The sequence below is a fragment of the Calypte anna genome, chromosome W, assembly GCF_003957555.1.
Source record: "Calypte anna isolate BGI_N300 chromosome W, bCalAnn1_v1.p, whole genome shotgun sequence".
NCBI classification, from domain to species: Eukaryota; Metazoa; Chordata; class Aves; order Apodiformes; family Trochilidae; genus Calypte; species Calypte anna.
The window spans coordinates 3,688,655-3,832,833 of NC_044276.1; the positions used below are offsets into that span (position 1 = coordinate 3,688,655).

General features: G+C 43.9%; 2 protein-coding genes across 2 annotated transcripts; one reads left to right on the forward strand and one right to left on the reverse strand.

Annotated features, from left to right (window-relative positions):
- Positions 1-27,288: 27,288 nt before the first annotated feature.
- Positions 27,289-93,138, reverse strand: LOC103533793 (uncharacterized protein C18orf25). Its single transcript, XM_030468375.1, has 5 exons — positions 93,046-93,138; positions 78,977-79,764; positions 51,899-52,081; positions 34,674-34,800; positions 27,289-27,478 (listed from the first exon to the last, which is right to left on the reverse strand). Exons 2-5 carry the CDS (start codon positions 79,668-79,670, stop codon positions 27,289-27,291), a joined length of 1,194 nt encoding a protein of 397 aa, XP_030324235.1. The 5' UTR covers positions 79,671-79,764; positions 93,046-93,138.
- A 12,992-nt stretch (positions 93,139-106,130) lies between these two features.
- Positions 106,131-114,915, forward strand: LOC103533791 (ATP synthase subunit alpha, mitochondrial). The gene is made up of 12 exons (XM_030468383.1): positions 106,131-106,305; positions 107,394-107,472; positions 109,398-109,567; positions 110,370-110,543; positions 110,624-110,790; positions 110,934-111,082; positions 112,168-112,319; positions 112,450-112,674; positions 112,779-112,886; positions 113,399-113,543; positions 113,764-113,914; positions 114,713-114,915. The coding sequence occupies exons 1-12, from the start codon at positions 106,246-106,248 to the stop codon at positions 114,792-114,794; spliced, it is 1,662 nt and encodes a 553-aa protein (XP_030324243.1). The 5' UTR covers positions 106,131-106,245; the 3' UTR covers positions 114,795-114,915.
- The last annotated feature ends 29,264 nt before the right edge of the window (positions 114,916-144,179 follow it).

The window sequence follows — 144,179 nt, forward strand, 5'->3', positions numbered from 1 at the left end:
AATAAAAAACGAAACTTCTTTGAAACTGCCTTCTGCCACCCTGGTTCCTCAGCACTGAGAATGCAGATGCTAATGACCCCTTTTGTTTAGCACTGATTAGACATGACAAAGTTTACCACTGGTACTTGCCCCTAAGAGATCCAACCATAGAGATGAAGGAAGGTCTGGTAGAAAAGTGTGTGTGTCTGTACCAGGAAAAGAAGATATAGAAATTGTTTTTGTTTTTACAGACAAGTTTCCCCTAACTTTGTTCATTTTCCTTCTTGATCCTTCCTTCTTTCTCCATGGTGAAAAGAAGCCCATGTCCAGCAGCAGCTCCATCAGCCAGTTTCTCCTCCTAGCATTTGCAGACAGGCGGGAGCTGCAGCTCTTGCACTTCCGGCTCTTCCTGGGCATCTACCTGGCTGCCCTCCTGGGCAATGGTCTCATCATCACCACCATCGCCTGTGACCACCACCTCCACACCCCCATGTACTTCTTCCTCCTTAACCTCTCCCTCCTTGACGTGGCATCCATCTCCACCACTCTGTTCAAAGCCATGGCCAATTCCCTCTGGGACAACAGGGACATCTTCTACAAGGGACCCTCCTGGGCAGCAGAGCTTGTGTCCACATGGCAGCAGCTGCCTGGGGCACTGGGTTTCTCACTGCTCTGCTATGCACGGCCAATAGATGTAGTTGAACAAAGCAATCAAATACCTCTGATTACTGAGAAGTGGGTGTGAGCCAGTATCAAATCCACCTGTGCCCAGTTAGGGCAGGCCCCCTATTGAGCATGTGCAAGACCAGGGGGCCAATAAAAGGTGAGGCTCACACCCACAGACTAGCTCACTCTTGGGCTATTCATGAGAGGGGCTGGTAGCTCTTTGAGCCATGGTCTGATCTTGCTAGTTCCACTACGTGAGTGATAGACTTAGAGCACAACTCACAAGTCTAAACTGCTACACCTAGTTAGACCTTGAGGCATCGATCCCTACAGAAAGGTTCGTCTCGCAACAAATACATTTTCACTGCCCCTCTGCCAGGGCAATGCCCTGGACCAGTTCTTCTCTGAAATCCCCCAGACCCTCAAGCTCTCCTGCTCACACTCCGACCTCAGGGAACTTGGGCTTCTTGTAGTCAGTACCTGCTTAGTTTTAGGCTGTTTTGTTTTCATAGTGGTGTCATATGTGGAGATCTTCAGGGCTGTGCTGAGGATCCCCTCTGAGCAGGGAAGGCACAAAGCCTTTTCCATGTGCCTCCCTCACCTGGCTGTGGTCTCTCTGTTTATCAGCACTGCCATGTTTGCCTACCTGAAGCCCCCCTCCATCTCCTCCCCATCGCTTGACCTGTTGATGGCAGTTCTGTACGCAGTGGTTCCTCCAGCAGTGAACCCCCTCATCTACAACATGAGGAACCAGGAGCTCAAAGGGTTCTCTTAGGGCATTGATTATCGATGCTTTTCAGTAGCCATAGACTGCCTTCCAAGTGGCTCTTGTCTTATGTCAAGAAAGGTCTGTCTTTCCTTATATATATATTTTCATTTTTTTCCACTTGTGATGTTTTTCTCTTTAAATAAATGTCATTATGCATCCCTTCTCCTTACATCTTCACCCAGTTTGTGTGTCTCTGAGACCGTCAGTAAGACTGTGAGACTGTGATGGCCTGCGGAGAGGGAATGGCTCTGAGGGGCTGCAGAGCTGTGCAGATCTCCTGGAGTGGAGATTAGAGGACAAAGGGTGCCTCCTGATCCTTTTGCAATGCATGGTCACCCATCTGGGGCTCTGAGCTTTCCCTGCCCCCCAGGAGCTGCTGTGCCCTTCAGAGGGGCTGGGGCTGTGGTGGGACTGCCCAGAGCAGCCTGGTGTGGGCACTGGTGTGGGGCCAGCAGCAACTGGGATGTGCTGGGAGAGAGGTGAGGGGAGGTGGGAGAGCCTGGAGGGAGCTGTTCTGGGCTGCCAAAAGAAACCCTAGGAGAAAAAGCCATGGGTGTGCAACTGGCCCTTCATGGCCATGGAGGGGGACACTCCCAGCAGGGGCTGTGGTGCAGAGCCAGGGCTGCTGAAGGGAGCCCAGAAATGGAGGTGCAGGGGAGAGGAGGCTGCTCTGTGCCCTTGGTGGCACAGAGAGAGCAGGAAGGTGTCCCAGGGCCTTGGTTACCCTGCAGCCATTGGCCATCTCCCCTGCGCCATTCTCATCCCTGGCCGCTCCCCCCAGGTATAGGCTGAGTCTTTCTGCCAGAGCATCTCCATCCTCCTGCTGGGCTCAGTGTTGCGTGGAGGGAACTCCCAGCCCTGCCCAGCCTCTCTCCTGTCCCAGAGCCCAGCAGAACCTGGGGCAGAGCTGTCGCTGAAGCCCCACAGCTGACATGGTTTCTCCAAGAGCTGGAGATGCTGCCCAAGAGGACAGCCATGGGGTGACACAGCACCAGGGACTGCTGAGGCCATCCATCACATAGAGCTGTCTCCAGAAGGAGTGCACCCTGTCCTGGGCTGTGCCTGCACACTGGGGCCCTGGGACCATGTGTGGGGCAGCAGGGCTGGGCTGTCACAGGACAGGGGCTACAGAGAAACTGCCGGGGGGTGACATCCAAGACAGCTGAAGACGGGGTTTATCTGCCTTCCCTCTGCTCTGCAGGAATGACTTTGGCACAGGCAAAGCTCACCTGGAGCTGCTGGCTGCAAGAGCAGTTGAGAGCAAAAGCAACATCTTCCATGGCTGTGTTGGAGACCAAGGCTGAAGAAGGGAAGTGCAGGGCTCCTGCTGATGGAGGACAGGGACCTGAGGAAGAGGAGACACCAATGATTCTGAGGGACTCAATGCCTTCTGGGATGGAGTCTTTCCTCAGGAGGTCTCCCAGGCCTCTCTGCTCCATGAAAGGCATCAAGGAGCAGCAGAGCTCATCTGGAGAGAAATCTTAGAAGGACAAGTGCCAGTGTCTGCCCCTGCAGGGGACTCACTCGGTCCAAGGCACAGGCTGGGGTGCCTGGCTGGGAGCAGCCTCATGGGAAAGGTCTTGGTAGGCACTTGTCATGACCCGGGGAGGGCACCCAGGGAGACACAGCTCATACCCCCTTGCTTTCTCAACTCCTTCTCAGAGAGGAGCTAAGGTGCTGCTGGATCCAACCTTAGTGCCAGACCTGGCCCTTCTGTGGAGAGGGACTGAAATCATGCAGTCCCAGAAAATGCTCGACAGATCCTCTGACACGACTGACTGGTACAGAGTGAAAGGACTGAGTGTCAGATGATCACTTAGAGGAGCAATTCTTTCTCTAGGAAAGAAACAAAACAGGCCTAACAAAATCCGACAAACAGTGATTAAAGGAATGTCCTGGGGGATTCCTAAATCCCCAGACCATAGCAAGACTGATTAGAGGGATGGGATCAGAACCATCCATCCCAGACTCCGAGGGACACACTCTTCTCAGTCCGCACCATTGAGCCTCAAAAGCCCAAAGGAGCTCTTTACGTTTTTCTATTTTCATTCATGTCTTCAAGACCTGTATAGCTCAATGTAGTTGTTAATTTTTTCCTGGTGGAGTTCAGGAGGAAGATTTCAAAGAGCACCTTTGCACTCTTATTGGAAAGGGAATATTTCATAACTTTGTACTTCAGAGGAGAGGTTCTAGCAGCATTCTCCAAGTGATAATGGCCCAGAGGGTCTCCTCAGGAGGTCTGCACCAGAAGGAGAAGCAGTTCCTTGAGGTCTGACACTGGATGGGCACCTTTGCTCCTCACCTCCCCACCCCCACCATTGCTCTCCTTGGCCCCCTGGGACTTGCATCACTTGTCCTCGTGAAGCCCAAAAAGGACAGCAAAACTGTTTAGAGACAGAGTTTTGAGCCTTTAAACAGCAAAGGTATTTATTTTCAGATCCAGGGAACTCCCAGCTCACGCTGGACAAAGAGTTCCACCCCCTGAGGGAAAGGGTTAGGGTATTTATACAGTTACAGGGGAGGTTACATACATATTCATAAGTTTGCAAGGTATAATTATAATATTCATGACAGGCGGAGTCTAGGTGGAGTCAGGCGGAGTCAGGCGGAGTCAGGCAGAGTCAGGCAGAGTCTGGGCGAAGTCCTCTCCTGGGAGATGTCAGGGGGGGCCTTTGGATGAAGTAAGAAATCTTTCTCAAAACTTGAACTCTTTATCTCTCCTATTTTTGATGACTTCATCCTCTTGTTACAGAGCGAAATCGGACCCTTGCAATAATTTTTCCCTCATCTGCTGGTTCTGGCATACTCATCCTGTCTCCGTGCAGGTGTTCGCACTCCCCCGGTGCCTAGCTAGCCTTGGCAGTGCCTTGTTTTGAGAACAAGACCTACACTTTTACAGAAGTTAATCCCTTCGCTGCCTAGTTGGCCTTGGCAGTGTCTTGTTTTTAAAAGCAAGATCTGTACTTACAAGACAGAAGATGTTCACACTGCTTTAGTGGAAAGTTACAGGAATTTATCCCACCAGGAGTTAACCCTGTCAGGGTCTTTCTCTGTTTCACTCACATCAGACTTCTCCCCTGGTCTCTGCAGCTGGATGGTACAGCTCCTTTGCACCAGCCCCCCCTCTTTTCCTTAGCGAACTGCTGTACACGGGCACAGCAGGAGTTTTCCTCTTTGCAAACAAAGCAAAACAAAGCATGATAAAGTTTCATGGCCAATCAAACACACTCCTCAACCATATGCTAAGTACGAGATACCCCTAATGAGGTTGCCTTTCTACAAGGGTTAATCTTATGAGAAATACTTTGGGTTGGGAGACACAAAAAGATGGACACAAACAGAATGACAGAGTTAGCTAAGGAGACAAACAGAGAACTGAAATGTTTGTGAGCTTTGACTCCATGAAGCTGAGAGCAGAAGCATAGGTGAGAGGAATGGGAATGAGCAAAGAGGAGTATTTAATCATTAATCAATCATTAAACTTTTCTTGTCTCAATCCATTCCTCCACCCCACTGCCTTTTTTCGGGCCCAACGTGGGGCACAAAGGGCTGAGATAGCGACAGATCTGATCAGAGCTTGATAAAACAAATTGTTATAATTATTTCTTTTACAGGTTTTACTGCCTCTGGTCACCATGTTTGTTGATTTGGTCTCAGAGCTGTTCTTAGAGCTGTGAGATGTCACACCAGCTCCTCTCCTCTTCCAGGCTCCAGCTCTGGAGCCTGCTCAAGGGCATCATTGGCCTGTGCTGTGTGGCACTGATGGTGAGAATGAGTCAGGACCTGCAGCCACTGTGGCTGTCACCTCCATAGTTTTGGTGACACCTTCTGCAGACTGTTAATAATTACAGTTCTCACTGCCTGTCTGTATATTTAGTATATCATGATATAAAGTATATTGAGCTTCAATCAATTGCATAGTGGTTATTGGGGCAGAATAATCAAAATCACATCCTACAATTCTAGTAAAGTTACACACACAAAGATTAGTACCGTTTGCTATTTCGTGACAATGATCAACAAAAATACTAATACATAATGTTCTAATACATGCACAGCCATTCCCTACATAGTAAACTTGTGATTGGTTATTATTATGAGGAGACATTTCAAAGGTACATACACTATCCTCAGTATCTAAGCACAAATCTTCATTTTCTATAACTGCATTTTCACAAACATATCCTAGTTGTTCTTTAGGAATGCAGGCCTCTGTACTGACTGATTGCCACTTATTCCTGGAGTAATCAAAACTTGCCCAAACATTGTGGCCTATGGGTCGTATTATAACATTTTGGTGCACAGTTCCCAAAGTCAGGACAGGGAAAATGACTTTTCCTTTGGCGGCACTGATAGTGAGCACGTAGGCTTCGATTTGCTCACTCTGTGAGTTATAGGTAAAATTTACAAGTTGCCACCATGCCTGGTGACTTATCTCAAATTCAGTTGTAGAGCTGTTTCTTGCTATAATTTCTTTTATCTCCTAGGGTAGTATCCCGGATGTTCCTTCCCTCAGAATCCCTGCAGCTACTGATTGTACCCATTGCTGTGTTTGAGTGCACCGAATGGCAAGTGCAGTCTCTTTACTCACGTTACCTGTGTAATCTGCAAATTTTAGGAAGCCTTCAGTGGTGTGGTTAGCTACCAGAGTTAATAATTTAGTTGCTAGTGATTGTGTTTCTGCTAGGGTGAGCATGGATGAACTTAAAGGCACTTTGATCTCTCCCAAATGGGAAGTGACGGCACTTAATTTGTTTATTAGTACTTCTTGGTCTATTGTATTTAATACTCCTAGTCCAGTGCCAAACCACCCGGCTACATCTCGCCGCCTACGCTTAGGGCGTGATCTGGCCGATAGCCATGCCTTCCAGCCCTTGAGGCTTTGTTGTATATAGGGCTGGCAGTCTTTTTGTAATCGTGTAATATTTGTTTGGATATTCACTTGAATCTTTTTCAGTGAATATGTAGGATTTAAAAGCAATTTTAATTCATTTGACTGTCTCACCACCTGGGGCCCCACATGAGTCAAATTATATGCCTTTTTGCAGCTTGGAAGAGGAGTTTCTGCAGTCGCTTCAGTGCTTTCCGCTAAGCGCTTCAGTGGGTGCTTCAGTAGTAGTTCTTTCAGTGAGTTTAATTAGAAACTGGCCAGAAGCAACTCAGTACTTGCTAACCCATAAGCATGTGACTGCAATCGGATGTTCTAATATTATTTTTACTTCGCACTCAGCTTTTTCAGCTTTGTATCTTTTCTTTTCTTTGTCCTCTTTCCAGGTGCAAAAAGCTGATCTTTTACTTTTGACCCACATTCCGGGTCCCAGGTTGTATGTAAGTGATACGTTTTTCAAAGGAGTTACGGTTAATCTGATCTGTTCATTTTCCTGCCCTTCCGCATAAATGCTTTTGCACCCTATCTGGATTTCATCTCCTCCTTCTCCTATTAAAGAGTCTAATAGGCCTTGGCCTTGACCCCAGTCCTTTTGCCTATATGGCTGGTTGTTACGTAGAACGTAGATGTCTAGGCCAGGCACCAGGTCTAATATCTTGAGTGGTGTATCAACCCATGGTCTTGCTTTAATTATTCGTATCCCCGACCACGGCCATTTCTGGGTAGGGTTTTGTGATAAGGTTATACTTATCCAAAGTCCGAGCATCCACGCTGAGGGTCGCCAGTTCATAGTGTTGGGGTTCCTCAGGATTGTTCACTGCAAAGCCCAGGGGCCTCCTTGACTCGGGAATAGTGGATCCAGGTGGGCCGTTCCTTAATTCAGATTGCAGTGAAGGTGGTCAGTAATACTTGGAAGGGTCCTTCCCACTTCTCTTGCAGAGGTTTTCCTAAAAGGTTCTGAACATACACTCAGTCACCAGCATTAAAGGGATGCAATTTACAATCAGGTTGTTTAGGCTGGTGATCCATCACCACTATGGCATTCTTATCAAAGTACTTCCCCACAGCTATAACATAATCATACACACATTGATTACCTATCTGATCTACAGCCTCACTATTTACAATCTGCATTGCGTAAGGTCTCCCATATAAGATTTCAAACGGACTCAATTTTTCTTTTGAACAAGGCTTCACTCTCAGCCTAATTTAGAGCAATAGGTAAGGCTTGGTACCACTGCAGGTTGGTTTCCTGGCATATTTTAGCAATCTTGTTGTTTAATAAGGTGATTCATCTTTTCTACTTATCCACTAGCTTGAGGTCTATAAGACGTGTGCAATTGCCATTTGATTTGCAGTGCCTTACTTATTGCTTGTACAATTTTAGCACAAAAGTGCGAGCCTCTATCTGAGGAGATGCTCCTAGACACTCCAAACCTCAGTATGATTTCATTAAACAAGACTTTAGTTACTTCTCTTTCTTTGTTTGTTCTGCATGGGAACGCTTCAGGCCACCCAGAAAATGTATCTCTCAGAACCAAGAGGTACTTATACCCCCCTTTCCTTGGGAGTTCAGAAAAATCAATCTGCCATACTTCCCTCTGTCTATTACTCCCTGGCATACTTTAGTTCCCGTGTTTGGATTATCGGGATGTGACTCTTCTCCTCTTCCAGGCTTCAGCTCTGGAGCCTGCTCAAGGGCATCATAGGGCTGTGCTGTGTGGCACTGATGGTGAGAATGAGTCAGGACGTGCAGCCAGTGTGGCTGTCACCTGCACAGTTTTGGTGACACCTTCTGCAGACTGTTAATAATTACAGTTCTCACTGGGTTTTTTTAGGAGAAACTGGTGTGTACTCGTCTCTGTACTTTGAATGTCATCTCATTACACTTTTCCCTTTTTCGTCTTTATGAAAGTGGTATAATTACTGATCTTCTCATTCTCCCTATCGCTAATTACAAAAGTTGAAGTTTTAAAAATTTCTACTGTCCGTGGGATGCCAAAACCTGTGTGGTCCCATTAGTCGGAACCAATATGGCCCTGGGTGTGTGGCTAATTTCTTGTTCAGGGTTAAACAACTCTCTATTAATAGTACATGGAGACCAAGTTGGTGTGATTGACTGCAGCAGATATTTCACATTCATGGATCATCTGTTCAATAACATCCCTGTTCACGTCCACCCCTCTCTCATGACCCCATCTGTGTGTTTCATCTATTCCTTGATGGATTTGATGGACTGTCCCGGTTTGGGCCAGGATAAAGATTATTTTCTGTCTTGTCATTTTGCTTTTAGCTAAGTCTCTTGTAAGTAATTGCACTTGCTGAAATTAACAGCAAGTTTCTCAGACAGCGTGTGCTTCTAGGACTGATAACACTTGATGTTTATAGTTACTGCTAGAGACTGGTATGCAGAGCCAAGGACACTGCTCAGCTCTGAGGAAAACATTTTACCGTCCAGGAGGATAAAGAGGTCTCACCTGCAGCCCTCCTTTGGGGAGGAATGGACAAGATAGATGCCAGAATTGACCAAACAGAGTATTCCATCCCATATACGTCATACTCAGTATAAATTTGAGGCATCACGAGGGCCAAGCTATGCTTCATGCTTCCAGCTTCTGGCTGCCTGCCCTTCCTTCACCCGGCATGCTGGAAGGATTCCGTTCGTTCATCTGCCTGTGGTCCTGACCCATGCCAGCCCATATCTGTGTGTTCCTGCCTCCAGCTCCCAACTGCTGCCGACTCCAGGAGTCCAGCCTGGACTTTGCCAGGACTTCCCTGCAGCCTCGGTGGTGACGTGAGAGTTATTGGGGGAAAACGGGGGAGGAATGTGGTTTCCATTTTCCTGTATATTTGTATATATTTAGTAATTTTTCCCATTTATCATTACTGTTTCATTAAAGTTGTGTAGTTTAGTTTCCAACCCATAAGTCTCTCTCTCCCTTATTCTCTCTCCTTTCTTTATCAGGGAGGAGAGAGAGATTAATAGAGAGCATCTATTACTCCATTTAATTGCCGGGCCAGTGTTAAACCGTGACATGGACATAGCAAGCTAAAAGTAGTTCACCTTTATGTCACCAGTCCAGACCCACCTGAGCCACACTGACCTTAGCAACCTGACCCACCTGCTTGTTCTTTGGATACTCTTCCAGGACCCAACTCTCAGGTACATGATGGACTTTCATTAAGAGGTTCCATGGATGGGACACAGCATCTTGCCAAGGTGAAACAGCCCAGATGCTGCCAGTTGCTCTGCTCCCGTTGCTGTACCCATCCCCACAGGGCATTTGTCACCAATCCTGGGGTCATTACAGAGATGGAGCATTGTCCCCTGTAGCAAGACGAACCTTTCTTAGGGATCAGTGCTCCAAGGTCTAACCAGATGTCGTAATAGAGACTTGCGAGCAGTGCTCTAAGTCTATAGCTCACAGAGTGGAATTAGCCTAGATCAGTCCTGTGTCTCAAAGAGCTACTGGCCTCTCTGTTGCCTAGCCCAAGAGTGAGCTGCCCTGTGGGTGTGAGCCTCACCTTTTATTGGCCCCCCGATCCTGCTCATGCTCAGTAGGGGGCCTGCCCTAACCAGGCACAGGTGGACTTGATACCAGCTCACACCCACTCCTTGGCAATTAGAGGCACCTGGTTGCCTTGTTACTCTACAGTCCCCTTTTTTCGTTTCCCAGTGTCTACAGCCAGCTGGATGGCTTCCACCTCTGCAAACTGTCTCCATTCACCTTCTCCTTCAGCAGTTTGTGCCCCTTGTTGTGCAGCAATAGGCCAGGCAGGAGAGGCGGTGGGGTGGCCCTGTGTGTTAGGGAGAGTTTTGATTGCCCAGAGCTGAACCATGGTGAGGACTGGGTGAAATGTGAATGGGAAAGGATCAGGGGGAAGGGCAACAAAGCAGATACCATGGTGGGAGTCTGCTCTTGAGCAACCAACAAGGATGAAGATGCAGATGAATTATTATTGTGATAGCTTAGAACTGTTCTCATGAGGTGACTTTACCTTCCTAGATGTGTGCTGGAAATCCAGCACAGCAGAGATGGGACAGTCCTGAATGTTCCTGGAGTGAGTGGAAGAGTCCTTCCTGACACAGCTGGTGAGGGAACCAACTAGTGAAGACGCTGCAATGAACCTGCTGCTTGCAAACACAGAAGGACTTGTGGCTGATGTGATGGTTGGAGGCCATCTTGGGCACAGTGATGATGAAATAATAGAGATCTCCCTCCCTGGAATCACAGAATCATAGAATCATCAAGGTTGGAAAAGACCTCTGAGATCATTGAGTCCAACTGTACATCCCACAACCCCTAACCACTAAACCACCCACTGTAGCTCTTCATCTACCTGTCTTTTGAACACCTCCAGGGATGGTGCCCCCACCACCTCCCTGGGCAGCCTGTTCCAATGCTTCATGATTTTTCTGTGAAGACATTTTTCCTAATATTCAACCTGAACCTCCCCTGGTGGAGCTTTAACCCATTTATTCTTGTCCTGTTACTGGTCACGGGAGAAGAGCCCAGCATCTGTCTCACTACTACCTCCTTTGAGGTAGTTTTAGAGAGCAATGAGGTCTCCCCTCAGCCTCCTCTTCTCTAAGCTGAACAGCCCCAGTTCCCTCAGCCTCTCCTCATAAGGCCTATTCTCCAGACCCCTGATCAGCCCAGTTGGCTGTAGAAGAGCAGCAGAGGAACGGACACTACGTGGGATAGAGGAACAGTGTGAAATGCCTGATACTGCCTGACCCTGAAGGAAACAACTAGCTGTAAATATCCTGAGGAATTTGACATCTGGACAATGTTATGTCCTGGTGCCAGGTGCCTCCAGAGCTCCATGTGAGGAATTCAAGAAGAAATTGAAGGACTCAGAAGAGAATTCTGAAAATCTCTGGGAGGGTACCCCCCAGAGAGCCAAACGGGAAGGTGAGCAAAGACCCATCCATCCTCAAGGGAAGGTAAAAGAGGATTGCGTCTGGGGGAAGACTTAAAGATGGGTGAAACAGTGACCCGATCCCAGAAGCTTCATCATGAAGTTTTGCTGCATATAGCCAGAGAACAGAGGTTTAAAATAAATCCCCAGGAATTGACTTTTTTGTTATTATGGGTACAGCGTAACTGCCCATGGTATCCAGAATCAGGCACTTATGAAGTGTTAGAATAGGAAAAAGTGGGTGATGCATTGACAAGGGCGCAGGACGCTGGTCAAGACTTTTTACTTGATCATGTGATAACCTGAAGAATGCTAATGACTGCTACGAGTTTATTATATACCCCCCTGACTCACTCGCCAATGCTATCTGATTCATGTCCTGTTGCTTGAGAAGCCGGGCAGTCTCAGAATGCTGGCGATGAGGAAAAGACCAAAGAAGATCTCAGTGCCATTTGCCACGGAAGACATGGGATCTATGGCAAAGCCACTTGTCCCTACCATGGAGGGTGCAGCCACTGTGGCCAAACTGCTTTCTCATGACACAGTAATACAGACTGTTCTTATTGATATAGTTGCTATGACTGATGCATTGTTAACTGACTGAAACTTCACATCAAAGCGTTTCAATGGAGGACTCTGTTTCTTCAAGGGATGAGCACCCTTTTGATCCAGGGTTAATAGATCTTGAAAAGGAGCCGGAACTATACCCCCTCATCACCCCTTCAAGAGCTGCCAGTGCCACTGTGACTGCAAAAGACATTTTGGAAGCAACCCACAGGCAGAGCTGTGGGAGAAATGGTGCGGAGGGTGGGGGAGTGTCGGGAAGAGCGCTATGGAGACTGCAGCACACCAGTATGATTAACATACAGCTCGCTTTATTCATTTTCACACCGCTTTATATAGAGCCCTTGTTTACATCATGAAATCTTGCAGGTGGCTATATCTTGGCCACAAATCCTGTTCTCACAGAACTACAGCTGGCTACATCATTATCCTGTTTTTAGCGTACTGCTCTCATATCAGCAAAACCGCTTCTTCAAGGACAAGTTGTTAACTGCTCTCAGAACCAAAGGCCTCAGTCTGCTTCATAAGCCTCAAAGCATGGTTTGGCCATAAGTGCCAAGTGTCCACGTTCCTTCAGGAATTCCTCCACAGGGGAGGCTCCGAAAAAAGTTCTGCATTTTCAGCCCTGATGCAAACAGTAAAGGTTTCACATGAATTAGGCATGCCTGCGTCTTTTTGATTGAAAATTACAATAACTGATTTAATTACTGACAGAGACAATCAAGGGAAAAACAGAACTGATTTGCCACACGTTATGAATGCCTTAGTTTTCCCTGTGCAGTACTGGAAAGGGGAACAGAGTGATGACAATCGGTAAAACAGGAGCCATGACCGTGGCCCCTGTGGCAGGGGGGCGGGTGCCCAGGCCGGGATGACTGCCGTTTCTTTCGCTGCCTCCCCACACCAAAGCCGCCATCACTCTCATGGCCTCTGGGAGGAGGGGGCACACAACAGTGGGATCAGCAGCCTCTCCCTGGCTCTCTTCACCTTGCCCTACACCTCCATCAGCTCTGATGGACCCTGCCAAGACAGGGAGGAACTGTTATTGTGTGTGAGACCCTTTATAGTGCAGAGTAAACATGGCATCACGATAAGGTGTATTGTTTTAAAAGCAAGATATAATAAACAGAGACCATGATCTTGCTAGAGGGCAAGGGCCAAATGTAGAGTAACAAGGCCACCAGGTGCCTCTAATTGCCAAGGAGTGGGTGTGAGCTTGTATCAAGCCCACCTGTGCCTGGTTAGGGCAGGCCCCCTACTGAGCATGAGCAGGACCAGGGGGCCAATAAAAGGTGGGGCTCACAACCACAGGGCAGCTCACTCTTGGGGCACTGGATTACCTACATTGCACCACTAGTGCTCATCACCCTCAGGGTGAGGCTCTGATGGCGCAGCTGGCTAAGCCACAGTACTGCAATGCCAAGACCCCAGGTTCAAGACTCCTCAGAGCCTCACCTTGAGGGTGATGAGCACTAGTGGTGCAACAAAGGTAATACAATGCCCCAAGAGTGAGCTGCTCTGTGGCTGTGAGCCCCACCTTTTATTGGCCCCCTGGTCCTGCTCATGCTCAGTAGGGGGCCTGCCCTAACCAGGCACAGGTGGACTTGATACAAGCTCACACCTACTCCTTGGCAATTAGAGGCACCTGGTGGCCTTGTTACTCTACAGCCAATGGTTTAAAACTTGAAGAGGGGAGATTTAGGCTAGACATTAGGAAGAAATTCTTTCCTGTGAGGGTGGTGAGGTGCTCAAGGAAGTTGTGGCTGAACCCTCTCTGGAAGTGTTCAAGATGGATGGGGCCTTGAGAAACCTAGTCTAGTGGGAGGTGTCCCTGCCCATGGAGGGAGGTTGGAACTAGATGATCTTTAAGGTCCCTTGCAACACTACCCATTCTATAAGTACAAGAGGACCTATGAAGTGAGCTGTGCAGGATGCAGAGCTGGATATATGACCTGTTGGATTCTCTAATGTGTAACAAAAGGATTTAAAATACCCTCAAATATAGCTGTATTCATTTGGAGGATTGCTTTTTCTTCCAAAAAGTTTTTCTTTCCTTAGTTAGTAAACAGGAGACCTACGGGGGGGAGGTGCTTCTCCACCATGAGGATGGAGGACCTGTTAGTATCTCTGCAGGACTTGTTAGCGAAATCCTACAGGCACCATGGGATGTGTTTAGAGGATAAATCTCTCTTTAACAGGCAATTTCCAGTCTGGTTCTAGAAAGTGATTTTGGTACCTAATCACGGAATGATACCACAGGATGATACACACATGGTGGTGTACTTGGTGTGGAGAGCCTCACTTTGCTTCTGCAGTGGAGCTCATGCACCAACAGCCTCTGCAGACCAGTTGGTCACAGTATTTTATACCCCAGCAGTATCTCTTTTGCACATCAAGGTCCAAAGGCATAAGAAGTGAAAGAAGAATTTACTCTGACCCAAATAAATGAGAAGTAAATAAAGAACAAGAAATCACTCTGCCAGATGAGTTCTATGCAGCACAGGCTTATAGATAGCAATTAAGTTTTATTAGTTATGAATAAAGTACAAAAAAATCCACCAAAAATTAATCTAATCATTTACACAATTTCTAATATCTTTTAATTTCTTCAATGTGCTATTGCTTTAATATCAATAATAGATATTTTTCTAGCTTTCTTCTATAAAATAGTCTATGTAGCAAAACATTGAACAGCACAACAGAATAGCAGTAGGAGTACAAAAATGTGGGTGATACTTTCACCAGCCCAGGTCATTGAATGGGAGGTTTATTGTTCACTCACTACTTGTTTCACTTATTGTAGTGTAACAAGGCAACCAGGTGCCCCTAATTGCCAGGGAGTGGGCATGAGCTTGTGTTGAGCCCACCTGTGCCTAATTAGGGCGGGCCCCCACTGCACATGAGCAGGACCGGGGGGCCAATAAAAGGTGAGGCCTAAGACACAAGCTCAGCTCAGTCCTGAGCTAGCCAGCAGAGAGATCAGTCACTTTCAGAGCAACAGTACTGATCTGGGCTAGTCAACTCTGAGAGCTGTAGGCTTGGAGCATTGCTTGTGAGTCTCTGCTGGAACACCTGATTGGACCTTGAAGCGCTGTTCCCTAAAAGAGGTTCGTCTTGCTACAACTTCTCCCTTTTGCAATGTCTTTGCGGGGGGAAACAACTGCCCCCCTGTTCCCACATGGCTCAAAAATGTAGCTACAGGCTACAGCAGAGGAATATTACAGAGCAGTAAGGAAAAAATACAGACAGGTTTTAAACCTAGGGTAAGGCAAAATCAACAATGGAGAGCAGCACCCTGAAGGTACAGAGAGAAAAATGTTAAGGTACAGTCATTTTGTGACTTTCTAACCAAAAAGAGTATTTCATCCAAAGCATTTTGGAGCAGCACATCTACTGGCTGAGGCCATGCATCAAGCCCCCACTTCTCTCCCTACATGGCTGAGCACCTGCTCCAACCAAGAGTGGTTATGGCTTTAAGCTTAAAATATTATCAAGGGCGCTCTAGCTCTCCTGCAAGGTTTGAACACTTGATGTTCAGGAGCCTTTTGGGAAAGTGCAGTGTTGTGAGTGGCATGGCCATGGCTGTGGGTGCTTGGCCACTGCTGCAGGAGTGGTATGTGAGCCCAGGGCTCATCCCCTCCTTGGGGACAGAAGAGCTATGGTGCAGGTCCCAGCTCTACAGTGGATTAAAAAGTTTCCCCCTCAACAGGGAATATGAAACCAACTGGAAGGTTTTCAAGACGGATTCTGCTCCATGTGTCTTTTACGGCTGGGTTATAGCAAATGCTTATGACCAGGCATTACAAAGGGATCCCAAATTGCTCCCCCATTCATCCCAGTCCCCCTCAGATAGATCAGAGTTCAGCCCTTATAAATTGCAATGAATCCCTTGGTTTTGTTGCCTCCAAGCTCAGGCTCAATTGATTGCCTCATTCATTCTTCCTGCAGCACCCAAATGGGTGCTTGTACAGAGGGTGAAAAGAGACAGACTGAGCACCGATAGGTACCAAAAATTGAACAGAGCGACCACACCTGGGCTTCCTTCCTTGCCTTTTGAAGCAAATTGCAGTCTTGCACTAAATGTATGCATTGCCCCAAGCACATCCTTGTAGCAGGGGCCCACACAGTGTTCTTTCAGGATAACATATGCAGCAAGAGCAGTAGCATCCCCAGTGGCATTAGGAACAGGTTGGTAGCAGGAATCAAATGAAAGGTTTTGCTTTTGCAGAGTGCCATTAATTGCCTTCAATACACAAGGAAGAAAGTGAAAGGACCGCCAGTATTTGATTATGCGTGCAAGTAATATTTATATATGTATGCTATAAACAGTCACTACATTGCAATTTTCCACTATGTCACAGAATATAGAATCAAAGGTTTGCATTTTTATGGAATGTGTCCAAGGTGACAGAATATGACAGTAATACAGTGACAGACAGTAACACAGTTTGTAATGACAAACCCTGTTTTTTTTTTCTTGGGTTTTTTTTTTTGTTTGTTTGGTTGGTTATTTATCTGTTTGGTTTTTATTTTGTTTTGTTTTCACAAGAAAATAAGTACCCCTACATCCTAAGTTGTTTTTTTTTTTAAGTACCGATGCATACAAAGCATTCCATTACCAGGAACAATACAAAAATGAGGTAATAGAAATAATAAATAGTATTAATTTCTAAATGAATAAACTAAAATTAAAAATGTAACAGACAATTTAAAAAGTAATTAAGACCCCACAATATCTACAAGTTAATCATAAATTATGATTGTTAAATATAAGGCATTTAAACTTAGAAAACTCTGTAAATTATCAGTGTTTTGTTCCTAGAGATTTTTTTGTTGTTTATTTCATTTTGTTTTTTAGCTCACCCTATTATCAAAACCTATGCATACAAATAATTTAAATGTAAAGAAACCTGACACACTGATGCAACGCAGGACATTGTAAATTCACACGGACCAACCACTCACACTAGCCCACAGGAGTTTGGTGCTTTTCTTCACCAAAATTTTTTTTTGTTTTGCACTGTGTTTGTTCATAAGGCAAATATTAATATTTTCACATAGGCTTTAGAAAACACCGTTCAAATGTGCACCTTACTCCCTCCCTGCCTGGTCAGGATCCCAATTGCTCTGTTCCTCCCCCTGCTTCATCCACAGCTCATTCCTGGAAAGACCAGACCAGCTTATAGTGTATTTTACCAGCAAAGACTTACTTTGCTTGTCCATATCATTAGTAACATTAGTATTATTTTTAATGCTGCTTCAATATGCTGTTGGATTAAGCCCCATAGGTATTAATGGACCACTCATTGACCTAGAGACATCAGGGCTGGGATGTCCACACCTCCCAAGAAGCCATTGCTTGTACTGGGTGCCAAATATATCATAGAATCACAGAATTATAGAATAGTTTAGGTTGGAAGGGACCTTTAAAGGCCATCTAGTCCAACCCCCCTGCAGTGAGCAGGGACAGCTTCAATTAGATCAGGTTGCTCAGAGCCCCAAGTCAACCTGACTTGGAATGTTTCCAGGGATGGGGCTTCTACCACCTCTCTGGGCAACCTGGGGCACTGTTTCACCACACGCTTTGAAAAAAATTTCTTCCTTATATGCCACCATGTGTCCCCCTCCACTCCCCCCTACCTGCATGGGCACAGAAAGAAAGGGGCTCCTGCATCCTTGCACCCTGTGGGGCTTCCCTCTCTCCCTCCCCTCTCCAGATGGAAAAAAAATCTCTGTGCTGCCTCTGAGGTTGTTTTTCAATTGCAGTTGATGGGAATCCTGCAGTCTATCAGACAGTAATTTATGATTGTTTCTACTTCAAGAGAATTGCTTGGCTCCAAAAAAATGGATCACAGGATCACAGAATGTTATGGGTTGGAAGGGACTTCTGGAGATCATAGAATCATAGAATCATAGAATTAGCCGGGTTGGAAGGGACCTCGGAGATCATCTAGTCCAACCCTTGACCCACCGGAGCAGTTGCTAGACCATGGCACTGAGTGCCACATCCAGTCTTTTTTTAAATGTCTCCAGGGACGGAGAATCTACCACCTCTCCGGGCAGTCCATTCCATAGCCTAATCACCCTCTCCGTGAAGAAATTCTTTCTAATATCTAACCTAAACCTCCCCTGGCACAACTTAAGACTGTGTCCTCTTGTCTTGTTGAAGGTCGTCTGTGAAAAGAGTCCAGTTCCCACCTCGCTACAGCCTCCTTTCAGGTAGTTGTAGGCAGCAATGAGGTCTCCCCTGAGCCTCCTCTTCTTCAGGCTGAACAGCCCCAGCTCTCTCAGCCTCTCCTCATAGGGCCTGTGCTCGAGTCCCTTCACCAGCCTGGTTGCCCTCCTTTGGACCTGTTCCAAGACCTCTACATCCTTCTTAAACTGAGGGGCCCAGAACTGGACACAGTACTCGAGGTGTGGCCTAACCAGCGCTGAGTACAGGGGAAGAATCACCTCCCTGGACCTGCTGGTGACGCTGTTCCGGATACAGGCCAGGATGCCATTGGCCTTCTTGGCCGCCTGGGCACACTGTTGGCTCATGTTCAGTTTCTTGTTGATGCAGACTCCCAGGTCCCTTTCTGCCTGGCTGCTCTCCAGCCACTCTGTCCCCAGCCTGTAGCGCTGCATGGGGTTGTTGTGGCCAAAGTGCAGGACCCGGCACTTGGCCTTGTTGAACCTCATCCCGTTGGAATCGGCCCAGCTCTCTAGTCTGTCCAGGTCCCTCTGATCATCTAGTCCAGCCCCCCTGACAGCACAGGTTCACCTAGAGCAGGTTGCACAGGATGGAATCCAGGCAGGTTTTTAATGTCTCCAGAGACAGAGACTCCACCTCTGGGCAGCCTGTTCCAGTGCTCTGTTAATTCTACAGTAAAGTTCCTCCTTATGTTTTGGTTGAACCTCCTGTGTTCCAGTTTGTCACCGATGTCCCTTTTCCTGTCACTGGACATTTGCAGTACAACCCTTCTGACTAAGCGGGATTTTGCTTTTTTGTCTCTTTACCCCTCCAAGGGTGGGAAAGCCTGACCTCTATTCCTCCTGTGTAATGTATTAAACAGGCACCAAAATAAGGAATGTACAAAAAAATATTTTGTGCAAATTAGGTAACGGCAACACGTCTACCACAAGATGAATAGGGCATCAAACCCATTTCTTAAGCTAACATGCTCCAGCTGCCATCCATAGAAATAGATAAAGGACTCCTAACAACTAAAATGCAGGATTGATAGATAGACCAGACTACCACAACTAGTTCCTTCATGTTCAATGCTAAATCTTCTACAGTACAGGGTCTTTGAGCTCCAGGAATGCCAGCTCCCTTACACTGGGCCTATATCCTTGTGAGATTCCACTGACTGGAATCAATTTCTTTGCCTCAAAAGACAATTTTACAGTGAATAAAGGTGTGTGCAGTGGGAGTGGCATTTCGAAGGAGATAAGGATAATCAGGTGGAGACACCACCCCCACCACCTCTTCCTGAGGATGTGGCAATCGACCACCTGGGAGGTGACATTCCTGAGGGCCAGTGTTCAATGACTCTGTCATGGAGACCCCTTAATTTTCCCTTAAATGGAAATCCCTTCCAGGGGTGCCTGCCTTCAATGGCCCTGACTATGATGGGGAAGACACCTTTGGTATTTTTTCTGGTACCTACTGGTGCAATGATGCATTTCCCTCCATAGGAAAAATACAATCAAGATGTGACCAAGACCATATGATTAAATAAAGCCCATCAATTTGTCTTAATATAATTCACTCTCTTGTGTTGTAATTTTTCAGTCCCTACAACTAATCCAATTGATGATGAGGATTTTGACAGCAAAGCAAAAAATTTGGGGAATACTTCAGCAAATCTATGCTTATTAGCAGTCAGCAAATCATACAACTGGCAATAATCAAACCAGCTTGCAAAACAAAGAGCCAGTCCTTGCCAAGCATGATACTGGTGGATGACAGAAAGCCCTAGGAAACAACAGTGAACAACAGAACATTTTATGTGTAAATTATTGATTTTCAAGTTTGCCTTCTGTTCATCATATCTAGCTGCAAGGGGCCTTGGTGGAGACTCATTTCCAAGACCACATGTTGATTTTGCATACACAAGGTAAATCAATTGTCACCAGCTGAGCAGCCTTACTCCAGGTAACTCATCATGACCAACACCAGAATCTGGCTCACAGGCGCTCACCCCTATTCAACATAACAGAGGATCTCACGTTATCAATGTCTATTAATGACTACTCTGCTAGCACGTCTTCCTTCTCTTTCTCAAGCTGCAGTTTGATCCTAGATCACATTTGCATTGGAACCAACAAGCATTGTCCATAAAATGTTTGAAGAAAATTTGATTCATGGATTTAATCTTCTTTTCCTGGACAGTATGTAGCAGGATGCTCTGCCTCAGAGGGCCAACCTCAGTTTCCTTTTATGATTCAATTGCTCTTTGTCTCTCAGATTCACACTCTATGTATCAGCTTCACTGCCCTTAGCCTGAAGTTGGAGAATTTCCACAGAAAGCAAAGGGCATAGAAGACTATGAACTGGTAATAATCTTGGAAGTACTAACAGAAGGCCAAGTTTGTATCTGTGGTGCCAGCTGCTCTCCTGTGCTGAAAAACACAGAGTCCAGACTGGTTCCAGCTAGGCCGAACAAAGACCAAACAAGAATGGACAGATAAATGAGAGAATTTGTATAATGAGGGAAAAGGCTAGTCCTCAGCTTTACCTTTGTTTTCCTTTTGTTCTCCAATAGAAGATGTTGGAGGTATGGCTGAATAGTTAAATGACAGCAGACAATCACGATATTGTGTAAAAGGCTAGTCCCATATCTTGATCAGTGAGAATCCTGTCCACTTTCCCTAGAAGGTATGCTGGACCTTCTCCCTAGAGTGGGAATGTCTGCTTGAGTGATTGCTCCTGACAAGGAGGAAAAGGGACACCTGGCCATAGCCATTGAAGGGTTAGAAGTATCAAAGCCCTATATGTGAATTCTTAACTTGTAAGACTTTAGGATCCTTACAAAACTTCAGTCATTGTTTTATCATATTGCCTATAGGTGTTATTTTAGTCATTGTTCTGAAACTAGTATAAGACAGACTGATAAGTAATTTGCTAGCATTCAATTAGTTTTTTTTAACAGTTATCTAGATATTTGATTATTTGCATATTTTGTTCTTAAGATATCTTCTTGTTTGTTATCCTAACACCTTGTTCTGCTACCCTAATATCCTAACAGTCATATAATCCAATTTATACCTTTTAGTCTAGCTTTTGAGATCTTTTGTTATTTACAATAAACTCTGTTTTAGACATATACATCTTGTCTGCTATCTTGTCCCATTTGGGACACAGTAATGTTTGCTACAGCAGAGAGCAATCTATGATTAAAAGCCAGTCCAGATGCCTTACTGTAGCTTTTGTTTTTCTCCCCAGAACAAGAGCAGGGTTGACATTTTCAGTAGCTAAACTTTGAGGACATCTCTGAAGCACTTTGAGGATATTCTCTGCAGCAAAGACAGTGAGGTTGGAAACTGTGCCTATCAAGCTCCAGAGCTTCTAATTGCATCCTCCATGAGCCATGTTCCCCACCACCTGCCCCAGTGATTGGCAAGGCAAAGACCTTCTCCCAGATCAATGACCTTGAGTTTTGGTCCTTATCATAGAGCAGAATTATCCTTCTCCATCGGGATACATTGATTTTGCAGGAAGAGGGGCCATCCAGATCTTGGATTCTTTTTTATGGCCTATCCCAAAGGTACCTAGCAGGTTCATCAGCTTCAGTGGCCTTTGTTACGAACACTAGTCTCTTCCAGATGAAGAGGGAGGCGAAAACTCAGTTTCCTTGCTGCAGAGGTAATGCAGTCCTCACTGGGTCAAGGACAACTGCCTGCTGCCAACTGTCCACCACCAACTGTCTGCTGCAACCAAGGCTCCACCAGACAACTCTCTGCCAGACACTTCTGCATTGCTGACTCGCCACCAAGACAACTGTACATGGATTGGCAGGTAGTGCTTGTTCAGCACCATGAGCAGAACCTTGGGGAACAGGTGGCTCTGTTCATGGTACTCTGATTTTTGCAAGGAAACTCTATATATGGGAGTTAAAGTGTATCAATCACAGTTTGTAAGATGTGCCATCTGATTTGTCTCACACCTTCATTGTGCTTGGCCATCAGAGGTGTCCACCTTGCTCTGCAACTGGTTTTGGTTATCTCATGATGAGATAAAAGAAACTTAATGAAATGTAAGAAATGAAAAATTCATGATAAAATAAAGGAAAGTCACTGAAATCTATTATGAAGAGCTTGTTTCAGGTCACAGTCCTGAGCATCACTCTTGAAAACTGTTTTGATGGTTTTTAATTGCATTTGTTTAACATTACTTTTAGAAAATATTTTTGGATGCTTTATGATTATGTTAGCTTAACACGCCTTTTAAAAAATAGTTTCAGTGTTTTATAAATGCATTTGTTTAACATCACTTTTAGAAAATATCTAATCCACCAACATTTCACCCAGAAAGGCTCAAAGGATCCATGTGATCATTAAACACTGATCCATCTCAGAGATGCAAAGCTCCTGGGCAAACTCTGCAGAGGGACAGAGAATGCTATGGGCTTTATGAAAAGAAAAACCCAGAAAGCAGAATAATTTATTTCCACCTCATTTCCTCATAGTAGAAATATTTTTGAAGGGATCAGGTGACTGGTAAGAGATACAAGATCAGACCCAGAGATTGAGCTGGGGATGGGTATCTCAAGCAGACAGCTGCAGCCCAGGCAGAGCAGCCACCTTCAAAAGGAAAACCAAATCTGTCCTATGCTGTTGAGCTGTCTGCAATGCATGCAGGCATGCTTCCCCTTTTGTCTTCCACTGGAAGAGTGGGAGGCAGTAAAAGAGCAATTATGTTCCCTGGGTTTTGGCTCGCCCTGACCACTAAACAGGGACAGGTGCTGAGTGGATTCTAGGTACACATGACTTATCTGGCTTTACTTCTAGAAAATATTGCATTTAAAGGGGGGTGGTATTGATAGATGCTGAGATGGGCTCCCTCATCACCATTTAATGGTCACTGCCACCCAACAGCCCTTACTGCACCCCACCAGTGGACCTCTGTGCAGACACAAAAACACTCAGCTCATTCTGAAAAACACATAAACATGGATCTTGGAGACTGCAGATTGACCTTGCCTGCTTGTACAATCCCCATTCAACATCCTCTCACTCTAATGAAGCCTCTCATGAAATGCTGCATGACATGAGCTGGTCTATCTGGAACACAGGCTCATACACACACCTGTGGTCCCTAACACAGAGTGGAGCATCTTCTCTCCTGCATAACACAGGGGAGAAACTGTGAAAAATAAGGGCTTAAAATTGAAGTTTATTGTTTTGTTGAGTGTATCTTACGATCTAATAATGTTTGTTCAGGCTGTTTGTTGAAATAGCCTGTTATATCCTGTTATTTTAAAGTGTATGTTTAAGCGTACTTGTAAGGATGTCAGAAAAACAGGAGGAGGGGCCGACCGCGGGGGCCGAGAAACAGGGATGTCATGTGACCATTTCCCTCAGCAACAGAACGAAGCGCGCGAAACATGAAACCGTTTCCCTGAAACATGAAACTGTTTCCCTGAGCAACAGAACAAAAATCCGTGAAACAAGAACCAGTGCTGGGAGGGCCTGCGAAACGAGAACCAATGATAAACTAAGAGACTGAGGGGAAGGGGTTTACGAAAAGTATAAAGGAACCGGTTTCTCATTATCGAAGGTGTGAGCCGATTGCTGGAGCTGTGTCTCCCCGGCCGCCCAGCACGCTGCTTTACTTATATAGCTCTCACTCTCTCAATAAAAAGTTTTACTGCTGAAACATCGAGTCAGCGTTTTTAACAGAAACCACACGCAGTCCTTAAGGTACCTGAAAAAAGGCTGAGCTGGGATTCCTTCCAGAGCCCAAACTCATCATTCAACAAAAAAAACTCAAAACCACTTACAACTGGCTTTAACCAGCATTTATCAGCATATTTCCATCAGGGCTGAAGTGATGCTGAACAGTGGGGATGGGGAGCAGCAAGAGTTAGTGATGAGATACAGCTGGGCAGCCTGGACCCATCACAGAAGAGAGATGGCTGTTTATACAGTGCTTGGTTAGGGTTTTTTCCTGCAACTCTTTTCCACTAGCCCCACTTGCCCCTCGGTGCAGCCAGGCAGGCAAACATGATACAGGCAGGGGTTTCCCAGCATGGGGCAGGATAAAAATTGGAGAATGAGCTCACCATCCCTGCTGTTTGGCAGGGAAAAGTGTGGTCCCTCCTCAGTTTGGAGCAGAGGAAGATGTCTCTTTGAAGCCAGGAGGAAGCTCTGGGCCAGCATGGTGCCAACTAAAAGATCAAATTACTATTTCCTAAATGCCTCCTGAATGTCATGCCTAGGGCCATGACTGTTAAAGGTGCTCTGTCATCCTTTGGGAATGAAAGGTCTCCACTCTCCCTAAGATGCAGGAGCGATAAACTGATGTGTGGGAAGAGGGAGGCTGTGCAGAAAATGCATCCTTAGAAGGGATTCTGCAGAGTCTAATAGGCAGTGGCCACTTGTTACTGCTACCTGCACATCCCCCACCAGCGCTACAGGGAGAAGCAGTGGTCCTGCCCTGGTCTAGGAGATAAAAGCAAATCTTGCACTCAGGAAATAGCGTTTGCATTGTGGACGTTAAAAATGAAATGTGTTACAGCAGGGGAAACAGTGTTGAAATCGGGCAGCTGTAACCCAGCCCCAGAACTTAAGACTTTATTTTCGAGATGTGACAAACAGCAGTGTATTAAATTAAAGTAGTGGGGGGCAAAAATCCCAAACAAGTTGATATTATTTAAATAATACACTCTATTTTATTTTTTCTTAAAATAGTTTAACCTTTATGACACAGGCTTGTTTCAAAAAAACAGTTCTCATTGTACACCAAAAAATATAAATATTTATATATACATAATGCTCTGGTTTATTATTTTTTTTTCTCCAAAGACCATTAAATATTAGATGGAAAATGAAAACTAAATAATGAGTGTTGAGAAGAATCAGATTCCAAGTTCATACTCCATCAATTCAGGAACTGCTAAAACCATGAAGGGCTTGAGCCAATGCACACTGAAGTCAATGGAAACCCCTGCATCAACTCTGATAGATTCTGGACCAGGCCCCAAGTGCATTGGTTCTTAGCCATACATCGGATAACATTTCTCTTTCCTGGTGAGAAGAGTAAAACTGTCCAGGCATCTTTTGCTCTCTTTAAAACCAAAAAAAACCCAAAAAACAAACCTGACAAAACAAACAAAAAACATTTGCTAGCTATCTGGGGATTGCAGTTTTCAGATCACTATCTTTTCAAATTTGTGAAGAGTAAGAGAAAATACATAGTGCTTTAAATAATAGAGAACCTCCATCAAACATCAGACTATAATACATGGTTTAAACAAACATAGTGCACAATTGTAGGAAGTTTGGTTAGGATGTGGTCATTTTTATCTATACATGGAGATCAATCATATACAAACTGAAAAACAAGTGAGTGAGTTTGCACCTTTAGAACAATTTTGATTTAGTGTGGCTGCTTTTTACGGTTTCACAGTCTTTTAAAGATCAGTTTTGAAGAAAGCTGCAGAAACACATTTGTAGTCCTTCCAAAGTTAACTTTACAGCATGTGTGCTAGCCCACTAAAATGATGGCTGAGTTGCATGATTAAACTGAGGAGAAAAGGTCAACAGACACTACTGATATAGTGCCCCAATAGCACAGGGCTTTTCCCTACTGCAATGCAAACAGGCTCCATCCATGTGCCACTCCCTCCCCCCCACCCCCAGAAATTGGTCCCTAGAAGCAACACATACTTTTTTATGGTCATGCAATACATTTATGTTCAATGTTTTACAAAGCTTGAAATTGGAATATGAGTCCCTTACATAGTTGCTCTTTAAAGTGCAAACATACTGTCCTGCTAATTAAAGAAAAAACTCTTTGTTATTAACTATACCACCATTGCTGAGTTTCTTTTCCTTCAAGTTATGTGACAACATAGGTAATTTTTTTCCCCACAGAAAAAATTATTTGAATCCAAATAAATTTAGAAAGCAGGCAACACAAAAGGAAAACAACTTCCCATGTACTGACTACCCCCTGCCCTGTTCAGCCTTAAATGACAAAAAATCTGATGATAGAGCTGTACAAAATTTCCACTAGAAACATTTTTAATTCAAATGAACATTTTACTTGCACAATAGATATTTAAAGTGAGTATCATCTTGTTAAAGTCTAATCTTTGGGTTTTGCCTTGAGAAAGGCTAAAAATGACAGATGAGGGGCAGGATTTTCCATATACACTACAGAAACTACAGCCTGCTAAATTAAGTAGTTTCACTAATATTCTGGTAGAAAGTGTTTCCTGGATCGTATCCTAAAAATAAATTCAAAACTAGGATAAGAGACATGACCTAAAGCCAGGAAAATGGTGCAGATCTAGCTTTTAAGACACAAGAAAAACATTACTACCTTAGGCCCTAATCCTGCAACATCTTTTAGGACAGAGTTTTAAATACCTGAATGGCCCCACAAGTTTCAGCAAATGCTGAATGCTATGCATCTGTTAAAGTGCTTTGCCAGACTGGGGCTTTGCAAGGTTTTTGGGGTTTTTTTGAGATGGTCAACAAAGCAAATAAGCAACAGTAGAAATGAGAACTACAAGCAAAATGGTTTGTTTCACTCCTACTCCAGGCAAGACTTGGATGTAGGTAAAGAAGTTCAGCTACATTTAAAAAGGAGAGGGATGCTGAACAATTTATTACTTTTCATTTTCTTGTGCTTTTGCAATAATGAGCTATGTGAAACACAGTAGTCAAGTAGACAGAAGACTCAGCCCTGAAAAGAGTGTAAACTACAAATTATATTGAAAATAAAAATTGTTTAGTTAAAAGCTGTTCAGTACATATGTTTTGGGCCATTTTTCATTTTTATTAAAGACAGTGCCTCCTCATTCCAAATTGCTTTGGGTATAAATATTCTTGGCCCAATTTTCAGAAGTGTTGAATACCCCCAGTTCCACTGATATCAGTGAGGACACAGCATTTCTCAAAATTGATGATGCTCACATGGCAAACCACTTCTGCTAATAAACTCAATATACTGATAAATTAGAAATGTTCTGAAGTTAGAGGTGGAAAAGGGTGGGAGGGCATAAGTTTGCACATAGTATATTCTTCAGTTAACACACAACTTAATAACTATATGTGTTTTAAATTTGGAGCTATTGGATTTTAATTCTGGGAGGAATGGTCTTTGAGAAGGCAAAATAATTTTAAACTATACTGAAATTATACTACATTCTTATGGAAATGAAAAATTTAATGTTTGAATTTCATAATGCCTGGAACAGGGCTTCTGAAGCTTAAGCTTTAATAATGAACTTCTGTGCCACTAAGGGGAAAAAAGGGCTGGGCAAACAAACACAATGACATTGCATCACAATAGATATTTTCGTCTGGAATCCTCATCCAAAGTGAGGTCTACTACTTCTGGGGGTGAAGACCAATTCTGCTGAGGGGTCACAGCTGTCCACGATTGGGTTTGCTGAGTGTTAATGTACTGTGAGCCTGAGTCATACTTCCAGGAAGACACACTCTGAATCACACCTCCCCTGGGATGCACACACCTGCAGCAAGGCAAAAAACACAAAGGATTAAAGCTACTATTTAATTCAGGCACAAGATTCTTAGCTGTAGTGGTTTATCACTTAGGCATCTTGTTATCATGTCTCTCTCCACAATGTCTCCATGGATTTTTCCATTTGTTGAGTCTGCGACTTCTTAAAAACCCAGTTTTTAATTATTTTTAAGAACTGAATTCTGCCAATGGGTGTAAAATGTGTGTGGTTTTATGCACATATACATAAGTGCATGAATACCAAGGATCTTGGAGAGGTCTGCCCTATCATGTGTAGCACCATGAACTATTCAAAAGCAGATTTTCCTACTGGATTTTTAAATTTTAAGTGAGGCATGATGAGACAAAGAAAAGCAATCTTTCTATATGAAATCAAAGCCATGTTAAAATAAGGACATAACAAGACTTTCATTACAATAACTACAAGAGACATCTTGTAATTACACTTGATTTTTCTTTGTTCTTCTTTACTAAAAATTACAAACATGATGGCAAATAATCACTGATTAAGTGAGGTGCAGCCCCACTTAAGCAAAACATTTAGGTTTTCAGCAGTTATAGTCAATGAGACTAAATCATATATTTAAAGATAAGCACACACTCAAGTGCCTTGCTGAAGTGAGGTACATATCAACTTATTTGCACAGTATTTTACCTTTCATAATAGATACATGACAACTGAAGTATGAGCTAATTAATAATAATAATAATAATAATAATAATAATAATAACCTTGCACGTGGCCTTCTTGAATTTCATGAGATTGGCATGGGCCCACCTCTCCAGCCTGTCAAGGTCCCTGTCGATGGCCTCCCTTCCCTCCAGCATGTCAATCACACCACACAGCTTGGTATCGTCAGCAAACTTGCTGAGGGTGCACTCAATCCCACTGTCCATGTATTTGACAAAGATGTTAAACAGCACCAGTCCCAGTACTAGTCCTCGAGGAACTCCACTCATCACTGGTTTTCACTTGGACATTGAGCCATTAACCACTACTCTTTGAGTGGGACCATCCAGCCAGTTTCTTATCCAATGAGTGGTCCATCCATCAAATCCATATCCTTCCAATTTGGAGACCAGGATGTTGTGCAGAACAGTGTCAAATACTTTGCACAAGTCCAGGTAGATTATGTCAGTTGCTCTCCCCTTGTCCACTGATGTTGTGACCCCATTGTAAAAGGCAACCAAATTTGTCAGGTGTGAATTGCCCTTGGTGAAACCATGTTGGTTGTCACCAACCACCTCCTTATTTTCCATTTTCCTTAGCAGAACCTTCAGGAGGATCTGCTCCATGATCTTGCCGGGAACAGAGGTGAGAATGACTGGCCTGGAGTTCCTCGGGTCTTCCTTTTTTCTCTTTTGATTATATCATGAAGCGATGACAAAAATTTACTCGAATCTGTAAGATGATCACTCCATTTCCAGCTGTAAACAAGTGCTAGTAAAACTTTATACCTAGTGCTCCAAAAAATGTTTTGCTCTTGTAAACACTGGTAGTGGCTGTAGCTGCTCCTGGCTGTATACATGAGATGTTTGGCTGCTGGGGTAACCTTTTCCCATGTCTTTGTGAGGGGACATGCACTGTATTTTAGGAACCAAGGTTTTCTGCACTGGTCAAATAGCCCTGACAATTAAATTGTATTTGTTTCACTTTAAGTTAGTGTAATTTGTTTTATCCAGAACTACTTATTTTATGATCATCCCTCTTGGCTCTGGTTAGTGTTTCATGAAATAGAATAAAAAATCTCTTTCTCCAAACTCTAACTTCTCTGAATATAAATGTCTCCTTTCCTTCTCAGATATGCTGCTTAGTTTGTGATGTGAGGTTCAGAATGACTTTTTAATTACTTCTTTGGTCTTAAAAATACATTGTTTACCCTGGATAAAAGGAGGCTGAAGGGAGATCTTGCTCTCTACCACTCCCTGAAAGGTTAGAGTGAGGTGAGGGGTCAGTTTCTCCTCCCAGATAACAAGTGACAGAACAAGAAGAAATGCCATAAGTTGCCCAGGGGAGGTTTAGATTGGATATTTGAAACAATTTCTTCCCTGCTTTCAGGGCATGCTTCAGGCTGTTCAGGGTAGGGGTGGAGTCCCCAACCTTGGAGGGGTTTCACAGCTGTGTAGATGTGGTGCTGAGGGACATGGGTTAGTGGTGGCCTTGGCAGTGCTGGGGAAATGGTTGTACTTGATCCTAAAGATCTTTTCCAACCAAAACAATTCAATGATTCTGTGAATCCATGTGGAAAGAATTAGAAATAAGATACTGGGACTCTAACAAACGTAGGGGATTTTTTTTAACTATCAAGAATAAATATTTTTAATCATAACTGATAAGAAAAGCTTTTAGCCAAAGCAATCTAAAGATGATGTTCGTTCTCAGGGAATGTGGTCCATCCTTCTGATACAGAACTGTACTCAATGCTTAGGAAAAGCTAATACTAACTTTTCTCCCTTAAGATGACAAAAAGTAAGCTATAAATTATCTCATAGAAATGATATCTCGCAAAAATAAAAGTGCTTATCCTCAAGCAAGTGACACAAGCAGCCAATAGCAAAACATTTAATCAAACATTAGCTTGGGGAACATGCTTTCCAGTTGTGTAGCTAAGGGAAGATACCAAGTAAAGGCAAGCAAAAAAGTAGAGGCGAAACCCCCACAACCAATAACCTAGGAAAAAAACATAGGAAACTGTTTTACACACACACACGCATGATAAAAATAAAATAAATCTATTGGGCAAAAATTAAACTGAAAAACATGATCTAGTGTTCTAAGTTGATGTTAAGTGATATTCCAATGATGAGAAACACCACAGATTCACTAGCAATCTGAAAAACTACAAATGATGGACCAACTCCAGGGTGTCACAGCTCAAGACAGTCCAATGATGACATGAAATATGGAGCACAATAAAAAACAATGTAAGCAAAAGAATTGAATCCAAATACCATACTAAACATGCAAAAATACCAATCAAAAACCTAAACCTTTTCCTAACAACAACCCTGTCAGAATCCCATCAATGCTTCATAACTGCAAGACTAGACCTGCAAGAGAAATAAAATTCTAAATAGGATTTGAATAACTGAAATGTGTGAGTATTCAACAGAGCTAGTAAGAACTAGTCTTTGGGAGATGGCAGATGGTTACCTGAACGAAGAAAAGCACAAAAGTATGCTTTATGTCTCTTTGCTGTCTTTTTATGTATTTCAGCCCATAAGTACTATAACTGATTTTAAATAGCAACTCTGCATTTATTTAATATTCTAATTCTTGTACATGGTAAACATTATTGAGGCAAGCAGCATGGAAAGCTTTTGAACAGGGGATCTCAAGCAGAAGGGTTGTGTGTACAGAGCACTAGAGAGATTTACATGAACTAGCAGTGAAGGACAAGTCCACAATGATTATTAGGACAAATATCCTCCAAGCCCTGGGTCTACTGAAAAAAACAGCCAGGTGGGCTACTTCCAAGAGTTAGCCATGCAAGGACTTTCACTATTATAAAAGCAAAGACTAAATCTCACTTCCTTCAGCACATTAAAATTTCTTTTTTTCACATTCAACAGCAATGAATTGTGCCCACTGGGAAATTGGGTCCTGTACATCTTCTTTCCTCAAGAAAGATGTGAAGAGACAATGAAGAACAGCTCAGTTTCTTGTCCTTTATACCCCTTTTCCACATCCAAGCATCCATCAGGCAGCAGAGTAATTATTTGAATTAACCCTCCACACTATAAGAAAATGCTAGTCTTGTTAAATTGCTGCATAATACCTTAAGGCAAAGAAAGTTCATAAACTAAATATGAAGAGTAATATGAAAAAAAAGCCTATCAAAAATTACAGCTGAAGTGAAGAACAGCTTTCTATCTGAGCTTGAGAGTGTCCGGACCATCCGGTCCCATAGACTTGTGGGGATCCAAGCATCTCAGTAGGTCACTGACTGTGTCCTTCAGGATTACAGGGGGGCTGTTTAGATTCTTGTCACCTTCTATAAGCTCCAGAAGCCACCATGCAAGGTTGTAAATGTGAAACCTTATCTTCTACCACTGAGTGCAAGAGAAGGAATCACCCCAGTAATAAAAGAGCTGCAGGAACAAGGAATAATTATTCAAACTCATTCTCCTTATAACTCTCCTGTATGGCCAGTTGGCAAACCAAATGGCAAGTGGTGACCAACAATTGATTATCAATGCCTAAACGCAGGCACCAGTCCCCTGACTGCAGCTGTACCTAATATAACCAAACTAATTTCCACCATACAGGAGCAGTCTCATCACATTCTAGCTACCATTGAAGTAAAGGATATGTTTTTCATGGTACCTATACAGGAGAGTGATCAGGATAAATTTGGATTCATTTGGCAAGGTATTCAATACACCTTTACTCATTTGCCCCAAGGATATTGGCATTCCCCTACCTTGGCACATCATGCCCTAGCCCTAGCAGTGGGAAGTAGAGTGCCTGTGTGGCAGAGAGATAAATGGGAAGAGATACTAGATGTGGCTACATGAAAACCCATAGTGGTTGGATGGGTAGCTGCCCACCAGGGGGGAGATCATCCAGCCCACATACAAGTAGACTATCTTACCCGTTTAGCTCTTTTAGCTGAGGAAGAATAAAAAGGAAGAGGAGAAATGGGGTTATCTCTTAGAGGGGTGACATGTTAAGCGTGGCCATTCTGGAGTGAAAGATTTGTTAGGAGAAGCTGAAAGCAGAGGATGGCCTGTCACTCACAGGACATGTGAAGTGGTTATCTCTGCATGTGGTCTATGCCACACTAGATTTGAAAAACACCCTCTACAAGATCCCCCACTTCACTTACGTGAAGGAAAAGTACTTTGGGATACGTGGAAAGCGGACTATATTGGTCCCTTTCGGAAATCAGAAGGGAAAGAATATGTATTGGTAGGAGTAGAGGTAGTATCGGGATTAGTACAAGCAGAAGGTGTAACACGAGCAACAGGGAAAAGTACAGTAAGAGGACTCAAAATCTGGTTTAGCTTTCTACCCAAGCTAAAATCAATTCAATCTGATAATGCTACTCACTTTTCTGCTAGGATAGTCCAACAATGGGCAAAGACTGAAGGAATTCAGTGGGTATCCCATACTCCCTATTGCCCACAAGCAAATGGGATAGTGGAAAGAACAGTCTTCTTAAATGATTCTTAAGACCCCAAGATTCAAGGTGGTCAGACCAACTCTGGGATGCAATAACTAAGATGAATGATCAATGGGGAGTAAATGGGTGTCCACAATTTAGAGCATTTTGTTCTAAAGCACCAACTATTGTCCCCCAAAATGATGGATCTGATGATCCCAGGAACCCTTTGCACTATCCAGGACAACCAGTGCTGGTAGACCTAACAGTTGGGCAGGTCCCACTGGTACTAAAGACTCCTATAAATGTGTATGCATGGGTAGCCACCGACGTCCATGGCAGAGAACATAAAATTAACACCAGGTGAATAGTACCTTCTTTTTAACACTGGTTCTGGTGGAGCCAGGTCTCGTCTCATCTCCTCTCCTCTAGGAAAGCAATCTACAGAGTACTGGAGAGTGCCACCACAAACAGAAGGCTTATATTATCACCGTTCTCATTGTTTTGGATGACCTGTCTCTTCTCCCTTAGTGTCAAGGGAGGAGATGAAAACGCTGCAAATAATCTAGCATTGGACTTGATTCAGGGTTTTACACAAGTGTGGAATCAAACAGATCAAGGACTATGTATTGCTCTGCCTAGATCTGCTGAAGATGGTTTACCATTTTTTGCTATTCCTATTTGTCCTGGTTTGGACCAGGATGAAGGTGATTTTCTGTCTTGTACTTTTGCTTTCAGCTAAGTCTCTTGTAAGTAGCTGCACTTGCTGAAATTAACAGCAAATTTCTCAGACAGTGCCTGCTTCTAGGACTGATAACACTCGATGTTGATAGTTACTGCTAGAGACTGGTATGCAGAGCCAAGGACACTGCTCAGCTCTCAGGAACCTTTTGCCCTCCAGAAGGAATAAAGAGGTCCCACCTGAAACCCTCCTTTGGGGAGGAACGGACAAGATAGATGCCAGAATTGACCAAACACAGTATTCCATCCCATACACGTCATACTCAGTATAAATTTAAGGGATCACAAAGGTCAAATGCCTTCCTGCCCTTCCTGCTTCCCCTTTTTCGCCTGTCCCTGTTTCCTTCGGCATCCTGGAAGGATTCCATTTGTTCATCTGCCTGTGGTCCTGATCCATGCCAGCCCATATCTGTGTGTTCCTGCCTCCAGCTCCCGACTGCTGCCGACTCCAGGAGTCCAGCCTGGACTTTCCCAGGGCTCCCCTGCAGCCTCGGTGGTGATGTGAGAGCTACTGGGGGAAAGGGGGGAGGAATGTGGTATCAATTTTCCTGTATATTTGTATCTATTTGGTAATTTTTTCCTATTTATCATTACTGTTTCATTAAAGTTGTGTAGTTTAGTTTCCAACCCATAAGTCTCTCTCCCTTATTCTCTTTCCTTTCTTTATCAGGGAGGAGAGAGGGATTAATAGAGAGCATCTGTTACTCAGTTTAATTGCCGGGCCAGTGTTAAACCGTGACAGAGGAAACCTCTGGCTTTCTTACCATCATTTTGGGGGGTTTGAACTCTCTTGTATCTTGAAATAAAACTAAGATTCATAAGGATTCAATATTTAATCTAAATGGGCTATCTCATGACATTAGCCATTAAAAAGCTGAAAGTATTTTTACAACCACTGGTTAATTAAATAAACTGGAAGTTGATTAAATGCTTAAAGTAAGAAAATATTTTGAGAGGAAAAAGAAGAACTCACATAAATATTTTTTTGTATTTGCATATTTACACTACACCCTTAAAATATGAATTCCTGATGTATATAAAATTGGCATCTAAATATTTGGTATTTTTATACTACATATGTTTAGCCTGGTAATGTATGCTATTGAATCACAAGCTTAATATGAATACTTATCAAGTTGGTAAATGTTCTAAAGAAAAAAACATTCTGACATTACCATGAACAGCAGAATAGAAAAAAACAAGTGCAATGTTTGCTCCCTTTTGGGCATCATTCATGGACTGATAACTACTGATGTGGAAGTGAGCAGTTTTTTTCTCTATTAATTTTGGCAACACAGATATTTTAATAAAATGAAAGCAAGAAAAAGAAATTCATACCCGGCATGTTCCTGAACTCCAACAATCTCTACTTCGCTATCAGAAGAGGCGATATTAATTTCTTTATTGATTTGAGTATTACCAGAAGAGGCTTTATTGCTTGCGAGGAAGCCTGGATCCAAATGACCTATAGATGGGGAAAATACAAATACAGCCAACGTTTAACACCTTACACAACTCAGAAATCAGATGGAAAAGGGATTTCCCAAGCTAACAAAAAGACTGAAACAGTGAGAGTGGAAAATCTTATTAGATCAAGTTATCCAATTTCAGTTCATCACTCGATACAGGATGACCACTGGATTTATCCAGTCTCAATAGCTCTAGTGATGGTGGTATCACACAAATGTGAACAAAGCCTGACTATTGCATGAAGAACGCTTGATGTAATTAGGCTTTCCAGCTGTTATTTTACAGCAATGCTAAGAGTTAGACTGTGCCTAAACCTCTTTGAAATAAAGGAACAAGACAGTCTATTGACAAAAAATCATACTCAGTGATACTGTGGCAAAGACAGCTGATCAGCCTTTCATACACACCGAGGAAAATTAAATTATTTTATTTTTATTTTAAAAATAGAGGAAGACAGTGAAAAAAAAACAAAAACCTCATCAGTTTCTGGTTACAGTGCTTCATGCGTTTGCTCTAACACTTACAAATACTTGGAAAAAAAACAGTTTTTCTTAAGCTCCATATACAGCAGCATTGGCTTTTTTATTACAGTTCCTCAATGCTGTTCAGCTCATTAGTCTAACACATCCTCTATAAATACTCACAAATATGGCAAGTTTTGTCTTTTCTGCAAAGAAAATCCTTCACCATAATTAGTGAAGCTGTGTTGTGACATATTTAATATTTGCACAGAAAACACAAAACAGACAAAATTATTACTTTTTTACAGAAAATAATTTTTAATTCAATTTAAAAATTCAATAAAAAAGTTAACATACTTTTATTTCCCCCCTAAAAAAAAAAAAAGATTACTTCTACTGCCCCTCTGCAGCATTAACCTGTGGAAATACAGGCAGTCCTGAAGCAGATAACACTACCTATTTCTTGGAAATCACTCAGTTATATTACACAGGGGAAAAGCCATTTGTCAAGCAGGAAATTTGAGATTAGGTAAATATATTGTGTATATCTAGTCTGATTGGACACCTCTTCAAAGATGAGAGGAGGAGGAGGATGCAATAGCAATCCTCAATTTCAAAGGTGTACAAACACGCAGAACTGATTATACTCCCAGGTAGATCAAGAGGACGCAGAGAGAAAAAAAATAACTTAAAAGAATTGCCAGGAAAACCTTCTAATGTCTGCTTTAAGTATTTGGAAAAGATGCAAGCAAATAAAGGGGTATAGTCCATATTGTACATTCAGTTTTCACAAAGTGAAAACCATTGGTGCAACATCTGATCAGGGGTAGCAAGGGAAGGAAACCTGTGTGCTGCCATGTACCCAAAGGAGTTTCCACCTCACAAGACAAAAAAGATTTGTCATCTGAACTTAAAATGAATTAGTAGTCCAGGTAGACTTCCTACAGAAACAGTACAGTTTAGCTGACCATTTCTTGGCGAATATCACTGACTGCCAGAAAGTTCCAAAATGGGTCACAGATATTTCTTTAACAGAACTGGCTGGGAACACTGTGAAACATGGAATAGAAGTGCTCAAAATCTTAGATTCATGGGCTGATGCTGTACTCAGAACTTTATGAGATCACTGCTTCAGTGATTCACATCACAGTGCTCCTGAAAATCACAACTGCTATAGCACAGGCAGCAGAAGAATAACACAGGTCTTGGTCATTGATTCACACAAACTGGTATGGATACCAACCTGCCTTAATATGTCATACTATGACATACCACGATTCTGCACCCTTTGCTAGATGGGGTAATGTCTGGCAGAGGGGCAAAGCAAACCAGCTCTTAAATAACCCCAAAATGAATCTCAGGATGTATAAATAGGAGCCCCAAAAGAGCTTTCACATATTACCATTGCTTAAAGTTCAGACAACAAAAAGGTGATTCCAACTGAGAAACCATAATTAGCAGAGTAAATATTGTAAGAGTAGCTGGCTGTGAATCAGGATCATAGCAAATAAGATTTACAGCCCCTGGCCATACAAATTTCATGCCTAATAACATGCCTACGATGATACATTTTTTGTACAAATGTTAACCATCCCACAATCAAGGAGAAAACAGTTTACAACCTGCTACAGCACCTGGACACCCACCAGTCTATGGGGCCAAATAGGATCCATACAAGAGTACTGAAGAAGATGGCAGAGGAGAGCTCACCAAGCCACTTTCCATCATTTACCAGCAGTCCTGGGTAACTGGGGAGGTCCCAGTTGGCTGGAGATTGGCAAATGTGTCCCCCATGTACAAGAAGGGACAGAAGGAGGATTCAGGGAACTACAGCCCTGTCAGCCTGACCTCGATGCCAGGGAAGGTTATGGAGCAGATCATCTGGAGTGCCATCGTGCAGCATGTGCAGGACAACCAGGGGATCAGGCCCAGTCAGCATGGGTTCATGAAAGGCAGGTCCTGCTTGACAAGCCTGATCTCCTTCTGTGACGAGGTGACCTGTTTAGTGGATGAGGGCAAGGCTGTGGATGTGGTTTACTTGGACTTCAGTAAAGCTTTGGGAACTGTTTCTCATGGCATTCTCCTACAAAACTGGCTCCATATGGCCTAGACCAGTGTATGCTTCACTGGGTCAAACACTGGCTGGCTGTCCAGGCCCAAAGAATTGTGGTGAATAGAGTTAAATCCAGCTGGCAGCTGGTCACCAGTGGTGTTCCCCAGGGCTCAGTGTTGGGGTCAGTTCTCTTCACAATTTTTATCAATGATCTGGACAAGAGGATTGAGTGCACCCTCAGTAAGTCTGCAGATGAAACTAAGTAGGGAAGGAGTGTTGATCTGCCTGAGGGTAGGAAGGCTCTACAGAGGGACCTGGAAAGGCTGGATCTTTGGGCCAAGGCCAATTTTATGAGGTCCAACAAGGGCAATTCCAGTACCTGCACTTCTGCCACAACAACTCCATGCAACAATCCAAGCTGGGGGTGTTGCAGCTGAATATGAGCCAGCGGTATGCCCAGGTGGCCAAAAAAGTGAACAGCATCCTGGCTTGCATCAGCAATAGTGTGGCCAGCAGGAGTAGGGCAGGGATTGTCCCCTTGTGCTCAGCACGTGAGGCTACACCTCAAATCTTGGGGTCAGTTCTGGGCCCCTCACTACAAGAAGGACATTGAGGGGTTGAAGCATGTCCAGAGAAGGGCATCAGAGATGGTGAAGGGTCTGGAGCACAAGTCTTATGAGGAGCAGCTGAATGAACTGGGGGTGTTTAGTCTAAAGAAGAAGAGGCTAAGGGGAGACCCTATTGCTCTCTGCCACTACCTGAAAGGTGGTTGTAGTGAGGTGGGCATTGCTCCCTTCTCCCATGTAACTGGGGATAGAATAAGAGGAAATGGACTTGAGTTGCACCATGGGAGGTTCAGATTGGATATTAGGAACAATTTATTTACTGAAAGAGTGGTCAGGCATTGGAACAGGCTACCCAGGGAGGTGGTGGAGTCATCATTCGTTAAAAAAATGTGTGGACATGGTTTAGTTGGCTGGTGGTGTTGGGTTGATGGTTGGACTTGATGATCTTGGAGGTCTTTTCCAACTTTAATGATTCTACGATTAGGATGACGCCCAAAGAAGATATTTTGTTTGCCCTATGACATCAGGGTTTGCAAAACAGTCCAAAATATTTGCCCATGGACAAAGAGATGATTGTGTATCCTAGTAAGTTTTTTTTCACTTAGGTAAAGCTTATCTACATTATTTTCCCATGGGTACACAACATTTAACATCTGTTAAACTGTGTATTTGCTGAAAATTAAATTTGGGAACAAGATGTAAGATTTGAAAATTCTGCTTTCCAAATGTGCAATCTTTGACATTGTAAGAAAAGGCCAGCACTGACAAATGTGCAGTCAGATGTATACCAAGGCTTCAGGGATCTGGTGCAAGGTGTATACAAGAAGGAAAAGAGATTAATCCTTTCAGAAGTTAACATGGCCATGGCACCAGTAGCAAATTTTTCTGGACACATTCACATATGGTCGGGGATGAAGAAGTTTCTTGACGTTTTCTCATTTTCTTTTACCTGGCAAACTCTTCCTTGCAAGTCCCCTTCTATATAGATTGAGGAAGGAAAACAAATGTCTACCTGCATTGCAGCATCATACTCATAAGTGGAAAGAAAGCTTTGTAAGAAACATCACTTTTTATTTCCTTACGCTCCTTTGAAGTACCAATCCATTAGTGCTATATAATAAATTTCATCTGTTCTAAATGTTTAATAAATCACTTTATAATGGAGTGGGCTTCTTAGGGGTAAATTAGCTAACTATCAGTCAGCTGCTATCCTGCAAACAATACCAGTGAGCTTGAAAAACTCTGGCTTCAAAAAGGCTATAACAACATCCAGCCACAGACAACAGTGAAAATACTGCAACAGAGATTCTCATATTCAAATAATGGACTTGTCCACTATATAATAATGGAACATTTATGTCAAAATCTGCCATATAGTTGTATTTCTTTAAGTCTTATAGACATTGAAAAGTAGCTCAGAGCTACCAGGACACTTCCAACATAGGTGCCCTTTAGCAAGCTTATGTTTGGAAAACAGCATGAAACAAAAAACTGCTGTGCTCCACCACCACAGGAAAGACTTTGTCTTATGCAGCTAAAAACCTTAACGGTATATTAAAAAAAACCAACAACAACAAAGAGTGAAAAGGAAGGCAGTATGCTGGCATAAAAGGCTATAGAATAAAGTCAATAAGAAGTATCCCATTAGCTCGCTGCATCCAAAACACAGTAGCATTTCATGTTGTTTAATTGTTCTGTTAGTGAAGAGCTGCAAGCACTCAGTGAAGCTGAACAATGTTTATGAGCTACATGAACTTCTCTGAACTCTTCCACAGTATTCCACACCTGCCTCAAAGGGGGAATAGGATTCTTGCACAAGAGTTAGCAGGGCTCATTGAAAGAGCTTTAGAGTTGAAGGGGGAAGGGGATAAGACCAGGCTCACTAGAGACAAGGCTGGGGGTGACGCGTCGATGTTTGTAGGACAGCAAGCTAGCAAGATCCTTCAGTCTGTTGTCTCAGTGGAGGTAGGGGATGGAGTGCCATGCTGCAGCATAGACACAAGTGATATTGAAAGGCTGGAAATCACAGAAGCACCTGAGAATGGTCCTGTAGGAATGTGGGATGACACACCAAGAGTAGAGGGACAGGGTACTAGTGAGGACCCTCAGCCTGTTGCTCTGAGATATGCTGGCTACACTGGAGCACACTTGAAGACTTACGAAGATGAGCCAGGGGCTCCTGAGGTAATAGAAGCCAACAGGGAAGCACCAGTGAAATACCTTAAAGGAATTAAGGGGTGTTCCTCTAAGATGACATGACCAAAGCCCAGCTGTGAAGTGCTTCTACACATATGCATGGGCAACAAACAGGAGGATTTGGAAGCCACCATGCTACTGGAGCGCTACAACCTGGTTGCCATTACTGAAACTTGGTGGGATGAATCCCATGACTGGAATGTGGCTATCGATGGCTCCAGGCTGTTCAGAAAGGACAGGGGTGGAAGGAGGAGCGGAGGCATTGCCCTCTACATCAAGAAAAGGATAGAGTGTGAAGAGCTGTCTCTGAAGAATACCCACAAGCAGGTTGAAGTCTTATGGGTAAGAAGACCAAGGCGACAAAGAGAACCTTGTGACTGGTATCTAATACAGGCCACCCAATCAAGGGGATCCTACTGATGAAGCCTTCTTACTCCAGCTACAGGAGGCATTGTTCTCACAGGCTCTCATCCTGCTGGGGAACTTCAACCACCCCAACATCTGCTGGAAAAGTAGCAAGTAGCATGGTGAGCTGTAGGCAATCCAGGAGACTCCTGGAGCGCATTGAGGATAACTTCTTTAGCCAGGTAATAGACACCCTTACTAGAGGCAATGCGATTCTGGAATTGATGGCCACCAATGCACGTGAGCTAATTGGTGATGTCAAGACTGGAGGCAGCCTGGGCTGCAGTGATCATGCCCTGGTGGAATTCACGGTCCTGAGGGATATGGATCAGGCAAAGAGTAAAGTCAGGACCCTGAATTTTAGGAAAGCAAATTACAGCTCTTCAAGGAGTTAGTCAATAGGACCCCTGGGATACTGCCCTCAGATACAAGTAGAACAGAGCTGGCAGATCTTTAAGAATGTTTTCCATAGAGCACAAGAGCTCTCAATCCCCACATGTAAGAAGTCAGGCAAGGAAGGCAAGAGACAGGCATGGCTGAGCCCAGACCTACTGGCCAAACTAAGGGCAAGAAGGAAATGCACAGGCAGTTCAAGCAGGGACTGATATCCTGGGAAGAATATAGGGATGCTGCCCAGTTGTGTAGGGATGGGGTCAGAAATGACAAGGCACAGCTGAGCAAAGAATAACAGCAAGGGCTTCTACAGGTATGTCAGCCACAAAACCAAGGTCAAAGAAAGCATCCCCCCTTTGATGAGCAAGACTGGCAAACTGGTAGCAACAGATGAAGAGAAGGCTGAGGTTCTCAACAACTTCTTTGCCTTGATTTTCACTGCCAACCTCTCTCCTCACGCCTCTTGAGTGGATGGAGTGCAAGGCAGGGACTGGGAGAGAAACATCCCTCACACTGTGAGAGAACATTAGGTTCATGACCACCTGTAGAATCCCGAAAAGAATATTTGTCTCAAAACAGCCACCCTGACAAACTGGACACTGTGCTCAGGTGGAGCCCTCATTCAGAAGCCATCTGGACTGTGTTCTCTCACAGAGAGACCCTCATTTGGGTAACCACCCTGATAAACAGGGCCCTATTCTCCCAAGAGCAGCCCCTCCTTTAGTAGCTATCCTGATAAGCTGAACACTGGCCTTGCAAGGGGAACTCTGTCTGATGGCCACACTGATAGGCAGGACACCGTCTGCCTATAGGCAGACGATAGGCAGGACAGGGGCAGGCAAGCTGTACCTTGCGGAGGCAGAGTGACATCTTATATATGCCCCAGGTAAAGCCACTGGAGAGGGCTCATGCACAGAAATAAGGGTTATTGCTGTGTCATCCCATCTGGAGGGGTCCAAGTGAACACCTGGCTTTGCAAGATATGCCAAAGTCCATCCTCCCCCCCCGAAAAGGTGGGGTAAGGCGGCATAAAAGAGGCACATTCGAAATGCTGGAGTCGCGCCTGCCATCCAAGGACCACAACTTCCTACCAAGATCATCGCTGGCTCCAAGGGTGGTGATAACTTTTCTCTCTCTTCTTTATCTCTCTTTCTCTGTGTGTCTCTGTTTCTAACCTTATCTCAGCACATGAGGGTAACATAGTTTCCAACTTTAAGTTTCACTCCCCTTTGCTTTGTTAAGTTTTGTTAGTTGTAACCTGTTGTCTTAACAACTTCCTTAAGTTTTGCTAAACTGTAATCCATTGCTTTGAAAGTACCATCATTTATAATTCTGCTAGTTGTAATCTCACATGCTTTATAATCTTACTCACTTTTAAGGAAAGTTGTATTTTTATACAAACCTCCTGGGTAATAACCTTACTCCTGAGTACTGCACAGAGAATTCTCAAACTTAATCTTGCCAAATGGGTTGTTAAAAGAGATTACTTAGAGGAGGAGAAGGATTGGGCCCAGCTGCACCTAGGCTCCTCCTCTCTGAAGGAGTTTAGAAAGCAAGGAGTTCCAGTCCGAATCCCCTGGGTTGACCCCCACTCTGGGGGAACCCTACCCATGCCCACGCTATGGGATGTAGAGACGTGTCCACTCCGTGGGACGTGATATTTTGCTTGGTCCCCACATCTTGGGGAGCCATGCTCACTTTGTGAGATGTGACAGTGCCGCACCCACCTTGTGGGGTGTGACGTTTTATTGGTGTCAGAAGTGGGATCTCTGTGAGAAGCGGTAAGGAGGACTGTTAAAAGGGGATAACTGTATAAAGGAGAATCTATTTCTCTGGCAGAAGGTCATGGCAGTTCGAGTTGTGCCTGATTTTGACTGCTCCTCACTGTTAGATCTGTTGAAAGATTATAAAGCTTGTCCAGCACCAAAAGGGCATACATAGTTGGGGTGGAGAACACTGGCAATCCCCAGTAATTGTAGCAGAACGTATAAGAGACTTAGCAAAAGAAAATAAGTCTAAACCCAGTAAGGGAAAAGCAGTGGTCTATGGTGTCTTGGGAGGCGCATTAACTGCAGCTCAGAAAGACAAACATATTGTTGAACAAAGAAAGAGAGACGATAAGGAGTGCCTTCAGGAACTCGCTGCAAAACTTCAGGCAAAATTAGAAGTAGAACAAGCAAAGCTGTGACAAGCCGAGAAGGTTAACTGATGAAAAAACAGTTAACTGATGAAAAACCGAGAAAGTTAATTAATGAAAAACGACTCAGGAGGCATTTGCAAAACAGTTTGCAGGATGCTTTTGTGAGGGAAAGACAATTAAGATTAGAGCTGTGTCATCAGTCTGGGGAGTATTACCTGGAGATTGAGCCCGGTTTCTCTAGTTTGTCAAAAGAAAGTGACCTTATCCAAAGAGAAGTTTCTTCCTATTATCCCTGGGAGGAAATGAAGGAAGCAAAAACCAAATTCAATCCTTCACAAAAACTCTGGCCACTCATAAAAACTTTCATATGATGGTGAAGATGGAGAACCTGCAGTTACCACTAGACAGATACCCTATAGTGCAACTGAACTTGCAAAACTGCAAGTACAGCAGGCAAACCAAAGATACTCAAATTGAGTACGTGTGGAGGGTTTCCCTAACTGAAGGAGACCGAATAAAGCTCACAGAGGAGGAAGCACAGGGATACTGGGGTCCTGGTGTGTTCCTAACTGTAGATGATGAACGGGAACCTTGGTCCCTAACCCAAAGAGTAGCATATTGGGCTGGAGGGTTAGATCCCATTGAGAGGGGAGACCCCATTGCCATTCCTACTCCAGGGTTAAATCAACTCACTGAAAGCATACAAAAGGCAGCTTGTCTCCAGCTGATGCGTAACAGATGCCTTGAGCCTTGTCAGCCCTCTCCTATGTTAATATCTGACAATCCAGATAGAATGACTTCTTTAATTAAAGGGCTAACTGATTCACTGAAGCTTTATACAATACAAACTCAAGACAGAGCTGCCAGTCTGGGAGGTCCTCAGACAGGACCCCGTCTTCCTTGGGGAGAGACTGCACAAGAACTGATTAATTATGGTCGACGTGTGGGGTTCACTGGAAAGGAGACAAAAGGTCAGGCTTTTGTCCGTCAGACTGAACTAAATAAGAAGTCTGTCCAGTCCCAAGGTGGGAGCCTTGAAGAGAGAGACAAAGTTGATCAGAGAAAAATATGGGAGGGTGGATTAAGAAAGGGTATTCCTCGACATTTAATGCATGGAATACCGCTCTCTAATTTGCAAAGTCTTGTAAAGCTGTGGAGGCAAAAAGATAAGGGCCCACAGAACAGTGAAAATGTGCTGAAGCTAGCAGATAAGAATCCTCCGAGGGAAGAAAGTGCAGACTCTGTATTTCAGGGGTCGGTTATTCCGACTGCCCCCAGGGAGGAACCTGCTAGCCCTTTGAAGTCGGGAAACTCCCTGAACCATCCCCAGTAAGTGAGCTGGGGGATGGCCAGTGGGTGAACTTTCAGAGGCTCACTGAAAATGAGGAGGGGGATCTAACTTTTCCTCTTGATCCTTTCAAGACACTGGTCACATTTTTGGTAAATACAGGAGCACAAATGTCTGCTTTAAATGCCAGCACTGCTGAACGAAGTGGGGTAAGCCCTGACAAGAGGCAGATATGGGTCAAGGATGCGTTTGGGTATTCCAAATCCCAGGCTACAGCCCGAGCAAAATGCTGGTTGCCCAGAGATACCACACCCAATATCATAGTGGCTACGATGGGGGTGTTCCCAACAAACATTTTGGGTTTAGATTTATTAAAAGGGAAAGCATGGACAGACGCAGCAGGAAGGGAATGGAAGTTTGGATCTGATGTAACCCTGGTAAGGCTCTTGCAGACTGCCCCTATACTTAGAATCATAGAATCATAGAATCATAGAATCATAGAATTGGCTGGGTTGGAAGGGACCTCAGAGATCATCGAGTCCAACCCTTGAACCACCGTTGTGGTTGCTAGACTATGGCACTGAGTGCCATGTCCAGTCTCTTTTTAAATATCTCCAGGGATGGAGATCTCCACTACTTCCCTGGGCAGCCCATTCCAATGCTTGATCACCCTCTCCGTAAAGAAATTCTTTCTAATACCTAACCTAACCTTCCCCTGGCACACCTTAAGACCATGCCCTCTTGTCTTGTTGAAAGTCGTTTGGCAAAAGAGACCAACCCCCACCTGGCTACAACCTCCTTTCAGGTAGTTGTAGGCAGCAATGAGGTCTGATTTAGGCTGAACAGCCCCAGCTCCCTCAGCCTCTCCTCATAGGGTCTGTCCTCGAGTCCTTTCACCAGCCTGGTTGCCTTCCTTTGGACCTGCTCCAAGACCTCAATATCCTTCCTAAACTGAGGGGCCCAGAACTGGACACAGGACTCGAGGTGTGGCCTCACCAGCGCTGAGTACAGGGACAGAATCACTTCCTTGGACCTGCTGGCGACGCTGTTCCGGATACAGGCCAGGATGCCATTGGCCTTCTTGGCCACCTGGGCACACTGTTGGCTCATGTTCAGCTTCTTGTCAATCCAGACTCCCAGGTCCCTTTCTGCCTGGCTGCTCTCCAGCTGCTCTGTCCCCAGCCTGTAGCGCTGCATGGGGTTGTTGTGGCCAAAGTGCAGGACCCGGCACTTGGCCTTGTTGAACCTCATCCCGTTGGAATCAGCCCAACTCTCCAGTCTGTCCAGGTCCCTCTGCAGAGCCCTCCTGCCTTCCAGTTGATGGACACTTCCCCCCAGCTTCGTGTCGTCTGCGAATTTGCTGATGATGGACTCAATCCCCTCATCTAAATCATCAATGAAGATATTAAACAGAACTGGGCCCAATACTGATCCCTGGGGGACACCACTAGTGACTGGCTGCCAACTGGATGCAGCCCCATTCAGCACCACTCTCTGGGCCCGGCCCTCCAGCCAGTTCCTAACCCAGCACAGGGTGCTCCTGTCGAAGCTGCGGGCTGCCAGCTTTTTCAGGAGTATGCTGTGGGAGACGGTGTCAAACGCTTTGCTGAAGTCCAGGTAGACCACATCCACAGCCTTCCCCTCATCCACCAGTCGTGTCACCTGATCATAAAAGGAGATCAGGTTGGTTAGGCATGATCTGCCCTTTCTAAACCCGTGCTGGCTGGGTCTAATCTCTTGCCCATCCTGCATGTGCTGTGTGATTGCACTGAGGATGATCTGTTCCATGACCCTGACAGGCACTGAGGTCAGGCTGACGGGCCTGTAGTTTCCTGGGTCCTCCTTCCGACCCTTTTTGTGGATTGGCGTGACAGTTGCCAACTTCCAATCATCTGGGATGTCCCCAGTGAGCCAGGACTGTTGGTAGATGATAGAGAGAGGCCTGGTGAGCTCTTCTGCCAGCTCCCTCATCACACTTGGATGGATCCCATCCGGTCCCATAGACTTGTGGGGATCCAAGCATCTCAGTAGGTCACTGACTGTGTCCTTCAGGATTACAGGGGGGCTGTTTAGATTCTTGTCACCTTCTATAAGCTCCAGAAGCCACCATGCAAGGTTGTAAATGTGAAACCTTATCTTCTACCACTGAGTGCAAGAGAAGGAATCACCCCAGTAATAAAAGAGCTGCAGGAACAAGGAATAATTATTCAAACTCATTCTCCTTATAACTCTCCTGTATGGCCAGTTGGCAAACCAAATGGCAAGTGGTGACCAACAATTGATTATCAATGCCTAAACGCAGGCACCAGTCCCCTGACTGCAGCTGTACCTAATATAACCAAACTAATTTCCACCATACAGGAGCAGTCTCATCACATTCTAGCTACCATTGAAGTAAAGGATATGTTTTTCATGGTACCTATACAGGAGAGTGATCAGGATAAATTTGGATTCATTTGGCAAGGTATTCAATACACCTTTACTCATTTGCCCCAAGGATATTGGCATTCCCCTACCTTGGCACATCATGCCCTAGCCCTAGCAGTGGGAAGTAGAGTGCCTGTGTGGCAGAGAGATAAATGGGAAGAGATACTAGATGTGGCTACATGAAAACCCATAGTGGTTGGATGGGTAGCTGCCCACCAGGGGGGAGATCATCCAGCCCACATACAAGTAGACTATCTTACCCGTTTAGCTCTTTTAGCTGAGGAAGAATAAAAAGGAAGAGGAGAAATGGGGTTATCTCTTAGAGGGGTGACATGTTAAGCGTGGCCATTCTGGAGTGAAAGATTTGTTAGGAGAAGCTGAAAGCAGAGGATGGCCTGTCACTCACAGGACATGTGAAGTGGTTATCTCTGCATGTGGTCTATGCCACACTAGATTTGAAAAACACCCTCTACAAGATCCCCCACTTCACTTACGTGAAGGAAAAGTACTTTGGGATACGTGGAAAGCGGACTATATTGGTCCCTTTCGGAAATCAGAAGGGAAAGAATATGTATTGGTAGGAGTAGAGGTAGTATCGGGATTAGTACAAGCAGAAGGTGTAACACGAGCAACAGGGAAAAGTACAGTAAGAGGACTCAAAATCTGGTTTAGCTTTCTACCCAAGCTAAAATCAATTCAATCTGATAATGCTACTCACTTTTCTGCTAGGATAGTCCAACAATGGGCAAAGACTGAAGGAATTCAGTGGGTATCCCATACTCCCTATTGCCCACAAGCAAATGGGATAGTGGAAAGAACAGTCTTCTTAAATGATTCTTAAGACCCCAAGATTCAAGGTGGTCAGACCAACTCTGGGATGCAATAACTAAGATGAATGATCAATGGGGAGTAAATGGGTGTCCACAATTTAGAGCATTTTGTTCTAAAGCACCAACTATTGTCCCCCAAAATGATGGATCTGATGATCCCAGGAACCCTTTGCACTATCCAGGACAACCAGTGCTGGTAGACCTAACAGTTGGGCAGGTCCCACTGGTACTAAAGACTCCTATAAATGTGTATGCATGGGTAGCCACCGACGTCCATGGCAGAGAACATAAAATTAACACCAGGTGAATAGTACCTTCTTTTTAACACTGGTTCTGGTGGAGCCAGGTCTCGTCTCATCTCCTCTCCTCTAGGAAAGCAATCTACAGAGTACTGGAGAGTGCCACCACAAACAGAAGGCTTATGCTGCTTTTGATTTTTTCAGTCATCTGTTTGGCTCTCATTATTGTAATTTTCATAATATGTATATATTATCACCGTTCTCATTGTTTTGGATGACCTGTCTCTTCTCCCTTAGTGTCAAGGGAGGAGATGAAAACGCTGCAAATAATCTAGCATTGGACTTGATTCAGGGTTTTACACAAGTGTGGAATCAAACAGATCAAGGACTATGTATTGCTCTGCCTAGATCTGCTGAAGATGGTTTACCATTTTTTGCTATTCCTATTTGTCCTGGTTTGGACCAGGATGAAGGTGATTTTCTGTCTTGTACTTTTGCTTTCAGCTAAGTCTCTTGTAAGTAGCTGCACTTGCTGAAATTAACAGCAAATTTCTCAGACAGTGCCTGCTTCTAGGACTGATAACACTCGATGTTGATAGTTACTGCTAGAGACTGGTATGCAGAGCCAAGGACACTGCTCAGCTCTCAGGAACCTTTTGCCCTCCAGAAGGAATAAAGAGGTCCCACCTGAAACCCTCCTTTGGGGAGGAACGGACAAGATAGATGCCAGAATTGACCAAACACAGTATTCCATCCCATACACGTCATACTCAGTATAAATTTAAGGGATCACAAAGGTCAAATGCCTTCCTGCCCTTCCTGCTTCCCCTTTTTCGCCTGTCCCTGTTTCCTTTGGCATCCTGGGAGGATTCCATCTGTTCATCTGCCTGTGGTCCTGATCCATGCCAGCCCATATCTGTGTGTTCCTGCCTCCAGCTCCCGACTGCTGCCGACTCCAGGAGTCCAGCCTGGACTTTCCCAGGGCTGCCCTGCAGCCTCAGTGGTGACGTGAGAGTTATTGGGGGAAAGGAGGGAGGGATGTGGTTTCCATTTTCCTGCATGTTTGTATATATTTAGTAATTTTTCCTATTTATCATTACAGTTTCATTAAAGTTGTGTAGTTTAGTTTCCAACCCATAAGTCTCTCTCCCTTATTCTCTCTCCTTTCTTTATCAGGGAGGAGAGAGAGATTAATAGAGAGCATCTGTCACTCGGTTTAATTGCCAGGCCAGTGTTAAACTGTGACACTATTAACCTGTCCTTTGTGTTTAATATGACCAGGGCAACACGCCCTGTCCATCTGCCAAAAGTATGTATCTATGATCTTTATAATGCCAGGATAAGGTGGACTAAAATTTCAAGGGTTGAAAGACTGCATGAGGTATGGAGGCCTATAAGGAAATCTCTCCTCAATGCCACCCTATTTGTCCAAACATGTAAAACTGATATTCCAGCATTTGACATGACCATCCCATATCAAGTACTGGGACCTAAATCACTATTTGCTTCTGGAAACACATGGAATGTGGTGGGAAAGAACACATTCCTGAATAATACAGGGAGATGGTCCTGTGAGTACTATCCCTGGGATCCAAAATTTGATCCGCTTAGTAAATCTGACTATTATGAAGCAAATTATGTTACAAATGTGAGTGTAAATTGGTGTGTGGAACTTCCAAAGATTGTTGCCACCACTGCCCGAGATTTATCAAACCTAATGTGGGCCTGGTCACGTAAGGCAACACTGAAACCCTTTAAGTTTAATCCACCTAGTGATCCTGTCAAGAGTCCCTTGTTTAATTATAGTAAGGTAATAACCTGTAATGATGGCCCAGGTGACCCTCCTGAAACCTGGTTCATTCAGTCCCTACGGACTTTAATTCAAGATACGTGTACCTGTTGGGGGCATCCTGCTAGGGGATGGAGAAATAAAGATACTCAGTGTGATACCACCCAATATGATAGCAACAAAGCTTGTATATGTGGAGTCCCTGGAACACATTATCCTGTAAAGGGTACTCACATAGAGTCAGACCCTAAATTGGTCTTTATAGATTATACTGGTACTTGGACCTGTGACTCAAGTATTTACCCTACACCCCTTGGCTTAACATGGGGGTGTTCTGATGGCAAGTTTTATTCATACCTCTCTCTAAAACAGCATGCTGGACTGAGGTGTGGAGTGGTACTTCCATCCCTGTGTCCATCTCATATTTTCAGTTTTGCAGACACTTCCCAATGATTGCGTTGAGAAGCAAGTGCTCCTAAAGAGCATCCCAGTTAGGCAGAATATGGAGTTGCAACACCAGATTATTATACAAAAGGTCAATTAATATCTCTGATGTTGGAAAATATATTTACCCCTTATATAACTCTAAAAAGACATCAATTTGTGTTAGAGAACATAACTTGGCAAGTACACCTTTTGAGTAATTGGATTAGATATGCTTTTGGAGAACTAAATTTACAGGTACAGCAAGTCTCAAAAATGACACATCAGAACTGCTTAGCGTTGGATATGATACTGATTAAAGAACAAGGAGTCTGTGGAATGTTAAATTTAAACCGACACAGAATGTTGTATCACCATATATAATGCCATCACATCAATTGAAGAAGCTTGAGCAAAGATGAAGGAAATAGCTGACCAAACATCAGAACTCTTGTGAGCCATGCAACCTGAGGATTGGTTTGATGGCGAGAATTCAGTTTTGTGGTTATTGTCTGTCCTACAATCTTTGGGATTCACAGGGTGGGGAGCCCTGTGAACAAAGTGGATAGCACCAGAGGAGCCTGACTATATGTAAGTCTATGGGACCTGACAAGATACATCCCAGACACCTGAGGGAATTGGCTGATGTAGTTGCCAAGTAACTCCATGATATTTGCAAAGTCCTGGCAGTCAGGTTAAGTCACTGGTGACTGGAAGAAGAGAAACATTATGCCCATAGCATAAGCAGGTCAAGGGAGGGTTGTGTCCAGTTCTGGAGCCCTCAAACACAGGAAGGACACAGAGATGATGGAGCAAGTCCAGAGGAGACCACAAAGACGTTCCAAATGCTGGAGCAGCTCTGCTCTGTAGACAGGTTGAGAGAGTTGGGTTTGTTCAGTCTGGAGAAGAGAAGGCTTGGTGGAGACCTTATTGTGGCCTTTCAGTACTTAAAAGGGACCTAGAAGAAAGATGGGGATGAACTTTTCAGCAGAGCCTGTAGTGACAGGACAAGGGGTGATGGTTTTAAGATGAAAGAGGGGAGATTCACACTAGATATAAAAAAGAAATTTTTTACACTGAGGGTGATGAAACACTGGCCCAGGTTGCCCAGAGAGGTGGGTAGATGCCCCATCCTTGGAAAAATTCCAGGTCATGGTGGATGGGGCTCTGAGCAACCTGGTCTAGATGAAGCTGCCCCTGCTCACTGCAGGGGGTGGTTGACTAGATGGTCTTTAAGGTCCCTTACAACCCAAACCATTCTGGCATTCTATGGTTCCTGCTCTTGCTTGCTTGAAGGAAATTTCTTTGATATCTCTTGATGCTAAGCCCACTTACCAGCACCTTTTCACCCTTCATCTTTATCCAACACTGGTCTATCCAACTTAGTAAGTTATGTTAGAAATGCAGATGGAATATGGAAATAATTAACACTTGCATTTAAAAGAAATAAAGAGACAAACAAAAAGGCATACAGAGAATTACAATACTTAAAATGGGATTATGATCACTTTACTATCTGGTGGCATGGATTGTCATAATCAGCCATTCAGTAAGAAGCTTATCACACTGTCATTTAAAAAAACAACAACAACAATAAAACCTCAGACCTAAGTTTGAAGAAATTATTAGAGGGGAAAGTATAAAAATTAATAAAGAAAACAATTTTTAAAAAATACATTGCAGGAATCTTTGTCAATTTTTATCACTTATATTTTGGAATAAATGTCAGACATTTTTAATGAGCACCTATACAGTTTTATTGCAAAATCTTCACAAGGAGCTTTTAGAGCTGTATAATTTACAAAAATACCAAAAGCAAGAAAGGGGCAAGACACTGACTGAGATACTGGAACACATACCAGAGGAAGAGAATTTAAACAAACCTGTACCAGCAGTCAAATGATCTAGTAGCCCTCTGGTTCTCCAGGTAGATCCCGAGTCTTCATTTCCTAAAGAATTATTGTGCTCTTGAACTACTGCAGCCGCCAACAAATTATCCACATTTACCACTTCTGGGTCTGAATTTGTGTCTGATATATCATAACGAGCTACAACTGGAGGGCCATCTGCAGAGGGAAAGAAAAGCAACACACATTAGAAGTGAGCATACTGTGAAAGACACTTTTAAAAGTACAAATAATTTGTTTAATTTAATAATTTGTTTAAGGATTAATGCAATCTCATACAGAAAGCTCTTAAAGAATTATAAATTCTATGAATTATCCAACTTCAGTTAATGAACATTGAGATTACAGATACTTTTTAACCTTTGCATTCAACGAAAACAAATGTAAGAAAACCATGTTTATCAATATATCAGTTGTGTATTATCTTTCATATTAACACAAACATTTCTATATCTGATGTTATATTTACAATCTTAAAAGGATAAAACTTTCAATTTAAAATAAAAAATAATAAGTTACAGGACATTAAGTTCAGAAATACAAAATATTTACCTAAAGAATTTTATAAAACTCAAGTGACAGCTTATATTACTTTAGGGTTGACTGAATAAAACTAACTTTGTGATAGAGCTGATCCAGTTATAATAAATTAAACATTAGGCAACTTTCCTTAGATAACATTTACCTGTCAAAGACAGTGGAATTTTTCAAAACGGCAATGTTTTTGGTGTTGTTTTTTTTTAAATCAAGAATAACAAGAAACAAAACAATAATATGCAGTGATTAATATGCTTTTAATTCAATCTGATTACCATATGCATTTTTGGCCACCAATGTGAAAAGTAAAAGAGGGAGAGAAAATTGGTTACATGATCCTGAAATCTATTCTTGAGGAATAACAAAAAGCTATTTTTGGTCCATTTTATTAGGACAGACTATTTTTTTGGTGAGGAATGAAAATCACTTCTAATTGGAAAGCATGTTAGAAACAGAAGAGGCTCATAAAAAAGCCAGATTCAAGACAAGATTAATGTGGAAGCAAAGAGAGAATAGATAAATATTGTCATTCTAAAAGGATGTACATTTCAAATTAAAAAGAAAAACAGGTTGGGCCAAAGCTCAGCAGCTTTGCTACTACAATTCTTTAACTCCAAGGAAATTTTGGCAGTTGAGTGTCTGCAGGACTTTTTTGCTATGGCTATGATATATAGAGGGTATAATTTGTATGGGAGAACATAAAACAATTATAAATTAATGTGTTTAGGAAGATAGGACCTTTAGAGTTATGAAATGACTAAAGAAATATTTAAAAGTCACAGAGAATAAAATTAAAAGAATTTTCAGGAAGGGATGGGTTCTTTTAGGGGTATTAAGGGGCTGTTAAAGACAGAACACCACGAATTAAAAGTACCAAATGTAGTTCTCTGAAAAGCTGTTTCAAATGAGGTTTTTAGGGTGAAGTTTTTTAGTTTTGATTTTGAGGGTTTTTTTGGAACTTGGTCCCTGAAACATAATTCAACTCACTATTTTAAGAAACACCTATTTTGTTATTAGCAACACACTTCATTAAAGAGTAACCATCTTGCTTAAGTCATACTAAAGATCAGTTTTGCAACAAGGTATAAAGAAATTCACAAAAATATTTCCAATCAGATCTGCCTCCAAAACAAAAATTTCATAAAACAATGTTATTTTACAAACTTAAAACAGCCCTGACAAAAAACCATGTAGTTAAATGGCAATGTATTAAGGACCAAACTGTTCACAACATGAAACACTGATGATTATGACTGGAAAATAAGCCCTGATAATTAATTGAAAGGCAATCCTTATCTTTCTAAAAGGCAATTAAAAATAATGGAATACCAATTTCAAAATTAAGATAGCTGATTAAATTGCATGCAGAAGTTATAAATGGACTGAATTATGAGAGACATTTTCTTTCAGTCTCAGAGTTCAGTGTGAACAAGTATAATGTGGTCTATAAAAATAAACACTCAGTTGCAGAAGATATGAGGGTCAAGTACAATATTGACTATTTGACCATTATTTCAATAGGTTTTCTAAAATTTCAGGAGCTATGTACTGTTCCTTCAGGTCTTTGCTTCTCTTGCTTCTTACTAAAATCTCCAAAAGTAGAAGCAAAATTATATTTTAGATAGATGTGTCTACACAAGTAAAATTATATTTGGACAAAAGGCACCAATAGTCTAAAGTCAAAATTGTACTACTCCTACATGTATAATCATGCAAAAATGTATAATGAATGTATATACATGCAGAATGATATTCTCATCACCTACCCATAGAAATAACTTGTGTGAAAGTCTTCATCAGTAGGAAATACAAGCATAAACTTGTTATCTGTAGCTCCACGCTTATCTTCCACACTTCCAAACAGCATACCTTATAACTTAGCTTAAATTGACTACACATCAAACAGACAAAAATATTTTCAATATAATTTACATACTGTAATTATATTTGTCAGTGTAATAGCCACCAATTTAAAAATCTGGAAAAAACAAGCTGCCTATTTACAAAGCAATTACAGAAGAAATCTATTTTTGCTTTTTCTCAGCCTTGCATTTAAGGATTAGATTTGTAAATGAAAGGCCCCTGACATCAGGGCTATCCATACCTATCACCAGTAAATTACTAACAAGGCCAATCTAAGGGCTCAGATGCTTCAACAAATCCTATGATTCCCAGCATGTATAAAAAAAGAAATAAGCAATAAATGCCTATGCATGTTTAAAAAAAACCTAAACCAATAAATAAACCAATATACAAGTTGTAGACAACTGTAACAAGATGAAATTTGCAGCAAAGGCATATAAAAATAAACCCTCTAGAACTCCTTCATTCCCAAAAGCCTGTTTCCTTTTCAGTGGTACAAGGATGTGACAGAACGGGCTAAATTTAGAAATAAATAATACTTCCCTACATGATCATGTGATGTTGTGATGCAAAGTGAATGTGTGGTACCAAGAAATAAGGACAAATGGCTTCAGCTAGGAAATAAGCAAAAAAATACTTTCAGGTTGAAAAGATAAAAGGATTAACTACAATCACAGTTGAAACTTTTACCTGCTTTTGTATAGAATGGAGCCACTCCTTGTAATAACTGACCGTAACAGGATTTCAACAGATAATAAATCACATCTTTTGAGAAGATGACTTATATTTCCCTAGTGATAAGTTTTTAACTAATTTCTAAAGCAATAAATGCTAGAAAAAGATAGGGCTGAAAGCTAATAAGTACCAGCAGCAAAATACAGTTGTTGACATTTAATGTTAACAGAGACAGGGAAGGACTGCTTTCTAATTATGTTTTTAAAAGAACTCAGTGGCAGAGGTCATCATTAGGACCGTGTTTCCAAGTGTCCAATTATCCCTTAACTTATAGAGCTAATTCCATCTAGGACAATTGAATCAGAAGCCACATGCACAAAAAAAAAAAAAAAAAAAAATCTACACATATCAATTTTCATTTTAAGCTTGCAACATAGAAAATTCGATAATTTCTTATCTGCTAGCCACTGCCATGCTTTCCATAGAGCCACATCTCAACATTCAGCAATCTGAGTTGTAAGATCCACACTCCTATTATCCCTTAATTCATTAAAATGGCAGTACAAGCAAAAGGGGAGAAATCAACTGTAAAATTTCAGCTGCAGGTTAAAAGTGATAATCCTATAAAAAGCACTGTACCTTTGCACTGACAAGCTGTCTATCAATACAGAGCAGTACTTTATCACAGGAAACAAAACATATTAGCTAGCAGAACCTGGATGGGGAATTGAGTCCTTTAAATCATTATTAATCTTTAGCTTTCTTAAATTTAGGCATGTAGACCAATCTCGCCACCCAAACTCCCTCATACTGTAACCAGAGAGAAGAACTTTAAGGTTGTCCTGGTTTGGGCCAGGATAAAGGTGGTTTTCTGTTTCTGTACTTTTGCTTTTAGCTAAGTCTCTTGTAAGTAGTTGCACTTGCTGAAATTAACAGCAAGTTTCTCAGACAGTGTGTGTGCTTTTAGGACTGATAACACTTGATGTTTATAGTTACTGCTAGAGACTGGTATGCAGAGCCAAGGACACAGAGGCCGCACCTGAACCCTCCTTTAGGGAGGAACGGACAAGATAGATGCCAGAATTAACCAAACAGAGTATTCCATCCCATATACGTCACACTCAGTATAAATTTGAGGCATCACGAGGGCCGAGCCAGATCTTTTCCAGATCTTTTCCTGCTTCCCTTCCTCCCCGGCATCCTGGAAGGATCCTGTCTGTTCGTGTGCCTGTGGTCCTGATCCGTGCCAGCCCATATCTGTGTGTTCCTGCCTCCAGTTCCCGACTGCTGCCGACTCCAGGAGTCCGGCCTGGACTTTCCCAGGGCTGCCCTACAGCCTCGGTGGTGACGTGAGAGTTATTGGGGGAAAGGAGGGAGGAATGTGGTTTCCATTTTCCTGTATATTTGTATATATTTAGTAATTTTTCCCTATTTACCATTACTGTTTCATTAAAGTTGTGTAGTTTAGTTTCCAACTCATAAGTCTCTCTCCCTTATTCTCTCTCCTTTCTTCATCGAGGGGAGAGAGAGATTAAAGAGAGCGTCTGTTATTCGGTTTAATTGCCGGGCCAGTGTTAAACCGTGACAGATTTATTGGCGCCCGACGTGGGGCCCGAGCTAATTGGCTCGAGTCCAGTTTAAATTTTGACTAAATTGCCTGAACAGTTTGAATTCCAACTCCAGTGAAAGAATGGCTTTCCTGAGCTGGAATCAGACCTTGTTCTTTGGAAATTTCACAGGGTTGGAGATTAAACCAATCGTGCCGTACCTTTGGTATTTAGGGTATGCAATCTGTCTTTTCGCAGCTGGAATTGCTGCTGCTATGTGGGTTTTCGTTCGTAAGAGTTGCTTAAGAACCATCATTGCAATATTGTCCTCAATACTGGTGTATATCATGGTGCATGGTGCAGTAGTGTTTCATACAGAGATAAAAAACTTGTTTGGTAATTACACTCCCAGTTTTAATTTGGAAAATTATACCATTCCATCGTATTTTGGGCTGACTCCACCTGATTTTAGTAACAGTAGCATTTCATCTCTCAATCTTTTAGTGGGTGTTGTTAATTTCTCTCATATATTGGTGAGGAGTAACACAAAAACCACAGTAATGAGATTGAGTATGCCTTTTCGGAGGCCGAGAGTTGCTGTTCGGAGAGTGAGAGCTGCTCCTCGTACAGAGAGCACCCCCACTCCTGCCTCCCCAGCCGCTTCTCGCCCCCCCTCACGCAAGGGCACAACTCAGATAAGGCCGGCCAGCATCGCCAGTGTTTCTGCTTCAGCTCCAGTTGCTGTGTCTACTCCCACAGACACTGCTGCTGCTCAGAAAGCAAGCCCTGCTGCTGCCAATGCTGCAGATGCCTCAGCGTCTCCCCCTCAGCCCACACAGTTACTTGTTAACCCTGTAACTAGGAGAAAAGGAAAACAAGGGAAATCAGAAACGAGCCGTAACCCTTCCAAGTCTGAACAAGATGACCAGGTGATAGAGGAAATAGAGGATAATGGCTCTCCTCCCAGACCAGGTAGAGCAGCTAGTGCAGAGTCAGATGAGGACTCAGACTCAGAATCTGCTCAGCTCTATTCCATGAGAGACTTGCGTACTCTGAGAAAAGATTTCAGCCGTTTTCCAGGTGAACCACTTCTCTCTTGGTTACTCCGATGCTGGAATGAGGGGGCTGCTACCATAACATTAACTCAGAAGGAAGCCAGGCAGTTGGAATCCCTGGCCAAAGATGCAGGTATTGATCGGGCATTTGGGGAAAAGGCTGGAACTACCAGCCTGTGGAAACGACTCTTGTCAGCTGTAAAGGAGAGATATCCCTATAAAGAGGAAATAGACTGCCCACAGATCAAAGCACGCAACCTTGGAAAAGCTATCAGGTATCTCGAAGAATTGGCTGTGCGAGACGTGATCTATAATAATGATGACATTGAAGATCCCTATCACGTACCATGCCCTAAACCTATGATGCAAAGGTTTGTGCATGCTGCACCACCACCTTTTAATCATACACTATCAGTAATGCTATGGGTTCCTGCAGAGACAGATACAACTGTGGGTGATGTGATTAAAACTGTACGAGAGTGTGAAGATGCTGTCATAGCCCCTTGTCGGGCCTGGGTCTCAGCTATCAAGAGAGCATCTGAGGAATGGCATTCACCCCTTTCTCCTCAGACAGACGGAGGACGCCCCATTGCAGCCATTAAGAGGAGACGCCCTCCTATGAGACAGAATCGAGAGAAACAGAAATCAGCAAGAGGGACCCTATGGGTAATCCTGTGTGAGTGTGGGGAGGACATGAAAAAGTGGGACAAAAAACCTACTGCTGCCCTACAGGACCGAGTGATTGAGTTGATAAGTAAGCCAAAGGCAAAAGGAGGTCCTTCTAAAAAGATGGCTGCTCAAGTCTCCAGTGTGGAGTTACCCAATCCAAATATGCTGGTGACTCAAGATCCCTGCACATCAGGTGTGAGTACTGGGGATGCAAGCTCCAGTAATGCACATACTGACAATGCTGTATGTGCTCAAGCTTAGAGGTGCCCTGCCTCCAGCCAGGTGGAGGAGAGGGACAACCGAATCTATTGGATTGTGTGGATTCGATGGCCTGGCACATTAGAGCCACAAAAGTATAAAGCCTTGGTGGACACTGGTGCACAGTGCACCCTAATGCCATCGAATCAGAAAGGCACAGACTCCGTCACTATTTCTGGAGTGACGGGGGGATCTAAAGAACTGACTATTGTGAAGGCTGATGTGAGCCTCACTGGAATAAAGTGGCATAAACACCCAATAGTGACTGGTCCAGATGCTCCGTGCATCCTTGGCATAGACTACCTCAAGGGAGGTGATTTTGAGGACCCGAAAGGGTACCGCTGGTCCTTTGGTACTGCAGCTATTAAGACTGAGAATGCAGAATGGCTGCATACTTTGTTTGGCCTTTCAGATAAATCCTTTGTAGTGGGATTGCTGAGAACCACAAACCAGCGGCTGCCAACTGCTACTTCAGTAGTGCATCGTAGACAATATCGTGTCAACAGAGATGCTGTGGTCCCCATTCACAAGCTGATCCGGCAATTAGAGAGCCAAGGAGTGATCAGCAAGACTCATTCACCCTTCAACAGTCCTGTATGGCCAGTGAAAAAGCCAAATGGAGAGTGGAGGCTGACAGTGGACTATCGTGCCCTGAATGAGGTTACACCACCACTAAGTGCTGCTGTGCCGGACATACTAGAACTTCAGTATGAGCTGGAGTCAAAGGCAGCCAGGTGGTATGCTACTATTGATATTGCTAATGCATTTTTTGCTATTCCTATAGCACCAGAATGCAGAGCACAGTTTGCCTTCACCTGGAGAGGTGTCCAGTACACTTGGAATCGACTGCCCCAGGTGTGGAAACACAGTCCTACCATCTGCCATGGACTGATCCATGATACCTTGGAAAAGGGTGGAGCTCCAGAACATCTACAATACATCGATGACATCATTGTATGGGGTGACTCAGCAAAGGAAGTCTATGAGAAAGGTAAAAAGATAATTGAAATCCTTCTAGAGGCTGGTTTTGCTATTAAAAGAAGCAAGGTCAAGGGACCTGCACAAGAGATACAGTTTCTGGGAGTTAAGTGGCAAGATGGACGTCGCCACATCCCAATGGACGTGATTAACAAAATAACAGCTATGGCCCCACCAACTACCAAAAAGGAAACACAGTCCTTTTTAGGAACTGTTGGTTTCTGGAGAATGCATATTCCTCTTTATAATCAGATTGTGAAACCTCTCTATGAGGTTACCCGGAAGAAGAAAGACTTTAAATGGGGCTCAGAACAACAAGCTGCTTTTGAGAATATTAAACAGGAGATTGTACAGGCAATGGCCCTTGGACCAATTCGAACAGGGCCAGACATCAAAAATATTCTTTACACCGGAGATGGAGGTGATGGTCCTTCATGGAGCCTCTGGCAGAAAGCTCCAGGAGAGACTCGAGGCCGACCTCTAGGATTTTGGGGTCGAAGCTACAAAGGCTCCGAAGCCAACTACACAGCTGCTGAAAAAGAGATACTGGCCGCATACGAAGGAGTTAGAGCTGCTTCAGAAGTGATTGGTACTGAAGCACAGCTCCTCCTAGTACCACGATTACCTGTACTGGGTTTTATGTACACAGGTAGAGAATCTTCCCATCATGCTACCGATGCTACCTGGAGTAAATGGATTGCTTTAATCTCACAGAGAGCTAGGATAGGAAGACTCAATCGTCCAGGAATTGTAGAAGCAATAACACATTGGCCAGAAGGCAAACACTTTGGAATGCCACCAGGAAAAGTGGTAAAACGGGCTGAAGAAGCCCCACCATACGACTAACTACCAGAGAGTGAGAAACAATATGCTCTTTTCACTGATGGATCCTGTCGTCTGGTAGGAGGCCATCGAAGGTGGAAAGCTGCCGTATGGAATCCTACACGACTAGTTGCAAAAACAGATGAAGGAGATGGTGAATCAAGTCAATTTGCAGAGGTAAAAGCCATCCAATTGGCTTTGGACATTGCTGAACAAGAAAAGTGGCCGAGACTTTATCTCTATACTGACTCATGGATGGTAGCAAATGCCTTATGGGGTTGGTTAAAGCAGTGGAAGCAAAACAACTGGCAACGTAGAGATAAACCCATCTGGGCTGCTGAACTTTGGAAAGACATTGCTACTAGGATAGAGAAACTTGATGTAAAAGTGCGTCACGTAGATGCCCACGTACCTTCATATCGAGCTACCGAGGAACATCGAAACAACCAACGAGCAGATGAGGCTGCTCAAGTGTTCCAAATAGATCTGGACTGGGACCATAAAGGTGAACTGTTTTTGGCCAAATGGGCCCACAATGCTTCAGGTCATCAAGGCAGGGATGGAACATATCGATGGGCTCGTGACCGAGGGGTGGATTTATCTTTGGACTCTATTTCGCAGGTTATCCACGATTGTGACATATGTGCTGCAATTAAGCAAGCTAAAAGGTTGAAACCTCTATGGTATGAAGGGAGATGGTCAAAATATAGGTATGGGGAGGCCTGGCAAGTCGACTACATCACATTGCCTCAAACTCGCCAGGGTAAGCGCTATGTGCTTACAATGGTGGAGGCAAGTACAGGATGGCTGGAAACATATCCTGTGCCTCATGCCACAGCCCGGAACACTATCCTGGGCCTAGAGAAACAAGTCTTGTGGAGACATGGTACACCAGAGAGAATTGAGTCAGATAATGGAACTCATTTCAAAAATAGTCTCATAAATAACTGGGCCAAAGAACATGGTATTGAGTGGATATACCATATTCCCTATCATGCACCAGCCTCAGGTAAAATTGAAAGGTACAATGGTCTGTTAAAAACTACCTTAAAAGCAATGGGTGGTGGAACTTTCAAAAATTGGGACAAGCACTTGGCAAAAGCCACCTGGTTAGTTAATACCAGGGGTTCCATCAATCGAGCTGGTCCTGCTCAGTCAGATCTTCTACACACAGTAGATGGGGACAAAGTGCCTGTGGTGCATGAGAAGAATCTGCTAGGGAAAACAGTTTGGATTTATCCTGCCTCGGGCAAAGGTAAACCCATTCGTGGGGTTGCTTTCGCTCAAGGGCCTGGACACACTTGGTGGGTGATGATGAAAGATGGAGAAGTACAATGTGTACCACAAGGGAATCTAACACTAGGTGAGAATTCCTAATTTCTGCTTGTTTAATTTAATCAGTAATGCATAGACTCTTTGGGAGTCATGAACTTGTATCCCACCATAACTACTGTTATGTGAACTGTTGCATAAACTAACAGTGTTCTATGAGTGTTTTTCAGGATGATTTTGTGGTGATGAAGCCGAACTAGGTTCATCGGCTGGCATCCAGTAACTTCCTTGGAGTTACCATCTGCAACCTGCAACTTGTGGACCATGGACATGAACTGTGAAGACTGGTCCTTCTTTTGAGAATCTGCTACAATAGATGAACATCTGCAATTGTAGACTGAATTACTTAGTGAATTTTAGCACTGAGAGATAGTAATAATTTGTGTATAGATGTGTTTAAGGATAAGAGTTAGTAATGATTGGAGCATGACGCAAATGGTATGGAATAAGGGGTGGAATGTCCTGGTTTGGGCCAGGATAAAGGTGGTTTTCTGTTTCTGTACTTTTGCTTTTAGCTAAGTCTCTTGTAAGTAGTTGCACTTGCTGAAATTAACAGCAAGTTTCTCAGACAGTGTGTGTGCTTTTAGGACTGATAACACTTGATGTTTATAGTTACTGCTAGAGACTGGTATGCAGAGCCAAGGACACAGAGGCCGCACCTGAACCCTCCTTTAGGGAGGAACGGACAAGATAGATGCCAGAATTAACCAAACAGAGTATTCCATCCCATATACGTCACACTCAGTATAAATTTGAGGCATCACGAGGGCCGAGCCAGATCTTTTCCAGATCTTTTCCTGCTTCCCTTCCTCCCCGGCATCCTGGAAGGATCCTGTCTGTTCGTGTGCCTGTGGTCCTGATCCGTGCCAGCCCATATCTGTGTGTTCCTGCCTCCAGTTCCCGACTGCTGCCGACTCCAGGAGTCCAGCCTGGACTTTCCCAGGGCTGCCCTACAGCCTCGGTGGTGACGTGAGAGTTATTGGGGGAAAGGAGGGAGGAATGTGGTTTCCATTTTCCTGTATATTTGTATATATTTAGTAATTTTTCCCTATTTACCATTACTGTTTCATTAAAGTTGTGTAGTTTAGTTTCCAACTCATAAGTCTCTCTCCCTTATTCTCTCTCCTTTCTTCATCGAGGGGAGAGAGAGATTAAAGAGAGCGTCTGTTATTCGGTTTAATTGCCGGGCCAGTGTTAAACCGTGACAAAGGTCAAGTAATTTCAGCCTAGAAATTGCAGCTTGGAGCATCATCTCCCCTCTTTCTCCAGTAAACAGAAAGAGATGAGACACCTTAAACAAAGCACTCAACTTTGACACTGATGAAGTTCACTAAAATGAAAATTCAGATGTAAGGATGGGATTTAAACTTTGCTATATTTTCTCTACAATTAGTCTGAAAATCTCTAGAGGATTATCCTGATTGAAACAATTTGAAAATAGCCTAATTTTGGTGGTCCGAATTGCCCTCTGGTGCTGAGGCCATGGGTTCAAGACTCAGAGCCTCACCCTAACGGCGATGAACTCTAGTGGAGCAATGAAGGTAGCGCGGTGCCGAAAGAAGCAGTTAAAGCCAAGCATGCCGAGATTGTGAGTTCCAGCATAAACTGAACTTGTGAGTTTGAGCCTTACCTTTTACTGGCCCCGTAATCCTGCTCATGCGCAGTGGGGGCCCAGCCTAATCAGGCACAGGTGGGCTTAACACAAGCTCATGCCCACTACCTGGCAATTACTGGCACCTGGTTGCCTTATTTCACTACACTCTGGAATCAATGTCTTTGCAATGAGGATACGTGGAGTTTTATTTATGTGTGAATATGACCCTAAGCTTTAAAATACACAGAACAGGTACAATAATAATAGTAATAATGATTACAGCCACTTTATTCTTGCAAAAAGCTTTCTATGAGTAGACCTCCTTTTGCCTAAAAGGAAACAAAGGCAAGCAGAGATTTGCAGCTTGCTCAAGGCTAACTGGAGGTCAGGTTTGCTATAAACAACACTCCCATTAATTAATGAGTTATTTTTAACAGGTAAATTAATGAGAAGCTTAAAAATAGCTTTCAGGACTGCTTTTGTGAAACACGCAAAAGCTAAAAAGGAAACACAGAGACAGACACACTCAGGTACTTGCAAGCCCAAGGAGACATGGCTTCTTCCAGCCTCACCTCTACATCATTACTGTGAATGTAAGCACTGCTTTGTCTCAGTGTCAGTACTCTAAACTAAAATGCATTTATTTTTATATGACAAAAGAATACTGACATGTTTTAAAATAATAAAACACTAAAAATGCCCCCATTTACACTTGACACTTAAATTTAAGAGATAACTCCATTTGCTTCATGATTAACAAAACATAATACCATTAATAACTGTATAAAATGTATCAGATGATCATCACAGGAAACAAAATAATATTTTGTGTGTCAAAACATAGAGGATTAATCCTAAATGATTTATCAAAATAGTTTTAAAGTAGACACATCAGTACCTTTCATCCAAACAATGTACAAGACTTCAGGCTGAAGGGACAGCTCTTTTGATTTAGGTAAAGAATATAAGCCTGGTATTATTTAAAACATTATCCAGAGCTGTAGTTTCTTAAAGTATGTGCAGTTCAAATAGCATAAACTAGCTGAACGCTAAAGCAATTCCCAAAGGGGGATGGGAGGCAGGAGATTTGTGCTTTATGTTGTTTAGCAACATGAAACACTTAATTTCTATTTTAATTTATTTATTCTATGTAACAGTAGATACATTTCAAAATTTAAAGGGCTGGGTGAAGAATACATTGTCAATACAATAAAAAAAACCATAGTGTAACAACATTCTCTCTTAAATCATAAAATGAAAAAAAACTTATTGATGAATCCACTTTCCTCCCATTTTCCTTAATTTCACACAGGAAAGCCTTTGTGTTTGGGGTTTTTTTACCATAAAAATAAAATAATAAAACCTAAATAATTTGATCAAATGAGTATCTGTTCTCAGACTGGATCATTTTTAACATATCACATAGAAAGAGTTCTCAAAAATTCAAGTCTTGCTGATCAACATTAATTCTTTCAGGCCTTTTGACGACTAGATGGAAAATATCTTGAATTTGTTTTACCAAATTATATATAAAGACATAATAAACTCTTTTTTATTGTGCATTAAGCAAAGGCATATGGAACACAGACGTGTATTGAAAATATCAGGAAGTGGTATGCACTTTATGTCTCATAGGATTTACTTTCCTTGATGCTACCTAATGATTTATTAATTATGGAAGCAGATATATTAGACAGATCTCTTCCAATTTTACTTGCAAAATTGTATAAGGAGGGTTTTGGAAAGCATCACACCCTACTATTACATAGATATGATTAAAAAAAAATAATTCCCTATGTAAATACAACGTACGTTAGGAAAAGGCAGGCAAACATGCACGCAACACATATCCCCCCAGAAAACACTGCATTCTTGTAAGTACAAACTGCATCTTCCCATTAAAGGACTGATTCAGGCTTGATGCAAAACTTCTGATGGTCCAGACTAAACCCCGGCTCAATCAGTGCAAGATTTAACAGAGTGCTTGAACTGGGTTCCAAATTAATAAGCCTATTTTCATTGTGCCTTCATTTTGCTATTCAAACACTGTGAAACTCATAAAATTTGTGAGAAAGACCAGCTTCAATACAGTATTGTGTTGTATTGATAACAGGTTTTTGTTAATGTTGTAATTTATGTGATCGGTTATATGTTGATTATGGGATGCGTTGTCTATATGTTAATTGTTGGTTATGCTATTTTGTTGCACTGCTAAGCAGATGAACTTAACTTCTGGTATTTTAACACAGATGCTAAAAGATGGTGATAGTGATAGACATGCAGTTTTACAATATCGTGCTGCCACTGACTTTTTATTGTTAGCTTTTAGGTTATGTTTGTGAAGACTTGGATAGGGTGTATTTGCATAAATTTAGCTGATCATTCAGAGTTAATTCACAACCAAAAGCGATTGATTAAGATACTATGGAAAAATTAAGTGTTGCATATACTGGGTTAAATGAATGGTTAAATCATTTAAGGACATGGGGATAGCTTAGAGATTTCATTAGACAAGGTTTATCAATTATATTTGTTATTATTGGTTTTGATAAAAAAAAAAAAAAAAAAAGGACAGAGCGCGATGTATGTCAAGACATTGCTGGAGTGGACCCGAGAGGGACAGATCATTTTGCCCCTTATGCAAGACTATTTGGTTTGGTTACTGCGAACTTCAATGGGCCTGCAAATAGTCTTGGCATAGTTTGGCGGGGAAATAACGAATTCTTACCCCTTATATCGCTTGTTACCACTTTTATCTAACATGCAGTGGAAGTCATGTAATTTTTTGTCTGACAGTCCAGTGGACGGCATAATGGTCTTTACAGATGCTGAAAAAGCCAAAAACCCGTAAAGCTGTTGTTACCTGGGAGGAGATGTCTGGGCAATGGAAAGAACATTTAATTCAAGGGAAGTCATTTGACTCTTTGCAAACCCTTGAACTTACTGCGGTTATTTGGGTTTTTGAAACGTGGAATAATACTGCTGTAAATATAGTCTCTGATTCACTTTATGTCGTAGGTATTGTTTTGAGAATGTATCATGCCATTTTGAAGGAAATTTCGAATAAGCATTTGTATTTCTTATTGCAGAAGTTATTGAGACTCTTAGCAGAAAGAGAACATCCTTATTTTATCACTCATGGCCGGAGTCATCTTAGTGACCGAGGTTTGGCTATTGGTAATAACCGAGCTGACTATTTAGTTGCACCAGCGTGGACTGGCCCTTCTGTTGATGTTTTTTCACAGGCTCGACAATCTCATGCATTTTTTCATCAATCTGCTAAAGTGCTAGCGAAGCAATTTCATTTACCTCTGGGGGATGCCCAGGGAATTGTGAAATCTTGTCCTGATTGCCAAAAGGTTGATCTTGGTATTGGGATGGGAGTCAATCCTAAAGGTTTAAAATCCTTGGAACTGTGGCAAATGGATGTCACTCATGTACAACATTTGGGACGCTTAAAATATGTGCATGTTGTTATAGATACTTTTTCTATGGCTGTTTGGGCCTCTGCTCAGAATGGTGAGGCAACGAAACATCTTATCAGACATCTATATGTATCCTTTGCTGTTCTTGGAGTACCTCAGTCTATTAAGACGGACAATGGCCCCACTTATTCTTCTGCTCGTTTTCGGCAGTTTTGCGGACAATGGGGTATTCAACATGTTACTGGTATTCCTCATAACCCTATGGGTCAAGCAGTAGTGGAATGTTGCCATTCAGTACTAAAGACACTCCTTGAAAGACAAAAAGGGAGGAGGAAGGGAGTCCTCCTCAGGACCGGTTAAGTAAGGCTGTATATGTCATGAACTATTTATGCCTTACAGGAGAACGTACAGAACCTCCGATATTGATTCACCAAAAAGCTTTAGCAGACTTTGCTTTGGAACCTTCCCACAAAATTTTGGTGGAATTCAGGAATTCCATCACTGGACAATGGGAGGGGCCAACAGAGGTGAAACTGACTGGTCGAGGTTATATGTGCTTACTTACAGGTACTGGAGTGCGTTGGGTACCGAGCAGATGGGTTTGGTCATGGAAACAAATGCCTTTAAATATGGATTCACAGTGATAATATTTCTGATACAAGTATTTGGTTTGGAAGATTGTACTGATTTATTTTATTTTAGGCTGATTCCACCAGATTTTAGTAGTAATAGTGTTTTGTTTTTTAAAGTTTTGGTAGGTGTTGTTAAATTTTTCTCATATATTGGTAAGGAGTACGATAAAGTTATGAGAATGTTTTTCAGAGGCCGAGAATTGCTGCGGAGAGAAATTCCCCCCCCCAGCCTCTTTCCCCCGCGGCTGCTTTTCAACCCCCCCTTTGTGTGCCTGGCGATTGCTCCCAGCAAGCTTGCTACAGCTGCAGGTGCTGCCTCTGCCCCCGCAGATACTGTAGCTGTGAGCCCTGCTGGGAGGGGGGGAAAGGATACCACATAGCCTCATTAAATAAAAAAAAAGAAAAGTTTCTCTAATGCCTTCTGAAAGGTATGAAGCAGAAGTGGGAAATATTTTTAAATAGTTCTGGGCACCAAATGTCCAGGCCTGAATCTTGGTAGGCAATAACTTGAGGGTTACCTGCTACTCATGAAAGCTAGTGATATTTTCTTTTCTTTGAAAGGAGATTTTAGCTATCCATGAAATAGAATTTTTTTAATGTGCTAAGCCATATAAAAACATGTAGACATTTACATATAAAAAAAATAATTTAACTTCAATTAGGTAGTGTCACTACTCTGCTTTTATGCAAACTTCAGATATTTTAAAACAACTTACTTTGATGGGTACATTGATTATAATTTGATCTATTATTTAAGAGAAGAGTTTAAAAGATACTCAAAGCTGCACTGCAAAATACTGTATACTATGCAGGCAGTGGTGTGATAGAAAGAAATTTCTTCAAGTTTAGTTTGAAACCATTAGAATACACGATTCGATAATAAAACTTTTTTCATTTAATTCATTAAAAATAAAAAAAGAAGGAAAGAAAAGGGGAGAGCGTATACCCTCATGAGAAGAAAAAAGAGCGTGACCTCATGAGAGCACTAATGAGTTATCAATAACATTTTGATCAAACTGCTCAATGCAACAATTGGGCCTAGAATATAAAGGAGAGTTTGAAATTTGGGTTTCTTGCTGTTTCATTTGTATCACACATAGCAAGAGGAAAAGCCTTTGGTAAGAATTGATAAAAATCATAAAATATACCAGTTAGCTTGTTGGCTTACAGATTTAATTAGGCAAGGCTTATCAGTTATATATGTTATTATTGCTTTTATATTACTAGTATGTTATTATTGCTTTTGTATTAGTATATATGTTATTATTATTGCTTTTGCATTACTAGTATGCTGTTTATGACAATATATCATTAGCATGTTATCTTACGTAATGAAATAAGTCAGAATTGCTCAAAAAACAAAAAGGGGAATATGTTGGGGAAACAGTTCAGAAATATACAGGTTGTGAGCAATCCTGATTTACTTCATCTTAGGCCCCATTGAGTTAATGGTTATTGAGGCCTAGTTAGAGGCTTTCTGAGAATGAGCTAATGGGAAAGAGAACTTAATTGGCAACAAAAGAGGAAAATAATTATGTGAGAAGAGTGGTTCCGGGAGAATGGAATGTGTAATTGGAATACAAAGCCACCTGCATGATAAGATGGTGTAAACAAGACTTCTCTATATAAAGTGAGTGCAAGTTGTTAATAAACGATTTCATACAATCATATTGATGTGCACATGGAATCCTTAAGCCTCCGCAGACTGTTTTCCCACATGAAAGCATGACCAAATGGGTAGATGAAGGGAGAGCAGTGGATGTCATATACCTTGACCTCAGTAAAGCTTGACGGGGTCTCCCATAACATCCTCATAACAAAACTCAAGAAATGTGGGACAGATGATTGGACTGTGAGGTGGATTGATAACTGGATCAACAACAGAGTCAGAGGGTTGTGATCAGTGGCACAGAGTCAAGTTGGAGGCCTGTGGCCAGTGGTGTTCCCAAGGGATCAGTACTGGGTCCAGTTTTGTTCAATATCTTCATCAACAACCTGGATGTAGGGATGGAGTGTACCCTCAGCAAGTTCACTGATATGAAGCTGGGAGGGGTGGCTGATGGACCAGAAAGCTGTACTCCTGTCCGATGAGATCTGGACAAGCTGGAGAGCTGGGCAAAGGTGTACCTCTTGAAGTTCAATAAGGACAAGTATAGAGTCCTGCACCTGGGGAGGAATAACACCAACCACCAGTACAGATTAGGGGACATCCTGCTGGAAAGCAGCTCAATGAAGAAAGACCTTGGAGTCCTAGTGGACAGTAAATTCTCCATGGTCAACAATGTGCCCCTGCGGCCAAGAGGGCAAATGGTACCCTAGGGTGCATAAGGAAAAGTGTGTCCAGCAGATCTAGGGAGGTTCTCCTCCCCCTCTACTCCACCCTGGTGAGACCACACCTGGAATACTGTATCCAGTTTTGGGCTCCCCAATCTAAGATATACAGGGATCTACTGGAGAGAGTCCAACGGAGAGCTACAAGGATGATTAAGGGACTTAAGCATCTCTCCTATGAAGAAAGACAGAGAAGTGGGGCTCTTTAGCCTTGAAAAAAGAAGGCTGAGATGGGATCTTATTAATGTCTATAAATATCTGAGGGGTGGGTAACAAGAACATGAGGCCAATCTCTTTTCAGTGGTGCCCTGAGGCAGTACAATCTCGAACTGTAAGTACCGAACAATTGTTGATGGAACAATTCGACCATAAGCCCTGGGCTATGTGCAAGGACAGTGCTGCTTAAAGCATATTTTGTAACCACAAGGAACAGCACGTTAGAACACTCGAAGGTTAAGGAGTAAGCAAGACGATTAGATTAAGGGACTCGGCAAGATAGCAACATCCACAAAGAAGCTCGAATGTGTGAAAGATAAGCTTTGTTAGTTAATTGTTGCTAAATGCTTTGTAGCCAATCAAGTTAAAACGTGTGTAACGAGATGTAGAAATCACCAATCAGCAATATGTATACGTGGCACTAGCTCTTAGATTAGTGTATAAATATTGCCTTCTGATTCAATAAAGTGGGACATTTGTTTGCATCAAACTGGGTCCCCGTCTCGCATCTGTTTGCATCAAACACCCACTGCGACAGTGCCCAGTAATAGGAAAAGGAATAATGGGTTTAAGATAGAGCATAGGAAGTTTCACCTAAACATGAGAAGAAACCTCTTTATTGTGAGGGTGCCGGAGCACTGGAACAGGCTGCCCAGAGAGGTTGTGGAGTCTCCTTCTCTGGAAACTTTCAAAACCTGCCTGGATACGTTCCTGGGTGACCTGCCCTAGGTGATCCTGCTTTGGCAGAGAGGTTGGACTAGATGATCTCTAGAGGTCCCTTCCAACTCCTAACATTCTATTGATGGGAAACTGTCTGGAAGAAAACAGACATGTGAGCAATCCTGACTATTTAGCTTTAGCTAGAGTAAGCTAAGGGCCCTGAGGCCTAGTTGCAAGGTTACTGAAAGATAAGATATGAGAAAAAGATAAGGAAGCTGGCAGCAAAAAAGAAGAATAGCAGGATAATGATGTAGCCAGCAGAAGTTCTGTGAGAACAGGATTTGTGGCCAAGATATAGCCACCTGCAAGATATCGTTATATAAACAAGGGTTCTATATAAAGCGGGTGTGAATTGTTACTAAACGACTTCACTTTAACCACATTGGTGACTACGTGTTGTCTTTAAGCCTCCGCGGATTTTTCTACGTTTGGCGCCTGAACAGGGACCCTCTCGCTGTTGCTTCCAGGAGCGATGAAGACAGCTGAGATGAGAGGGTAGCGAGAAAGCCGACCGAAGCAACGGTGCAGCAGGAGCAGAGAAGCCAGTCGAAAGGAGACTGCTGCCCCAGCGGTCTGTGTAGCTGGTGGTCGGCTATGGAACGAAAGAGGTACCTCGGAATTGAATCTCGCCAGGAAAAAGGTGAGTGTCTGGGGAGGAGATGGGGTCTACACTCTCTAAAGAAGAAGAGGCAGTAGTTAAGCTCCTCCAATGTATTCTCTCAGAGGTTTATCATACGAAGGCTGGACCTTATGTGAATTATTGAAATGGGCACGGGATAGAGACTTGATCCCCTCGATGGGTACTGTTTTTGAGTTACCAACTTGGAAAGCCATAGGTACTGCCCTACAGGATAAAATTAGCAATGGAGATAAGGAGGCACAAGGCTTAGCGACAGTCTGGAAATTGATTATAGAAACCTTAAAAGAGATGGAAAGTGAAAAAGCAGCAGCCTCAGCGTTTGCTGCCTTAACGCCTGATCTACCAGTACCGATGAATGCTCAAAATATGAACTTGACCTCTAAGCAGTTACTTGAAACACCTAAAATACCCCCACCAGCACCTGCAGGGGCTGTACCGATTCAAGCTCAGCCAACTGTGCCATTTGACCCTGGGGTTCGGATGTAAAGTAAAAATGGGACTGAGAAGCAAAACCAAAAGCGACCAAAAACACCACCAGAATCGTCGGAGGACCCAGAGGGAGAGAAGCTGGAGAACACAGGCGAGGAATCTTGGAATGTAGACTGCTTCCCTCGTGCCCGCCTGCCGCAGCTCCCGGCTGCTCTGCCACCTTTCCACCTCCAAAGCCTGATTTATCTTCTTGACCACAGTTGCCATTAATTAATCCTCTGCTTTACCTGTCAACACCATCAGCGCCTGCTATAGAGCACCAACCAAGGAAAGAACTGGGACTCGGAGACAAGCAACTAAGGAAACTGCTGAAGAAACTGAAAGAACTGGACACCAAGGATGAGTATACCCCTGAAAAAACCCTAGGTTTTGCTCCGGGGAATATCCCGAACCATGGGGCTCTAATCCATTTTTACCCCCTGATCCGTTCCCTATTCCTGCTCCTACTTCCCTTAACCCTTTAACACCCACTGCTCTACCTCTTCCAGATCCAACATGGGGAGGGGAGGGTGGGGGGGGGGGATAGTGGGGGGGGGTGGGAGTATGGATCCGGTAACTAGATGGAAGGGAATTATTCAAAATGCTATAGTTGAAGGAGAAATGGCTCCCAATATGGGTCCGATGGCTTTTCCAGTGATTGTGGGACCAGGAGGAGGAGGTCAATGGGTCGCATTAGATTGGAAAATGATAAAAGAAGCCAAAGGTGCCATTACCCAGTACGGTTTGAAACCGTCATTTGCTCAATCTACTTTGCAACATCTTTTTACTGCTCAATAGTTGATGCCATATGACACAAAAATGCTCATTAATACTCTGTTAACTCCTTCTCAACAACTGCAATTTAATCATAAATGGTAAATGCTGTGAAAATGCAGCTGTGATTCCTAGACAGAACACCGATGTATTATACAGAGTGCAAGCACAAATGTTACTCAGTGCTGGTCCTTTTGTATGTGCAGATTTGCAGGCATGGTTTCAAACTGAAGTGTTACAACTTTCACAAGAATTTGTGTATAAAGCTTTGCAAGCTGTGCATGATCCTACACAAGCAACCCCCTCTTTTACAAATATTAAACAGAGGGAGCAGAGCCATATTCAAAATTTGTGGATCGCTTATATTCAGCGATAATATCACATCTGGATTTGTCGGAAGAGATGAAAACAAAATATTATGATATGCTAGCATATGACAATGCTAATAAGAAAACTAAACGTGCATTAGGACTACTCCCCAAAGGTGCTACAGCAGCTCAAGTGTTAGAAGCTTCTGAGCAAATGCTAGAAGCAGATAAAGCTGCTTAAGGACCATCATTGCAATATGGTCCTCAATATTGATGTATATTGTGGTGCATGGTGCACTGGTGTTTCATACAGAGATAAAAAACTTGGTTGGTAATTACACTTGCAGTTTTGGTTTGGGAGATTGTACCACTTCATTTTATTTTAGGCTGACTTCACCAGATTTTAGTAGCCATGTCATTTCGTTTTTGAATCTTCTAGTGGTTGTTGTTAATTTTTCTCATGTATTGGTGAGGTGTAAGACAAAAACCACAGTCATGAGAATGAGTACGCCTTTTCGGAGGGCGAGAGTTGCTGTGGAGAGTGAGAGCTGCTCCTGGTACAGAGAGCACCCCCACTCCTGCCTCCGCAGCCACTTCTTGCCCCCCCGCACACAAGGGCACAGCTCAGATACGGCCGGTGAGCATCGCCAGCGTACCTGTTACAGCTGCAGCTGCTGCCTCTACCCGCACAGACACTGCTGCAGACACCACAGCAATGAGCCCTACTGCAGACACCACAGCAGAGAAAAAAAAAAAAAGGGGGGGGGGGGAGGGGGAGGAGAGTGTGCCTTTGCTGTTTAAAGGCTTGGAATTCTGTCTCTAAACAATTTTATTAGGCCTTTGTGGGCCTCAATTTGGCAACCATGGAAGAAACCTGAACTCCACTGTGCCGTGACCCGGGAGGGGTCTGGGGACGCTTTTGGGGCCCCCTGACCAATTTTTGTCAGATAAGCCTCCTCTACCTCCTTCACTCTGCGCGCCAGTGGACACCTGACCTTCCTCATACTAAAAAGGTATTTCAGTCCTTCCACTGTAGTGTGAACTGTGCTTTTCATATTATATTGTATTGATAACAGGCTTTTGTTAATGTTGTAATTCACGTGATCGTTTATATGTTGATTATGGGATCCCTCATCTATATCTTGAATGTTGATTGTGCTATTCTGTTGCACTGCTAAGCAGATGAACTTAACTTCTGGTATTTTAACACAGATGCTAAAAGATGTTGATAGTGTCAGACATGCAGTTTTACAATATCGTGCTGCCACTGACTTTTTATTGTTAGCTTTTAGGTTATGTTGGTGAAGACTTGGATAGAGTGTATTTGCATGAATTTAGCTGATCATTCAGAGTCAATTCACAACCAAAAACAATTGATTAAGATAACATGAAAAAATTAACTGTTGCATATACTGGGTTAAATGAATGATTAAATCACTTAAGGATATGGGGATAGCTTAGAGATTTAATTAGACAAGGTTTATCAATTATATTTGTTATTATTGGTTTTGATTATTAGTATATTATTATTGCTTTTGTATTATTAGTATGTTGTTTATGGTAATGTATCATTAGCATGTTATCTCACGTGATGAAGTAAGTCAGAATTGCTCAAAAACAAAAAGGGGGATATGTTGGGAAACTGTCTGGAAGAAAACAGACGTGAGCAATCCTGACTTTTTAGCTTTAGCTAGAGTAAGCTAAGGGCCCTGAGGCCCAGTTTCAAGGTTACTGAAAGGTGAGCTATGGGCAAAAGATAAGGGAGCTGGCAGCAGAAAAGGATAACAACAAGATAATGATGTAGCCAGCAGAAGTTCTGTGACAACAGGATTTGTGGCCAAGATATAGCCACCTGCAAGATATTGTTATATAAACAAGGGTTCTATATAAAGCGGGTGTGAATTGTTAATCAACGACTTGACTTTAACCATATTGGTGACTACGTGTTGTCTTTAAGCCTCCATGGATTTTTCTACACTCTATGATTTTTTTTCCCCTGTCATTTTGAATTACTTCAGCCAAATTTATCCCTTCCAAAATGCTTCATCCAAGGTCTAAGCAAAATTCTTAGGAGAGTCCCTCACACATACTTTGACGCTGTCTTCAGATTTCTGCATATTAAATTCTTTTCTTTTTCAATTAAGTGAGCTCCAACACCTTTTTCAACATCAATACTCAGACTTCTTAATAGATTTTTTGAAAGCCTAATACATGAGTTACTTCTATTTCAGTTCAGATTTTTGATTTGTAGAAAGCACAATGGTGGTGAAATGCGACTATTTTTGTATTATATTTGAATTTTTAAAAAACCCTTCCTTCTTCCAAAGTAAGTGTTTACACAGAAATATTGATTCCCAGACTTGCTTTCATGCCAATTTTATTCAGAGTTAATTTGCACAATCAAATTTGAGATTGCTTAAAGGAAAAATTTTCAACAGCAGCAGGTCTAGTAGAAACTATTTCAGGACTCCTATGCCCAATGTGAATTCTATCTCATGTTAAAAATGGTAAAATCCTAAATGCAAACAGAGAGGCTCAATCATTAAAAGAAATTGCTTGTCATCTGCAGTAATTCACTAATCATGGCATTTTGTCAATTACAGAGCCCAATCTTATGAAAGTTTATGTCAGGGACAAGATACTCAGTAGCATCCCATGAAGTTTAGAACAAATCTGTATTTTCAAGTATAAATTAACACCATATAATACATTCAGAATAACATATCATATTGCACTTAACTCCTATGGAGCTCACAATCTTTGTATTGAAGTATTACCAGTAAGTCTCAACTCCTCAATCTTTGTTGATAAGAAAACCAAGCCCGCCAGTATTTTAATCCACATTAGAGTTCAGCAGAGAAAACTGACTCTGTTGCACAACTGCTCCGTTCACAACTTGGGTGCATGCACAAAGTGAAGCTTATGACATTTCAAATGTTTGTGGCATTATTATGCATTTTCCTTACCGTAATTAATTTAGCCAAACCTATTTCAGAATCAGTCACGTGGATGGTTTGAATAAAATAACTGCACTATTAAAATGGAAGAGGTTTAGCAACATGACAAGAAAGACTACTACTGTATTCTCAAATGTGACACTTCAATTTTCACACCACACACAAGCAAACTGTCTTCCATAATGCTACATGTGTCAATAGAATGTTAAGAGCTAGAGTATGTACAACCATTGTACATAAAGGCCACAGTAAAGTAACTGTCACTAAAAATTTTAGAGCACCTCTGTTGGCAAAGCTATTTTTCAGACAACAGACATTTTAAAATCAGTCCCAATAATAAGCTACATTTAAACAGTAATCAATGTTACAGTAAGACTAAGGGGAACACAGAGTAGCTGAAAAACTCTTCTACATCAATGTGTACAGACTTTTTTCAAATGTTTTTTCACGCTTATGTCCTTCTGACAGGTGCATTGTAGTTTTTTGACACTCAAGTTCAAGTTAAAAATGAAATTCTTAGCTTTTTACTGTTGGCAGAGGATACTTATGGCCTGAATTTCCAGTAATGCTTTTTGATACCCTGTATTATTTTCTACTTGTTCTTTTCCTAAATTTTGAGGATATTACCAGTGTAATGATAAGTGCACTAACATGGCTTTCTATTAAGAAAAATAATTTAAATACTTTGCCAGTTCCAAGAAGAGGGATCACAGATGGCATGTGAACCAACCACTCCAGTAGAGAGCTGGGAATCCTAGTCAGACTCAGAACTCCACTGCATCTGTTAAGACCTCATTTCATTAACCCACAAGTAGCACAGGATGCTTTCTTGTCAACCTTGTCCTTATCTCTACAGAGACTATTTTTCTCTCCTACTTGGAGACTGTTTCCCCCAAACAAAATTGGTTTCTGCTTAAAGAAAAACTGCAACATGGCAGGTATACATGTAATTATATGTAATTTAGTATCAAGCAAATGATACATGCCATGAAATAAAAATAAAGGTAATTGTTACTCAGGGTGGTTTTTGCACTCCCACATCTTACATCACAGTTAAAATTAGGCCTTGGTGTAATCATCACTAAATCGTCAGGTTCTTTCACGTACTACAATGGGTCCTTTTCACTGTAAGCATCTCACCGTTAAGACTGAGAGCTCAAATACAGAAGAACCTAGTGACATAGAAAAGTACCCTAGAGGGGTTTCAGAACTCTCCAATAGAAGTCAGAAATCTAGGCAGATCTAAAAATACCATGTGGTACCCTTTATGGGTCACAAGGTACTTTTATGACTTAAAAAAGAATACAACCTGTGTAGTGAAATGAGGCAACCAGGTGCCACTAATTGCCAGGTACGGGGCATGAGCTTGTGTTAAGCCCACCTGTGCCTGATTAGGGCGGGCCCCCACTGCACATGAGCAGGACCAGGCGGCCAATAAAAGGTAAGGCCTGAATCACAAACTCAGCTTGCACTGGAACTCACAATCTTGGCATGCTTGGCTTTAACTGCTTCTTTCAGCACTGCACTACCTTTATTGCGCCACTAGAGCTCATCGCCGTCAGGATGAGGCTTTGAGGAGTCTCGAACCCACGGCCTCAGCATTGCTGGGGTTGTCTTGTTACTGCGTGCTAGCCGGCTGCACCACTCAAGCCTCACCCAGTGGGGGCCCGCCCTAATCAGGCACAGGTGGCCTTAACACAAGCTCACGCCCACTCCCTGGCAATTAGTGACACCTGGTTGCCTCATTTCACTACAAACCTGGGGGATTTATTTTGTTTTGGTGGGTGGTTTTTAGGGGTGGGGAAGAACCCGTCACAAAATTGAGGAAATAGCCTTCAACAGGCTTTAAATCAGGCTTTAATTGCCCAAAGTGTAAATATAGCAAACAAAAAGGCACAAAACTATGAAAACTAGAAGTCTGAATAACTACGAAATTGGTAAAAATATTTTTAGAATTTGTATTAAAAGTTTACAACACAGTAACTACAGAAGGACTATGCCTTTCCCAGACTTTTTAATAAACATGAACTTCATTTGTGCAACCTACTTCCTAGCAATGTCAAAAAAAAAAAAAAATGCCAGTTCTCATAGTGACAGAATCATTCATTATAATCAAGTCAGTTAAAACAGTTATTTGCAAAATCTGATGCAAATATTTTTAATTAATCTAGTAAACATTAGTTCAGCAACTTAAGACTAATTATTGCAGCTTTCCTTTAAATGTTCTTGCCCCATGTAAGCCAATACTTATCTCAAAAAAAAAATCTTCTAGCACAAGAAGCAAAAAGACATGTAACTATGTAACTCAGTAAAAATCCGCAAGTCAAAAAAAGTTTATTTTGATGTGATTTTGAGTGCCATGTGAAGGTTTTGCCATATGATGACAGTTCTATAGTATAATATGCTGCAAGAATAATTCACACAAAAATGTGTGAATGGCACTTGAGCTAATAAAATAATAGACTCGGCAGAGAAAAGCCTTCATTAATTAATTTTTCTTTTGTTAATAACATAACAAGAAAACTCCATAATTTGCCAACTCCAATCTTAACACTGATGTGTCAGAAAATTAAAAATATAGAAATTATAGATTCATATGACATACAAAAATGGTAACAGCTTTGTCTAAAATGTTGAAAATTTAGGTGTGGATATAGCTTGGGTATCTGTGTAAACAAATTCATATTTATGTCTCAAAACATGTGACCAGCTGCAATCTGCAAGAATTTACAATGAGGCTAAGTAGGTTTGTCATGCACCGAAATGTAGAACTGAAAGCACAGTATAAGTGTAATGTAAGTTTAACAGTGAACAGGGCCTTACTGTAACACATGCAACAGGTATGCCATGTTATTTCTAGCACAACTGCCAAGCTTTGGTTTTAATACATTAACGCAAAGCTGGCCACTTATCTTAAGAATGTATTTTTTAGATTATCACCATCTAATAGGATTTGAGAGCACTGATAGGATTTCATATAGGCTTACAAAGGAAAAGATCAGAAAATTCCACAATTCAAAATGATAGCCCTTCCTCCAATTTACCATTTCTATGCTTTGTTGGTGTGCAAAAGTGCAGTGAAACATCAGAATAGATTTTAAAATTTGCCCATGATTTGGTTATATACTGTAGTCTTCAAATTTACACAAAACTGCAGTTCTGCTGTTTTTTCTCAGTTGTCACTCATATAGTTTAGCATGAAAGCTGAGAAATGTCAGATGTGTTACAGTTCAGTTTAAAAAACATACTCTACCTGGTATCTCTGCAGTGATTGTCTTGCTGCTCCCTGAAACCTCTTCATCATCATCTGATGAACTCGTGCTCAAGTCACATGTCAGGTCACTATCACTGGTACTACTGTCCTGCAGCAGGTTGTACTTCTTGCGAGCAGCTGCCTCCCGTTTCTGTCTTAAGAGCCGGATTCTTTCTTTGTGCTTTTGGCTTCGTTTTACTTTGGTAACTCGACCATTCTGCTTATCACTAGACTGTCGATTTTTCTTAGCAGCCATTGTTGAAGTTTCACTTCCAGACCTAGATCGCCTGGATTTCCTCCCAACTGCAGCCTCAGACATTGTGGAAAGGTCTCCCTCTACAGCAGCTTCAGCTTGACAGCTCTCATTCTCTTCTGTGGAAGACAATGTATCTGAGTCAGCCAAATTCCCACTGGAAGAAGGGGAAAGCATGCAATGATTAGAAGAATCACTCTCATAAACTCGACCACCCAGTGGCTTGCTGTTCTCTGCAGATGGTCTCAGTTCCATTAGTAAGCAAGGCATTGAAGAGAGCACTATAGAATCTGCTGCAGTGGGCACAGTGTCTTTCTGAGTTTGTCCCCCCAGTTCTATATGTTCATCTTCATCAAGAGCCGTCTCTTGCTTTTCAGAAGTCTTTGGTGGAACTTCCAAATCAACAAGTTCTTCTGCTTTTCCCACTGCCTCCATCTTCATTTCAGAACACCAAGGTTCTCCTGGTCTCAAAGCACAAAGCACGTGGTCTGGAAGACTTGAGTGGACTAGATATGGACTTCAACACTACAACAGCCTGCACAGGAACAGAACAGTAAGAACAATTTACTCAAATAACTCACTCAGTCCTACTCTTCACAGTATTACCTAATCAACTCATTGCTTTCAATTACAGACAGTATGGAACTCATCTTGTTACACCAAACTATTCTTCCTTTTTCACATCCATGAAAGATGGTATTTGAATCACATTAAATGTGGCTCACCTCATTACAATAATCAAAATAAATCAGAAAATAACAGTATTTATAAACTCTTACTTTATAAAATTTAGATCAATATATTTAAGCAACATGTTAAACTTCTTTTCCTAGAACTTGAAACATATTTTGAGAATTTCAGCACTTATGAACAAAGCCAGCCTGAAAATTCCCAGACTTGGTAGTCATCTCCCTGGCCAGACCAGAATACAGTTCTTTTACCATATATATGAGAAATATATTCCATATATATGATATATGAGGTCCAGCTGAATAGGACCTCAACCTTATAAAATTACAACGTTTTCATGGTAATTTGCAAATTTACAGTACCGACATGACAAAGGAGAAATCCAGTCATGAGCGAATAAATATTTGCAAATACTTGCAAAATATTTGCAAAAACATTTGGCAGTACTTACACAGAGTAAAACTCTTAAAAGCAACTTAAAAGAACAATTTCTGGAGATGGTAGTTTAATGTATGCAATAAGTATCACGTAAGAACAAATTTATTTCCAAGGCCACAGCACAGCTGAAAATCCAAATGATGAATACATGTTCTGAGACAAACATATACCAATACAGTAATAACATCAGTATTTCTACATAATTAATCCATGAATCAACATTATCAAATAATTCTCCCATTATAGTGGTAATGTAAAATACTTTTTTGATTATTCAATTTGATTTGATTATTCAATGACTAGCTAAGAGTTATACACAGTTGCTAGTCAAACTCCCAGCTTGCTCAAGCCACACACTTTGAAAAGAAAAATACCTTTTCTAAGAGCTCTGAAATGTACTTTCTCTTCATGCAAAGAAAAATTTAGTACCTCCAACACATACAGGAAGAATATAAACCTGGTGTCTTGGTTTGAGCCAGGACAGACCCCATTTTCTTTCTTGTACTTTTGCTTTCAGCTAAGTCTCTACTAAGTAGCTGCACTTTCTGAAATGAACAGCAAGTTTCTCAATCAGCATCTGTTTCTAGGATTGATAACGCTCAAGGTTTATACTTATGGCTAGAGAATGGTCTGCAGAACCAAGGCCGCTGCTTGGTTCTGAGAAACATCTTATGCTCCAGAAACAGAAAGGGAGTAAAGAGGTCACACCAGCAACCCTCCTTAAGGGAGCGGAGCAGAGCACACAGGTCACCAAGATTGACCAAAGGGAGTATTCCATCCTATATGCATCATACTCAGGATAAATTTGAGGGACCATGAGGATCAAGTTCTTCTTCACCCATGACTGGCATCCTAGGAGGATTCCAACTGTTCATCTGCCTTTGATCCTGATCAGTGCCCTCCTGAATCTGTGTGTTCCTGCCTCCAGCTCCTGTCTGCTGCTGACTCCAGCAGCCCAGCCTGAGACTTTTCCAGGGCTGCCCTGCAGCCTTAGGGGTGATGTGAGTGTTACTGAGGGGAAGGAGGGAGGAACGTGATATCGCTTTTGTGTATACTTGTATATATTTAATAATTTTCCTTTTCATCACTACTGTTTCATTAGAGCTGTGCAGTTTAGTTTCCAACCCATCAGTCCTTTCTCCCTTGCTCTATCAGGGAGGAGGATTAATCACAGAATCATAGAACATCAGGTTGGAAGGGACCTCGAGGATCATCTGGTCCAACCCTTCTAATAATATTGATTACATGAGATGTCTCAGAACCCCATCAAGCTGAGACTTAAAACTTTCCAAAGTGAGGGAATCCACCACTTCCCCTGGGAGACCATTCCAATGTCTGACAGTCCTCACAGTGAAAAAATTTCCTCTTGTGTTGAATTGGAATCTCTCCAGGAGACTTGTGCCCATTGCCCCTTGTCTTGTCCAAGTGACTCTTTGTAAATAGGGAGTCTCCATCTTCTTTTTAGCTGTCCTTTGGAACATTGTGATAAGGCCTCCTCTAAGCCTTCTCTTCTCAAGGCTGAACAGACCCAGTTTTCTCAGCCTCTCCTCATATGGCAGGTGCTCCAGTCTTCTTATCGCCCTTATTACTCTTCTCTGCACCCTCTCCAGCCGGTCCACATCCTTTTTGTAGAGTGGGGACCAAAACTGGATGGAATACTCCAGGTGCAGTCTGGAAACACCGAGTAGAATGGGATGATGACTTAGAGAGCATATGTAAATCAATTAATTACCAGCCCAGCATTAAACCATGACACCTGGCCAAAAAAAAATGTATTTAAGAAGTCATACTAATAACTGCAGAACAGCTTCTGCACTAGTCATCCTTTCAGCCACCAAGGACAGAGGCTTGACAGAAAACTAAAGGGCAGCCAAAGTGAACTAGAGACTTCTTTCACAAACATCATACTTAGGAATATCAATCTACCTCAGAGTTTCCAAAGGGACTATAAGAACACCTCTACTTCACTCTTCATCTCTCTGTCCTATCAACCAGAAGAAAGCATGTTTCATCTACATGCTGCCACTTAAGAAGATATATCATTATTAAGTAGTATCTTACTTTAACTACCATGCTGATTTGATCCCTCGCACAGGGATCAGTGAATTATATTCTCAGTAATAAGGCAGCGTAGGGACTGGTAACTTCACAGAAGTAAATCTGGTCAACAATAATGACTGTTTTTGTCGCAGTGCGAGACGGGGACCCAGTTTGATGAAAACAAACTGAGGCTGTACATGAGGCTGTACTGCCTCATGTTTCTGTCTGTGTGGACAAGATACTTGGCTCTGATGTTTGTACTCTCCAGGTCCCATGAACTGGCTACTTAAAGTCAGAAATTTGAGTATTAGTATGTATATTAAAAAAAACTTTCTATTTATCTCAGTAGAAATAAAGCCTATCATGACTCAGACTGCTGCAGGGAAGAATACAGACAATTCAGGGGAAAATACCTACACCAAAGAAAGCCTTGCCTTAAAGAAAATAAAAAAACCCATACTGATTTAGTTCTACTTGAGAAATTTACAGATCAGAGAGAGAATGACAATATTGAAAAACTCCCATGCCTTTCTTGTCACTCACTTTTCTAGTAACAGTACTAGAAAAGGTAATCTCAAGGTGATGCTAGAGAAAGCCTAGTTTCTAACTTATTAAATGAGAACAACATAGCACTGAAAAATAAGCAGTGATGTTTACAGGCACAGATGGATATGTAATTAGATGCTGCTCAGAAATGTCATTCTCCTTTTTCTGATATACAGATGGACTGTTGATTTTTTAAAAAACAATTCTCTAAGAACTGTGCTAGATTTCTCCAGAAATTATTTTCTAACCACATACAGAAAATACCAGTATGTAGAAGCCATTAAATATCTACCTTACAGCTCTAGTGTTACAGTCAGTATTTTTGTCTAAATCTTAATGTTTTCATATTTATACAGAACTGAAAACTATAGTGGCTCATCTTAAATAAATAATTCTTTTCATCACCAGTGGATTACATTATCAAACATTTACCCAATGTAACTGAGCATAGATGGAATAAATCAGAGGTGAGAGTTAATGACAAATGTATACAACTGAGGCTAATAAAATTATGTAAAACCGTTGACTTCTTTAACACAAAAAATTAAACACTCAGGTAAGCACACCAAGAACTTTGAATCAAACACTTGATAGACTAAGTGTCTAAGGATGGCAGGTTGGGAAAGGACAGAAGCAGCACATGACCTAGGTACTGAAGAGGGTACTGTAACACACAAGTCTGTTTTCTAATACAGGACAAACTTTTGGCAAAGACTAAGGTTATGTTCTCTTCTGACAGAGAGACATATAACTGAAGATGTGACTCTGGCCACTTCCAAAACTTCACCAAAAACTTTTGCAGGTGTATCTCCATTTGAAAATGCTGCCCTAAAGTTGATTCACAGGCATACAATTATATTTAAGGCACATTTCTGGGAGTAGAGCTGGCTCTTTATCATCAGGTAATTCATAAATAAGGACTGGTAGTAAATCTAAATAGGACCTTGGTAAGAGAATTGCCATGGGAAAAAAAAAAGAAGACAGGATTATACTAATGCTGCATTTCAAAAGGTTTTGCATAAACAAATGAAGGTTAAAAATTGAGAATGGTAGTAGTTTAGTTTCCAACCCATCAGTCCTCTCTCTACTTATTCTCTCTCCTTGCTCTTTCACAAAGAGGGATTAATAGAGAGCATTTGTCATTCATTTAATTACTGGTCCAGGGTTAAACCAAGACACCCACAATGACAACTTCATTTCCAAAAGACATCTTATTAAACACGATGAGGCCTCAGGCTACCAGCATTTTATCCAACCTAATTTGTTAAGAGACAGCCTCTAAATCCCCCTTAAACCCAACCTGTATTTCCAATTGCAAACACATGGAATTAGTAGACAGTTTACTGACTTACTCTTTACTATCCTTTTTCCCTAATTTTTTTCTTTTGCCAGATTACTCAGAACTCTCTAGCAAAAGTTGGCATCCTTTTAGATACTGCAGTCATTGTATTATCACATTGCTTAAAGGTATTATTTTAATCATTGTACTAGATCTATTATGACACCTATCAATAATTTGCAAGTACTCAAACAATTAGACTTTGAATAATAGTTATTCAGTTATACAATTTTGTTCTTAAGGTGCCTTTTATGTTTTGCTACTAATATCCTAACACTCAGATAAACTAAAAAGGCATAAATCAGATTAACTTTTAAGAATTTTGTGCATATACCTCACATCTGCTATCTTGCCCCATACAGGACACCAACATTACACCTGTCCCTCTCTCCCTCTGCTGCTCCATTTTCGGTTCCTCCTTGCTAACTACAATGTTCAAGCCAGACATGTTTCTGTAATTTATCTCCTGAGTGCTTGTTTTGAGGTGTGAGTTATATGCTTGCAACTATGGTGATTAAATCATTGAATAATAAGAATGTGCTAAGTTGCAAGGGGCCCATCAAGATCATAGAGTCCAACTCCTATCCTCTGTAGGGCACCCCAAGAATGACACCACATGCCTGAGGCTCTGAGGAGTCTCGAACCCGGGGCCTCGGCATTGCAGTACTGCAGCTTAGCCAGCTGCGCCACCAGAGCCTCACCTTATGGGCAATGAGCGCTAGTGGCACAATGAAGGTAAAACAGTGCTCCAAGAGTGACTGACCTCTCTGCAAAAGCATGCTCAGGACTGAGCTGAGCTTGTGTCTCAGGACTCACCTTTTATTGGCCCCCTGGTCCTGCTCATGCACAGTGGGGGCCCACCCTAATTAGGCACAGGTGGGCTTGGCACAAGCTCATGCTCACTCCCTGGCAATTAGTGGCACCTGGTTGCCTCATTACACTACAGTTTAGAAACACTTCAGGTGTGGTACACTGTGGCAAACAACTTGCAAAGCAGAATGAAGGATCCCATTGGTGCTTGTTTCCGCAAGTTTTGTCACATCATCCCATTGTTCACCATTAGCAACTCTGGTTTTGTCCCCTACCCCTTCCAAGCTAGTTTAAAGCTCTATCAACAAGCCCCACTAACTCCTGTGCTAGAACTTTTTTTTTTTTTTTTCTCCTCAGAGATAGGTGCTTACCATTCCGTATTAGCATCCCAGGTGTTGAGTAGATGATCCCATGATCAAAGAATACAAAATTTTTCTGTTTACACCACTCTTGGAACCACACCTTGACCAGATGGATTTATCTAGTCATATTAATATCATCCCTTGTTAATGGGAGGATCGAGGAGATCACAACCTGAGCTCCCCATCCCTCAACTAAACATCCCAAGACCCCAAAATCTCTTTTAATTGCCCTTGGACTTCTCTTGGTTATTTAATCATTCCCTGCTTGAACAACAAGTAACAGGTAGTAATCTGATGGCCTTACTAGAGTAGGGAGTTTACCAGTAATGTTCTTTACCCAAGCCCCTGGAAGACAACAAACTTCACTGTGAGTTAGATCCAGTCTGCATATCAGGCCCTCTGTTCCCTTCAGAAGGGTGTCTATTACAATTACCCTTCTTTTCCTCTAAGCAGAGGAGGTCACAATGCAGGCTACAGTTGGTTTAGCTTTGGGAGGCACTTCTTTCCCAGAAGGACCTCCTCCCTCCTTATCAGTAGTATGTCTTTCTAGTTCCAGGACCTCATACCTGTTATGGGAGGTACAAGACCTGCTTATCGGACTGTCAGAGGTAGAAGGAGCCTTCCTCCTGGAATGCTTAGTGACTCTCTTCCAGCCCTTGTCATCAGCAGACTTTTGACTAGTTACCGTGCTTGGTTCTGGGTCCACCTGCTTCACTACTGGAGTGGAGGTTCAAGACTCCCAAGAGTCTTGAGACTGAAACACCTCTGAAAAGAATCTGTTGGTGTCTTGCTTATTAACTCAAATGCTGCGTAGCCTGTTCACTTCCTCCTCTAGCTTCTTCACCTGACAGCACAGCTCTTCAACAACCACATAGCTTTTACAGAAGGACTGACTGTCAGCCCAAGCCTTGTGGAGAGGCACCAGACACTCTTGGCAACCAGGAACCTAAAGAGCTATATCTACCATCCTCAGGTCAGTCTGGCTGAAGGTCCCGGCCGTAGCTGGACCAGTGACCCCAGCAACTATCAGGGACTGAGCTCTTTGGTGTGTCAATACCATATTTCCAGAAGCTTACACAATTTACACTGATAGCATTTGTTGTCACTGTTAGCTGTGCCCCAATTCTTTCAAATGCAGAGAGGAAAAAATTAGAGAGGAAAAAAAAGTTTGAGGCAGGGCAAAACATATACTCAGTGGTAATATGTCTGACTTGATTCATCATCAGTGCTCTTTTATAGTGCAGAGTAAACATGGCATCACAATAAGGTGGATTGTTTTAAAAGCAAGATACAACAAAGACCATGGTCTTGCTAGCTAAAGACATTGCTCACAGCACTTTCCCACAATGGAACATCCCATGTAAAGCCAAAAGTTGATAGACTACGTAATCCCTTTGTTCATAGCAGGTGTCCTCCAAATTCCTTACTATCTTTTCTGGCAGCAGGTCGTGCCTCACTGCTACCTTTGGCCTTGCTCTACAGCATGAGATCCTGCCTCTTTGCTAGCTGTCAGGTCTCTCAAATTATTGAGGTGGCCCTCCACACCCAATGGTCATGAAGGAGCCCTGCCGCTCTCTCTGCCTGTACAAACATCCTTGAGCAAACTGCCAGGTCCCACCCCTGTTTGCCACACTCCTTAGTGGTTTAAATCTCCTACCATTTCTCAAACATGCCCCCCTGCCACCTGCTTGGCTGAGCAAGCTTCTGTAAGCTCCTGCGTTTTTGCTGTTGTTCTGGGTGGCTGCACAGGGGGACTATGATCTCAGAAGATGTCCTCCCGGAACAGGGACCCAGGGTGGCCCGGACCAGAGACTAAGGATGGCCCGGACCTGGGACTCTCATGCTGTTGCTTCCAGGAGCGATGAAGACAGCTCGAATGAGAGAGGAGTGGAGAAGCCAGCCGAAAGGAGATTGCTGCCCCGGCAGTCTATGTAGCTGGTGCCCGGCTACGGAATAAACGAGCTCGGAATTGAAGAATCTTGCCCTGATCAGGTGAGCGGCTGGGGAGGAGATGGGGTCTACACTCTGATGTACAACAAGAAGAGACAATAGTTAAGCTCCTCCAATATATTCTCTCTAAGAGAGATTTATTACACGAAGGCAGGACCTTACGTGAATTACTGAAATGGGCACAGGGTAGAGACTTGATCCCCTCGATGGGTACCGTTTTTGAGTTACCTACTTGGGGAGCCATAGGTATTGCCCTATGGGATAAAAGTAGCAACAGAGATAAGGAGGCACAACGCTTAGCGACACTTTGGAAATTGATTAAAGAAACCTTAAAAGAAATGAAAAGTGAGAGGTCAGCAACAGCCTCAGCGTTTGTTGTCTTAACATCTGATCTGCCAGTACCGATGAACGCTCAAAATATGAACTTGACCTCTGAACAGTTGTTTGAGACACCTAAAATACCCTTACCAGCACCTGAAGGGACTGTACTGATTCAAACTCAGTCAACTGTGCCATTTGACCCTGGGGGTTGGATGAAAAGCAAAAATGGGACCGAGAAGCAAAACCAAAAGCGACCGAAAACACCACCAGAATCATCGGAGGACCCAGAGGGAGAGAAGCCAGAGAACACAGGCAAGGAATCTTGGAATGCAGACTCCCCACCTCGCGCCCGCCTGCCGCGGCTCCCAACTGCTCTGCCACCTTTCCACCTCCAAAGCCTGATTTATCTTCTTGACCACAGTTGCCATCAATTAATCCTCTGCTTCACCTGTCAACACCATCAGTGCCTGCTATAGAGCAACAATCAAGGAAGGAACTGGGACTCAGAGACAAGCAACTAAGGAAACTGCTGAAGAAGCTGACAGAACTGGAGACCAAGGATGAGTATACCCCTGAAAAAACCCCTAGTTTTTGCTCCAGGGAACATCCCAAACAATGGGGCACTAATCCATTTTTACCCCCTGATCCATTCCCTATTCCTGCTCCTATTTCCCTTAACCCTTTAACACCCACTGCTCTACCTCTTCCAGATCCAACATGGGGAGGGGAGGGTAGTGGGGGGGGTGGTAATGTGTATCCAGTAACTAGATGGAAGAAAATTATTCAAATGCTATAGTTGAAGGAGAAATGGTTCCCAATATGAGTCCGATGGTTTTCCAGTGATTGTGGGACCAGGAGGAGGAGTTCAATGGGTTGCATTAGATTGGAAAATGATAAAAGAAGCCGAAGTTGCCATTGCACAGTATGGTTTGAAATCGGTTTGAGTCATTTACTCAATCTCTTTTGCAACATCTTTTTACTGCTCAATTGTTGATGCCATATGACACAAAAATGCTCATTAATACTCTGTTAACTTCTCAACAATTGCAATTTCATCATAAATGGTAAATGCTATGTGAAAATGCTGTGATTCCTAGACAGAACACCGATGCATTACACGGAGTGCAAGCACAAATGTTACTCGGTGCTTGTCCTTTTGTATGCGCAGATTTGCAGGCATAGTTTCAAACTGAAGTGTTACAACTTTCACAAGAATTGGCATATAAGGCTTTGCAAATTGTTCATGATCCTGCACAAACAACCCCTTTCTCTTACAAATATCAAATAGAGAGAGCAGAGTCATATTCAAAATTTGTGGATCACTTCTATTCAGTGGTAATATTACATCTCGATTTGTTTAAAAAAAAAAAAAAAAATTTTTTATATGTCGGCGTATGACAATGCTCATGAAAAAACTGAACATGCATTAGGACTACTCCCAAAAAGGTGCTACAGCAGCCCAATTCTTAGAAGCTGCTTGAGGTAAAAATGCTTAAGATAAAGCTGCTTAAGAACCATCATTGCAATATAGTTCTCAATATTGATGTATATTGTGGTGCATGGTACACTGGTGTTTCATACAGAGATGAAAAACTTGGTTGGTAATTATACTTGCAGTTTTTTATTTAGGAGATTGTACCATTTCATTTTGTTTCAGGGTAACTTTACCAGATTTTAGTAGCAATATCATTTCATTTTTGAATCTTCTAGTGGTTGTTGTTGGTTTTTCTTATATATTGGTGAGAAGTAAGACAAAAAACACAGTTATGAGAATGAGTATGCCTTTTTTGGAGGCTGAAAGTTGCTGTGGAGAGCAAGAGCTGCTCCTGGTACGGAGCACACCCCCACTCCTGCCCCCGCAGCCGCTTCTCGCCCTCCCGCACACACTGCTGCTGCTCAGAAAATGAGCCCTGCTGCAGACACCACAGCAGAGAAAAAAAAAAAAAAAAAAAAAGTGTGTGTGTGTATGTGTGCTTTTGCTGTCTATAGGCTTGGAGTTTTGTCTCTAAAGAATTTTATTTGGCTTTTTGGGCTTCAATTTGGCAACCATGGAGGAAACCAGGACTCCACCGTGCCGTGACCCGGGAGGGGTCTGGGGACGCTTTTGGGGCCCCCCGATAAACTTTTGTCGGATAAGCCTCCTCTACCCCCTTGGTTCTACGCGCCAGTGGACATCTGAACTTCCTCATACTAAAAAGTTGTTTAAGCCCTTCCACTGTAGTGTGAACTGTGCTTTTAGTATTGTGTTGTATTGATAACAGGTTTTTGTTAATGTTGTAATTTATGTGATCGGTTATATGTTGATTATGGGATGCGTTGTCTATATGTTAATTGTTGGTTATGCTATTTTGTTGCACTGCTAAGCAGATGAACTTAACTTCTGGTATTTTAACACAGATGCTAAAAGATGTTAATAGTGTCAGACATGCAGTTTTACAACATCGTGCTGCCACTGACTTTTTATTGTTAGCTTTTAGGTTATGTTTGTGAAGACTTGGATAGAGTGTACTTGCATAAATTTAGCTGATCATTCAGAGTCAATTCACAACCAAAAACGATTGATTAAGATAACATGAAAAAATTAACTGTTGCATATACTGGGTTAAATGAATGGTTAAATCATTTAGGGATATAGGGATAGCTTAGAGATTTAATTAGACAAGGTGTATCAATTATATTTGTTATTATTGGTTTTGAAAAAAAAAAAAATTAAAAAAAAAAAAAAAAGAGCACAATGTCAAGACATCGCTGGAGTGGACCCGAGAGGGACAGATCATTTTGCCCCTTATGCAAGACTATTTGGTTTGGCTACTGCAAACTTCAACGGACCTGCAAATAGCCTTGGGACAGCTTAGCGGGGAAATAGCGAATTCTTACCCCTCATATCGCTTATTACCACTTTTATCTAACATGCAGTGGGAATCATGTAATTTTTTGTCTGACAGTCCAGTGGACGGCATAATGGTCTTTACGGATGCTGAAAAAACCAAAAACCCGTAAAGCTGTTGTTACCTGGGAGGAGATGTCTGGGCAATGGAAAGAACATTTAAAAAAAAAAAAAAAAAAAAAGGAAAGATCATATACCCCTATGAGAAGAAAAAAGAGCGTGACCTCATGATGAGAGCACTAATGAGTTATCAATAACATTTGTGATCAAACTGGTCAATGCAACAATTAGGCCTAGAATATAAGTGAAAGTTTGAAATTTGGGTTTCTTGCTGTTTCATTTGTATCACACATAGCAAGAGGAAATGCCTTTGGTAAGAATTGATAAAAATCATAAAATACATCAACTAGCTTGTTGGCTTACAGATTTAATTAGGCAAGGCTTATCAGTTATATATGTTATTATTGCTTTTATATTACTAGTATGTTACTATTACCTTTGTATTAGTATATATGTTATTATTGCTTTTGCATTATTGGTATGTTATTGCTTTTGCATTATTAGTATGCTGCATATGACAATATATCATTAGCATGTTATCTTACGTAATGAAATAAGTCAGAATTGCTCAAAAAACAAAAAGGGGAATATGTTGGGGAAACAGTTCAGAAATATACAGGTTGTGAGCAATCCTGACTTACTTCAATTTAGGCCACATTGGGTTAATGGTTATTGAGGCCTAGTTAGAGGCTTTCTGAGAATGAGCTACTGGGAAAGAGATAACTTAATTGGCAACAGAGGAGGAAAATAATTATGTGGGAAGAAGGTTCCGTGAGAATGGTATGTGTGGTTGGAGTACAAGGCCACCTGCTTGATAAGATGGTGTAAACAAGGCTTCTCTATATAAAATGAGTGCAAGTTGCTAATAAACGATTTCATACAATCATATTGATGTGCACATGGAATCCTTAAGCCTCCGCAGACTGTTTTCCCACAGAGAGAGACATTAATAGAGAGTGTCTATTATCCGGTTTAATCGCCGGGCCAGTGTTAAACCGTGACACCCTCCTTCAGGGTAACAGGGAAAGCTGCAATCCTATCACAGAAACAACAACTGTAGGCATTAACTAGGGCAGGAGAATCACAAGATGAAGACCTCAAAACAGCACTATACTTAATTTCCACCTTAAGATCAAACATTACATTTTTAAATATATTTAAGCAATGTAAGATACTTTAAGAGAAACACTTTAAATTTAGCATGTGTTTGCTGTTTTTAGGGGAGAGCTATCACTGCTTGTAGTTAAAATTTTAGCCTGAAAATTGGAAATAGGCTAGCATATTCCTATAACTGAAATTATTTGGTCTTATGCTCGACAAGTACCAGGAAAGACTTAAAAAGAAATAACATCTATTGGAAAGGCATTAAGAGAAATTTTACATTTTTAAGAGATGCTCAAGTATTAAAATATTTACTACTCATTCATTTTTAAAAACTACAATTACTTGCCAGTGGAAAAAAAAATACCAAACAGGATTTATTTATGGCATAGCATGTCTGCACACAGGTTTTTACAGCCTTTGAAATGCTGTTGGGTACCTTGTGCTGGTTTAAGTTATGTAACTAGTTACGACCAAGACCTCGTTAAACAGTTAAATTTTATATTCTCCTCGGATGACTGCGTCACTGAAAGTCACCCATTAAATGTTAGGAGTTGAAGGGTACCTCAGGCTAGATAAGCAACAAACACCCTGAACTTTTCTTGAACTTTTTTTTCCCCCCACATAAAATATATTCCCACATATATATATTCCAAGGGAAACAAGCCAAAAACCTAGAGAAGCATAAAACCAGAGGAATTGCACATCTTGTTAGAGTTTTTCTCCAAACAGCTAATACGATCCTACAACGTATTAGAGAATTTCCAGGAAACACAAAGCGACCAGAAACTGCTTCTAGGAGCTATGGAAAGGCTTTCATCCACTGACTCCGGGCAAGGCTAAGACAAAATAAGCAGCAGCTAGGCTGGCCTCCTGTGTTTCAGGCCCCGCGTCGGGTCGTGATGGAGGTCACGTCTTACCCAACTCAGCCCTGAAAAGCCACCCAGTGGGCACCCACGTTTTCCTGAAACCCCTCGGCCGGCGCAGATGCCTGGCACGGCCCCGGTGGCACAAGGCCCCCGAGACGTCGCGGGGCCATGCCCACCCACTACCGTCACCGCCGGCCCCAGGATAAGGAAGGACGAGGCCGGTAAGTCGCGACCCGTCGCCTCTCACCCACACGCAGCGGGGCTAACGGCAACGATTCCACCGCCCGTCCGGCACTCCGACGACTGCTGAGAGGTGGCACAGTCCGGTCCGGTCCAGCCCAGTCTGGTCCGGTCCGACCGGAACGCGCAGCTGGCGAGCCCCAGCCGCGCCGCCCCCACTCACCTGGCCGACACAGGGTCCCTATTGGCCTCCTCCCTAGAAGCAGCAGCTCGAGCATAGGCAGCCAGAAGGATCCGAATCTAAGCTACACTACTACCAGCCCACCGCCACCAAGAGAAAACGTCACCAAGGACGGGAAAGTTCCGCTACACGACGTCACTTCCTCGCCCCACACCCCGCAGAGCTACACGGGGAAGACCGGTGCCGGGGGCGGTGGCGAGGCTGGCAGACTCCGCCTCCCTCCCTTCTACCCTGCGGCGCCCTGAGGGGAGTGGTGGGTTGTTAGCCCTTTCCTCGTACCCGGGGTTTAGCGCTCCTTTCACACTCTCTGAGTATGCCCCGTTATGATACGCACACACCTCTCCCTGCCTACACCCGCGGGACAGCTGCCCCCCCACGAGGCCCCCGAGTAGTCCCAGCCCCAGTGGGGCGCCTACAGGGCATCGTCTGAAGGAACGCGCCCGGCCTCGTCCAGACTGCGACATATCCAAGTGCCTGTGCCCATGACGGCGAGGGTGGGTGCGGGCAGAAGGGCAGGCTGCGCTGTGGGGCACAGGTGGGAGGCTGAGAGCATGTGAGGGACATGGAGACAGGCAGCCAGCCACCACTTGAGCCGATTCACGCTGGCAGACGCCATGGATCACCGACCACAGAGGCACCCGACGTCTGGTAAATCAGCCACGAGGGAGACCTGTCCGAAGGCTAACAGCACATCACTTTCTTTGGTTTCCCAGTGTGCAAACCAAGTATAGCGCAGTTGAAGCCGACTCACAGGAGGAAAAGAGCAGAAGAGGAAGCAGAGGGAAACGAGAAGAAAGAAACGTCTCTCTGGCTCAGGGGCTGGGTGCAAGGAGGGCCGAGAAAAGCAGGCAAAGGTGACAGGAGCACAGACAGCACTGCAAACGCCTCTCACCAGTCTCTCAGCCAGTGCTCATTCTCCTTCCAATGTTGATCCTGGTGACCCTGCCTCTGCACTCCCCAAGATCAGAGACATGGGGGCTGGGTGGGGGAAGCATGGTGTGCAATTAGGGCAACATCATAACACACGTTAAACAACATTCTGATGTTTCTTAATCATAGTCTTTAGCTTTACAACCCCAGGGTACACATGCTGCACAACTGCGCGGTACATTGTAGGTAGTGCTCTGCAAGTTGAAAACATGTGGCAGCAATAACTTCAGTAGAGTCCCTAAATCCTGATCAGGACCTATAAGCACCTGGGAAATTCCAGTGTTAAACATGCATTGTACAGCAGAGGCACCTTTGGAGGATCCTGCTCCTCCACAACCACTGCTCATGGTACAGAATCAGTTATAAGGTTGATAGTATAGAAATGTGTATATGAATCTACACCCACCCCCCACCCCCCCCCCCAAAAAAAAAAAAAAAGCGAAACAAAATCACATACATGGACTTGTGAAACTAAGATAAACATCCTATTCTACTTCAGAAGTTTTCACATTGACAAAAAAAAAAGGAAAAAAATAAAAAAAATTCTGACTATCATAGGTACAACAGAATTAGTAAACTAAACAGGGAGACATTAGTGATCTGTAAATATCTGAATGAAGTTAGTGGCATGAAGGGGAAAGATTAGTGATACATTCATGATTTTAATGGGGTGAAATTAAGAAAGGGCATATTTAAGCTGAGAATCAGGGTGGAAAGCTTTTGAATGGAGAACCATAGGCTGGAAAATTGTCTCCCTAAGGGAAGTGGTGAAAACTTTATTGCCTGGGATTTTTAAATGTCAGATTAGGAGAAATGCCAGGGGACTCATTCTGAATTTTCAGGAACATGGGCTGAAAGATTAGGTAGCAATGGCTATTAGGAACGGCAAAAGGTGGTGCTGGCTCCAGGAATATAGGAAGTACAGCCCGGTGCCTCTTCTAGGCTCCTTTGGCTCTGTTTTATCACCCTTCGACCACCTCTGCCAATAATGAAATCATTTCAGCATTAGTTAGCTCCACAAGGAAGCAATAAGAATTCCACCACAAAAAATGTGGTTGAGAAATAGTAGTCTTGGTGGGACATCTCTAGACGGGATCACCAGGGAAGGGAGTAGTGGAGGCTCCTTCAGCTGTAGAGGGTCCCAGTGGTATAGCCCCACACCTGAGCTTCCAGGGGACCATCACCACCACTGCCACCACCTCTCCTCTGCAGCACATGTGCTTCCCCAAAGACAATGGGAAGAAATTAGCTCAGTGCTGGAGCAGATACAGGAGTGACCCTGAGCCACACTCCCCTGCCAAAGTAAAAGCTGGTTGTGAGAGCACTTTGACTTATAAGGGTTTCTTGGCTGGCTTCCCTCACCCAGCTCTTGGCAGGGGGAGCAGAGCTCCTCTCTCTCTGCTCCCATCTTGCAACCAGCCTCAAACTAAGTTTCCCTCCAGCTCCAGACTGAGAGATTGTCTTTTCAAGAGCTCATCCTCATTCACCTGACAGTGGTGTCCACAGGCAAATGACTAAGCATCGTCTGTAGAAGGAATATAAACTTGACCTTCTGAGTAACATTTAAACAATGCCCATTTTCCAAGCTGGGCTGTGGGCCATCAAGCATCCGAAATCACAAATGAGGTTTTTACAAGCCAATAAATGTATCTTTAACAAGGGGCTACAGGAAACATTTATTAGATTAGTTTTGGAGTTGTTTGGTTTTTTTTACCAAAGATTACATGGTTCAGGAAGGATGGTGTAATGCTGAATGACTTCAAGGCAGATGGAGGCAGTGCTGTAGATGGGACCCACAGAATCACAGAATAGTAATGGTTTGAAATGACCTCTAAGATCACTGAGTTCAACCATACACACACAACAAGCAAAACCAAAACCCCTACAATCTCAGCCACTAGAGCATGTTCCAAAGTGCCACATCTACACGTTTCTTAAATACCTCCAGGGATGTTGACTCCACCACCTCCCTGGGCAGGCTGTTCCAGCACCTGACCACTCTCTCAGTAAAGAAATTCTTCCTAATATCTACTCTAAACATCCCCTGGTGCAACTTCAGGCCATTTCCTCTAGTCCTTTCATTATTCACTTGGGAGAAGAGTCCAACACCCACCTCCCTACAACCTCCTTTCAGGTAGTTGTAGAGGGCAATGAGGTCTCCTCTCAGCCTCCTCTTCTCCAAACTGAACATGCACAGTTCCCTCAGCTGCTCCTTGTACGACTTGTTCTCTAGGCCCCTCACCAGCTTGGTAGCTCTCCTCTGGACACGTTCCAGCACCCCAATGTCCTTCTTGTAGTGAGGGGCCCAAAACTGAACCCAGAATTCAAGGTACGGCCTCACCAGTGCTGAGTACAGAGGCACGATCACTTCCCTACTCCTGCTGGCCGTGCTATTCCTGATACAAGCCAGGATGCTGTTGGCCTTCTTGGACACCTGAGCACACTACTGGCTCATATTCAGCCAGTTGTTGACCAGCACCCCCAGGTCCTTTTCTGCTGGACAGCTTTCCAGCCACTCCTCCCCAAGCCTGTAGCGTTGCCTGGGATTGTTGTGAACCAAATGAAGGACCTGGCACTTGGCCTTATTGAAACTTAGACAATTGGCCTTGGCACATTGATACAGCCGGTCCAGATCCCTCTGTAGAGCCTTCCTACCCTCAGGCAGATCAACACTCCCACCCAATTTAGTGTCATCTGCAAACTCACTGAGGGTGCACTCAATCCCCTCATCCAGATAATTGATAAAGATATTAAACAAGACTGGCCCCAACACTGAGCCCTGAGGGACACCACTGGTGACAGGCCGCCAACTAGATTTGACCCCATTAATCACAACTCTCTGGTCACAGCCATCCAGCCAGTTTTTTACACAGTAAAGACTACACTTGTCTATGCCATGATTAGCAATCTTCTCCAAGAGAATGCTGTGGGAGGCAGTGTCAAAGGCCTTACCGAAGTCCAGGTAGACAACATCCACATCCTTCCCTTCATCCAGAAGGCAGGTCACATGGTCATAGAAAGAGACCAGGTTGGTTAAGCAAGACCTCCCTTTCATAAACCCATGCCTTTCCCCATTCGGCAGCACCGACCCGGAGCACGAGGGATTTAAAGCGCCTGAAGCGACCGGAGGATTCAAAGAGCTACCGGCAACGTGCTGCACTGACCTTGCTGTTGGAGGGTTTCAACGGAGACCAATCAGCTGTAAGGGGGCGGCACCGACCCGGAGCACGAGGGATTTAAAGCGCCTGCTGGGAGCGCGGCGAACAGGAGCAGGCAAACAGGAAATTGAAGCAGCAGTCAGCGAGGCAGAGCGAGCAGGAGGGCACAGATAACGATGGTTTCCAAAAAAGCAAAAACTGTTGCTGTCGACAAGAAGGGTGTGTCCATACAGACGGCATCCCTTAAGAGGAACAAAAAAATGGACGTAGCTGTTCAAGTCTCTGGCTGTGCAGAATGTTTAAGCCTCGTCTTAGCACCGGCGGACAGTGAAAATAAGCTCTGTGTGAGATGTGAGCAGGTCAATGACTTGCTGAGCATGGTGGTAGAGCTTAAGGAGGAGGTGGAGAGACTGAGAAGTATTAGGGACACCGAAAGGGAAATTGACTGGTGGAGTCACACCCTTTCGACTGCAATAGAAATGCAACAGGAGACGGTGAAGCCCTGCCCCTCCTCCTATCAGGCAGCCGATGCAGACCAGGTGGATAGGGGAGAATGGAAACAGGTCCCCCACCGGAAAGGCAAAAGAATTCTCCCCCAACCCCCACCATCCCCCCAGGTGCCCACAGAGAACAGATATGAGGCCCTAGACCCAGAGAATCAAGAGGAGGACAGACAAGAGGACAGACAAGAGGACGATCTGTCCAGAAGGTCTCCCGTTCGCCCCCTGTCTAGCAGTCAGATTAAAACTTCACCCACAAAGAAAAGAAGAAGGGTAGTCGTAGTTGGTGACTCCCTTCTGAGGGGAACTGAGGGCCCTATATGTCGACCTGACCCATCCCACAGAGAGGTCTGCTGCTTTCCTGGCGCCCGGGTGAGGGATTTTACTAAGAAACTCCCTCAACTAATTCGACCCTCAGATTATTACCCACTGCTGGTAGTCCAGGCTGGCAGTGACGACATCAATGGAAGAAGTACCAGGGCGATTAAAAAGGACTTCAAGGCCCTGGGTCGATTAGTTGGTGGATCAGGAGCACAGGTGGTGTTCACCTCAGTTCCTGCAGTAGAGCAGATGAATGAGGAGAGGAGCAGGAAAACATATCTCATCAATAGGTGGCTAAGGGATTGGTGCCACCGGAAGAACTTTGGGTTTTTTGACTATGGGATGAATTTCAGCATACCAGGTGGACTGCAACTATCTAACAGGGGAAAAAGGACTCTAGCCCACAAGCTGGCGGGTCTAATAAGGAGGGCTTTAAACTAGGTTCGAAGGGGGAAGGGGTTGAAACAAGGTTCTCCGGAAAGGAGCCCAAGGGTGGACAGCGCAAGTTAAGGGACAAACCAGCAGCCCAACTGAAGTGCATGTACACCAATGCACGCAGCATGGGCAACAAACAGGAGGAGCTGGAAGCCACCGTGCAGCAGGAAAGATATGATGTAGTCGCTATCACGGAAACGTGGTGGGATGACTCCCATGACTGGAGTGCTGCAATGGGTGGTTACAGGCTCTTCAGAAAGGACAGACAGGGTAGGAGAGGTGGAGGGGTAGCCCTGTATGTTAGAGAGTCTCTTGACTCCATAGAAATTGAAGTAGGTGATAATAAGGTGGAGTGCCTGTGGGTCAGAATCAGAGGGAAGGCCAACAAGGCTGATACTGTGATGGGAGTCTGTTACAGACCACCCAACCAGGAGGATGAGGGTGATGAACTCTTCTACAAGCAGCTGGCACATGTTTCAAAATCGTCGTCCCTTATTCTCGTGGGTGACTTTAACCTGCCGGACATCTGCTGGGAATTCCACACAGCAGAGAGGAGGCAGTCTAGGAGATTCCTAGAGTGTATTGAGGATAATTTCCTGATTCAGCTGGTTAATGAGCCTACCAGGGATGGAGCCCCACTTGACCTACTCTTTACAAACAGAGAGGGGCTGGTGAGGGATGTGGTGGTCGGTGGGCATCTGGGACTTAGTGATCACGAAATAATAGAGTTCTCAATAATCAGGGATACAAGGGGGGTTGTCAATAAAACCTCTACATTAGACTTCCAGAGGGCAGATTTTGGCCTGTTCAGAAGACTAGTCCAGAGCATACCCTGGGAAACAGCCCTTGAAAACAAAGGGGTCAAGGAGGGATGGACATTCTTCAAAGAGCAAGTTTTGAAAGCTCAGGAGCAGGCTGTCCCGGTGTGCTGAAAGGCGAGCCGGCGGGGAAGACGACCACTCTGGCTCAACAGAGAGACTTTGAAGGAAATTAGGAATAAGAAGAGGGCCTACTGGTTATGGAAAAAAGGGTTATCTACTCAAGAGGAATTCAGGAATACAGTTATGTAGGAAAAAAATTAGAGACACAAAGGCACGACTTGAACTAAATCTCGCCACCTCTGTGAAGGATAACAAGAAGTCCTTCTACAGATACATCAGTGGCAAAAGGAGGGGCAAGGAAAACATTCATTCTTTAATGGACATGGACGGGAATGTAATTGTCAAAGATGAAGAAAAGGCTGAGGTATTTAACACCTTCTTTGCCTCAGTTTTTAACAGTAAAACGGGCTATCCTGAGGACAGCTGGCTTCTGGAGCCTATAGGAGACAAGAATCTAAACACCCCCCCTGCAATCCAGAAGGAAACTGTCAGTGATCTACTGAGCTGCTTGGATCCCCACAAGTCTATGGGACCAGATGAACTCCATCCAAGGGTGATGAGAGAGTTGGCAGAAGAGCTCGCCAAGCCTCTCTCTATCATCTACCAGAAGTCCTGGCTCACTGGGGACATCCCTGATGACTGGAAGTTGGCCAATGTCACGCCAATCCACAAGAAGGGCCGGAAGGAAGACCCGGGAAACTACAGGCCTGTCAGCCTGACCTCAGTGCCTGGCAGGGTTATGGAACAGATCATCCTGGGGGCAATCACACAGCACCTGCAGGATGGACAGGGGATCAGACCCAGCCAGCACGGGTTTAGGAAGGGCAGGTCCTGTCTGACCAACCTGATCTCCTTTTATGATCAGGTGACCCGTCTGGTGGATGAGGGGAAGGCTGTGGATGTGGTCTATCTGGACTTCAGCAAGGCCTTCGACACCGTCTCCCACAGCATCCTCCTGAGAAAGCTGGCTGCCCACAGCTTGGACAAGCGTACTCTGCACTGGGTTAAGAATTGGCTGGAGGGCCGGGCCCAGAGAGTGGTACTGAATGGGGCTGCTTCCAGTTGGCGGCCGGTCACCAGTGGTGTCCCCCAGGGATCAGTGCTGGGCCCAGTCCTGTTCAATATCTTCATTGATGACTTGGATGAGGGGATTGAGTCCATCATCAGCAAGTTTGCTGATGACACCAAGCTGGGGAGAAGTGTTGATCAGCTGGAAGGCAGGAGGGCTCTGCAGAGGGACCTGGACAGACTGGAGAGATGGGCTGACTCCAATGGGATGAGCTTCAACACGGCCAAGTGCCGGGTCCTGCACTTTGGCCACAACAACCCCATGCAGCGCTACAGGCTGGGGACAGAGTGGTTGGAGAGCAGCCAGGCAGAAAGGGACCTGGGAGTCTGGATTGACAGGAAGCTGAACATGAGCCAGCAGTGTGCCCAGGTGGCCAAGAAGGCCAATGGCATCCTGGCATGTGTCAGAAACAGCGTCACCAGCAGGTCCAAGGAGGTGATTCTGCCCCTATACTCAGCCCTGGTAAGGCCACACCTTGAGTACTGTGTTCAGTTCTGGGCCCCTCAGTTCAAGAAGGATATTGAGGTCCTCGAACAGGTCCAAAGGAGGGCAACCAAGCTGGTGAAGGGACTCGAACACAGATCCTATGAGGAGAGGCTGAGGGAGCTGGGGCTGTTCAGCCTGAAGAAGAGGAGGCTCAGGGGAGACCTCATTGCTCTCTACAACTACCTGAAAGGAAGATGGAGCCAGGCGGGGGTTGGTCTCTTTTCCCAGGCAACTCTCAGTAAGACAAGAGGGCATGGTCTTAAATTGTGCCGGGGGAAGTTCAGATTGGATATTAGAAAGAATTTTTTCACGGAAAGGGTGATCAGACATTGGAACGGGCTGCCTGGGGAGGTGGTGGACTCTTCGTCCCTGGAGACATTTAAAAAGCGACTCGATATGGCACTCAGTGCCATAGTCTAGTGACTGTGGCGGTAGTTGATCAAGGGTTGGACTCGATGATCTCTGAGGTCCCTTCCAACCCAGCCTATTCTATGATTCTATGATTCTATGATTCTATGATTAATCTTGCAACACATGGGGACAGGCTGATCCTGGACCTAAGATTTCCTTCTTGAAGAGCACCCAGCCTTCCTGGACCCCTTTGCCCTTCAGGACTATCTCCTAAGGGACTCTCTCAACTAGTGTTCGGAACAGGCCAAAGTCCACCCTCTGGAAGTCAAAGGTGGAGGTTTTGCTAACCCCTTACACTCCTTACATCACTAAGAATTGAAAACTTAACCAATTAATGATAACTGAGCCCAAGACAGCCTTTGACCACCACATCTCCCACTAGTCCTTTTCTGTGAACAAGAGGTCCAGCGAGGTACCTCCCCTGGTAGGCTCACCTACCACTTGTGTAGGAAGCTATCTTCCATACACTCGAGGAACTTCCTAGCCTGCCTGTTCTCTGCTGTGTTATATTTCCAGCAGATGTCCAGTAGGCTGAAGTCCCCAGACAGGATAAAGGCTGGTGATCATGAGACTTCAGCCAGCCATTTATAGAATACTTCATCTGTCTCCTTGTCCTGGTTGGGTGGTCTATAACAGACTCCCAGCACAATATCATCCTTATTTACCTTCCCCTTTATCCTTACCCATAAACACTCAACTTTATCATCCCTGGAATCAAGCTCTATACAATCAAAACACTCCCTAACTGTCACAGTTTAACACTGGCCCGGCAATTAAACCGAGTAACAGACGCTCTCTATCAATCTGTCTCTCCTCCCTGATAAAGAAAGGAGAGAGAATAAGGGAGAGAGACTTATGGGTTGGAAACTAAACTACACAACTTTAATGAAACAGTAATGATAAATAGGAAAAAATTACTAAATATATACAAATATACAGGAAAATGGATACCACGTTCCTCCCCCCTCTCCCCCCAATAACTCTCACGTCACCACCGAGGCTGCAGGGCAGCCCTGGGAAAGTCCAGCCTGGACTCCTGGAGTCGGCAGCAGTTGGGAACTGGAGGCAGGAACACACAGATATGGGCTGGCACGGATCAGGACAACAGGCAGATGAACGGACGGAATCCTTCCAGGATGCCAGGTGAAGGAAGGGAAGCAGGAAAGGCAAGAAGGGCAGGCAGCCAGAAGCTGGAAGCATGAAGCATGGCTTGGCCCTCGTGATGCCTCAAATTTATACTGAGTATGACATATATGGGATGGAATACTCTGTTTGGTCAATTCTGGCATCTATCTTGTCTGTTCCTCCCTAAAGGAGGGCTGCAGGTGGGACCTCTTTATCCTCCTGGAGGGTAAAATGTTCCTCAGAGCTGAGCAGTGTCCTTGGCTCTGCATACCAGTCTCTAGCAGTAACTATAAACATCAAGTGTTATCAATCCTAGAAGCACACACTGTCTGAGAAACTTGCTGTTAATTTCAGCAAGTGCAACTACTTACAAGAGACTTAGCTAAAAGCAAAAGTACAAGACAGAAAATCACCTTTATCCTGGCCCAAACCAGGACACTAACATAGAGAGCCACACCACCACCTCTCCTTCCTTGCCTATCCTTTCTGAAGAGCTCATAGCCATCCATTGCAGCATTCCAGTCGTGACAGTCATCCCACCACGTTTCCGTGATGGCAACTACATCATAGCTGTCCTTCTAATGTTGACTCAGTGGAGAGAGAAGGAACTGCAAGTTTTACTTTAAACATGTTTATTGGTAAAGCATCTGCTTACTTGATTGTGGGATTATTTTGCAGAAGAAATCCTTTCAGCCTAGTATGAATTTTTTTTATTATGTGAGTGTATAGGAAAACAACAAAATGTTTCTAAAGCCACTTGAAGTTACTAACAGCAACTGCAAACTGAAGGATTTCCTGCAGCATGCAAGACCACACAGACCAGGATTAAGATTGTTTCACTGCTGACCCTGTAATTTAAAAACTCAAATAGATACAAAATCTTTCCCACACCTGTAAGACCTATTCAGTACTAGATGTAATTAAAAAAATTTAAAAATACACTTAGAAATTGTCAAATCATTTTTTTTGCTTATAAGTACCCAAAACAGAATTAAGTATCAAAAGAATATTTGGAGTGTCTTACTAGAGATGGTAAAAAATGCAACCAAATAAATTTAAAATAAATGTTGAAACTACTTTAATTTTTTTTTTTTTTTAAATATTTCATAGAATCATAGACTAGTTCAGGTTGGAAGAGACCTTGAAGATCTTCTAGTTCCAACCCCCTGCCATGGGCAGGGACACCTCTCACCAGACCAGGTTGCTCCAAGTCCCATCCAACTTAGCCTTGAACACTTCCAGGAATGAGGCAGCCACGGCTTCTCTGGGCAACCTGAGCCAGGGGCTTACCACCCTCACACTAAAGAAATTCTTACCAAAATTTCCACTCTTCCAGTTTGAAACTGTTCCCCCCTCATCCATACACTTACAGGCCCTTGTCCAAAGACCCTCCACAGCTTCCCTTCTAAGCCTTCTCTTCTCCAGGTAAACAACCCCAACTCTCTCAGCGTGTATCCAGAGAAAAGCTGTTCCAGCCCTTAGATCATCTCCATGGTTTCCTCTGAATTGGCTCCAACAGCTCCATGTCCTACCCGAGTTGGGGACCACAGAAGCGGACCCAGCACTGCAGGGAGGGTCTATTGTGTTAAAGCGAGAGTAAAGAAATTTGGCAGAAAATAAACCCCCTTGCAATCCAGCTGACCCTCAGATATTAGAGGAGCTGAGGGCGGCTGGGCTCAGGTTCTGAGTGATAGCCAGTTCATCTTTAGTAGGCCGGAAAACAAGGGTCCGGATGCACTACTAACACCACACTAGTAAGGAAATCATTGCGAACACGTGCTGGATTTCAGTTGCACTAAATGAGGTTTCTTACCATCAGATTAATGAATAGTGTGATTTATTAAAGCAACAGTATACAAGTTCTTTGGATTGCCAGTGATAGATTCCTGTCTGCAAAAAGAAGCACATGCAAAATACCCAGGCTATGGAGATTTCCCAGACGGCCAACTTGGACAAAAACTGCAGGTGTAGAGATTTATACTATTAAAGACACTCTACAGAATTAAGGAGAAGAGAAAGGGAGGGGGGCGCTTGAGTGTTAGAATCTTACCCAAAGGCCTCTCAATGAGGAGGAAGAGAGGCTCAGCCTGTTGACTGGTCCCAGGGATCAGGGGTGTCCCTGCAATTGTATCTTCCCTGAGATGGTATCTTCCCTGAGATCCTTTCCCCCAGTGGCTATTTTTATACTATTTTACCTGACAGGTGGATCTTGAATTACTCTACTCAAGCATATCTTTATTGTGATGGGTGCAAAGTTCTTTTGCTTAACATTTAAAGGTATAGGCTACAGAAAATTCAGAGCGCAGGCTTAGTGAAGGGTGGTTGCACCTTGGAGGTGCATAACTTCAGGGACAGAGGTGTAGGTTTTTTTGATATAATGAGCAAAAGTACACTTGTAATTACTCCACAGAATCCGTCATCGCCCAGATGTGCCTTCCCCTGTTGCACAGGGCTGGAACCTGCGTGGTGAATATATATGCATGATGGAATATATAGCTATATACAAGATAATAAAAAAAAAAGAAAAAAGAAAAAAGAAAAAAACAACCACCAAAACAAAACCAAGAAACATAAAACCCACCACGTGGAAAGCCAGCAGGTCAAGGGACATGATTCTCGCCCTCTACTATGCTCTGATGAGATTCTGTGGAGTAATTACAATAATTACTAAAAATGAGCCAGACTGCATTTTTTCAATTTTTTAAGTAAAGGTACAGCATATGGAGCCAGTGGAATGTGGCCAGTGTACCATGACTACCATAGATGTGGCACTATCAGTGGTACTCAGTGTGCTAACTCCAAGAGAAATTGCATTGAGGGTGGAGCGGAGTGGAGGCACTGCGGTCACGCTCTGTGGCAACAATACTAACTAACTGCACTTTCGATACCTTGGGCCAACAACCTGCCACCCTTTGACAAATGCTGTTCTTGAAGTGTACTTTTGCTATGATTAAGAAACATCAGAATGTTGTTTAACGTGTGTTATGATGTTGCCCTAATTGTACACCATGCTTCCCCCACCCAGCCCCCATGTCTCTGATCTTGGGGAGTGCAGAGGCAGGGTCACCAGGATCAACATTGGAAGGAGAATGAGCACTGGCTGAGAGACTGGTGAGAGGCGTTTGCAGTGCTGTCTGTGCTCCTGTCACCTTTGCCTGCTTTTCTCCCGAGCTCGGCCCTCCTTGCACCCAGCCCCTGAACCAGAGAGACGTTTCTTCTCGTTTCCCTCTGCTTCCTCTTCTTCTCTTTTCCTCCTGTGAGTCGGCTTCAACTGCGCTATACTTGGTTTGCACACTTCTGCTTCGCCGCTGGGAAACCAAAGAAAGTGATGTGCTGTTAGCCTTCGGACAGGTCTCCCTCGTGGCTGATTTACCAGACGTCGGACTTTGCAGTCCATCACACCCCGACCTCCTGTACCTCACCCCATCACACCCCGATCTCCTGTACCTCACCCCAACCCTTGCCCTTGCCTTAGCCCCTGCCCACCTCATGTCCCCAGCCCCGCCTATTCCGCCCGCCGAGGGCCATTTCAAGGGCACCTGCCGCGATGTGGTATTTTTTTAGTAGCTGCGTTCCGTGGTGGATTTTTTCTGTTGGTTGGTTTTGGTGCTTGGTGGTGTTTGTTTGTTTGGGCTTTTTAATTATACTATATATAGCTATATATTCCGTCATCTCCCAGATGCGCAGGGCTAGGGAAGGCGGCGTGACGTCTGAGGGGTACGCTGGTGGCGAGAAAAGCGATTCCGGGGCGTGCCTTTTTCGTCAAAGGGGGCGGTGCGCCGCGCCGTGCTGCCATTTTGTGATTAGAGTGCGGGTCGTGTGCCTGCTTTCCGATTGCTTCAGTTTTGTCTGGCGTAGCTGTCGCCATGCACTCTGCTCGGGTGGCTGCCGTCCTTGTTCGTTCCCTGTCGTGGCAGGCAAGCTTGGTGAGCGCGGTCTTTCTTCCCTGGGGCGAGTGGGGGGACGGATGGGTGCGTGCTGCCTCCATCTTAGGCCGTGCGGTGACATTGAGGGGCCGCAGCCTTCCGCTCTCGGCAGTCTGAGACGAGGTGTTTGTAAGGGGCCCATCTTAGAGCTAGGTGGGAACAGGGGCCGACACTTGTAGAGAAGCGGACGTTCTCTCACCTGGGAAGTGTGTGTGTGGCTTGTCTAGGGAAGGTGCGTCTTTCCCAGAATATGCGTATTTTATTGTTATGATACAGGTTAATGTCTGTAAGCTGTTAGATCCCAGCCAGGGTTACGGTTTGAGCTGCGAGGCTTGCTAGTTGGTGTTTTTTCCCCCCCGTGTTTTTAGGGAGAGCGAGGCTGTGAAATTCTGTCAGGGCCCGTATCCGCCCCCTGTGCCTTGTGCAGGTGAACGGATGAGAGGCCTGCTCAGGCTTTCAAAGAAATAGCATTAACGCTGCATGGGACTACATTGAGAGCTTTGTTTTGGATGTATGATTATAATCCTTTAATGCTTTCATCCTCGCAAATTTTATATGGTCACAACAATTTAAAAATAAAATGTGTCCTTGCCATGCTTCAGAAATTCTGCAGTTAGATTTTTTTCTTATAAAGGCTAACCCTTTGAAGATAGACTTTTTTTCTCCCTTGTGCAGAACCATGAGGGATGCACTGATTTCTTTATGCACCAAGCTTTTGATGTTCAGCACAGAGGTGGCAAACAAGAGGAGGTGTTGCTTTGGGAAGTGCTGTGGTGCTGTGATGGTGTCATCAATGCAATGCAGAAAAATGTAGCAAGTAATTTAGAACAATCTCCATTGCCTTCTGTCCTTGCTTAGTAATGCTGGACTTGGTTCCATAACGACAATTTGTGAATGGAGCACAACTCAAAACTGTGACACGTTAAATATATCATCATGATCAGAAATTTCAGTGTGTTGCATCTTAATGGTTTTTTTTTGGTTGCGGGTTTTTTTGTTTGTTTTTTTTGTTTGTTTGTTTTGGTTTGTTTTTTTTTTTTGAATGATTGAGGAAATCTCACTTTTACTGAAACAATTACTTATTTTAGTTTTCCAGGAACAACCTGGGTGCAGCATTTCTTGCTACAAGAAGCATCTATGCCTCCAAGATATGCTTTCAGAAAACTGGTGAGTCTGAGAAAGGTCTTCATATGAGTGCAGTTTAAGAACTTGTTCTATCAACCAAAAAGGAATTTTAATATTGTGTGAGGGCTGTGTGTCAGTTGACAAAATATTTGAGGACACTTATGTACTGATGGTATTTAAGTTAACTATCTGTTACACAGTCGCATCCAGTACACTTCACTTTAAAAACTATTCAAGTTATGCCCAAACTAAGGGAGTTATCACATATCAGTTGGCTTATACAGCTTACCTGCTTCATGAGGATTTGATTCAGTATTTAACTTCTGCAGAATTTTTATAAAGCGTGCCTCAAATTCTAGTTTTTTGTCTTGTTTGTAAAAGTATGAAGGAAGAGGTGATTTTGCCAGGCTTGTCTGGGTTTGACCTTGCGTCCTTGAGTATAAGGACGTGTATATATGTCACTGAAAGCCAAGAAAGCTAACTATATCCTTGGCCACATCAAGAGAAGTGTGATCAGCATGTGGGGGGAAGTGGTTCTTCCCCTCTACTCTGCTCTCATGAGCCCCCCCCCCGGAGTACTGTCTCCAGTTCTGGAGCCCCTTTTACAGGAGGGACATGGATGTACTGGAATGTGTCCAGAGAAGGGCCATGAGGATGATCAGAGGGCTGGAGTTGTGCCAGGGGAAATTTAGGTTAGATATTAGAAAGATTTTCTTTACGGAGAGAGTGGTCCGGCATTGGAATGGGCTGCCCAGGGAAGTAGTGGATTCTCCGTCCCTGGAGCTATTTAAAAAGAGACTGGATGTGGCACTCAGTGCCATAGTCTAGCAACCGCAACGGTGGTTCAAGGGTTGGACTCTATGATCTCTGAGGTCCCTTCCAACCCAGCCAATTCTATGATTCTATGGAGCACCTCTTCTATGAAGACAGACTGAGACAGTTGGGGTTATTCAGTCTTGAGGGGAGAAGGCTCCAAGGAGACCTTACTGTAGCTTTCCAGTATCTGAAGGTGGCCTACAAGAAAGCTACCGAGGGACGTTTTAGGATGTCAGGTAGTGATAGGACTAGGGGGAATGGATTCAAGCTAGAGGAGGGTAGATTTAGATGAGATGTTAGGAAGAAGTTCTTCACCATGAGGTGGTTGCAGCCCCATCCCTGGAAGTTTTTAAAGCCAGGCTGGATGGGGCTCTGAGCAACCTGATCTAGTAGGAGGTGTCCCTGCCCATGGCAGGGCGGTTGGAACTAGATGATCTTAAAGGTCCCTTCCAACCCTGAAAATTCTATGATTTTATAACTTTTTTGCTGCCAGCATCTTGGCATTTAGAGAAGACAGTGGTACTGGATAGCTGTATCCAGTACCACTGTGTAGGAGTGGTTTATACTTTTTGAAGTGGTTTAGGATGATTAAAAGTGTTATTAGGAAATAAGTTTCATAGTTATTTACCATTTCCTGGATGAGGAAATGTAAATTTGTTGGAGATACTCTGCCAAACAAATTTAATGAAGATGGAGAACACATTTTTATATTTTGTATCTAACGTCTTGCTCCTGAAATGTATTTGGATCTTGGATTGCAAATCAGATAAATGGGTTTTTTGATGTCTCCATTCTAAGTAAGTGCTCTGCCTGGGGAGCTGGCATGTCTATTCTTTCTAAGTTAAGGCTATTTGCTTTCTAGGGGCAGAGATTGCCAGTAGTGTAGGACATAATGAAGGAAATTGATATCTAAACAACCATCAACATTTTGATTGAAATTGGTGCATAATAATGAGTTGAAGCTGGCTTTATTGACTGTGAATACAGATGCTGTTGTTTATCTTGTGCATCCTATGAAAGGAAGAGTGTTGCTTGCTAGACCTTGTGGCATATTTGAGAAAGAGTACCTTGACTTGTGAATTCAAGACAAGCTTGCTCAATTCATACTGTGCCTTAATGTGCTAATTCTGGTTTGAAACATCTCTTTCCAGGTACTGCTGAGGTATCTTCTATTCTTGAGGAACGTATTTTGGGAGCTGACACCTCTGCTGAACTTGAGGAGACTGGCCGTGTGCTCTCAATTGGTGATGGTATTGCCCGTGTGTATGGCCTAAGAAATGTTCAAGCAGAAGAAATGGTTGAATTCTCTTCTGGACTGAAGGTAAGCTTTCATTAAAGCAGTTTGTTTAGCCTAGAAATACAAAGACTTTTAAGGAGAACATGAGACTATGCTTGGAGGAACCTATATGCACCCTTTACAAGCTTCATTGCGACTTTTATACATAACTAGTTGCAATAATACTACAAAACCCAAATATTCTTTGAAATTCTAACACTTTGCTTTCAGTATCAGTGTCTGATGTTTGACCACAATTTAAGCTTTATTTGTCTTCCTCTAGGAAATGTAAGAACTGATCTGGTGTTACATTTTGTTTTCTTTGGTTTCAGGCTGGTATTTGTTTGCTGTGTAATAATAGCCTTTCTGCTCCAATACAGTGTGCAGTTCGCCAGCTCCTTATAATCCTAAGGGTAGACTAGAGTTAAAAATCTGTCTGACTGTTCTGAGAGTACTGCAACAGCTCTTCAAGTATTTTTAATGACCTAACTTGCCTTAGGTAGAGAAAAAAGTGTTTTTCCCTTGTCCAGTTCCTAGTCTAGAGAGAAATGTTTGTATTTGAACCCTACTTATCCTTTCTGCTCTTTCTAGAGAGATAAATAACTGAATGCTAGAATGCCACAAGTATAATTATGTAGTAAGCTGAAGGCTTAGGCATATTCTCTAACCTGTATGGAAAAACATACATGTGTTGTACATAAAAGCAGAACACTGACTATTGTTACAAATATGATTGAGGTAGTTTGTTGCGTATTCTATGCTGTAGAATAATCACATGGGTATTAAACTCAAAATTTTCATAAATGTCGGTATGGGTTTTCTCAGGATAATGTAATCTTGGTTCTAGGGTATGTCTTTGAATTTGGAGCCCGACAATGTTGGTGTTGTCGTGTTTGGTAATGACAGACTGATCAAGGAAGGGGATGTTGTGAAGCGGACTGGTGCCATTGTGGACGTTCCTGTTGGGGAAGAGCTGTTGGGTCGTGTTGTAGATGCCCTGGGTAATCCAATTGATGGGAAGGCAAGTGTAACTATATGTTTGCTATCTCTGGTTGTGTCTATGTGATGTAGACTGCAACAGGTTGTTTCCTTTCTTTTAAGGGTCCTATTACATCTAAGATGCGTAGAAGAGTTGGTTTAAAGGCCCCTGGAATAATTCCCAGAATCTCTGTGCGTGAACCTATGCAGACTGGTATTAAGGCTGTGGACAGCTTGGTGCCCATTGGTCGTGGCCAGCGTGAGCTGATCATTGGTGACAGGCAGACTGGGTAAGTTAAATGCCCAAGCTAAAAATGTTTCCTTAAACAGAGACACAAATACAGTGTAACTGTATACTGTATAAAGCTGAACACAGAACTGTGTAGTTTGGGAGAAGTGTGGGCAGCTTAATTTACCAACTTTTGTTACACAGGAAAACTTCCATTGCAATTGACACAATAATCAACCAGAAACGGTTTAATGATGGAACAGATGAGAAAAAGAAGCTGTACTGCATCTATGTTGCAATTGGCCAGAAGAGATCTACTGTTGCTCAGCTGGTGAAGAGGCTCACTGATGCAGGTACAGATTTTTGAGGATGGCTGAGCCTGGCAACTAGTGACATCCTGTTCTGACTATAATGCTGAATACTACTATTGACCTTTCCTAGCTGTGAATATAGACAGAATTCTTTTCTTATTAAATGAGTGAACTACTTACTTTTGTGGGCAAGAAATCTTTCTTGTATCTGAGGAAAAAACACAACCCTTCTTGCTATGTCACACTAAAATACTAGTATGATGCCCCAAAACTGCTGAATTGCTCTCAGTCTATGGTTTATTTGTGTGTTGTGGTTTTTTGTTTGGTTGGGGTTTTTTTCAGTAGAGTTGAGAGTTTCCTCTTGGCAGTCAGGCAGGTCTGACAAGTTATGGCCTTATTGTTGCGGGAAGAGCCTTTCTTGCTCCTGAGGCTCAACGAGCTGCTGGCCTCTTCATTGCCTCACACAGAGTGAGCTCCGCATAAGAGTGAGCTTCTTTCTGTGGGTGTGTGTCCCACCTTTATTGGCCCCCTGGTAATACGGGGCCTGCCCTAACCAGGCACAGGTGGACTCACACCCACTCTTTGGCAACTCGAGGCACCTGGTTCATCTTGTGTCTCTACACCTTATAAGTATTTATGGACTCTCATTAATCAAGGCTGCATATGTAACAGCCTGCAAGAGATCAGGAACCTTACCTTGTCTGCTGGTCAAGCAGAGTCATACCTATCAGGAAAAAAACAAACCCACATTTTAAGGACAGTAATTTGTTTGGGACTATGAAGCAAAGGGTAGTATCACTTTGCAACAGTCAGGAAACCATGAACTTTCAGGCTGAGTTACTTTTAGATCCAAAGTGTGCCTTAGTGAAAGTTTAAACTTCATTTTAAATGGGAAAGAAGCCTGAAAATGTTAAATGTTAGCTGCCGTGAGCTTGCTCTTGAAACTTCTTGAGTTAGTTGAGCCAATAAATGTGTTAATGTAGTATGGTGGTTTTTCCTCCAATGGTATAGTGATGCTGCTTGGGCTTGCTTCAGCAACTACTACTTCACGTGGGTATTGTATTTGCTGATTATGGGCACGATGAGGTAATGTACTCATAGTGGTGTATGTCTCCAATTCTTTCCAGATGCTATGAAGTACACTATTGTGGTGTCTGCCACAGCATCTGATGCAGCACCCCTTCAGTATCTGGCTCCCTATTCAGGCTGCTCCATGGGGGAATACTTCAGAGACAATGGAAAACATGCGTTAATCATCTATGATGACTTATCCAAACAGGTCAGAAAACATTTTTTTATAGGCCTTGTAGTCTAACATTGCTGTTTGTACTGTAAGATCACCTCAGGTTTAGAAATTCAAAATTTTTAATGAACTACTGAAGTCTGAAAGCTTTCTTTATACCACACAGGCTGTTGCCTATCGTCAGATGTCTCTCCTGCTGCGTCGTCCGCCTGGTCGTGAAGCCTACCCAGGTGATGTGTTCTACCTGCACTCTCGCCTGCTGGAGAGAGCAGCCAAAATGAATGATTCCTTTGGAGGTGGCTCTCTGACTGCCTTGCCTGTCATTGAAACTCAGGCTGGTGATGTGTCTGCATACATTCCAACCAATGTCATCTCCATCACTGATGGACAGGTAGGACTTCTTCACATGCCAGTACTTCTGTGTAATTTACTGGCAGATCTCTGAGGCGGCTTCTATGCTTCTGACCAAGATAATAAAACAATTTTCTCCTGCAGATTTTCTTGGAAACTGAGTTGTTCTACAAAGGTATCCGTCCAGCCATCAATGTTGGTTTGTCTGTGTCCCGTGTAGGTTCTGCTGCTCAGACCAGGGCTATGAAGCAGGTAAACATGAAACTGCTGCTTCTCCTCTTACTAGAAATTACTAGTGTGTAGGCTTTCTAACCCATTTCACTCTGAAGGGGAATGAGATTATAAATTAAGAAAATTTAGGGATCTCTATTTCCGTTGCCTGCTGAGAGATGAAGGGAAGAAAGGAAAATAGTATTTGCATAAAGATGTAGGACTGTTAAATTTCAGTATGCTAAACTGGGTACTGATCTAACTGGAAATCAAGAATGCTTTTTTAACCCCATGCTTTTAGTCCAGATATGAAATGAGCAAGGTTTAATATCAACTGTCACCATTTTAAGAAGGAGTAGCATGTTTTTGTTAAAAGGCCAAGCAGATGGTGATATTTCTAGAAATGCATATAATTATGTCAGAATCTTAAGATGAACATGACTGGTACGCAAGGCAAAGCTGATCTGTGACAACTGTCAGCTGAATATAACCTACAAACTACTAGACACATTTAAAAGGTGATTAAATTCAGTCTAACCCGTGTTTTGTTATAGGTGGCAGGTACCATGAAGCTGGAATTGGCTCAGTATCGTGAAGTAGCTGCCTTTGCTCAGTTTGGATCTGATCTGGATGCTGCCACACAACAGCTGCTAAACCGTGGTGTACGTCTGACAGAGCTCCTCAAACAAGGACAATATGGTGAGTGTCTTGGATGTAATAAGCCTGCATTTCCTGTAGGTGTTTTGAGCTAATAAGGTTGGTCTTTGTGGCAGCATTTGCCTCGTCCATTTTGTGGACACAGTAAATGCGGACTTAATTGAACAGTGTTGTATGTGTGAAGTTGATCTTCAAAGGACTGCAGTACTGAGGTCTTCTGATGTAAGAGTTACCAGTGGCATGAATGCTTTATTTTCTGCAGTGCCCATGGCTATTGAGGAACAGGTTGCAGTCATCTATGCTGGTGTAAGAGGTCACTTGGATAAGCTGGAGCCCAGCAAAATCACTAAATTTGAGAGTGCTTTCCTAGCTCATGTACTGAGCCAGCACCAGGCCCTCCTCTCCACAATCAGGTATTATAATTTATCTTCATCCCAAGGGTAGTGGCTTGACGGTTGGATTTGTAGATAAGTCACTGAACTGTTAATTTATTGTATCCTAGAACATCATGCCTTAAGCTGCCTGTACCAAAACTGGAGGTTGGTTCAAGTTCAGCCTTCCTACTGTCCTTGCTTTGCTGTCCAGAGCTCAGCTTCCTGTTTCTGTTTTTTACTTAGGAAATCCAGCTGATGCTTAAAATGAACCTACTTGCATAACTCTTCTGTAATCTGATATTGAAATCTCTTAATCTCATCAGTTCCCATAGTTTTGTTTTGTTTTTGTTTTTTTTTTAAAGCTTTAATCTTTTACAGTACCGTGGATTAAGTGCTGTGCAGTGGCTTCTCTGATGCTGAGTAGACTGTTTAGGATTGAATATTTCCATAGTCCTGTCTCCATAAACTGGTCCAAGCTTCTTGTCATGAGTCAAATCATGTGCCTTAAATCTCTTGGGCATAGCTCTATGGAAGATGGAACCTTGTGGAACTACATACAACGGTTTTGAAAGTATTTGTTGACAAACCTTAGTTCTTACACAGGGCTAACTTTTTGAGGAGAGATGTTGTATTAGTTTCAGTGATTTAGCTTCATGTATTAGGTAGAGACAATTCATCTGCTAATTTTAGAAATTGGGAGGTTCATTGTAGAGGTGTGTTTTCATTTGTTTTTTGGGGGATTTTTGGGGTGTGAGGTTTTTTTGTTTTAGTTTTTGCCTTAGCTAGGGATTGACCATATATGTATTCCTGTGTCAGAAGTTTAAACTCTTTCAACAGGACAGAAGGGAAGATCTCTGACCAGACAGAAGCTAAATTGAAGGAAATAGTCACAAGTTTTCTGGCTACTTTTGAGGCATAAACTCTTAAAGCTGTTAAAATAGACTGTTGTGATCCCTGTGCTCCAGTTCCATCAAAGATTTAAAAGTATGTGTGACTTGAATGTACAGATCTCAACAAGAATAAAAGTTTCCATGTAAAAAGGCTTGTATGTTCTTTTTTTCAAGTGTTGCATTTCTGGATGGCTACTTCAGTAGCATGTGCCGTGAAAACCAGAGAGTTAAGCTCCCCTGGACATACACTTTCTAAAGGAACTCTGAAAAATCAGGGGCTATCTTAACTTTTGGGAATTGCTGTTTAATCCCTCCTGGTACTTAACTTTCAGAAGATGGCTTCTTTCAGAACTGACTTTCCTTGTGTTTCAAGACAGGTACACGTGATCTGTTACAGTAATAACTGCTGGAGATTCAAATGTCACCAATCTCTGTAGTTAACTCTGGTTCTGTCACTAAACTGTCTGCAGTCATTAAAGGTTAGGGGGGATGTTATATACCACAGCATCTTTCATTTCCTGACAATTTTTTTGCATGCTCTGTGAGGTACAAGATCCCATTGTTAGAACTATCTGGGATGTGGGAAAGTTCATTTTAAAGACATTCCACTTTGTGTGGTGTTATTCAACTTTTCTGGTATACTGGAATTTGGTCCTTAATCCTTGGTGAGCCTCTGCACCACAGCTTTAAATGATCAGGACTTCTGTTGAAACTGTTCACTGTCCCCAGTTTACTTCCTTCACAGTAGCATCTTGTCTCCAAGTTTAAACCTCTGCTGTTACAAGCAGCTGGAAACATTTCATCTAAGCCTTTCACACAGTTCCAGGCTAACAGACTTCTGTATTAATGGCTTGAGTGCTTTGAGTGTGTGAGATCTTGCTTCTGCAATACAGGGAAAAAAACCCACTTGTATTTCATAGAATCATCATGGTTGGAAAGCACCTTCATGATCATGAAGTCTAACGATCAGTCCTATACCACATTAAACAAAATTAGCTCCTGAAGTGCCACATCTACCTGTTTTTTGTGTCTACATACAGCTCCAGAATTAGTGCCTGGGAGGCTTCACAGGCTTGAAAGAATAGAACAGTGGAGTCTTTTTGCTCTGTCTACCCTGTATCACTTGTCCCTTCCAGGACAGCTTTTACAGCTTTGCTACCCTGTTTCTTGCACAGTAACTGCATCTGAATTACTTGTTGGTGTTATTGTGCCATGTTTGTGTGCTGTCATAGAAAGCACCAAGCTCAGGGGTGTCTTAGTCCAAAATTGCAGTCATACTTGTTTCTGGTAATGGATAAATATTCTCAAGTTCTGATTGTTCAAGTTCTGCCCTGTTGCTGCTGTGACTTAGGAAGGTAGTGATTTCCTCATTAAAACACTGTGATGAATAAGTTGAGTCAGACAAAAGCACAGAGGGGCTAGTTTTGAAGAATATTGCAAGTACCCAGAGGTGCTGTGGACTGCCATGGAGTGTTGCTGGAAAGCTGAGAAAGAGCAAGTGGGTTGTGGTGGTGTGGATTAAAGATGATGGCTCACTGGACTTGGAGGTGCCACTGAGGCAAAGTCAGATGATGCCTCGCATCAAAACAACAATAAAAAAATATGGGTCCTTGTCATAGGTGACACTTCTAAAGGGAGAAGGGCTTATATGCAGGCCAGATCCACTTCTTAGGGAAGTCTGCTGCCTCCGTGGGGCCAGGATTAAAGATATACAGAAAACTCCCTGCCCTAGTTTGGTCCTCTGACCTCCAAGTAGGGGGTAGACCCCTCCCATGCAGGAAGGTACAGCAGCTAAAATGCATTTATGCTAATGCACATAGCATGGGCCATAAGCAGTAAGAGCTTGAAGCTCTTGTCCATAACAAAAACTATGATATAATTGCCCTTACAGAAACATGGTGGGATGCATCCCATGACTGGAGTGCTGGGTTAAATGGCTATAGGTTCTTCAGAAGGGATAGGCATGGAAGGAGAGGAGAGGGTATGGCCCTCTATGTTAGGGAAGGTCTCTACTGTCTTGAGCATGTTAATGATGGTGATAGGGTTGAATGCTTAGGGGTAAGAATCAGGGGGAATGTCAACAAGGCAGATATCATAGTAGGGGTCTGTTATAGACTACCCAACCAGGGAGAGGAGGTTGATGAAGTGTTCTATAAGCAGCCCGGTAAGGTTTCAGATTTGTTTCCTCTTGGTTTTGTGGGAGACTTCAACTTATCAGATGTCTGCTGGAAATATAATACTGTAGACAGGAATCAGTCCTGGAGATTCTTGGAGTGTGTGGAAGATAACTTCCTAACACAGCTGGTGGCTTAGCCAACTAGGGAAAGTTCACTGCTAGATCATAGAATCATAGAATTGGCTGGGTTGGAAGGGACCTCAGATATCATCAAGTCCAACCCTTGATCCACTACTGCTGCAGTTACTAGACTATGGCACTAAGTGCCACATCCAGTCTCTTTTTAAATATCTCCAGAGATGGAGAATCCACTACTTCCCGGGACAGCCCATTCCAATGTCTGATGACCCTCTCGGTAAAGAAATTCTTTCTAATGTCCAACCTAAACATCCCCTGGCACAACTTAAGACTGTGCCCTCTCGTCTTGCTGAGAGTTGCCTGGGAAAAGAGGCCAACCCCCACTTGGCTAGAACCTCCTTTCAGGTAGTTGTAGAGAGTGATGAGATCTCCTCTGAGCCGCCTCTTCTCCAGGCTGGACAGCCCCAGCTCCCTCAGCCTCACCTCATAGGACTTGTGCTTGAGTCCCTTCACCAGCCTAGTTGCCCTCCTTTGGACCTGCTCCAGGACCTCGATATCCTTCCTAAACAGAGGGGCCCAGAACTGGACACAGGACTCGAGGCGTGGCCTCACCAGCACTGAGTACAGGGGAAGGATCACTTCCTTGGACCTGCTGGCCACGCTGTTCCTGAGCCAGCCCAGGATGCCATTGGCCTTCTTGGCCACCTGGGCACACTGCTGGCTCATGTTCAGCTTCCTGTCAATCCAAACTCCAAGGTCCCTCTCTGTCTGGCTGCTCTCCAACCACTCTGTGCCCAGCCCGTAGCGCTCCATGGGGTTGTTGTGGCCAAAGTGCAGGACCCGGCACTTGGCCGTGTTGAATCTCATCCCATTGGAATCAGCCCAACTCTCCAGTCTGTCCAGGTCCCTCTGCAGAGCCCTCCTGCCTTCCAGCTGGTCGACACTTCCCCCCAGCTTAGTGTCGTCTGCGAATTTGCTGATGATGGACTCAATCCCCTCATCTAAATCATCAATAAAGATATTAAACAGAACTGGGCCCAACACTGATCCCTGGGGGACGATCTACTGCTTGTGAACAGAGAGGGACTAGTGGTAGATGTAAAGGTTGGTGGTTGTCTTGGACAAAGTGACCATGAGATGGTTGAGTTTTCAGTTCTTAGGGAAGTAAGGAGGGAAGTTAATAGAACTTCCTCCCTGGACTTCCGGAGGGCAGACTTTGATCAAAGTTTAGGAGATAGCTCGGTGGTATCCCCTGGGATATAGTCCTCAAGGACAAAGGAGTTCAGGAAGGATGGACAATCCTCAAGAGAGAAATCCTTAAGGCACAGGAACAAACTGTATCTGTGCATCTTAAAATGAGCCCACATGGTACAAGACCAGCCTGGCTAAACAAGAAGGTTTGGGCAGAACTCAGGAAAAAAAGGAAAGTCTATTGGCTATGGAAGGAAGGGAAGGCAATTTGGGAATATTACAAAGATATGTAGGAAGAAAATTAGAGAGGCCAAAGCTCAGCTTGAATTAAATCTCACCAGTATCATTAAAGATAATAGAAAGAGTTCCTATAAATATGTAAATAGCAAGAGAAGAGCTAGGGAGAATCTCCCCCCTCTACTTGACCTGGGAGGGAAACTTGTGACTGAGGACATGGAAAAGGGCAAACTGCTGAGTGCTCATTTTGCTTCAGTCTTTGTCAATGCCAATTGCTCCCTGAGGGTACAGCTCCCTGAATTGGAAGACCAAGATGGGGAGCAGAATGAAGCCCCCATAGTCCGTGAGGAAATCATCAGTGTTAGAAAGTTTTTGGAAGAAAATGGGACATGTGAGCAATCCTGACTATTTAGCTTTAGCCAGAGTGAGCTAAGGGCCTTGAGGCCCAGCTGCAAGGTTATTAAAACATCAGCTACGGGCAAAAGATAAGGGAGTTGGCAGCAGAAAAGAAGAATAACAGGATGGGAAAGCATGTCATAGACAATACATAAACAGTTGTATTTAACCAGTTAGATAGTGCCCTGCGGCATATGAAAAATGTTTTGTACCAGTCAGCAATATGCTTATGTTATCAGCCTGACTGTGTATAAAAGGGCTACCGCTACTCTCAATAAACGGCAATACTTTGATTATATTAATCTGTGTGTTGTCCACTGCGCTCTTCCGCAGATCAGTGCCCTGTTGTGCCGCATAGATGTGCACAAGTCTATGGTACCAGATGGGATCCACACAAGGGTACTAAAGGAGCTGGCAGAAGTGCTCACCAAGCCACTCTCCATTATTTATCAACAGTCCTGGCAAACTGGGGATGTCTCAGTTGATTAGAAACTAGCAAATTTAATGCCCATCTACAAGAAGGGCCGAAAGGATGATCCGGGGAACTATAGACCTGTTAGTTTGACCTCGGTGCCAGGAAAGGTTATGGAGCAGGTCATCTTGAGTACCATCACACGGTTCATACAAGATAATCAAGTGATCAGGCCCAGTCAGCATGGGTTTATGAAAGGCAGGTCCTGTCTGACTAACCTGATCTCCTTCTACAACAAGATGACTCACCTAGTGGATGAGGGAAGAGCTGTGGACATTGTCTATCTGGACTTTAGTAAAGCTTTTGACACTGTCTCTCACAGCATTCTTCTTCAGAAACTTATGGCACTTGGCTTGGATAAATACACCCTGCATTAGATAAAAAATTGGATGGTCGGGCTGAAAGAGTGGTAGCGAATGGAACTAAATCTGGCTGGTGACCTGTCACGAGTGGTGTCCCTCAGGGTTCAGTGCTGGAGCCTCTTCTCTTTAATATCTTCATTAATGATTTGGATGAAGGATTGAGTGTACCCTCAGTAAATTTGCAGATGACACCAAACTAGGTGGCTGTGTCGATCTGCTAGAGGGTAGGGAAGCCTTACAGCAGGACCTAGACATGTGAGATCAATGGGCCAAGGTTAATTGTATGAGGTTTAACAAGGCCAAATGCCAGGTCTTACACCTGGGTCATAACAACCCCATGGTAAGCTACAGACTTGGGGAAGTGTGGTTAGAGATCTGTAAGTTGGAAAGGGACCTGGGGGTTTTGGTTGATAGTCAGCTTAATATGAGTCAGCAGTGTGTGCAGGTGGCCAAGAAGGCTAATGGCATCCTGGCTTGTATTAGGAATTCAGTGGCCAACAGGAATAGGGAGGTGATCATCCCTCTGTACTTGGCTCTGGTGAGGCCGCATCTTGAGTACTGTGTTCAGTTCTGGGCACCTCACTATAGGAGGGACATAGAAGTGCTGGAGTGTGTCCAGAGAAGGGCAACAAAGCTCATTAAGGGCCTGGAGCACAAATCCTGTGAGGAGTGGCTGAGGGAGCTGGGGTTGTGTAGTCTGGAGAAGAGGAGGCTGAGAGGAGACCTGATAGCTCTCTTCAACTACCTCAAAGGAGGTTGGACAGAGGAGGGAGACAGCCTCTTCTCCTTGGTGGCATGTGACAGGACCAGAGGAAATGGATGCAAGCTGTGCCAGGGGAAGTTTAGGCTAGATATTAGGAAAAATTTTTTCACTGAAAGGGTTGTCAAACATTGGAATAGTCTGCCCAGGGCAGTGGTGGAGTCACCATCCCTGGAGGTATTTAAATGGTACATGTGTAGTGGAACAGAGTGACCAGGTGCCTCTGATCATCAAGAAGTGGGTGTGAGCCGCTATCAACTCCACCTGTGCCCAGTCAGGGCAGGGCCCCTATGGAGCATGTGCAAGACCATGGGGCCAATAAATAGTGAGGCTCACACCCACTGAGGCAGCTCATTCTAGAGCTAGCTGAGAGAGTGGCTGGTTGCTTCCATAGCAGCAGACCATCTTTGCTAGTTCCACACTGTGGGCAATAGACTCAGATCACATCCTACGAGTCTATATCACCGTATCAATGCGTCGATCCCGGACAAGAGACTCCTTTCCGGCTACATCTGGTGGAGAATGCGGGCATAGACCTTGGTCTAGCCCAAATTTCCGTCGGATCAAGAAAAAACAGGACCTGACCCAGGGCAAACGACAACCAGCATTCGGGTAAGAAGATCCATTATCTTTCAATTATCACTAAAAATGGGACTCTCTTCCAGCACCCCCTCTGAGCAGGGACCTTCCTACTCCCCATCTGCTATCACCGCACGGGCACTTTGGAGGGAGGTCGGAGACTTACTAAATGAACTCCACGATCAGGAGGTTCAAAAGAGTATAGCGGGGGTAGAGGCTACCTGGAAAGTGATGGCTAACGCTCTAGAAGGGATAAAGAATGAGGCAAGGGCTGCCGTCACCGCAATAGCGGCAATGCCACCAAACGGCAGCTTTATTAAAACACCGCCTCTTGAGGTAGAAACCAGCGTGGTTCCCTCGGCACCCCCACTGCCGCCCGAGGATGAAGGAGCCCAGAAGGCATTCGCTATCCTAAGCAACAACAGCTTTGCCGTCAAGGGCATGAGAGGGAAGGTACATCACACTATAGCCGAGTTCCTCTCCGACCTCGGATTAAAGGAAGAAAAGGCTCCGGACAATGTAAAGCCATCAACAAGTGACTCTAGCGGCAATGTAAAACCTTCCCTACCGTTACCTCCCAGCCCAGAAAATGAGTGTGACAAAACAGCAGTCACTCCATCAGCCATACCCGTTGGGCCAGAATCAACGATAAAAGCATTATTAGAACAATCCACCCAAGCAATGAAATCCTTGGAGAAAAGAATATTGAACCTAGAACAACGGTCATCATTCCACACTTACCGAGACCCACCCTCCCTCCCCGATGATGATGAGGAAAGCATACCAGCACCACTGTTGCCAAAGCGGACCAACCAGGGCACCGGCAAATCCCGACCCGGAAGATGGTCCGGCATCATTCGTGATGCCATCATTGAAGGAGATTGGGAGCCTAACACCGTAGCCTACCCTATCCTGTATGATAACAACGGGCCGCCCATCTACGAGCAACACGGCTGGAAGACGCTCCAACAGGCGAAAAAGACCCTGAGGGAGGGGGGACTAAGATCGGAAAGCGGCCAAGCCATCTTAGACTGGTTATTCACCGCGGACACTAACTGTCCTCATGACTGCTGGAATCTAGCCAGGTACCTGCTTACTCCGTCCCAACAGATTGTATGGGTAAAGGAGTGGGAACGCCTGGCCCACGTAGAGGCGAACCGCCCGCAAGCAGACGGTGACCCATTAGCAGGGGTAACCAGTGAAATGCTCACGGGCGCAGGACAGTACGCTCAGTAGTCCCTGAGCCTACCCCGCTCCCTTCATTTACCGCCGTAAAACAAGGGATAAACGAGCCGTTCCAACACTTCGTTGACAGACTCTGGCAGTCTGTCACGGCTCAATCTGAACTAGGGGCCGAACAGAGGGACTCAATGTTCAAACTTCTGGCATTTGAAAACGCCAACCCGAAAATGAAATCACTATTTTCTATGTTACCAAAAACAGCAGGGGTCTCGGACATGCTGGAGGTTGCTGCCAGAGCCACCCAGACGCAGCAGCACCAAGGGATGGCTAATGCCTTTGCTGCCGCCTTAGAGCCCACCCAAAAGCTTCTTGCGGCAGTAGCGCAGAAACTAGGTGGAAGAAGAAACCACTTTAAGAAGAGAAGTCAACCGAGAAATCCCATCCCCGTCTGTTATCGCTGCGGGACATCGGGCCACTCAGCGAGGGAGTGTTCAGCCACTGTCTGGTGTGACCGCTGCCAGATGGATAATCACAACACCCAGGCATGCTGGTCAACAAAAAACGGACGGCGCAGTGCGCAAGGCCCCCGCGCCATGACACAAGTGGCAGGGCCAGCGCTTTGCAACAACTCCCCGCCCCAGCCACAAGAGGGAGCTTGGGCTTCGATGTGCCCTGTGCAATAGATATTACAATGACAACAAACCAGGTCTATTGGCTACCGACAGGGATTCACGGACCAATCCATCAAGAGAATGGCAGGGTTGGGGCATTGCTAATAGGGCGTTCATCAACTGGAATGGCAGGACTTGTTGTGCTTCCTGGAGTCATAGATGCAGATTCAACAGGGGAGATAATGATTACATGTTTCACGTTAACACCTCCCCTAGTAATCAAGGCAGGAACCCGAGTAGCGCAACTAGTCCTCCTTCCAAAAATGAACATAGGGAAGAACGCCCACATGGCGCGAGGCGACCAAGGTTTTGGGTCTTCGGGAGGCACGCTAGTAAGCTTAGTACAACAGATGAAGACTAGACCCATTATTGTTATAAAAATGGTCGCCGAAAACGAGGCAAAGACACTTTCAGTGATGTTGGACACAGGAGCCGATGTTACAATTATCAATCTCAACGTATGGCCACGTCACTGGAAGCTCGTCACAGCCCGCGACGCCGTTCAGGGAGTGGGTGGTGGTTCCACCCCCCAGCAAGCCCTAGAACCGATTCAACTCCACTTTCCTGAAGGTCAAAAGACATCCGTGCGTCCCTATGTACTAGCTTTGCCTGGACAACTCGGAGGTTTGATCGGGAGAGAAGTGATGAGTCAACTCGGAGCTGTCCTTTCCATTCCCGAGCCCACCCGATCCCTCCAGAATTTTCAGTAGGGGCCACTGCAAGAGTGCCGCCAACACCCAGACTAAAATGGAAATCAGACACCCCTGTCTGGGTGGAGCAGTGGCCTTTACAGAGAGAGCGGCTACAAATTGCTAAAAACTTAGTAAAGGAACAACTGGATGCGGGGCACATCCAACCATCAGTAAGCCCATGGAATACACCAATATCCGTGGTCCCCAAAAAATCGGGAAAGTGGCGACTAATACAAGATCTACGAAAAGTCAATAACCAGATGTGGCCAATGGGCGCCCTCCAACCCAGGCTGCCCCTACTCACGATGTTACCAAAAGACTGGCACCTTCTGGTTATCGATCTCAAAGATTGTTTCTTTAATATTCCCCTGGATCCTAAAGACACAGCACGCTTCGCGTTCACGATTCCGTCCATCAACAAAAGTGAACCCGCGGAAAGATACGAATGGGTTGTCCTGCCACAGGGGATGAAAAATTCCCCGACAATATGCCAGATGTACGTGGCATGGGCACTATCGCCGATCCGCAACGAGATGCCGGATACGTTAATATATCACTATATGGACGACATACTGTTTTGCCAAAAAGCCCCGTTCCCCGAAGATTTCAGTCAAACAGTGACCAACCGACTAAAGACCAAAGGATTAATAGTGGCTCCAGAAAAAGTGCAAACGAAATCGCCTTGGAGCTACTTGGGATGGAAAGTCACCCACGCGATGGTAAGACCTCAAAAACTGGAAGTGATAAGTTCAATCAAAACTTTGAACGATGCCCAAAAATTAGTGGGTGAACTCCCATGGGTCCGACCCATAATAGGTCTTACCAATGCGGATATCCACCCCTTCTTGTCGCTGTTACGAGGCACACACCCAGGTACGTTAGTACACTGGACAGATGACCACACCAAGGCATTAAAGCAGGTCGTCCATAAACTGGCAACCGGCTACGCGGATCGGCGGGATGCCACACAACCCATTGGGATCTGGGTATGCAACCATCCATCATACCCATTTGCGCTACTACTCCAGGATTTCAGCTGGAATAAGGAAAATGGGGAATATTCTCATGTCACCGAAAAACGTCAACATGAGCAGAGCTCCCCGACTTCGGACTCTATAGCCATCTTGGAGTGGCTATTCATACCACACACTCCACAGAAGGGTGTTTGGCAGCAGACCGAAATAATAGCACTTCTGATACGGAAAGGACGGCAGCGTTGCTTAGAAGTAGCCGGTCAGGAGCCGGGATGGATTAGCATCCCCATAAAAACAGCTGATTTCGACTGGCTACTACAATGCTCCAAGCCTCTACAACTGGCACTATTCGGTTATTCTGGGGAAGTCCGCCACGGAGGCCCAAGACATAAACGACTGCAAGCAATCAGCCAGTTCCAGTGGATCGAACGTCCATCGGTTTCAGAGCGCCCAGTGTCCGGCATTACGGTATTCACCGATGCCGGAAAAAGATCAAAAACGGCCGCCTGTGTATGGCAAGACAAAGGTCGGTGGAAACATCATCTGATTCCAGGCACTGCGGAAGACAATCTACAAACGCTGGAACTACTGGCCATTATTTGGGCTCTCACACAGTGGCAACGGGCTCCCCTCAACATAGTCTCCGATTCACAATATGCAGTCGGAGTGGCAAACCGTATTGAAGATGCTATTATTAAACCAGTACGGAATAAGCGTCTGCTAGAACTCTTTTACATGCTACAACGTGCACTAAAAGTCCGAACAGAGCCCTGCTGTATCCTTCATATTCGAAGTCATAAAACATCCCTGGGACTGGGTGAGGGAAACGCAAAGGCTGACTCCCTGGTCAGCCTAGGGATTCAGAGCCCGGTGAGCCAGTTTGCAAAGGCTCAGAACAGCCACTCCCTATTTCATCAAAACGCCAGGGCATTAAAGCGCATGTTCTCTATACCATGGGAGGATGCTAAAGGAATTGTTAGAGCATGCCCCCAATGCGCGCAATTTGGTCTGGCCCTGGGTATGGGAGTAAACCCGCGTGGATTGCAAGCTGGCGAGACGTGGCAAATGGATGTCACCCATGTCCCAGAATTTGGACGATTAAAGTATGTCCACGTAACGGTGGATACTTTCTCTGGAATGATTTGGGCAACAGCTCAAACGGGGGAGAAAGCTCTACATGTGGTCCGTCATTTAACAAACTGTTTTGCTGTCATGGGGGTCCCCCAAGTAGTAAAAACCGACAATGCACCCGCCTATACAGGCGGGAAAGTCCAACAATTCTTTGCTACTTGGGGGGTAAAGCACATCACGGGAATCCCCCATTCGTCTTCAGGTCAAGCGATAGTAGAAAGAGCTCATCGCACCCTGAAGACATACCTACAGAAACAGAAGGACAGCAAGGAGACGGACCCACAGATGCGGCTGGGCAAGGTACTTTTCACATTAAATTTTCTTAGCCCAAGCCGCGACTCAGAGCAACCCCCCGTGCTGTTGCACTACTCCTCACAAAAGATCAATCGCATGCCGGACGTACAGATCTACTATAAAGATCCTTCGACAGGCCAGTGGCTAGGGCCAAAACCGCTGTTGTTCACCGGGAGGGGTTATAGTTGCGTATCCACGGACCACGGACCCCTCTGGGTGCCCAGTAAGTGGACGCGCCCTGCCACAAATAGACCTCCAAGGAACGACCAACATACCTGATTTATGACTTTTGATTATGCCCCCCCCCCCCTTTTTCTTTAAAAAAAAAAAAAAAAAAAAAAAAAAAAAGGGGAAATGTAGTGGAACAGAGGGACCAGGTGCCTCTGATCATCAAGAAGTGGGTGTGACCTGCTATCAACTCCACCTGTGCCCAGTCAGGGCAGGGCCCCTATGGAGCATGTGCAAGACCATGGGGCCAATAAATAGTGAGGCTCACACCCACCGAGGCAGCTCATTCTAGAGCTAGCTGAGAGAGTGGCTGGTTGCTTCCATAGCAGCAGACCCTCTTTGCTAGTTCCACACTGTGGGCAATAGACTCAGATCACATCCTACGAGTCTATATCACCGTATCAACGCGTCGATCCCGGACAAGAGACTCCTTTCCGGCTACATACATGGACCTGGTCCTTAGGGACATGGTTTAGTGTTAATCTTACAGTGTTGGTCAATGGTTGGACTGGATGATTTTGAAGCTCTCTTCCAACCTAAACATTCTGTGATTCTGTGATCTTTCCTTTCCCTGATTCCCCTTCCTGGGTGGGGAGAGGTCACTGACCAATAGAACAGCTGAATAAACAAAGATAACAGATTACATTAATAACATTTGGGCTTCTCAAGCCCTAAATACAAGGTCCAATGGAGTGGACATTGCCTGTTCAAGAACATTAACTCCTCAGTTATGATGTCTTCTACAAGGTGGACCTGAGCTCTGCAAGAGCTCATCCATCTGGCTACTGGCAGAAGTCTTGCCAAAAAGTTGTGCTGAATGGAGTTCAATCCAGTTGCCAGCTGGTCACGAGTGGTATCCCCCAGAGCTCAGTGCTGGGGCTACTCCTGTTTAACATCCTTATTGATGATTTGGATTAAGGGATAGAATGCAAAATGCATCCTCAGTAAATTTGCAGATGACACTAAGTTGAGTGGGAGCGTTGATCTGCCTGAGGGTAGGGAGGCTCTGCAGAGGGATCTAGACAGGCTTGATGGATGAGCGAAGTCCAATTGCATGAGTTTCAATAAGGCCAAACTTTGGATTCTGAACTTCAGCCACAACAATCTCTGCCAGCGCTATGGGCTTGGGGAGGAATGGCTGGAGAGCTGCCCAGCAGAGAGGGACCTGGGGTTGCTGATTGACAGCCAGCTGAACATGAGGCAACAGTGTGCCCAGGTGGCCAAGAAGGCCACCACCATCCTGGCCTGAATCAGGAATTGTGTGACCATCAGGACCAGGGAGGTCATCCTGCTCCTATACTCAGCTCTAGTGAGGCCATACCTTGAGTACTGGTCCAGTTTTGGTGGTGCAGTATAGAAAGGATATTGAGGTGCTAGAGAGGGTGCAGAGAAGGGCAACCTAGCTGATTAGGGTCTTATGAGGAGAGGCTGAGGGAGATGGGGCTGTTCAGCTTAGAGAAGAGGAGGCTGAGGGGAGACCTCATTGCTCTCTACAACTACCTGAAAGGAGGTTTTAGTGAGACAGATGGCCTCTTGTCCCTGGTGACCAGTGAAAGGACAAGAGAAAATGGGATCAAGCTCTACCAGGGGAGGTTCAGGTTGGGTATTAGAAAAAATTTCTTAACAGAAAGAGTGGTGAAACATTGGAACAGGCTGCCCAGGGATGTGGTGGAGGCACCATTCCTGAAGGTGTTCAAAAGACAGGTAGATGAGGCGCTAGAGTGGATGGTTTAGTGGTTAGGGGTAGTAGGGCAGACTGTTAGACTTGATGATCTTAGAGGTCTTTTCCTACCTTGATGATTCTATGATTCTAAGACACTTCTGTTCCCAGTTGGGCTTGGACTCAGCTCCAGCTGCAGCTCCCTGGGGATGGCTGAGTGCCAGGTAAGGGATCAGAAGGTGCAGTGGTGCCTGGACCCCCAGACTGAGCCAGCAGTCCCGCTGTGGGTGGAGGTGCCTCAGACGCTGCAGTACAAGCTGCTCTGCTCCAACGGCACTTCCAGATCCTGCCACAGCATAGGTAGAGGAGACCTCACACTCCTTATCCTCAATAGCAGGGGTTTGGCTTCCCATCCTACATTCTTACTAGTAGCAGCCTGGCCTCCCTGCAGGTCCTTGTAGGAGAGCCTGGCCCCTACGGAGGTGAAGCACTGTGAATCAGTGTTTCCTTTCCGTACCTGCTGCGCTGTTGATTGGATGAGAATGCGTGAGGGGCCCCCCTCCCCAAGCCGCCTGGGCAGCGCCGGCCATAGTGGGTGGAGGTGTAGCGTAGGGGCTATGGATTGAGGCTGTGAGAGCCCCTCGCAAGACCCACGCTAAGAGCAGATCTAGGGTAGGAGTGTTGCTCCGTAGTCCCAAGGTAGGCTGTGTCTGTCACTGTCGCCTCCTCTTTGTGGAGAGGCCAGGCGGTGGTTGTACCAGTGAGGTGTGCATGTGTAGTGTTATTACACATCATGGGATTTTGGTCAAAGGCTTTGGCTGGTATTTGGGGTTACTCCTTTTTGTTTCTTTATTAGACAAGCAGAAAGGGTGTATACTCTGGCTGTTGTTTATATCCATGTTTGTTTGTCTTCTTATGAAAGCAGTTAGGTGGGGGAGGGGAGTATGTGTCTAAAAAGACACATCTAAAAAGACTTATGAGTGTCTGCACTTTTCTGAAGTGATGTAAGAAGACTTAGATTAATTGGCAGCCAGGTGAAGGATGTGATAATTCCTGTGCTGTAAAAGGGTATAAGCAAGCTTTTTATTCTTATAGTTTATGGCCTTCTCAAATAGCTCTGCACAGCAAGATAGTTGGAGTTGCTTCTGCAGTGAAGCTGTAGAGCTTATTGGCATTTAGCAGTCTTTTAGTATAGTGTGGGATGGCAGTCTTACTACACCTTGTACAAATAGGTTTGTTTTTGAAATGCTTGATGCACGAGGCTATATAAAGCAGATGACAGAATTTGTTCCTCATTGGTTGGTGCTACAGTTATTGTTACCTATGTTTTAATCCTGTTGTGTGTTCCTTGTTCATGATGTTGGTACCAACAGCTTTCTGAAGGCCTCATTTTTCTTGCAGCTGTACTATGCAGAATTTCAGTAGTTTGTGGAAACAATCTAAACTAAAATATCTCACCTCAGAGTTGAGTTAAAATGGAAATTATTCCCTTAATTGCTTAATCTAGTTCATGTTCTGAACTGCACCACATAGAGCAAAGGCATTGAAGTCATGGCTGTCAAAGCCCTCTAAAAATAAATTAATGGATTAATTGACCACTCTTCTGTAAAACAAGGGTTAGATCTAAGTGACAACTACATCTGTGAACTCAAGGCAAGAAAAAGATTAGAAGGAAGAGCAATCCCAGAAGACTAAGCATGTAATTGTTTTTCTTTTGATTCAGCCCCATATCATGGGCAAGGCAGTCAAATTGTTGTTGCTAAGTGGGTTGTTTACACAGTGTACAAGTCAATAACACCCAGAGTGAAGGTAATAGCAATTTACTAGCAGTTCTGTGCAGAAAGTGGTGCTAGGGGGTATTCCCATAAAGCCAGACAGCACTGGAACAGTTACATTAATTCACAATGTATAAATATATATCTAGCATGTTCGTTGTTCAATAGCTTTTTTTTTTTTTACTGGTGCTTACAATCCCTTATCTTAAAGCTGATTGGTGTATGGTATCCTTGTCTTCCTTTTAAGGTACAATGTCTTAATTTTACTGTGCAAGCTCAGTGGGTGGGAGTGTCATGATCCGCTTATTATTTTATATATTGATTATGAGGATAAATCAGCCACTACCCAGAGACGACACTTGAATTACAAAGTAACCAGACTGTTGGATTTAAAATTAGTTACAAGGGTTTATTTCTAAAAACAGGGAAAGCCGGTTTACTGGAAACAAGGCCTTTGTATAAAGCAATTACCTTAACTAGAGAGTCGTTAAGAGTAGCAAAGGGAGAAACAAAAGAGAGAAATTGTCACCATCCGCGGGGCCTGGCCTCGGGCTGGGAGCTGCTCCTGGTTCTCCGTCTTTCGTAGCTGGAAGCCGAGGTGCCGAGCTGGGGGAGCGTCTGGACGAAGAAGCCCCCTTTTCCGTCTTTTCCTAGGGTTTTTTATACCCCAAAAAGAAAGAGGGGTCCCTTCATTGAATATGGCCCTGATACATACAAATCTCCAGGCTTCCTGGGATGAGTCATTTCTTATCTTTGTTTCCTGGAGTCTTGCTAGGTTTGGGCGACTTGATAAGTAACCTTTATCTCTAGATGTCTGTCAGGCATACATTGAGGTAAACATATGGTAATTACAAGCCGGATGAAAGAAAAAAAACTGATTCAAGAGACATATTTTATATTTTCGGTTCCACATGTATACCACAGGGGGTCTTCAAGCAGCAGAGGTGGGGATCTTCTGGAGGTGTAGTTTTCATATTATGATTAGTCAAGTTGACCTAAGGGGAACATTTTTAGCTGATTCCTGTGGTACAGTCAAGCTTCTTGGGCAATAAGCCCACTAAAGTTTCTAGTATCTGGTTTTAGGTCTGTATGCTCCTTCTATTTCATTGTCTTGTCAAGAGGTGGTTTGCATCAGTTACTTATTTTTATTTCTTAATTAACTTAAGAATTACATCCATAAAGATTTAAACATCAAAATCTTAAAGCTACTGTTTAAAAGAATTAGTTCCCTGCAGGAAGGCAGTGAGTCACAGATGACACTAGTAGTTCATTAATGACAAGCATACAGTGACTCCAGTGGCTGCTATTTTTGGTCATCCCTTCCAGGTGTAATTCACTGTGGAACAATTCACTGGCAATTTGACATGTGAGAATCCAGAATCCTTCAGTGTTATACATGATATTTTTGTTGCTGCTATTATGGTCAGGGTGTTTGAGGATACAGTTTGGGGCCCAGTCACATTAAGGACTTTTCCATTCACGTTCCTCAGAAACAGACATAATCTTTTGAAATGCTGAAATTATCATGAGCTGAGAGAAAAGCTGGCTCAGCTGCAGACCTTCCAAGTAGTGAACCAGTGAACCTGGAACTAGTAAAGATAAGGCTGTCTGTGTGCATGTCTGTGGGCAGTACTCAGTTACTCCAGAGCTATTTCCTGAAAAAATAATGTGTCCTTAGAGCTTGAGGTGTTTTTCACTGACATACCAGGAGATGAGAACAGTTAGGTATGGGACAAGGCTAATGAGTAGGTGCTGTCTTTGACTTAAAGGTTAAATCTTCAGGAGAGAGAATGGCAGGTTTTGCTTTTGTGTTAATTCAGGACTTGATTTTTCTCATCTTTATTCAGATGAAATCCCTGTTAATGATTATGGCATTTTTTTGCCTTTGTCATGGTTTTAGATGGTGGCTGGACAGTGACAGATGCTCTCTCTGTTATTTCACACGACCCTTCCAGGGGGAAGAAGGGAATAAGAGAGAGAAACTTTAAGGTTAAAAAAAAAAAAAACTTGAGTTGGTAGAAGGTGACCTGTCTTGGTAAATGGTGTCCTTTTCCAGTGAGGAAATGAGTGGCAGGAGCAGCTTAACCCAGATAGCACACCAGACAGAGAAGCCCCGAGAGGGCTCTCTTGGGAGCCAGAGGAGAGAATTACATAATCACATAATGGTAAGGGGCAGGAAGGGACCTCTGAAGATCATCTAGTCCAACCCCCCTGCTAGAGTAGGATCCCCCCAGAGCTGGTTTGAGAGGAATACAGCCAGGTGGGTTTTGAATGTCTCCAGGGATGGAGACTCCACAACCTCCCTGGGCAATCTATTCCAGTGTTGTGTTACCCTCAGAGTGAAGAAGTATTTTCTCATATTTAATTTAAATCTCTTGTGTGCCAGTTTGTGTCCATTACCCCTTGTTCTGTCTCTGAATGCCACAGAGAAAAGCCTGGACCCATCCTCCTGACACCCACCCTTTAGATATTTATAAACACTGATAAGATCTCCCCCCTCAGCCTCCTTTTCTCTAAGCTAAAAAGCCCAAGCTCTCTCAGCTTTTCCTCATAGGGCAGATGCTCCAATCCCTTAATCATCTTAGTGGCCCTGTGCTGGACTCTCCAGTAGTTCTTTGTCCTTTTTGAACTGGGGAGCCCAGAACTGCAGACAATACTCCAGGTAGGGCCTCACCAGAGCAGAGTAGAGAGGGAGGATAACCTTGTTACAGTTTATAGTAGAAATAAAATAATATTGGTTGTAAAATTTTAAAAGTGGACAAATTAAGAGTTAGAAGGGGCTCGGGTAGACTAAAACTCTGGGAATAAGTAACTAGTTAAGAATGAGCTCACCCTTACAAGAACAATGATCAAAGGAGAATAAGGAGTGTGTCGACCCCATCAGCAATAACATTAATCAAAAGGAGAATAGTTAGGTAAGCTGATACAATCTACCAAAGAACAAGGTGTGTATCAAAAACAACCCAGTGGTAAGAAGGCAGGTACAAATGGGTAAGTTGCAGGTAGGTCCCCAACCAGGAGATTATTGGCAAATAGACTTTTCTGAGTTACCAAAAGCCCAAGCATACAAACATCTGCTGGTGTATGTGTGCACATTTTCGGGATGGCCAGAAGCTTTCCCTTGCAGGACCAATCAGGCAAAGGAAGTGGTAAAAACACTCTTGAAAGAAATCATCCCTAGATTTGGGGTGCCATTAGGGCTATCATCAGATAGGGGTCCTCATTTCACTGCAGGGATCGTGCAGGAGATTTCTGTAATGTTAGGAATAACTTGGAATCTGCACACGCCCTGGAGACCCCAATCAAGTGGTAAGGTAGAACGGATGAATCAAACATTGAAAAATCAAATTAAGAAAATTTGTCAAGAAGCAAAAATCCAGTGGCCGCAGGCATTGCCTTTAGCTCTGTTAAGAATTAGGATTAAACCAAGGGAAAGGATAGGGGTAAGTCCGTACGAAATTTTGTACGGCAAACCATACCATGCTGTTACTTACCAAGGGGACCCTCATCTGGTAGGGGATCAGGTGATACTAAATTATGTATTGTCTCTGAATAAGACCCTTACAGCACTCAGAGGAGCGTTGCAGTGGAACCGACCGTTACCCCTGGAAAATCCGGTCCACGACATCCTTCCAGGAGACCAAGTATACATCGGGAACTGGTCAGTGGAACCATTGAAGGAGACATGGGACGGTCCTCATCAGGTGATCATGACCACCTACACGGCCGTCAAGGTCGATGGAATCGACAACTGGATTCACTACACCAGGGTCAAGAAGGTCCCCACACAATGGTCGGTAGAGCCTTTGTCTCCAACAAGGATGGTGTTCAGAAGCAAGTCATGAGGGCATTGATCTTTTGTAGTCTAATCATGACCGTAGAAACAGTAGTAAAGATCGATGTACCTGAGCCTTATTTGATAGTGGAGGAGGGTTCTGGAGTTAATTTGACTTGTTGGTTTACTGATGACCAGGGAGCTGGATCCACCGAAATAAAAGCAGGATGGAAATTGGTGACAGGAGATCAAGTGATCATAAGAGGAGTACAAACAGTTTGGGATAGGCAACACCAGGCTGGAATAACTATGTTACAGATACCTAGAGTGACCGAGGAAGATGAAGGGGAATATACCTGTATAGTATTAATTAGAGAAAGCTTTGGATATGGAGAACTGACAATGAGAGTTAGACCTAAAACAAAACAAGAAGGGAGGATAACTAGGCAAGCAGTTACCAATGAAAGCAAACAACCGGTTGGTGATGAAAATTTAACAAGGAATAAGGGTCAGGAAAATTTAGTAATTGGATTGATTAGGGATTTTGGCCTTATGCAAAATGTCACAGAAATCACAGCCTGTTTGCCTTTACCCCAAGCAGCAGGTGAACCGATATCATGGGGAATAATACCAGTGGCTGGGATGCCAGAATCTTTGAAAAATGTTTCTTGGACATGCAAATTAGTCCCAAAGGTGGTAATGGTACAGAAAGATGTGTGTCAGACAATTAAGGCTATGTCAGAAAAGGAATGTAAGGGAAAATCCAACTATTATGGATGGGTACAAAATACTAGGAGATGCTTGATTAATTTCCCCGCGAACGAACCATGCGAAAAACGCACTATAAAAGCTAAATCCACACAGAATGAGATGGATTGTCAAAATATTACTAAAAACACTGATACTTGGAAAGATTGGACGACAGTATGGGGACCTAGTATTTTGGAACACTATACATATTTGGGAAAAGTACAATGGTGTATACAGTGGTTTGGGAATAGGAATCGTTCTTATCGAGAAAACCTAGTCATGTCTACTTCCACTTCTCTTAGACAATTACGAACCCAAAGAGAAGAATGGAATTGCACGGAAATATTTACATGTGACACCCCAGAGGACCGAATAGGGTTGGTCCCAGTAAAAATGGCATTAAAATGGGGACGTGAATGCAGGGGATACCATCATACCATTAGTGTGGCACAAGGAAATCTTGCTATAAATTGTAAAGTTATGACCGTTCATAGTCCTGGAAATTTAGTATGGGTATTGGGACATGGACAATGGACATCACATTTACCCCTGGATGGATTGGCCACACAAATTACCTTAGGGGTACCTACTTTATGTCCATATTGGAAACAGGCAAAATTGACACAGAAAGAGAAGGGAAAAAGAGAGAAAAAGGGTATAGATGAAGACTTGGAAATAACAGGGTTAGATGAGAAAGACGAGTGGCATGAACCCTCTTCTGGAGTTAAATTTGGATGGGTATTAGAATCATTATTCGCACCCATCTCGACTTATAGAAATCGGGAAATGCTGTACAAATTATTAGGACAAACTGAACGGTTAGCTGCAGTGACTAAAAAAGGATTTAGGGATTTAAACCTGCAACTTCAGGCTACTACAAGAATGACCATACAAAACAGGATGGCCTTAGATATGATGTTGCTAAAAGAGCATGGTGTTTGTGGGTATCTGAATAATAAAAATGAACATTGTTGTGTGCATATCCCAAACGTCACCCAGGAAGTAGAGAAAGATATTAGTCAATTGGAACAAATTGAGGACAAGGTCCACGATGTTCAAAAGGAGGCAGAACATAATTGGGTTGGAGCAGTATTTAGCTCCTTAGGGATCCAGGTCTCTGGTTGGATATCATCAATTATACAATATGGAATTATGATAATTATCATTGTTGTGATTGTTTACGTAGTGTACAAGGGTTTATTGAAAATGATTATCAAAGAAATCCAGAATACACGAAGGGTCATGAAGGCTATAACCCGGAAGGAGGTAATATCTCCAGAAGAAGGGACGCCTCCACCTGCTTATCAAGAGGCTTAAAGGTTGAGCATCCTTGCGAAGGAATAATCGAAGGATGCTCAAAAGGGGGGAATTGTTACAGTTTATAGTAGAAATAAAATAATATTGGTTGTAAAATTTTAAAAGTGGACAAATTAAGAGTTAGAAGGGGCTCGGGTAGACTAAAACTCTGGGAATAAGTAACTAGTTAAGAATGAGCTCACCCTTACAAGAACAATGATCAAAGGAGAATAAGGAGTGTGTCGACCCCATCAACAATAACATTAATCAAAAGGAGAATAGTTAGGTAAGCTGATACAATCTACCAAAGAACAAGGTGAAAATTATATCCAGGTGGTGGGTCAGGTGGTAATGACAGTTGAAATGGTAAACCGTGGATTTACAGCTTAAGAGATGACTATCTATTGTTATTTGTAAGATCTATGTGACTGTTTGTCTATTGTTATCTGCATGATCTATGTGACTGTTTGTGACTAAAATTTATGTAACTCTGTACGTGGCCTGTAATGAAAAAGTATAAAAGCTGAACCAAAAATGAGAGTCTTCGGAACCCTGACTTTGGACGCTAGTCCTCAGGCTTCCCGGGCCCTGAATAAAGCACCGCATAAACTGACTCTGTTGGTTTGTGTTTTGGTTACGGGCAACAACCTCCTTTAACCTGTTGGCCACACTTTTCTTAATGCAACCCAGGATAGCATTTGCCCTCTTGGCTGCCAGCTTACGCGGTTGGCTCATGGTGATCCTTGTTGTCCCCCATGACTCCCAGGTCTTTTCTGCCAGAGCTGCTTTCCAGCAGGTCAACCCCTAACCTGTACTGGTGCATGGGGTTGTTTCTCCCCAGATGGAGTACTCTATACTTGCCCTTATTGAAGTTGATTTGGTTTCTCCCCACCCAGCTCTCCAACCTGTCCAAGTCATGCTGGATAGCAGCACAGCTCTGTGGCATGTCAGCCACCCCTCCCAGCTTTGTATCATCAGCAAACTTGCTGATGATACACTCTATCCCCTAATCCCGGTCATTGACGAATATATTGAATGAGACTGGACCCAGCACTGATCCCTGAGGGAATACCACTGGTCACTGATCTCCAGCCTGACTCAGCCCCACTGACTATGACTATCTGATCTCTGTTCTTCAACCAGTTCCTAATCCGTCTTACTACCCAATTGTCCAATTCACATTTCTCAAATTTGCTTGAGAGGATATCGTGTGGGACAGTGTCGAAAGCCTTGCTGAGGTCAAGGTAGATGACATCAACTGCCCTCCCCTCATCTAACCATCTGGTTATGCCATCATAAAAGGCTATCAGATTGGTTAATCATGACTTTCCCTTAAAAAATCCATGCTGGCTACTCCTTATAACCTTTCTTTTGTCTAAGTGGTTAGAGATGGCCTCCAGAATGAGCTGCTCCATCACCTTTCCAGGGATCAAAGTGAGGCTGAATGTTCTGTAGTTGACTTCTTACACTTTTTGAAGACTGGAGTGACATTAGCTTTCTTCCAGTCTTCAAGCACCTCTCCGGTTTTCCATGATTTTTCAAAAATGGTGGAGAGTGGTTCAGCAACAACATCATCCAGTTCTCTCAGCACTCATGGATTAACTCCATTGGGGCCCATGGATTTGTATGTATTCAGTTTATCCAGGCAATCTCTAACCCAATGATGTAAACACTTTAAAAATACAAAATATGTCTCTTGAATCGATTTTTTTTCTCCCTTCCTGCTTGGTTGCAACATGCTGTCAATTAACATATCTTTACCTCACCATATGCCTGACAGACACCTAAAAGATAAGATTGCTTATCAGGTCGCCTCCTGGTGCATGGTGGAGATAAAGACAATGTAGCAGGACACCCAAAAGACTGAAAGATAAGGATGACTCATCTCCGGGAAGTCTGTGTGTATCTGGGACTTATGCAAAAAAGAGACCCCTCTTTTTTTTTTTGCTGTATAAAAAACCCTAGGAAAAAAGGAGAAAAAGCAGCTTTCCTCTAGACCCCCCCCTTCTCTTGGCACTTCGGTTTCCAGCTACGGGGCAGACACAGCGGAGGATCGAAAAGCGGAGAACCCAGATCAGCAGAAGCAGCTACAGCCAGAGGCCAGGGCTGGGGGATGGTGATAACATCTTGATTACCCCCTTGTCTCTTTTCTTTTTCTTAACGACTCTTCTCTCCAAAGTAGCGAACTGTGTAATTCTTTCCTCTTAACGGTGGTATTATTGTTTCTTTTTTTCCTAAAATAAATCCTTGTAAATTGTTTAAATCATAAAGCTTGTTGTTTTTGTAAATTCATGCGTCATCTATGAGTAGTGGCTGAATTTTCCTCACAATCAAAATATAAAATAATAACTCGGATCGTAACACCCAATCCTCACTGACAAGTTGAAAATCATCCTCCCTCCACTTTTATTCCTGTACTTCCAGAGTTTGGGATTCCTGAGGGTTGGTCTTAGTTGTAAAGACTGATGTAAAGAAGGCATTCAGCAATTCCACCATATTTGCATCATCTGATACAACATCTCCTACTTCATTTAACAGCGGACCCACTTTTTCCCGATTCTTCCTTTTGCTATTGATATATTTAAAGAAGCCCTTCTTGTTTTCTTTTACTTCTTTAGCCAGGTGTCCTGGTTTGGGCCAGGATAAAGGTAATTTTCTGTCTTATACTTTTGCTTTCAGCTAAGTCTCTTGTAACTAGCTGCACTTGCTGAAATTAACAGCAAGTTTCTCAGTCAGTATCTGTTGGGAGAGTTTTTGGAAGAAAACGGATATGTGAGTGTAGGCAACAGGTGCCTGCACTCAGCTGATGCTCAGCCCACCTGTGCCCAATTAGGGCTGACCCAAGTGGGCATGCCCGAGATCATTGGGCCAATAAAGGGTGAGGCTGAGCAAGACCAGGTCGCTCATTCCTGAGCAAGGGCCTCTGAGAGTAGGTACTCGGCTGGCTTAGCTAAGCTATCCCTAACCGTCAGTGGCAACATCGCCATAACACCGGACTTAGCATTATCGCCAAGACTCTCCTTCCTGCAACATCTGGTGGAGAATGCGGGCATAGACTCCCATTCTGGTCCGAGTTCACGGGAAGAAAAACACCTAGATTCAACTGACAACTCGAGAACCTAGGGTAAGAAAAATCCCTTTTCTTGATTATAGTATTGTACATCAATAAGTTTTTCTGAGTTCAAGAAGATGGGGGCTGCCTCTAGCAAATCCACTGAAGCCATCGCTGCAGAGCATATCGCAGCACAGGTAGAAAGACAGGAGGTCTTCTACCCAGGTCCTGCGGCTGCATGGATCCTATATCAGGAGGTATATAGCCTCCTGACGACCTTCCATATAAAGGAGGCCTATGATGACGCCCCTGGAAATGACAAAATGTGGAGAGTGGTGTGCAACCTCCTAGCAGATATAAAGGCTGAGATGGAAGAAGCACTCGATGTTGCCGCATTTCCACGGCAACAGGAGAAGTTGCCTACAGCAGCCTCTTCAAACCCACCCTACAACCCTGCCTACAACCCTGAACCAGCACCCACCGTGACCCCCTCGGCGCCAATCTCTGAAGGGGAGGAACCCGAGACAGCTCCAGTGATAACCCCCCTGACCCCCCCGCCCGGAAACAAACCAGAGGCATCAACATCATCGACATCGTCCAGAGGGACACAACCCCGCCAAGTATGCCTGGGGTTAACAAATAGCAACAAGGTAGCAATCAAAGGCATGACAGGAAAACCCGCACACTCAGTGGCGGAGTTATTACAGGACATCGGGCTGGAACCCAAAAATTCAAAGAATGACGAGGCCGCGGAGTGCAGCACTAGCCACACCGAACTGCCCCCATCACCGGGCCCCGCCCCTCGAAAAGCAACTCAAAAGAGTGCCATCCCTCGGGCGGAGGCCATATCAATCCTGGAGGAAAAAGTGTCAACTTTACAAGATCAGGTTGCCACCTTATTGGAGAAGCGGGACGCCGAAAAACGCCCGGCGTTCCAACATTATAGGAATCCGCCCACCCTCTCGGATGAAGAGGATGAGGAATTACCGACACCGTTTAAGCGGTGTACAATTGACCAGGGTACTAGCACTGGTCGCCCGGGCCGTTGGTCCGGGATCATTAAAGATGCCATTCTGGAGGGCGAGTGGGAACCCTCTAGGATAGCATGCCCAGTAATTTACAACGGTGGGCAGCCGGCATTTGAACAGCATTCGTGGAAAACCTTACAGCAGGCTCGCAAGATAATAAAAGAACAAGGAGTGCGCTCGGAGAACGGCCGATCCGTTCTCGAGTGGCTATTTACATCTGAGGTTAACACCCCTTACGACTGCCGAAATATAGTACAATATCTGCTGTCCCCCTCCCAACAGATTATATGGATAAGGGAGTGGGAGCGCCTTGCGGCAGCAGAAGTGAACCTTGCTAGAGCCCCCGGCGACCCACTGGCCGGGATAACAACAGACATGCTTGTCGGTGCCGGCCAATTTTCGGATGTAGACGTACAGCTACGCTTCCCGCGGGAACTTCACCATGCCGCGGCGAGGCTGGCAATTCAAGCATTTTATGCGGTACCAGACGCGCATCCGAAACCATCCTTTACCGCAGTACGACAAGGCTCAAATGAGCCATACCAAAACTTTGTTGATAGATTGTGGCAAGCGGTCTCCGGTCAGTCCGACCTCACAGTCGACCAGAGAGACTCCATGTTCAAGTTATTAGCGTTTGAAAACGCAAATCCCAAAACTAAAGCTCTGTTTTCGACCCTGCCGAAAACAGCATCCGTATCAGACATGCTAGACGTTGCCGCCCGGGCGTCCCTACATCAACAACACCAAGGGATGGCTGGTGCTTTCGCCGCTGCGTTAGAACCCACCCACAAGCTCCTCGCGGCGGTAGCCCAGAAACTAAACGGCAACAATAGAAGAAACCGCCCGAATCCTCAAAACCGCCTGAACCGCCCGAGACAATCTACCTTTTGTTCTCGGTGCCACTCAAAGGGTCATAAAAGAAGAAATTGCACCGCAATTGTGTGGTGCAACCAATGCCAGCAGGCGACCCACAATGATGCAGCCTGTTGGTTTCAAAAAAACGGAAGGAGCAGCGCGAGAGGCCCCCGCGCCAGGATACAAATGGCCGGGCCAGCGGTGTATCCCGGCTCCCCGCCCCAGCCACACGGGGAAGCCTCGGGCACGATTTATCCGCTGCCTTAGACATAACATTAACAGATACGGCGGTCACACGGATACCAACACGGACCTATGGACCAGTTGTTCACGAAAATAGTAAGGTAGGGGCGCTGCTAATGGGTCGTTCCTCAACGGGAATTGCAGGACTTATTGTGCTCCCAGGAGTAATTGACGCTGATTACACAGGGGAGATAATGATAACCTGCTTTACCTTAAACCCTCCCCTGGTGATCAAAGCAGGAACCAGGCTAGCACAACTGGTCCTGCTACCAAAGATGGACCTGGGAAAAAGCACCCCAGTGGCACGAGGCAATCGGGCCTTTGGCTCCTCTGGATGCACTTTGGTGACCCTAGCGCAACAGATGCAGACAAGGCCTATTATAAAGGTGCAACTGGCTACCGGCAAGGAAACAAAAACCTTGTCCATGATGATGGACACGGGAGCCGATGTCACCATTATTAACCAAAATGTGTGGCCTCGAAAATGGAGGCTCACGTCTGCCTCCGATGCCGTCCAGGGGATAGGTGGAGGTTCCAATCCCCTTCAAGCTCTCAACCCGGTACAACTAAAATTCCCGGAGGGACAGATGGTAACCGTGAGACCCTATGTCCTACCCCTACCAGGGCAATTAGGAGGGTTGGTTGGAAGGGAGGTGATGAGTCAGCTGGGAGCTGTCCTATCCATTCCCGGACCCGCCCAACCCCACCAAAATTTTTGCTAAGGGCCACTGCTACAATGCCGCATACCCCCAGACTACATTGGAAATCAGATACACCGGTCTGGGTAGAGCAGTGGCCCCTATCTCGAGAGCGGCTCCAAATTGCCAACCGTCTCGTCAAAGAACAACTGAACGCTGGTCATATCCAGCCGTCCGTAAGCCCATGGAACACGCCCATCTTCGTGGTTCCGAAAAAGTCAGGCAAATGGAGACTTATACAAGACCTAAGAAAGATCAATGACCAGATGTGGCCAATGGGCGCCCTCCAACCTGGGCTGCCCCTACTGACCATGCTACCTAGAAATTGGCACCTCCTGGTCATTGACTTAAAAGACTGTTTCTTTAACATTCCCCTAAACCGTGAAGACACCGCTCGCTTCGCGTTTACTATCCCATCGGTTAACAAAAGTGAGCCAGCGAAGCGATACGAGTGGATAGTCCTGCCTCAGGGAATGAGAAACTCGCCTACTATATGCCAGTCATATGTGGCATGGGCGCTCGCCCCAATAAGACAGGCAATGCCGAGTACAATAATATATCATTATATGGACGATATTCTATTTTGTCAGCAGACCCCATTCCCCGAAAACATCAGCCAGGTCTTGACTGATCAGCTCAAGACCAAAGGACTGGTTGTGGCTCCAGAAAAAATCCAGCTGAAGTCACCTTGGAGCTACTTGGGATGGAAAATAACTGATGCAATGGTAAGACCGCAAAAATTAGAAGTAGTCCATTCAGTTAAAACTCTGAATGATGCCCAAAAACTAGTGGGCGAACTGCAATGGGTCAGACCCATTATAGGTCTTACCAACATGGATATCCATCCCTTCCTATCTTTGCTACGGGGTACTAATCCAGGGGCACTTGTGGACTGGACTGAAGAGCATACCAACGCTCTGAAACAAGTCGTCCACAAGCTGACAAACGGCTTTGCAGACCGGCGAGACGCCGCCCACCCCATCGGAGTGTGGGTATGTAATCATCCCTCGTTCCCCTTCGCATTATTAATGCAGGACCTCACGGGAAAAAGAAAATCAGAGGAACAAAGCTATGTTGTATCCTATAACCAAGACTCTAAAAGATCAGAGTCTACTTCTACTTATATCTTAGAATGGCTATTCCCACCCCATACGGCCCAGAAGGGCATATGGCAAAAAACAGAGATAATAGCATCTCTCATTCGGAAGGGACGTAGACGCTGCCTGGATGTAGACGGCAAAGAACCGGAGTGGATCAACATCCCCATCAAAGCCACCGACTTCGATTGGATACTACAGAACTCCGAGCCCCTACAGCTCGCCCTACTAGGATATCCTGGCGAGGTACGTCATGATAGCCCAAAAGATAAGCGATTACAGTTCATCAGCCAGTTCCAGTGGCTCGAGAGACCAATTGTCTCCGAGCGTCCAGTGCCTGGGCTAACAGTATTTACAGACGCTGGCAAAAGATCCCACATGGCCGCCTGCGTATGGCAAGAAAAAGGCCAGTGGAAGCAGCATCTAATCCCAGGCACCACTGAAGATAACCTACAGACACTGGAACTACGTGCTATAGTTTGGGCCTTGACGCACTGGCAGCAAGTCCCGATTAACATCGTCTCTGACTCGCAATATGCAGTCGGAGTTGCCAATCGAATTGAGGATGCACTCTTAAAGCCAGTGCCAAATAAAAGGCTGCAGGAACTTTTTCTATCATTGCAGCGTGCAATTAAGATCAGGAAACAGCCATGCTGCATACTACACATTCGCAGCCATAAAACAGCACTGGGCCTAGGACAAGGGAATGCCAAGGCCGACTCCCTAGTGAGCGTGGGTCTACAGCATCCAGTCACCCAGTTCGCAAAGGCCCAAAACAGCCACTCCCTATTTCACCAGAGTGCCAGGGCATTGAAACGCACATTTAACATTACGTGGGAAGAAGCAAAGGCCATCGTCAAAGCCTGCCCACAATGTGCCCAATTCGGCCCCACTCTAGGAATGGGAGTAAACCCGCGCGGACTGCAAGCCGGGGAAATATGGCAGATGGATGTCACCCACGTCCCGGAGTTCGGAAGACTAAAATATGTACATATCACAATCGACACCTTTTCAGGCATGCTCTGGGCAACAGCCCAAACGGGAGAGAAGGCTCTACACGTGGTCCGTCACCTGACCAACTGTTTTGCTGTCATGGGGATCCCCCAGGTAATAAAAACAGACAATGCGCCGGCCTACACGGGCGCAAAATTGCAACAGTTCTTTGCTACCTGGGGAGTAAAACATGTTACTGGAATTCCCCACTCATCTACAGGGCAAGCGATCATAGAAAGAGCGAATCGCACCCTGAAAACATATTTGCAGAAACAGAAAGACAGCAAAAGCATGGACCCCCAGACGCGGCTCAGCAAGGTACTCTTTACTCTAAATTTTCTGAGCCTGAGCCGTGATTCTCAGGAGCCACCCGTACTTCTGCATTATTCATCGCAGAAAATCATCAGCATGCCTGAAGTCCAGATTTATTACAAAGAACCAACAACAGGACAGTGGATGGGGCCCAGGCCGTTGCTGTTCACCGGGAGAGGGTACAGTTGTGTCTCCACAGACTCTGGACCTCTCTGGGTGCCCAGCAAATGGACACGCCCTGCCCCGACCAGACCAGTGCCACCGGCCCCGGACAACGAGGCACCATGCGTCTAAAAAAAAAAAAAAAAAAGGGGGGAAATGTAGGCAACAGGTGCCTGCACTCAGCTGATGCTCAGCCCACCTGTGCCCAATTAGGGCTGACCCAAGTGGGCATGCCCGAGATCATTGGGCCAATAAAGGGTGAGGCTGAGCAAGACCAGGTCGCTCATTCCTGAGC

Coding starts and splice junctions, on each gene's coding strand:
- LOC103533793 (XM_030468375.1), bottom strand. CDS start 79,670: ATGAAGATGGAGGCAGTGGGAAAAGCAGAAGAACTTGTTGATTTGGAA. Junction 52,082..78,976: donor AATCACTGCAGAGATACCAG/GTAGAGTATGTT, acceptor TTCCCTCTGCAG/ATGGCCCTCCAGTTGTAGCT. Junction 34,801..51,898: donor TCATTTGACTGCTGGTACAG/GTTTGTTTAAAT, acceptor CCCCATCTATAG/GTCATTTGGATCCAGGCTTC.
- LOC103533791 (XM_030468383.1), top strand. CDS start 106,246: ATGCACTCTGCTCGGGTGGCTGCCGTCCTTGTTCGTTCCCTGTCGTGG. Junction 113,544..113,763: donor CCTCAAACAAGGACAATATG/GTGAGTGTCTTG, acceptor TATTTTCTGCAG/TGCCCATGGCTATTGAGGAA. Junction 113,915..114,712: donor GCCCTCCTCTCCACAATCAG/GTATTATAATTT, acceptor CTCTTTCAACAG/GACAGAAGGGAAGATCTCTG.